Consider the following 118893-nt stretch of genomic DNA (forward strand, 5'->3'; position numbering starts at 1 on the left):
CATAATCAGATTCACAGGTACACAGCGTAACAGAATCAGGTTCACAGGTTAGCAGATCAGAGCGCAAGGAAGATACCAAGGCAAGTGTGTGAATGCTTGCCGGGTATTAATATACACACCTGTAATTGGCCTCAGGTGACACCTGATCGCAGGAGGTGATATCTGCTCCACACTGCCAGGAGACACCCGCTGGTGGACATTGGTACTGTGATACTGCCCATGGATCTAACAGTGCCACCAGCAGGTGAAACCTTTCATGACATCGCCAGACTGTTAGGAGACACCTGCTGGTGGACACCAATACTGTGGACCAGTTAAGACAGCTTTCATAAGGAAACATTGGTTTTTACATGCCATACGACTTGTGCTCTCAAAGTCGGAGCGATTGACACACCAGTGTAAACTGGGCCTTTAACCACTTAAGGACCGCCTCCTGCACATATACGTCGGCAGAATGGCACGGCTGGTCACAAGCACGTACCTGTACGTCATCTTTAAGTGCCCAGCCGTGGGTCGCGGGCACGCGCCCGTGACCTGGTCCGAAGCTCTGTGACCGCGGCCACGGGACCCGATCGCCGCCGGATTCATGCGAACGGTCCCCGGAGCTGAAGAACGAGGAGAGCTGTGTGTAAACACAGCTTCCCCGTTCTTCACTGTGGCGCTGTCATTGATCGTCTGTTCCCTGATATAGGGAAAGGCGATCAATGACGTCACACGTCCAGCCCCGCCCCCCTACAGTTAGAAACACATACGAGGTCACACTTAACCCCTTCAGCGCCCCCTAGTGGTTAACTCCCAAACTGCAATTGTCATTTTCACAGTAAACAATGCATTTTTTGCTGTGAAAATGACAATGGTTCCAAAAATGTGTCAAAATTGTCCGATGTGTCCGCCATAATGTCGCAGTCATGAAAAAAATCGCTGATCGCCGCTATTGGTAGTAAAAAAAAAAAATTAATAAAAATGCAAAAAAACTATCCCCTATTTTGTAAACGCTATAAATTCTGCGCAAACCAATCGATAAACGCTTATTGCGATTTTTTTTTAACAAAAATAGGTAGAAGAATAAGAATTGTTTTATATATTTTTGGGGGATATGTATTATAGCAAAAAGTAAAAAATATCGCATTTTTTTCAAAATTGTCGTTCTATTTTTGTTCATAGCGCAAAAAATAAAAACCGCAGAGGTGATCAAATACCAAAAAAAAAGGGAAAAAAGGACGCCAATTTTGTTTGGGAGCCACGTCGCACGACCGCGCAATTGCCAATTAAAGCGAGTGCCGAATAGCAAAAAGTGCTCTGGTAAGGAAGGGGGTAAATTCTTACGGGGCTGAAGTGGTTAATGAAAAAACACTAAAGCCGAAAAATGCGGTAAAATACGCAATCACGCTAATTTAAAAACGCAGCTAAACGCGACTGCTTTAGTGCTGGCCTTTTTTTTAAAACGTCCTGTGTGCATGAGCCCTTTATGTACTGCAAAAACGCAAATAGGATGCTAATGCTCTTAAAATGCTACTATAAGCGGGCACAAAAATTGCTATTGCAACAAAGAGAAAAAAAGCGTCACATACAGAGATGAAGAAAAATGTGAAAAAAAAAAAAGGTTTAAAAAAACATGATGACAGATGAGGGATCCACACTGTTCAGCAGATGCGTTTCACACAAAGTGCTTAATCATTGCTATTATCCAACATTTTTCATCCAGCTTTTTTTTTGAGCTTCTGAAAAAATGCTCATGAAGCCTTACTGCAAAAATGACAATAAAGCGCTAACGCTACTATAAAAAGCGATTACCAGCATTTTTTTTTAAGAAAAAAAAAACACTGGAGAAAAAATGCTGGTAATCGCTTTTTATAGTAGCGTTAGCGCTTTATTAGCATTTTTGCAGTAAGGCTTCATGAGCATTTTTTCAGAAGCTCAAAAAAAGCTGGATGAAAAATGTTGTATAAAGCCTTAAAATCCTTTTTTTTTTTTTTTTTTTTTCTAATTGTCGCTTTAATAATAAATGATAAACAAGGCATGTCTTCCCGGAATAAAATCTCAAGGCCAGCAAACTCTCAGTGCTATTGGCAGGATGCATCATCATTTACTTAAAGCTGGACTAGGATGACACGATCCAACCACAAGGCACCATGCAAATGAGGCCAGTGCATTCTGTGCCGTGTGCTTTACTGCTGCCTGGTTGTTATAGTGATAAACCGAGGCCTTGTGCATCACGGCTTCTACTTATAAGATTTAAAAACAAACCCCTTCTGTCTCTTAGGGGAAAAAGGCCATGAAGCTGGGAAAAATCTCCACAGCCTAGAATCCCCAAGAGGAGTTCTCCATCGCTCCGAAGAGCTACGGCGAGCCTCATCTGGCCATGCCAGTTCTCAGCCTTGATGCTGAGTCAGAAACAGGTATCCCATATTCCCGTTGTGGTGATCTTCCCTTAGGAAGCATGGAAGAACTGGAGCATACTTGTCCTCAGCCTCGCCTGGTAAGTACACACGTATGTTCCATGTGCTCGGGAGTGAAGGGAAGGGATTTCAGGAGCTATGGCCCGGTTGTAAACAACTTAGCTGCAGACTAATCCATCTGGGCTGGGTGTCTGGTACAGGATCTGCAGTGAGGAAAGTTGCATTACAAAGCACTATGTCTGTGGCGGTGCTGAGGCAGGATTCCTGAGATTGATTCTCATCCATCCTCCTCTGTACATTGGATGCTGCACGTCAGAGGACCAGCAAACTAGTTCACTGCGCTCTCCAAATTCCTCTATCAAAGGTCATAACAAAGGGACAATTCATCCCGTGTTCCCCACATCTGTGTCTTTTATTGTAACCCGTGACGCTTGTTCTTGTTTACACCAGGGGTCATCATACACAATACAATCTCTGTACAATCAAGGGCCTACCTAATCTATCCAATAATTCTGCAGCCAATCAGGCAGGCTCTTGCGCTACATAGTTGTTGGTAGGAGATCATACAATCAAGATTTTAACGTGCGTGGTGAGCTTAAAGCGGAAGTAAACCCATCGATTTAACAGTTTTAAAAAGCAGTTACATTTCCGGCATTTCGGGATTTCTAACTGTGACATTGGTTGTGCTCTCAACCAAACTGTCAAACCATCCAATGGCTGGTGTCATAACTGATCACATGTGCAGCACCATGGCAGTTGAAGGTTAAACATAGGCCAAGATGGCAGCTTCCTTGGCTGAAAATGATAGGTGGGTTTACTTAGACCCCTTTTACACTGGGGCGTTTTTCGGGCGTTTTTTAGGCGCTTTGGCGTTTAAAAAAAGCCTGTAAAGCGCCTGAAAGAAGCCTCATCTGCATTTCCAATGTGAAAGCCCAAGTGCTTTCAGAGGCCTTTCACACTGCCAGCGCCTGAAAAACGCTGGTAAAGCGCTGCTAAGACCCCTTTCACACTGAGGCGCTTTTCAGGCGCTTTGGCGTTAAAAAAAGCTTCCTCAATGGGAAGAGGGCTTTAGGAGCGGTGTATTAACCGCTCCTAAAGCGCTGCAAAGAAGCTGCATGCAGGACTTTTTTTGACGCCCTGCCAGCTCAGCGCCTCAGTGTGAAAGCACTCAGGCTTTCACATTGGGATTGCAGATGCAGCTTCTTTCAGGCGCTTTTTTTTAACGCTAAGACCACTTTCACACTGGGGTGTTTTTCAGGCGCTTTAGTGTGAAAGCACTCAAGCTTTCACATTGGGATTGCAGATGCAGCTTCTTTCAGGCGTTTTACAGGCGCTTTTTTTAACGCTAAAGCGCTTGAAAAATGCCCCAGTGTGAAAGGGCCCTTACACTTTAAGGGCCCTTTCACACATACGGACAAACGGTCCGTTTATTACAAGTCTGTTTACGGACTTGTAATGTATCCCTATGGGATTGCAGACATTAGCGGATGATGCATCCGCTAACATCCGCAACCATCCGCGTTCGCAAAAATCCGCTTGAGGCGATTAAGTTCGCATTTGTTGCGCTATATAAGTTTCTCACTCACTCACGGAAGAAAACCCTATTTTTCTTCCGTCCGGCAGAACGGATCGGATGAATACGGACACACGGTCCGTATTCATCCGATTCCCCATAGGGGAGAGCGGAGGAGAGACAGGGCGGTCTCTGCACTGTGTGCGGGGACCGCGCTGTCCGCCGACAGCTCAGCGGGGATTAACGGAGGAATCCCCGCTGAGCCAAACGGGCTAGCGGAGCGGATCAATACGGATCCGCTCCGTGTGAAAGAGCCCTAAAGAGGTTGTAAAGGTTTTTTATTTTCTAAATAGGTTCCCTTAGGGCCCGTACACACGAGAGGATCTATCCGCTGGAATTGATCTGCGGATCAGTTCCAGCGGATAGATCCGCTGGTGTGTACAACCCAGCGGATATTTTTCCGCGGATTTTTTTCGGGCCGACCGATTTCCAGCGGATAAAAATTTCTTAGCATGCTAAGAAACCTATCCGCTGGAATCGGCTTCAGCGGATCGATCCGGTGGTCTGTACAGACTCACCGGATCGATCCGCCCGATTCCCTACCTCGCATGCGTCGTAATGATTCGACGCATGCGTGGATATCCTTATATGACAGCATCGCGCACGTCGCCACGTCATCATCGCGGCGACGGCGCGACGCGTCACCGCGGACGAAATTCCGCGGGGATTTTGATCTCCTGGTTAGTACAACCAGGAGATCAAAATCCGCCAGAGGATTTATCCGCGGATACGGTCCGGAGGACCGTTTCCGCGGATAAATCCTCTCGTCTGTACCCGGCATTAGGCTAGTGCATTGTTGGTTCACTTACCTTTTCCTTCGATTTCCCTTTTAAATGTTTTTTTTTTCTTTGTCTGAATTTCTCACTTCCGGTTTCTCCTCAGTAAGCTTGCCCCCATCACCCATGGGGGTTAGTCAGCCAGAACAGCTTACTGAGGAGGAACAGGAAGTGAGAAATTCAGACAAAGAAAACAAAGAAAAAAAACATTTAAAAGGGAAATCGAAGGAAAAGTTTAGTGAACCAACAATGCACTAGCTTAAAGAGGAAGTAAACCCTGATGGGATTACTTCCTCTTTGTTTCCCTGCAAGGTAAAACATAATGGGCTACTATGCATAGTAGCCCATTATGTGACACTTACCTGCAGGAGAAGCCCGCGATGTCCCGGTCTTCCTCGCTAGTAGCGAGTGGCTATTCTTCACCCCTCTTCTTCGGGGGTCCGCGAACTCCGGCTCTGTGACTGGCCGGAGTCGCGTGACACGCGGGAGCCGTCACTTACAGCATGACCCCATTCATAAAACGGCACGCTCAGTGTGCCTGCGCATGCGCTGTAGACAATCAGTACAATCTTTTCTGCAAATATCACCTAAACCGTGTAGGTTATGGAGATATTGCAAACACCTACAGGTAAGCCTTAGGCCCCTTTCACATTGAGGAGTTTTTTCAGGCGGTACAGCGCTAAAAATAGCGCTGCTATCCCGCCTGAAAAACTCCTTCACTGCAGACTCAATGTGAAAGCCTGAGGGCTTTCACACTGAGGCGATGCGCTGGCGGGAGACGAAAAAATCTCCTGTCAGCAGCATCTTTGGAGCGGTGAGAGGTGCGGCATGTATACGGCTCCTTCACCGCTCCTTCCCATTGAAAACAATGGGAAACCGCGGCAATACCGCCCACAATGCGCCTCTATAGAGGCGCATTGCGGGTGGTATTAACCCTTTATCGGCCGCTAGCGGGGGTTAATACCGCACCGCTAGCGTCTGATTCCCGCTGAAATCCCGGCGGTATAGCGCCGCAATTTTTAGCGGCGTTATACCGCCACCGCGGCTCCCGCCCCAGTCTGAAAGGGGCCTTAATCTAGGCTTACCTGTAGGTGAAAGTTCTACCTGAGTGTTTACAACCACTTTTAGACCCCTTTCACACAGAAGCGTTTTTACAGCGTTTTAGCGTTAAAAATATCGCTATTAAAACGCTCATAAAACGCTCTCCATGCATCTCAATGGACCCTTTCACACTGAGACCTGCAAGCAGCATCTTTAGAGCAGCTTTTGGGCGCTGAAAAAAACACTCCAAAAACGCCCCTCTCCATTGAAATGAATTGAAAGCGCTGTAAAAACGCCTTACCCTTTCACACTGAGGCACTGCAAAAACGCCCTAAAACGTTAGGGTCTTAGCGGTGCTCTACCAGCACATTGGGATTGCAGATGAGGCTTCGCTCGAATAACGCTGTAATAACGTTCGAAAAACGCTCAAATAACGCTGTAATAACGCTCGAAAAACGCCCCAGTGTGAAAGGGGCCTTAGGACGTTGCTAAGAGACTCCAGTTGTTACTGTTCGCCTTCATCATCACAGGAGCGAGCTCTGAAACACTGAGCTCTGAGCTACTGCATCAGGGGAGAGGGCACATGAGGGGGTATGAATCAGGCTCGCTCCTGTGATGGTGGAGGTGAACAGCAAATCTAGCCATAGATGGTTAGAATCTCGGGTGGTTCAGCAGGAACCGGCCAAGATTCGAACCATGTATGGGCAGGCTGAATGTACCCAGGTTGATCAACTTTGGTACAACCAGCCTGTCAGATTTTACATGCGATTATTGCTAGCGATTATTGCTAGTCTCCCGGCGGGGACTCCTTCCCCCGTCTCCTCCCGCTGGGAGAACACAGCGACTCTGCCAGAGGGATTCCCCCATCAACAATGACTGTTGATGGGGGAATCAAGCAGTTTTCTTTCCTGCAACACATTGTTGCGGGATAGAAAATCGCCTCATCATAGGCCGGCTTAACAGCTATCTGTCTCTTAGCAATGTCCTGGGAGTTTTCTGGTCAGGCTTCATGAGGTAGCCAGGGCATTATTCAAGTTTGGTTTAAGTTGCACAGTTTGGCCCGGATTCACAGACATCGACGCAGCGTAGAGAGACAAGCACAGAATTCACAAAGCACTTGCTCCCAAAACTGCGCTGGGTTTCCAAGGCGTAAGTTGGCGTAAGTGGAAGTGGGCGTGAGCCATGCAAATGAGGCGTGACCCCATGCAAATGATGGGCCGAGCGCCAGACAGATACGAATAACGAACGGCGCATGCGCCGTCCCGTGGACGCATCCCAGTGCGCATGCTCATAATCACATCGGAACAACTGCCTAAGATACGCCGGATCACTGCCTACGGCGTGAACGTAACCTACGCCTAGTCATATTCACGTACAACGTGAACTACGTAAAATACGCGGGCTTGAGTTCCCTGGTGCAGACCTTTCCATGTCTGCTGCTGAGTTACACCTGCTTTATGGGGCTTAACTTTATGCCGGACGTACAACTTACGCGCACCAGTCGTAGCCTGCGTCGGGCGGACGTACGATCGTGAATCGGCGCATCTCCCTTATTTGCATATTTGAATAGAAAATCAATGGGAGCGCCAAATGCGTCCAGCGTAAATATGCGCCCACAATACGCCGGCGTAGGCAAGTTACGTTGGTCGGATGAAGCCTATTTTTAGGCGTATCTTAGTTTGTGGGTCGGCGCATAGATACGACGGCGCACATTTGTACTTACGACGGCGTATCTTGAGATACGTCGGCGCAAGTGCTTTGTGAATCTGGGCCATTGTTTTTATCTACAGACGTCTCTTAGGCCGGCCAAAGGTGGATACAAATGATGCCAGTTCAGCAGGAACCGGGTGAATTTTCATCCGTCTATGAGCAGGTTGGTTGTACTAAAGTTGAGGGAAAGGATACATGACAGGTATCTACACTCCCCTTACAAATTGGCCCGGGCAGGAAGGAGGTAAAAATGCCCTGTAGGCAAGTGGCAAAGTAATATTATAGTTTTGTGTTATTTTTTTTAAAGTGGAGGTTCACCCTAAAACAATTATCTAACATTACATCCAGCATACTAACGACATGTACAGTATGCAGGTATTTTTTTTTTTTCGCCGTACATACCGTTATATTGTTATTTTCCCCCCGGCTTCCGGGTTCTGATTCCCGCGGGACTGGGCGTTCCTGTCCCTGGGTTAGATGATTGACATCTGGTGAAAAACTTCCCATGGCGCACAAGGCACGTCACCAGTTTTCCGTAAATAGCCGACCTGCGAGACGGCTCTATATGGCACCTGCACAGTCATCTTTACACGGCGGGCGCATACATGTTGTTAGTATGCTGGATGTAATGTTAGATAATTGTTTTAGGGTGATCCTCCACTTTAATAAAAATAATAAACATGTCATATTTACCTGCTCTGTGTAATGGTTTTGCAAAGAGCGGCCCTGATCCTCTTCTGCTCAAGTTCCCCTCCGGCGCTCCTGGCTCCTCCCCCCTTGACCAATGCCCCCAATAGCAAGTCGCTTGCTATGGAATCACTGGTGCATGCTCGCTCCCGAGCCCCACTCTATGCGCCCGTAAGACACATGCAGTGCTGACTCAGCCCCGTCCCCTGCTCTCTTCTCATTGGCTCACTGACGGTGATTCCCATCCACTAAGGAGAGAGAAGCCCAGGACAGCCGAAGTCCCCATGAAAATTGATGGATCAAGAGGGGGCTCTGGTGAGTGTTAAGCCTCGTACACACGGTTGGACTTTTCTGTGGATTTTTGTCTGAAGGGAGTTGGCCGGGCATACCCATAGCATAGTGTAACAGGTGCCTGTACTTAATAGTGAAAAACGCAGTGACATATAATCAAATTCAGGTAAATTGGTGCATTTTAATAAAACCTAATTTTGAAATCCTAGTACGGAAAGTACTGTATTTGATTGTATGTCACTGCGTTTTTCACTATTTAGTACAGGCGCCTGTAACACTATTTACCACATCAGCACTGCACTTTAAAGGCTAGCGCCATTCGTACTTCCATCCTCTCTCAAATCATTATATCACCTAGGTGAAATAAATCAGGTAGGGGCAGCTGCCTAAATTAATTAAGGGCGTAAAAACTTTATACTCACTCACAGGCAATATTTGGTCCTATTGCGCGGATTCATTTTTCACTTTCACGCCCATAGCATACACATGGCAGGACTTTTCTGCAAACTTTCCCAAAACTTTCCCAACATCATGTGGTTTTCTGCTCTTTATCGCCACCCTTTGGTCAACTTCTGCTATTGTTGGTTGATTTTAACATTGGTTCTGGGCATCCGTATTTGTACTTCGGACAAAAGTCCGATGGATTTCTGTACACACGATAGGACTTTGCACCGTAGGACTTTTGTTGCCGAAAAGTTTGTCTGTTTGCAGAGCAAACTTTTGTCCAATGAAAACCAAAAAAATTTGTCTGATGGAGCGTACACATGGTAGTATTTTTTTTGAAAACTTGCTCATTTTGAAGTCCCACCGTGTGTATGGGGCTTTAGGGGGGCTGTGGAGGGAGCAACACACAGTTAACCACTAGCCGACCAGCCGCCACAGTTAAACGGCGGCAGGTCGGCTCGGCTGCACGAAATCACGTAGGTATACATCATTTCGCATTTCAGCCATTAGGGGCACGTGCGCGCCGCCGGAGGCATGCACACGCGCCCCCCTGCTCACCCCTGCTGCCGACGCGTGTGCCCGGCAGGCGCAATCACCGCCAGGCACCCGCGATCGCTCGTTACAGAGCAAGAACCGCGAGCTGTGTGTGTAAACACACAGCTCCCAGTCCTGTCCGGGGGAGAAATGACTGTCCGTCTGTTCATAGAATGTATGAACAGCGATCTGTCATTTCCCCTAGTCCTAGTCACTCCCCCTTCAGTGAGAACACACCTAGGGAACATAATTAACCCCTTCCTCGCCCCCTAGTGTTAACCCCTTCCCTGCCAGTGGCATTTTTACAGTAATCAATGTATTTTTATAGCACTGATCGCTATAAAAATGGCAATGGTCCCAAAAATGTGTCAAAAGTGTCCGAAGTGTCCGCCATAAGGTCGCAGTACCGATAAAAATCGCTGATCGCCGCCATTACTAGTAAAAAAAAATTATTAATAAAAATGCTATAAAACTATCCCCTATTTTGTAGACGCTATAACTTTTGCGCAAACCAATCAATAAACGCTTATTGTAATTTTTTTTACGAAAAATAGGTAGAAGAATACGTATCGGCCTAAACTGAGGAAAAAAAATGTTTTTTTATATATTTTTGGGGGATATTTATTACAGCAAAATGTAAAAAATATTCATTTTTTTTCAAAATTGTCGCTCTATTTTTGTTTATAGCGCAAAAAATAAAAACCGCAGAGGTGATCAAATACTACAAAAAGAAAGCTCTATTTGTGGGGAAAAAAGGACGCCAATTTTGTTTGGGAGCCACGTCGCACGACCGCGCAATTGTCAGTTAAAGCGGCGCAGTTCCGAATCACAAAAAGTACTCTGGTCTTTGGGCAGCAATATGGTCCGGGGGGTAAGTGGTTAATAAAATCCTTGTGCTACAAAGGCTAGTGATATCCACTCCAAAGGTGTGAGAAATGACAAAGAAAAAATTAATTAAGTGCCAATAATTATAAATAAATTAAATAATAAAAAAAAAAAATTAGAAAAAGTGCTTCATGCTGTTGTGAACGTCTAGTTCTATGCTTCACACAGTGATCCACTCCAATCTGTGCTCCTAGATGGACCGCACTCACCAGATTTGTGCCCCCTCTTGGGGTTTGCAGCATTCACAGTGTATGCCACTGTGCAGCACTCTGGCAAAGGCACGTCCTGTTGTGGTCCTGGTGGTGCTCTCAGTGTTTATCCCATATACAGGAAAAAAGAAGAAGGAAGATGTCCCAAGATAGTGTAGTACCGTTTAAAAATTCAGCTTTTATTGGTAAAAGACAAATGGGTACTCACAATTTTGTTGAAATGACAGAGCATTACTTTAGCATGCAGAAAACGGAAGTGTTGTGGCGTTCTGAATTTTTAAACGGATCATTTAAAAAAAAAAAAAATCCACACATATTACAATTCAGATTTTTTTGGGCTTAAAGGGGTTGTAAACCTTTGTGTTTTTTCACTTTAATGCATCCTATGTCAGGAAAACTGCCATGACAGCTTTTGGCCAGGAAAACTGGCCGTGTGTATGCTCCATCTCTGGCCCAGATTCAGGTAGATTTGCCCCTTTTTTACGGAGGCGCAGGGCAGCGTTTTTGCCCTGCGCCCCCGCAAATTTCCTGCGCTACCCGCGATTCACGGAGCAGTAGCTCCGTAAATTGCGTGTGCGCTGTGTAAACTTGCCCTGTGTAAGGGCGCCTAATGTAAATGATCCCGTAGGGGGCGGGAATCATTTAAATTAGGCGCGCTCCCGCGGCGGGCGTAGAGCGCATGCTCCGTCGGGAACTTTCCCGACGTGCATTGCGGCAAATGACGTCGCAAGGACGTCATTTGCTTCCAAGTGAACGTGAATGGCGTCCAGCGCCATTCACGAATCACTTACGCAAACGACGTGAAATTCAAATTTCGCGACGCGGGAACGACGGGTATACTTTAGCATTGGCTGCCCCTACTATTAGAAGGGGCAGCCTTACGCTAAACACGCCGTACGGAAACGACGTAACTTGCGTACGCAGGGCTCGCGCAACATTGTGAATCGATGTTAGTATGCAATTTGCATACTATACACTGAGCACAATGGGAGCGCCCCCTAGCGGCCATCGCAAGAATGCAGCCTAAGATATGCGTGGCATAAGAGCCTTATGCCACGCAGATTTTAGGCTGCAGTCGGCGTTACGATATTCCTGAATCAGGAGCATTCGTAACGCCGGAGCAAGTAAGCAATTGCGCTGTGTAACCTATGGTTACACAGGCGCAATTGCTACTTGAATCTGGGCCTCTGTTCTCATGTTCTCTTTTTTCCCACTGGGATTCCCAGCGGGTTTTAAGCCGGTAGTTTTCCCTATCGGAGCATACACACGGCCGGGGTTTCCCAACCAAAGCTCTCATGGCAGTTTTCCTACCGGGAAACCCGACTGTGTGTAGGGGGAAAAAGCTACCGAGCAGGTTCTCGGTTTTCCCCTCAGTTTTCCCGTTGGACTTTTTACTGCCGGGAAAACCGATCGTGTGTACAAGGCATTAAAGGAGGAATTAGTGCAGGCCTGAGGAGGTGAGCAGGAGGCCTCCTAAACCAGTCTGACTTTGCTTTCAGCCCCCCTGCCTATGTGGACACAAAAGGCATCAGCACTGTCTATACGGGTGCCAAGTGACATGATTGGTCATGCTTGAAGGAGGTCCATTTGAGGATCTCTGGGCCTTTGGTGGGAGTCTGGCACAGTCCAACCTTGATGAGCACACAGAAAGTAATGACAATCTGACAGATGGCTTGACCCTTACCCAACACACAAGCCTTATATAAAAACATTTGAACATTTCCTTTGTTAGTAGGAACACCTAGAAATGTTATTTGAACCTAAGCGGTTCCCTGAAAAAATTAACCTTTGGACCTGGTATATGAGTATGTGTAGGCACTCCTGTGCCTACAGCATCATAGTTGGTAATCTGCAGTGTGAGATATCAGGTGCTGCTGCCTCTGACCATTAGTTTTCAGAGATTTAGGCTAAGATTTAGCGATGCCACTGCTGTGCTGCTCATTGTTCTCTTTCAAAATGGCTTTTTGTAGAGATGCACAGTACAGAACAAGACATTGTAAGTCAGTGATAGGGCAAATATTAGCTGCAGGGTGACCCCGAGTAACACTGGTGTCTAGTTCTTTACCTTCTTCCTACCTTTTTTTGGGCACAGCTTCCACAGTTTCTGTGCACTTTAATGTTCTCAAATCAGATTTTCTTAACAATACATTGTGGTCCGCTGTTAACCACTAACCGACCAGCCGCAGGTCGGCTCGGCTGCAGGTATACGCAGGTATACGTCATTTCGCATTTCAGCCATTAGGGGCGCCGCCGGAGGCGTGCGCGTGCCCCTTGATCACCCCTGCTGCCATCACGTGTGCCCGGCAGGCACGATCACCGCTGGGTACCCGCGATCGCTTGTTACAGAGCGAGAACCGGGAGCTGTGTGTGTAAACATAATTAACCCCTGTGTGTGTGTGTGTGTGTGAACATAATTAACCCCTTCCTCGCCCCCCTAGTGTTAACCCCTTCCCTGCCAGTGGCATTTTTACAGTAATCGATGCATTTTTATAGCACTGATCGCTATAAAAATGCCAATGGTCCCAAAAATGTGTCAAAAGTGTCCCAAGTGTCCACCATAAGGTCGCAGTCCCGATAAAAATCGCTGATCGCCGCCATTACTAGTAAAAAAAAATATTAATTATTTAATACAAATGCCATAAAATGATCCCCTATTTTGTAGACGCTATAACTTTTGCGCAAACCAATCAATAAACGCTTATTGTAAAAAAAAAATACGAAAAATATGTAGAAGAATAAGTTTTGGCCTAAACTGAGGAAAAAAAAAATGTTTTTTATATATTTCTGAGGGATATTTATTACAGCAAAAAGTAAAAAATATTAATTTTTTTCAAAATTGACGCTCTATTTTTGTTTATAGCACAAAAAAATAAAAACGCAGAGGTGATCAAATACCACCAAAAGAAAGCTCTATTTGTGGGGAAAAAAATCTCGCCAATTTTGTTTGGGAGCCACGTCGCACGATCGCGCAATTGTCAGTTAAAGTGACGCAATGCTGAATCGCAAAAAGTCGCAAAAAGTGGCCCGGTCGTTGACCAGCAAAATTGTCCGGGGCTGAAGTGGTTAAAGCTGTAGTAAACCGCATCGCATACTAGCATGAGAAAATTGCCTTAAAACAAAGTCCTCCACCCCTGATCGGGCTTCCATCTTCACCTGTTCTTCCTTCCGGTTTCGTGGCCTCCGGCTACACGAGTGGCCTGAGGTGCGATGACGTCACGTTAACGGCACAGGCTCTGAGGGTCCGGCGCTGTATGTCGGACCTTCAGAGCGCATGCGCCGTTGACGTCAACTGTGCAAGTTTAGGAGATATTCACAGTACCTATAAGTAAGCTTTATTATAGGCTTGCCTGTAGGTATAAGTGGTGTAAAAGTTTACTACCACTTTTTCAAAAAATACCCTCTTCATTAATTTTAACCTCTCTCAGTTTTTATTATGAAAGAATGGATTGAATTTATAATTTGAGATGTAATATTTCTGAACAGACTGTCAATGAGTCAGTGCTATTTTCTTCACCAGTGTATAAACATATCTGCCAAGTTTAAACCTCATTTTAGATTCCATTCCAACAATCTGTGCTAAATATTGGAGACTGTTGATTGTAAAGCAAGTATAAAAAGAAAAAAATGTGTTTTTTGAGAGGTAATAAAAACCTTTACAGGACTAGAACAAGTCTTGCAAGATTAGAAAAGCTGGTCTATCTATCCAGCGAATGTAAGTCAAAATTTATATATAGGGGTTGATTTACTAAAGGCAAGTAGATTGTTAACTCTGCAAAGGACTTTACACTTTGCAAGGGAAATTGCCCCAGAGCTTAGTGAATGAGGTGAAGTTTTACTGACTCCCATCGTCCAATCATATGCAAACAAAACTGCTTGTAGGTGGGTGCAGTATGCACAGTCCAGGTGCAATTTAACTTAGCGCTGGCGCTTACCAGACTCTTTAAACGTTTTATGACGCCAGGAGGCTGTCTGAACACTTTTGGTTAGGTGATGGTAACTGTGCCAGGAGCGCGCACTCAGCACAGGTGTATAGGCAGCAATCCATGCAAATATGCGGCCCTGCTAATGACAAGGCGCCAAGAGGCCGTATCTTTGCGTACGGCAGGCGCCAAGAAGATAAAATACTTGTATTAAAGTAAAGCAAAGACAGTTCACATCAAACCTAGTGGGAAAACAGTCCAACCGGGAACACTCATAAATTCCAACAGCATGTAGAGAAGCAGGTCTTAGCTGAACTGACAGCACCTGTTAGGAGGGACAGAATGTGGCCAAAAAAGAGAATAGAAAGGGCACACCAGCCTTGTGCATTATCCTTTGATATATTTATTAAAAGAAGAAGTGATAAAAACTACGCACAAGCATGGAAATTTAACCACAATATAACAGTCTTAGGCCTCGTACACACCACAGGACATGTCCGATGAAAACGGTCCGCGGACCGTTTTCATCGGACATGTCCGCTCTGAGATTTCGGTCTGATGGCTGTACACACCATCAAACCGAAATCCCAGCGGACAGAGAACGCGGTGACGTAGACGACACTGACGTTCTCTATCGCGCAAGTTCAATGCTTCCACGCATGCGTCGAATCAATTCGATGCATGCGCGAGATTTCGGTCCGCTGGTTAGACGTACTAACCAGCGGACATGTCCGACGGACAGCTCTCCAGCGGACAAGTTTCTTAGCATGCTAAGAAACTTTTGTCCGTGGAAATCTGTCCGCTAGCCTGTACACACGATCGGATCTGTCCTCTGAAACTGGTCCGCGGACCAGTTTCAGCGGACATGTCCGGTCGTGTGTACGAGGCCTCAGGCTCGTGGCGATCTATCTACTGGTAGCATTCTCCAGATCCTAAAGAGAGGACGTGCGAACCACTGCTGGCTGATGCATTTCGAAGGGTTACCTTCTTCCTCTGAGCCTAGCAATGTTACCTCCCTTAGCTACTTATATAGGTATGTTCATCTACAAGACATCGTGAACCCTACACTTTCCCTTCTTATCTGGAACCTTTCCTTGTCACTAGTATTGTCCCCGACTGTCCCTACACTACCCAATCGCAATTGTGCATCAAAACCTGGAGGGCAGGGACTTAAAAAGACTTTGCTTACCCAAGAGGGCCACCAAGTCTCATCTGGATCCAGTGCAGCCAACCGGAACGCTGTCTCCCATAACCAGAAAACCACAGTGAAACCATGTTTCCCCTGGCTTCCTCTCCAGGCTGTGATGCCGCCCTGCCGCCACATTCACTAAGCTCTGGGGCAAGTTCCCTTGCAAAGTGAACAGCTTATTTGCTTTTAGTAATTAAACCCCATCATGTTTTGCATAAATTTCCTTAAAGCGGTAGTAAATCCGCAGATTTTTTTTTTAAACCTGTAAGGCAAAATGCATAATGAGCTAGTATGCACCGCATACTAGCTCATTATGAAATACTTACCTTAGAACTAGACGTCAGCATGTGATCTCGGTCCACGCTGAGGGAGCTGACATTTTCCCTTGGCGTGTCTTTTGGGTATCGCAGCTACGGAATGTCCACGACAGGTGTTTTTTTCTGTGCTCTTTATTACCCAGCCGGGTAAAAACAATAAAACTTGTGGTGAAAGGTAAAGATTCAGTAGAAGGAGAGATAGCAGATTCAGGCGTAGCAATAGGGAAACAGTCCTGCTTCCAACAACACTTTCTGGTTCGCCACTCCAGCCTGAGTGGGAATAGTGTACCTGGACAGGCCTCTCTCACTTGCCTGGCAGTCAGAGTATCACTCGGAACTTAAGGGAAAAGTCTCTGCCACAGACCCTCCTTAGAATTGAGATAGCGGAGATGATCCTCCTTGATAGACTTTACACCTGGATCTCCTTCAGGTAGTTTGCAGTTAGATTACCGACTGATAGGTGACCAACATCCAACCTTTCAGTACCCGGTTACCTTGATCCCCGGTGGATGGTCGAGACCCTATTGGATTGCCAGCCTCTCTTGGCTCTCCTCAGGCGGACTCCCCACCGAACAGCTTCCTCTCAAAGGAACAACGCCTGGGATCTTCTCAAGATTGGGGACCCAGTCGATCACTGGGGCCCAACCACAGCTTAAACGTTTCGGACCAACGTGGTCCCGGAACCAGGAACACTGCGTGGCACGTGCACCCTGGCCTGGAAGGCCATTTCACTGTGGTACCGTGGCGTGGTCACCCTAAAGGTGGGTGCCACGCTGGATGAAGACCCAGACCAATGGCGTCTGCCTCATAAATACCCTCCCTCAGCATGCACAGCGAGGAAAACCCCTCCTGATTGGCTGCTGGGGAAAAGCACCCAAACCTCGACTCCACTGCTGCCACCTATCGTCCTGGAGTGAGATCAGCACCCCAGAAGCAACAGAATGAGCCCACAGCACAGCCAAGCTGAGACAGAGACTCAAATTTGAACAATTCAAACTGGTCAGAACTAACTAACTCTCTGACCCCCTCTAAATTTAAATTAGCACCGTTTTTTAGAAGTAACCAGGCGCTACACTTCTTTCCGGCAAGGTCCCGCAACGTCTGCCGGACCTTCATCCGGGAACTCAGAGCGCATGCGCCGCTGTAGTCATACCATCGCTGTAGGCTTACCTGTAGGTCAAAGTGAAAAAAAAAAAAGACTTTACTACCACTTTCATTTTGTAAATACATTCAGGAAATGTATGAAAAATATTTTGTATTTAGACGTAAGTGTTTTTATTTACGTTTTAGCATCCAGCAGAAGGTGCAGTCCTGGTAGAATATAGTTTTTGATCTCCTGCTGTTCAGGGACAAGGGACAATCGGTGGAGGGACAATCACCTTACTTGTCTTTAGCTCTTAACCCTGGTTCACACCAGTGCGACTTGTCGTGTGGCTTGACAGCTCAAAGTGACATGACAAGAAGCAATGCATTTGTGGCAATGGAACCGTTCAAATCGCAACGACTCAAGTTACAGCAACTTTGAAATAGGTTCCTACACTATTTCTGTGCGATTTCATGTGCGACTTGCATTGACATTTGTGTTAATGAAGTCGCACAGATGTCAGCAAGCTGCACATTAAATCACACTGGTCGGCGGCTTTAAAATCGCACTAAACTGAAGTGTGAACCAGGGCTTAAAGTAGAACTAATATAATAGTGTGAAAGGATAGGAATAGTGGCGCTGCCTAGGTGTGTTGCTACACCTGAAGGTCCCGGTGCGAGTCTCCCTAGACCAAACAGTGGTGTAAGTATGTTCCACTTATTGCAGTTGAACTGACTGAAGTCTATGTAGGTGGAGATCCCACAGAGTCAGAGGACTAAGGGAGCGTGAGCTCAATGAACAACAGCTACACTTAGGGTGCTAAGGAAAAGGTGTGACTGGGTGTGGACCCCAACAACTGTACCCCAAAAGTGTGCTGCTGATCAGTAAGGTGTCTGAGCTAGTATGCCTCTATGTTATGAGTACTAACACAGTGTGCAGACATCAGTGAAAAACATACACAGATAACAATATATACTGGTAAACAGAGGCAACTAGTAAGAGCCCTCTAGTGGTCCGGCAAGCATACTATATGCAAATAAAAGCTATGAATGACTAAAAGAACCAAAAACTGGCATTAGCAAAAAAGCAATTGTAGAAATGACTCATGCATAAATGTAATATAATCAACCAGCAACACCGGTCCACCCTGTGGTCTGCACAGGACGGTGCTGGATGGCACTATATACGGCTAAGTGACAGCCTAAGTGAGCCGGTAATATGCAATGTCTATAAGTGTCCACAAGGAAAAATAAATAGAAATGGATGTGGAGATCTTGATGGAATATTTGGAGTCCAGTGAAAGGTTCTGGGTGGTGGAAAGGGGTGCTCCTATGACACACTCCGACGTGCTCCCGGTGCTCCCCTCCAGGTTCCCCACTCACCAGACAGAGGTCCCCTCTTGGGGTAACAGGCACGTATTTAGACGTTCCTCCGCTCCAGTTTTTTCCCCTCCTTCCGATGGGTTTCAGGCTTCCAGTGTCTCCACTCCTTAGCTGTCTCGATTCCTCAAAAGGGACAAAATCAGGGGCTCCAATGGTATAATAACATATGGCCAAAAAGTATCATCAAAAGTTCAAAAAATATTTATTAAAATAAACAATATAGCATAGCCTGCTGTGTGTCTGGCTGCTATTAAAATATGTAAAGAAAAACAAAACAAAAAAGCGGGGCCGTTGTCTGCAAGTAGCAGCTCAGAAGGCTGCTAGTAGCCGGCGTTGGGTACCGTCGCCTAGCTGTTGAGCACGACAGCGTGTGCTGTCTGAGTGTTTGGCTTGCGTTCCAGCCGAACCACCCGACGTTCACCCGGAAGTGACGTAGCACGTGACGCAGCCTGACGTATGTTTCGAATGTTGATTCGTCCTCGGAGGCTCCGAGGACGAATCAACATTCGAAATGTACGTCAGGCTGCGTCACGTGCTACGTCACTTCCGGGTGAACGTCGGGTGGTTCGGCTGGAACGCAAGCCAAACACTCAGACAGCACACGCTGTCGTGCTCAACAGCTAGGCGACGGTACCCAACGCCGGCTACTAGCAGCCTTCTGAGCTGCTACTTGCAGACAACGGCCCCGCTTTTTTGTTTTGTTTTTCTTTACATATTTTAATATATATTTTTACCTGTTACCCAATATTAGTGTGGCCCCTGTATACTCTGGCATCGGAGTCACATGTGAACTTTTTATATCTGCTGCAGCAGCCAGACACACAGCAGGCTATGCTATATTGTTTATTTTAATAAATATTTTTTGAACTTTTGATGAAACTTTTTGGCCATACGTTATTATACCATTGGAGCCCCTGATTTTGTCCCTTTTGAGGAATCGAGACAGCTAAGGAGTGGAGACACTGGAAGCCTGAAACCCATCGGAAGGAGGGGAAAAAACTGGAGCGGAGGAACGTCTAAATACGTGCCTGTTACCCCAAGAGGGGACCTCTGTCTGGTGAGTGGGGAACCTGGAGGGGAGCACCGGGAGCACGTCGGAGTGTGTCATAGGAGCACCCCTTTCCACCACCCAGAACCTTTCACTGGACTCCAAATATTCCATCAAGATCTCCACATCCATTTCTATTTATTTTTCCTTGTGGACACTTATAGACATTGCATATTACCGGCTCACTTAGGCTGTCACTTAGCCGTATATAGTGCCATCCAGCACCGTCCTGTGCAGACCACAGGGTGGACCGGTGTTGCTGGTTGATTATATTACATTTATGCATGAGTCATTTCTACAATTGCTTTTTTGCTAATGCCAGTTTTTGGTTCTTTTAGTCATTCATAGCTTTTATTTGCATATAGTATGCTTGCCGGACCACTAGAGGGCTCTTACTAGTTGCCTCTGTTTACCAGTATGTATTGTTATCTGTGTATGTTTTTCACTGATGTCTGCACACTGTGTTAGTACTCATAACATAGAGGCATACTAGCTCAGACACCTTACTGATCAGCAGCACACTTTTGGGGTACAGTTGTTGGGGTCCACACCCAGTCACACCTTTTCCTTAGCACCCTAAGTGTAGCTGTTGTTCATTGAGCTCACGCTCCCTTAGTCCTCTGACTCTGTGGGATCTCCACCTACATAGACTTCAGTCAGTTCAACTGCAATAAGTGGAACATACTTACACCACTGTTTGGTCTAGGGAGACTCGCACCGGGACCTTCAGGTGTAGCAACACACCTAGGCAGCGCCACTATTCCTATCCTTTCACACTATTATATTTATTCTGCCCTCTAGGGGACAGTCTTTTAGGAAGGCAGCAGCCTCTTTACCTCAGATATCCCAGCGCAGGTTTCTTTACATATTTAAAGTAGAACTACACTGCTTCTGAGCACCACAAACCAAAAATGCTATTTATAAAAGAAGTATGGGGTTTGGGTTTTTTGCAGATTTATACATACCTAGGTGGATGTAGCACCGCAGATCGCTTGGTTCTCACAGCTCCCCAAGCAGAGAGCTGGTGACTGTCAGTCATCACGCTCTGCTCTGCCTTCTTCTCGCTCTATGGAGCGCTGGCTGTGGAGGAGGCGGGGTGGCGGGCTCAGGCTCGCTGAGAGGCTGAGCTGGTGCCGATCCAGGCATGTGAGCAGATCTCGACTCCAGTGTCGCGATCTTGCCCAAGGACTGGCTTTGTGATGTCACCTGACAGTGGACTTCAGCCTACTGTCTGCTGGAAACGGGTCGCAGGAGTGCAGAACAAACTGCAGTCCTGTTATCCACAGAAGTACAGCCAAACTAAACGTTGGCTGTACTTCTTCTTTAATACATTTTTAATATTCAAAGCAAATGCGTCTCTTCATCCATCCATCCATCCATGTCTCCATGCTTTATTTTGCTAAGAAATAACTTTGAAAAACACCACCCTAGCATTTGTGGCCATCTTGATTAAGGGCAGATGATTTATGTGGCATTTATGCCTTTGGGAGCATCTCCCCAAAATAACATTTTTGTTGCAGGGGATGCTGAAAATCTGATTTGGTATCTTAGTGCAGATGTCTGGGAAAATCAGTGAGCCAATCACAGAAGCAGATAATGACATTTTCAGGGGGCGTTCTGTACACCCTCTGTGTACAGGACACCCCCAGGTAGCCATATTCCATACACCATCTGTGTACAGGACACCTCCTGGCAGCCATAATCCATACACCATTTGTGTACAGGACACCCTCAGGTAGCCATATTCCATACACCATCTGTGTACAGGACACTCCCAGGTAGCCATATTCCATACACCATTTGTGTACAGGACACCTCCAAAAAGCCATATTCCGTACACCATCTGTGTACAGGACACCTCCAGGTAGTCATATTCCATACACCATCTGTGTACAGGACACCTCCAGGTAGCCATATTCCATACCCCATCTGTGTACAGGACACCCCCAGGTAGCCATATTCCATACACCATCTGTGTACAGGACACCTCCAGGTAGCCATATTCCATACCCCATCTGTGTACAGGACACCCCCAGGTAGCCATATTCCATACACCATCTGTGTACAGGACACCTCCAGGTAGCCATATTCTATACACCATCTGTGTACAGGACACCTCCAGGTAGCCATATTCCATACACCATCTGTGTACAGGACACCTCCAGATAGCCATATTCCATACACCCTCTGTGTACAGGACACCTCCAGTTAGCCATACAGTATTCCATACACCATCTGTGTACAGGATGTCTCCAGGTAGCCATATTCCATACACCATCTGTGTACAGGACACCTCCAGGTAGCCATATTCCATACACCATCTGTGTACAGGACACCTCCAGGTAGCCATATTTCATACACCATCGGTGTACAGGACACATCCAGGTAGCCATATTTCATACACCATCTGTGTACAGGACACCCCCCAGGTAGCCATATTCCATACACCATCTTTGTACAGGACACCTCCAGGTAGCCATATTCTATACACCATCTGTGTACAGGATACCTCCAGGTAGCCATATTCCATGCACCCTCTGTGTACAGGACACCTCCAGTTATCCATACAGTATTCCATACACCATCTGTGTACAGGATGTCTCCAGGTAGCCATATTCCATACACCATCTGTGTACAGGACACCTCCAGGTAGCCATATTCCATACACCATCTGTGTACAGGACACCTCCAGGTAGCCATATTCCATACACCTTCTGTGTACAGGACACCTCCAGTTAGCCATACCGTATTCCATACACCATCTGTGTACAGGATGCCTCCAGGTAGCTATATTCCATACACCATCTGTGTACAGGACACCTCCAGGTAGCCATATTCCATGCACCATCTGTGTACAGGACACCTCCAGGTAGCCATATTCCATACACCATCTGTGTACAGGACACCTCCAGGTAGCCATATTCCATACACCATCTGTGTACAGGACACCTCCAGGTAGCCATATTTCATACACCATCTGTGTACAGGACACCTCCAGGTAGCCATATTCCATACATCCTCTGTGTACAGGACACCTCCAGGTAGCCATATTCCATACACCATCTGTGAACAGGACACCTCCAGGTAGCCATATTCCATACACCATCTGTGAACAGGACACCTCCAGGTAGCCATATTCGATACACCTTTTGTGTACAGGACACTCCCAGGTAGCCATATTCCACACACCCTCTGTGTACAGGACACCTCCAGGTAGCCATATTCCATACACCTTTTGTGTACAGGACACTCCCAGGTAGCCATATTCCATACACCATCTGTGTACAGGACACCTCCAGTTAGCCATACCGTATTCCATACACCATCTGTGTACAGGATGCCTCCAGGTAGCTATATTCCATACACCATCTGTGTACAGGACACCTCCAGGTAGCCATATTCCATGCACCATCTGTGTACAGGACACCTCCAGGTAGCCATATTCCATACACCATCTGTGTACAGGACACCTCCAGGTAGCCATATTCCATACACCATCTGTGTACAGGACACCTCCAGGTAGCCATATTTCATACACCATCTGTGTACAGGACACCTCCAGGTAGCCATATTCCATACATCCTCTGTGTACAGGACACCTCCAGGTAGCCATATTCCATACACCATCTGTGAACAGGACACCTCCAGGTAGCCATATTCCATACACCATCTGTGAACAGGACACCTCCAGGTAGCCATATTCGATACACCTTTTGTGTACAGGACACTCCCAGGTAGCCATATTCCACACACCCTCTGTGTACAGGACACCTCCAGGTAGCCATATTCCATACACCTTTTGTGTACAGGACACTCCCAGGTAGCCATATTCCATACACCATCTGTGTACAGGACACCTCCAGGTAGCCATATTGAATTGAATTTTACAGATTGAAAAGGAAAGATCATTTATAATAACATTTAATTACAATATGACTTGAGTCGCAATTGTATACGCTATGTTATAATTTTTTTTAACTAATATTTTTCCCACAAAATGGAGTTACTTTAAGTTTAAATTGCGTTTATTTATTTTTCCCTGTCTACTTAGACAATAGTTTGCTATGTTTTATGAAAAGCAAGACAGTGTTTTGTGTTTTATCTGCTTCCCCTTAAATTGCTTCAGTGCTATATAAATGGTTCATGTCCTCCGGCACAAATGGCAGCTGATAAAATCCCAGTTCCTATAAATGGATCAGCAGTTAGTCCAATATATTCCAGGGAAGTCTCCTCGAGGTAAATGTTCAGTCCCACCTAGCAAATGATACTGGGATGTCTGGCTTCCTGAATTATTTCTACTTAGCCCTACAGATAAATCTTTTTTTAGAATAGAAAAATAGCCCCAAATAATGCCGTGGTGATTTGCTCGGTTTGAAAACAAAGGTTAGATCCAAGGCCTATTTTCTTTCAATAATCCCCCAGGGTGCATCCTCTGCCTGGCTACAAACTGATTACTAGCTGCAGACCCCAAAACTATACTTATTATTAGTTTAAGTTTCCAGCCTTCCCCTTTATCCCAGCATGTACGGGTCTACCAGATATCTCCTACAACCTGACCTTGCTTGGAGATAAAGACACGCTTTGAGGACTATTCATAAAGCAAGCGAAGAAAAATATAGTCATTATGTAATAAAACAATTGTAACTGCAAACTCCGGGTTCAGGTAAGAAGTATAGATATTAGACCACTGGCAGTGTGTAGTTCAAATCATGAATTCATTGTGGTGCATAAATATCATTTTTTTTTTATGTGCTTTTTACGTATCTAAAAAAAAAAAAAAAAACACGATTATCCTTCTTTTTTAATAGGAACTTTACATTTTTAGCAAACTGATATTCTATAGAAATGCCCAGCTGTGCCTGCCTGTATAATTCAGCAGTTACTGACTCTGCTTAATCTAAAACAATAGGGGTTCTGTGTTACTAAAATGATTGTCAACACTCCATATAATAAAGGCTTGAGATTACAAATTCACAGTATTTTACAAACTATGAGATGTGTCACTCATATTTTTAGATTTAAACAATTCAAAGGCATATGTTTATTGGTGTGCAGAGTATAATATCGAAATATAGAATTTGATTTGAAATAGTAATTTTTCTACTTGCCTGTTGTTTCGGAATAGCAATTTTGCGATTTAACTCTTGCTTCCAAAACAGCCCAGTTTTTTGAGGAGACAAAAAATGTGCTTTCCATTTTGTCAGCCTAATAAAGACAGCTAAACTCTATAACTGAAAATTTAGATGCAATGATACAACAGAATAGTGATTTCATGAAATGTAATAGACACCTCAATTTAATTGCATCTTAACCACTTCAGGCCCGAAAGATTTGGCTGCTCAATGACCAGGCCATCTTTTGCGATACGGCACCGCGTCACTTTAACTGACAATTGCGTGATCGTGTGACGCTATACCCAAACAAAATTTATGTCCGTTTCCCCCCACAAATAGAGCTTTCTTTTGTTGGTATGTGATCATCTCTGCAATTTTTTTTTTTTTGCGTTATAAACAAAAGAGTACAATCTTGAAAAAAAAAAACACAATGGCCCGGATTCACGTAGAATCGCGTATCTTTGTGCGGGCGTAACGTATCCTATTTACGTTACGCCTCCGCAACTTTTACAGGCAAGTGCCGTATTCTCAAACGAAAGTTGCGGCGGCGTAGCGTAAATAGGCCGGCGTAAGCCCGCCTAATTCAAATGTGATAGATGTGGGCATGTGTTATGTAAATTTTAGGTGACCCCACGTAAATGACGCTTTTTATGAACGGCGCATGCACCATCCATGAAAGTATCCCAGTGCGCATGCTCCAAATTAACCCGTAAGAAGCCAATGCTTTTGACGTGAGCGTAAATGACGCCCAGCCCTATTCGCGAACGACTTACGCAAACAACGTCAAATTTAAAAAATTTGACGCGGGAACGACGTCCATACTTAACATTGGTACGCCTCATGTACGCCTCATATAGCAGGGGTAACTTTAAGCCGGGAAAAGCCTAACGTAAACGGCGTATCTGTACTGCGTCGGCCGGGCGTACGTTCGTGAATTCGCGTATCTAGCTGATTTACATATTTCTAGGTGTAAATCAGCGTACACGCCCCTAGCAGCCAGCTTAATATGCAGTTAAGATCCGACGACGTAAGAGACTTACGCCGGTCGGATCTAATACAAATCTATGCGTAACTGATTCTAAGAATCAGGCGCATAGATACGACAGCTCAGACTCAGAGTTATGGCGTTACAGCGATTATTGCTATACAAATGCACTGATTACTGTGTACATGTCACTGGCAGGCAAGGGGTTAACACTAGGCGGTCAAGGGTTAACTGTGTTCCCTAGTGTGTTTTCTAACTGTAGGGGGGTGGGACTGACTAGAGGAGATGACAGATCACTGTTCCTAGCTAGTATCTGCCTCTCCTCACAGAACAGGGATTTGTGTGTTTACACATACATGTTCCTGTTCTGCCTCCCATGCCCGCAATCGCGTGTGGTTGGCAGTCATAGGGACATAGCACATCAGCACCCCCGTAGTGCAGCGGGCCTGCTATTTCAGCTTAAAGGAGCTGACATACAGCTACGACTGTTTGCGGGATCGTGCCGACCTGCCGCCGTATAATGACGGCGGCTGGTCGGCAAGTGGTTAAAGAATAATTTTAGGCATGGATAGGTATGGTCCAGCTTGGACCAATGTAACTAGGCATGTAGGCAGGTTGTAATGTTCTTGCCTTAGTGTGCTTGGCCCAGGCTGGGGGAAAGGGTTAAAATGGAAGTCTAGCCTAACACTAAAATCGGTACATCTACAGACATCCACGATCAAAGAATAAACTATCTAGCCCTGTAATCACTTTTTCTTTATTAAGACAAATTCCAACATAAAGATACACATTGCACAAAATATCTACTGTATATAACTTTTTCGCTGTACATACCGTTTTATCATTCTTTTTCTTTTCTGACTCCCGCGGGGAATAGGCGGTCCTATGAAGAGGCGTAGATGTTTGACGTGCAGCTAAGGCGCGTCACGCGTTCCGAAAATAGCCGATATGGGACTCGGCTATATACGGCGCCTGCGCAGTCAGCTCCTAGTCTGTGCGTAGGGGCCGTATAGCGCCGTATAGAGCCGAGTCCCAGTCCGGCTATTTTCATTACATTAAAATCAATACATTAAAATCAATGGGCTGCGCCTCCGAACCGCCGGCAAACAGTGTCTCTGCAACGGCGCTTTGCGAGCGGTTTTAACCCTTTTTCGGCCACTAGCAGGGGTTAAAAGCACCCCACTAGTGGCCGCAACGCCCCAGTGTGAAAGTAGCCTAAAGCCCTGTACACACGATCGGATATCTGATGGAATCTAATCCGATGGATTTTTTCGTCGGATATCCGATGAAGCTGACTTTCATCAGTCTTGCCTTCACACCATCAGTCAAAAATCTGACTGTGTCCAACGCGGTGACGTAAAACGCTACGACGTGCTGAGAAAAATGATTTTCAATGCTTCCGAGCATGCGTCGACTTGATTCTAAGCATGCGTGGATTTTTGACCGATGGACTTCCACACAGACGATAGTTTTTTTCTATCGTTTTTTTTTATCCATAGGAAAATTTTATAACATGTTCCATTTTTTTTCCACCGATGGAAAACAAACTGTTTTCATCAGACAAACCGATCGTGTGTGGGCTTAAGTGTCAATTTCTTAATCCGAGGAGATATCTCCTCCCAGAAAACTTTATTCTTTGGGCAATGCCACCATAAATACAAATGAATAGAAATGTACCCCTTTGGTTACATCCCCTCCAGCAGTTAACATCCGCCGATAGATATATCTGAGCCAATCGAGCCGATGTACAATGCCATCTTGTCAAGGACTTATAAGATATCTCCTGTTTATGGGAACCATAGTTTAGATCATATAGGCACTTTACATCTGAAGAGATATAGATCCCTAAATAAAATATAGAATTAAGGTGCCAAAAAAAGGAAAATATTGTTGCAGAGTGATCCTCATCCTCAAAGGCACATGGCTCGGCATCAACACTGAATTCTCAATAATAGGCCTGGGCTTTTTAGTCTGAGCAGCCGGGGGGGGGGGGGGGTGGCGTCGGCGGTTAATAATGGGATGTGGGGTTCCAGCACCTTGTACCTCTGGACCCCTTTACATTACACAGCACCCTGCACCTCTAGACCCCTTTATATTACGCAGCACCTTGCACCTCTGGACCCCTTTACATTACACAGCACCCTGGACCCCTTTACATTACATAGCACCGCACCTCTGGACCCTTTTACATCACACAGCACCCTGCACCTCTGGGCCTCTTTATATTACACAGCACCCTGCACCTCTGGACCCCTTTACATTACACAGCACCCTGTACCTCTGGGCCCCTTTACATTACACAGCACCCTGCACCTCTGGAACCCTTTATATTACACAGCACCTTGCACCTCTGGACCCCTTTACATTACACAGCACCTCTGGACCCCTTTACATTACATAGCACCGCACCTCTGGACCCTTTTACATTATACAGCACCCTGCACCTCTGGGCCCCTTTACATTACACAGCACCTCTGGGCCCCTTTACATTACACAACACCCTGCACCTCTGGACCCCTTTATATTACACAGCACCCTGCACCTCTGGACCCTTTTACATTACACAGCACCCTGCACCTCTGGACCCCTTTACATTACATAGCACCGCACCTCTGGACCCCTTTAAATTACACAGCCCCCCACAGTTTGTTACACAGACACCCCCCTAACAGTTCTGGATCCCCTGCATGTTACACAGACCTCCCTACAATACAGACCCCCTCCCTACAATACAGACCCCCTCCCTACAGTGCAGACCCCCTCCCTATGTTACAGACCCGCTCTACAATACAGACCCCCCTACATTACAGACCCCCTCTATAATACAGACCCCCTACAATACAGCCCCCCTCTACAATACAGCCCATACAGACCCCCCTACATTACAGAGACGCGGCCCGCCGCGGCCCACCGGGCATATGCCGGTATGCCCCATGGCCAGTCCGGGCCTGATTTTAAGTGTAACTGTTTTCCCATTCCGGGTTGCTACAACCTTAAGGGGATCTCTCCAATGATATTTAACATCAGCTGCATGTAGAACTTCCAATAAAGGTTTAATTATTTTGCGTTGTATAAGAGTCCTATATGATTAATCTGGAAATAAGGCTATTTGTGCACCTTCAAAATCAACCGTGGATTTATTGTGGACTGCTTTCATGGTGGCTTCTTTCACTTGATATCTATGTAATTTACAAATGACATCTCTTGTTTTTTTCTGCATTTTGGGGGGTAGGGGCGAGGGCACTGTGGACTTCAATCTTATCCGGTAAAGATGGCCCCAGAATTAACTGGAACAGACTGGTCACCTTTGGAAGCAATTCAAGATGTTGTTTTATTTCAGGCAGGCTCCTTATACGTCTGTTTTGCCTACGATCTCTATTTTCTTGATTATCTATCTGATCCAGCCGATAATTCAGCACTTCCTCATGATGTTTTGTCATATCTTGGATATCAGCCACTCCTTGTCTAATATTACTCCTGGCCCATCTCCATTTCCTCCACTCTGTGTCCCAGTGCTCCTATATCCTCCCTTAACCCCTCCACAGCCTGTTTGACTGATGATTCAACAGCAGTTATAAGTAATTGAATGTCTTTGGAAGTGCTCTCAAATGTTCTCTTTAGTCCCAATCTACTATTAATTCTGATTGAGATGTACTTAGTTCATTTTAAGATCACAATACAAAGGGTTAACATACTGTACCTGCCCTGTAGAGGCTGTCTCTGGTTTCATCACAAGTCCTTTGCTGATTTTTGCAGATTCACTGCTGGGTTTTGTAGTACCAATACTTTCAACTACCAGGGATTGAACCATCCCTCCTGGGATTCCTTCCACCTCCTGAAGACTAGGTCCCCTCCAATACACTACCCCTCCGGACCCTCCATTTTACCGGCATAAAACGAGGAGTCTCTCCCTTCTCCTGGGAGAACCCTTTCCAGGGTTGTACAGCTCTGCCTTGGGCTCAGGGGTATTTGGCCACTTCCAGGTGCTGCAACAACCCTTCTGAAGCCCATCACTCCTCGGCCCCTGTACAGGGGGATCACATTCGACCCTCCCTGGCCCCCCCCTCAGATCAGGGGAGCTGAAAATTCCTTCCCTCCTGGAGGGGTTCTTTTAATTGCACTCCCTGGATCTGCACTCTTCACCAAGTGGTAAGCTCTAAGCCTGTTAGCCTGGCTCTTTCCACCACCACCAGGCTGGAGTGCAGCTGTACAGCGGTGTGTGGACATGTTTTAGCCGGTCTGGAGCTTACTGAACACCGCAGCCTATCTTCCTGAAGCCTGGGGGTTAACTAAGCAGCACACTCGGAGTGTCTGTTCATGCCACGCCCCCTCAAACTCACACTCTAACCAGTACCTTGTATATTATCTAGCCCTGTAATGAAGAAATTGCTATACATAACTTTTCTGAAGCCTGGTTTCCAGCGGCAAAAGCTCTGCAGAGGACACAGCCGACTGTGAAATGAATGGGAAGTGATGTCACCTACAGACTTACTATGGAACTTCCGTTGTCGGCTGTGTCCTCTGCACTCACCTTCACAGAAAAGCCACCGCTGACAGCTCAGCGTGGGACCGGAGCGGTTTCAGAAAAGGAATGTATACTGATTTCTTCTTTGCAGGGCTAGATAGGTTAGTGTTAGATCGTGGATGTCTATAGATGTAGCGATTTTAGTGTTAGGCTGGACTTCTCCGTGACCACGGCCGCGGGACCCGCGGACCCGATCGCTGTCGGAGTCCCGCGATCGGTCCCCGGAGCTGAAGAACGGTGAGAGGTGTGTGTAAACCTTCCCTATTCTTTGTTGTGGCGCTGTCATTGATCATCTGTTCCCTGATATAGGGAAAGTCGATCAATGACACGTCCAGCCCCGCCCCCCTACAGTTAGAAACACATATGAGGTCACACTTAACCCCTACAGCGCCCCCTAGTGGTTAACTCCCAAACTGCAATTGACCTTTTTACAGTAAACAATGCATTTTTATAGAATTTTTTGCTGTGAAAATGACAATGGTCCCAAAAATGTGTCAAAATTGCCCGATGTGTCCGCCATAATGTGGCAGTCATGAAAAAAAATCGCTGATCGCCGCCATTAGTAGCAAAAAAAAAAAAATGATAAAACCATACCCTATTTTGTAAACGCTATAAATTTTGCGCAAACCAATCGATAAACGCTTATTGCGATTTTTTTATATATTCTTGGGGGATATTTAATAAAGCAAAAAGTAAAAAATATTGCATTTTTTTTAAAATTGTCGCTCTATTTTTGTTTATAGCGCAAAAAATAAAAACCGCAGAGGTGATCAAATACCACCAAAAGAAAGCTCTATTTGTGGGGAAAAAATTACGCCAATTTTGTTTGGGAGCCACGTCGCACGACCGCGCAATTGCCAGTTAAAGCGACACAGTGCCGAATCGCAAAAAGGGGCCTGGTCCTTTACCTGCATTTTGGTCCGGGTCTTAAGTGGTTAAATTATGTGGCTCAGTTCCTGGGCTTTATTGTCCCAGCTAGCCCACCTGTGGTATAAAAAGGAGGAAGGCTGAGGTCCAGAGATTTCAGCTCGGCACGCGTTTTTGGCCCACGCTGTGAAAAGGGGCTTCTGCCCCTTGTATTCCATTGTAGTCACCGGTGTTCCAAAGAACATCCAAGCATGAGAAAAAACAGTATGGAATACTACCTTGTGGAGGTATGTCTGGGCACCCACACAGCTATAGATAGGGTTAGGGATTGGACTCTGTTTACATTGGACTGTAATATTGAAGTCTCTTCAGTAAAGTTGCATCAACTGTTCTGAGCCTGGTCTGAAGTTATTAACCACCTCAATACCGGGCAATTTCACCCCTTCATTCCAAGGCCAATTTTACGTTTTCAGCGCTGTCGCACTTTGAATGACAATAGCACAGTCATCGAAACACTGTACCTTTATGACATTTAATGATTTTTTCACACAAATAGAGCTTTCTTTTGGTGGTATTTATTAATCACTACTGGGTTTATTTTTTGCTAAATAAACAAAAAAAGACTCTAAATGTTAAACAACAAGCGTGTTTTTGTTTGTTTCTGTTATAACATTTTGCAAATAAGTAATTTATCTTTATAAATTTTGACAAAAATGTATACTGCTACATTTCTTTGGTAAAAAATAACCCAAATCAGTGCAAATTATTTGGTCTGTGTGAAAATTATAGTCTGGTGCCAATTGCTGAAAATTGATCACACCTGATGTACTGACAGCCTATCTCATTTCTTGAGGCCCTAATATGCCAAGACAATACAAATACCCCTTAAATTACCCCTTTTTGGAAAGTAGTCAGTTCAAGGTATTTACTAAAAGGCATGGTGAGTTTTTTTTAAGTTTTTTTTCCCACAATTCTTTGCAAAATAACAAAATTAAATAAAATTGTTTTTACTTTTTTACAAAAATGTCTTAATGCTATTTCTCACACATGGCATAGTCATACTTGTAACTACACCCCAAAACACATTCTGCTGCTCCTCCTGAGTATGGCATTATCCACTTTAAGCCCAGGCCTTCTTCTGACAGTAAAAATCTGTATTTTTACTAGAAAATTACTTAGACCCCCCAAACATATATTTTTTAGCAGAGGCCCTAGCAAATAAAATAGTGGGTTTTGCACATTTTTATGTCACACAGTATTTGCGCAGTGGTTTTTCAAACACAATTTTACACACTAATACAAAACTATAATTTAATGAATTTTAATGCACACAAACACAATAAAATATTCATGTTTTTGGGTAAAATATAAAATATGGTGATGCGATCCATCTATGGCCAGCTCTAGTGTCAGATTGCCCTGCCTCCTTCCGGCCCTCCCTTTTTACACAAGAAATCTTTTGTGCTGAGCGAGCCCCATGCATGCGCAAAGATGACTATTAAAGTCTGAAGCTATGTTTCAACATGAGTGGGGAATCTTCTGTGCATCCACAGATGTGTCAAAGGTCTCTGCCACTAAAGAGGGAACTGAAGAAAAAGTGTCCTGCCCTGCCAAACAGTGTTGTGCTGCGTTACAGATCTTTGTAAATCTCTGGACTGGATGGACAAAATTAAATATCCTTTGACAGGTGAAACAGTGTATATATATCTATATATCTATATAGATATATCTATACCAAAATATATTACCAAAGTGTTGGGACTTCTGCCTTTATACACACATTGAACTTTAATGCATTCCAGTCTTAGTATGTAGGGTTCAATATTGAGTTGGCCCCACCCTTTGCCGCTATAACAGCTTCAACTCTTCTGGGAAGCCTGTCCACAAGATTTAGGACTGTGTCTATGGGAATGTTTGACCATTCTTCCAGAAGCGCATTTGTGAGGTCAGGTACTGATGTTGGATGAGAAGGCCTGGCTCGTAGTCTCTGCGCCAATTCATCCCAAAGGTGTTCTGTCTGGTTGAGGTGCAGGCCAGTCAAGTTCCTCCAGCACAAACTCGCTCATCCACGTCTTTATGAACTTTGCATTTGTGCACTGGTCCAAATCATTTGGTGGAGGGGGGGTTATGGTGTGGGGCTGTTTTTCAGGGGTTGGGCTTGATCCCTTAGTTCCAGTGAAGGGAACTCTTAAGGTGTCAGCATTACAAGACATATTGAACAATTTCATGCTCCCAACTTTGTGGGAACAGTTTGGCCCCTTCCTGTTCCAACATGACTGCGCACCAGTGCACAAAGATCAGTGCCTGACCTCACAAATGCTCTTCTAGAAGAATGGTCAAACATTCCCATAGACACACTCCTAAACCTCGTGGACAGCCTTCCCAGAAGAGTTGGAGCTGTTATAGCTGCAAGGGTGGGCCAACTCAATAACCCTATGGACTAAGACTGGGATGCCATTAAAGTGCCATTAAATGTGCGTGTAAAGGCAAGCGACCCAATACTTTTGACAATATAGTGTCTGTGTGTGTGTGTATATATATATATATATATATATATATATATATATATATATATACAGTGCCTTGAAAAAGTATTCATATCCCCCTGACATTTTTTGAATTTTGTCATGTTACAACCAAAAACATAAATGTATTTTATTGGGATTTTATGTGATAGACCAAACACAAAGTAGTATATAATTGTGAAGAAAGGAAAATGATAAATGGTTTTCAATTTTTTTCCCCAAATAAATATGTGAAAAGTGTGGCCTGCATTTGTATTCAGCCCCCTTTACTCTGGTACCCCTAACTAAAATCTAGTGGAATCAATTGCCTTCAGAAGTCATCTAATTAGTAAATAGATTTCACATTTGTGTAATTTAATCTCAGTATAAATACAGCTGTTCTGTGAAGCCCTCAGAGGTTTGTTAGAGAACCTTACTGAACAAACAGCATCAGGCCAAGAAACACACCAGACAGGTCAGGGATAAAGTTGTGGACAAGTTTAACGTAGAGTTAGGTTATAAAGAAATATCCCAAGCTTTGAACATCTCACAGAACACTGTTCAATCCATCATCCAAAAATGGAAAGAGCATGGCCCAACTGTAAACCTACCAAGACATGGCTGTCCACCTAAATCTACAGGCTGGGCAAGAAGAGAATTAATCAGAGAAGCAGTCAAGAGGCCCATAGTAACTCTGGAGGAGCTGCAGAGATCCACAGCTCAGGTGGGAGAATATGTCCACAGGACAACTATTAGTTGTGCACTCCACAAATCTGGCCTTTATAGAAGAGTGTCAAGAAGAAAGCCAATGTTGAAAGAAAACCATAAGAAGTCCCATTTGCAGTTTGTGAGAAGCCATGTGGGGGACACAGCAAACATGTGGAAGAAGGTGCTCTGTTCAGATGAGACCAAAATTTTACTTTTTGGCCTAAAAGCAAAACGCTATGTGTGGCAGAAAACTAACACTGCATATCACCCTGAACACACCATCCCCATCGTGAAACATGGTGGTGGCAGCATTATGTCGTGGGGATGCTTTTCTTCATCAGGGACAGGGAAGCTGGTAAGAGTTAATGGGAAGATGGATGGAGCCAAATTCAGTCTGCAAAAAACTTGAGACTGGGGCGGAGATTCATCTTCCAGCAGGACAACAACCCTAAACATACAGCCAGAGCTACAATGGAATAATGTATGTGAAAGCATATTCATGTGTTAGAATGGTCCAGTCAAAGTCCAGACAAATGAGAATCGGTGGCAAGACTTGAAAATTACTGTTCACAGACATTCTCCATCCAATCTGACAGAGCTTGAGCTATTTAGCAAAGAAGAATGGGCAAAAATTTCACTCTGTAGATGTGCAAAGCTGGTAGACATCCCCAAAAATTCTTGCAGCTGTAATTGCAGCGAAAGGTGGTTCTACAAAGTATTGACTCAGGGGGGCTAAATACAAATGCACGCCACACTTTTCACATATTTATTTGTAAAAAACTTGGAAAAACATTTATAATTGTCCTTCTAATTCACAATTATGTGCCACTTTGTGTTGATCTTTCACATACCTGTAAAAAAATTCCAATAAAATACGGTACATTTGTTTTTGGTTGTAACATGACAAAATGAGTAAAATGTCAAGGGGTGTGAATACTTTTTTAAGGCACTGTGTGTGTGTATATATATATATATATATATATATATATATATATATATATATATATACACATATATATATATATATATATATATATATATGGTTGTCCCGTCGAGACCGATACTGAGCATTTGCGCAAGTACTTGTACTCGCGCAAATGCTCCCGATGCTTCACCCGGTACTTTTTTTTGTGACCGGAGAGCCGGCTGAGAGGAGGCTGAAAGGGGTAGAGAGGGGCACAGAGTGGGCGGAGAGCAGAGCAGTCCTCGGGTATGTAAAATATAATGTCACTAATGGAGGAGAGGAGAGCTGCTGCTGCCGCCGTCTAGTTGATCAAAGTGTGGGGAACATATCAGCTTTCATTTCAATAGCTGTGTGTTCCCCGCCCGCGTCGCCATATATAGCCCCTCCCCCTTGTCCGGGCACTTTGATAGACAGATCACCCATCCCAGGATTGGACGGGTGATCTGTCTATCAAAGTGCCCTGACAAGGGGGTGGGGCTATATATGACGAAGCGCGACGGGGAACACACAGCTATTGAAATGAAAGCTGTTGTGTTCCCCGAGGGGCTGATCACCTAGACGCCGGCCACTGGGGACCTACACAAAGCTGCATTTGGGGACATGGCTTTATCTGGGGACATGGCTGCATTTGGGGACATGGCTGCATTTGGGGACACATGGCTGTATCTGGGGACATATGGCTGCATTTGGGGACACAAGGCTACACATGGCTGCATTTGGGGACACAAGGCTACACATGGCTGCATTTGGGGACACATGGACACATTTAAAAAAATAGTATCGGCGAGTACATGAAAAAAGTATCGGTACTTATACTCGGTCCTAAAAAAGTGGTATCGGGACAAACCTATATATATATATATATATATATATATATATATATATATATATATATATATATATATATATATATATATATATATATATATATATATAATGCAGATAGATACAATTCTGAATTTACCTGCTTGTTTAAAGGGACTCTTCCAAGCTGCTTTTATAACTTATTTATGTGCATTAATGTTTACAAGGTAAAACGCGTGTGAAGTAACATGCTAGTACGTAGGTTTGTATGTCTCACAGGCAGCCTAAGATTTGCATTTTCTATTTTGCTATGTGCATTCTATAAATGTTTGTTTTTTCAAGACTTAGGGAGACAAGAAAATGCTGTGCTAATATATCTATAAATATGATATCATGGGAAGAAAACTGATTATTCTAGTGAGTCTTCCCTAATTTAGAATGGATGAAAGCAAACAGTCAAGGGATGTACTCAGCAAATAGCTAATGTAAGTGATTCTGTATGGGAATGAACACAAAAGATTGTGAACAATATTAGCATTTCTGTTATAGAAGATAACTTGAATTTGGATCAGGCTATTACTGGCACTTTATAATTTATTCACAATATTTTGTTCCACCATTTCAAATTTCTGCACACATACATTGATTATATAAAGCAGTATTTATTTTGTATTGTTTCTTTTAATTATGAAATAAAGGGCCAGATCCTCAAAAGGGATACGCCGGCGTATCTACTGATACGCCGTCGTATCCCTGTTTCTATCTTTGGAACTGATCCACAGAATCAGTTTCCAAGAGATAGACAGAAGATCCGACATGTGTAAGGGACTTACACTGCCGGATCTTAGGATGCAGTACCGCATCCGCCGCTGGGGGCATTTCGCGTCGAAATGCCGCCTCGGGTATGCAAATTAGCACTTACGGAGATACACAAAGCTTTTCAGCTTTGTTTTTTCTCCGTAAGTTTTAGTTTGCAATCGTAAAATTAGGGCTGCTTTTACAAAGTGTAAACTGTTTACACCTTGTAAAAGCAGACCCTTCTGTCGAGCGACGCGTTTTTTTTTTTTGTTTTAAATTTTTTTTTTTCGCTGTATCTTTTTTTTTTCCCAACGCAACTTTATTGACCCGGCGCGATCCACAAAGCTTGGCGTAACGTAATTTCGCGCTATGCACGTCGGGAAAATGACGTCACAAGCATGTGCAGTACGGCCGGCACGGGAGCGCGCCTAATTTAAATGGGAATCGCCCCGATTTTGAAGAGGAACGCCTTGCGCCGGCGGAATTTAAGTTACACAGCCAAAAATTTCTAGGTAAGTGCTTTGTGGATCGGGCACTTAGGTAGAAATTTTAAGGCAGTGTAACTTAAATGGGAATTTTTACTTTACGCCGGCTCTTTGTGGATCTGGCCTATATGTCTCACTGCCCTTCACTAAACAATTCTTTTGATCGTGAACTCACTCACTGCAGAAGGCCCTTTATTGATAGCTGGAGATTATAACACAGTCCTTGACAACGCTCTAGACAGGTTTCAATGCTCCACTGTACCCCCTACTCCCTTAGGCACTTATCTGACCCAATATGACCTAGTAGAGGCCTGGAGATGGAACCATGTGGATGGGAGGGAGTATTCCTGTCAATCTGACTCTCATGGTACGCTATAACGTATTGATCTGTGTTTACTATCCTCTGATTTACTCGGCATGGTGAGCAATGTCAGATACCTCCCTAGGGTGGTGTCTGATCACTCTCCACTGTTGCTGGACCTAGCTTTGGGGATATCGCCCACCTTTCGCCCACTATGGCTGGCAGACCAGACTGTCACAGATCAGGGAACGGCTGACCTGAACTCCTATTGGGCTATTAATACATATAGCGCATCCGTCCCTGTGGTCTGGGGTGCCTTCAGGGCTATAATGCGTGGCTTGTTTGCTGCGGCCATAGGACAGGCCCACAAGGCATCTCACTCCAGATCGGTAGATGCGGAGGGAGAGCTTTGAGTGGCGGAGGCGGCCTACTCTGCATCCCCTACACCTGAAAAACACGCTGCTTGGCGACACAAGGCCAGGGAATTAGACATGGTACTACTCGAGCGCACCCATAAATCGACATCGGCTGGTCCAAGAGAAACCGTCCGACATTTGACCCATATGTACTGCAGCCGGTCAAACAGAAGCCGGCTATTCGGTCGGCTTATGCCAACGGGGCATGACCAAAAAAGGTCTGCTGATCACCTCCCAATCAGCACTCTCAGCCAATGGAGTTTGTTGTCAGTTTTTGTTCATTCATCCTGCTGGGTTGAACAAAAAAACAAAAAAACTAGTAGTGTGTATGAGGCCTTAGTTGCAGTATATTCTGAAGTAAGTTCAGGGGACCTGGCTATATGATTGTTTTTAGATCATGGCTAAACAGGATTTTAAGAGTTTAAAAAACGTCCAGCTCTACCATAAAGTCCATCTATAAATTAGTACTTCTTCACGTTTGGAGGTGTTGGTGACAGTATATCTTCTGGCAAGGAGGAATTGAATTTCGTTCTGGATATCTTTATGGACTTTATTTTAGTTATAATGCACTATGGACTCTATTGATTTAATTATTTGATTACACTGCATGATTAATTCTCTTAGTATTATTATACTATTATATTTATAGCGCTGCCAGTATTGTATTTGTATCAATTTAAATTAGGACTGCAAGTGCAAATAAGTAGAAGTAAATGAGTTGTGTATTTACACTAAGGCCCCTTTCACACGGGCGGACCATTTAGGTCCGCCTGTCAGTTTTTTAGGCGGACCTGAACGGACGCTCCATGCATCTCTATGGAGCCACGGATGTCAGTGGTGACATGTCCGCTGACATCCCACCCGCTCTGATCCGACAAAGTGTGACAGATGGAAACCCTGGGCCAAATCCTAAAAAATCCTGCCTAACTTATCTTTTCCCATTTAAGTTACACTGACTTAAAATTTCTACCTAAGTGCCCGATCCACAAAGCACTTACCTAGAAATTTCAGGCCGTGTAACTTAAATGTCTCCGGCGCAAGGCGGTCCTCTTCTGCAGGGGGCGATGACAATTTAAATGAGGCGCGCTCCCGCGCCGGCCATACTGCGCATGCTCGTGACGTCATTTTCCCGACGGGCAGCGCGCGAAATTACGTTACGTCGGGCTTTGTGGATTGCGACGGGACAATAAAGTTGCGTCGGTTAAAAAAAAAGTTACGCGCCGGGAAAAAAAATTCAAAATTTAAAAAAAAACGCGGCGATCGAAAAAAAGATCTGTTTTTACAAGGTGTTACTAGTTTACACTTTGTAAAAGCAGAACTAATTTTACGTATGCAAATGTAAACTTACGCAGAAAACACAAAGCTGAAAAGCTTTGTGGATCTCCGTAAGTCCTAATTTGCATACGCAAAGCGGCATTTCAATGAGAAATGCCCCCAGCGGCGGATGCGGTACTGCATCCTAAGATCTGACAGTGTAAGTGTCTTACAGATGTCAGATCTTCTGCCTATCTTTGGAAAACTGCTTCTGAGGATCAGTTCCAAAGATAGGCACAGGGATACGCAGGCTGAACAGCAGTTCCGCCTGCGTATCCCTTTTGAGGATTTGGCCCCCTATTTCTAACCGTCTGGCGGATCGGATGAAGGCGGACTCTACGGTCCGTCTTCATCCGATCCCCCATAGGGGAGAGCAGCGCTCTGACAGGTCTGTCCCTGCACAAGTCTGTCCTGTTATTGTACTTAATATATGTCCAGTCCCTCAATGATTTTTTTGAAGTGATTGGTGAGGCACACTATCCCCCTGATTCCCAATTGTGCTTCTGTGTTGTCACCCTGTCGTGTTGACTTCTGATGGAGACTCTGAGTGACCACATTATTCCACCATCAGGAAATTGTTCTAAAAAATTGCATGCATTTATTCATTGCTGGAGTACATGCAAGTACACTGAAAGTGGCAGCAAAGAGTCGGCAGTAGGAAAAATGCCAATTTTGATATAGTGCTTTGCTAAATGTCATTCGGTTAGGATTTACAAAAGAAAAAGCCTGACTCTTAAATAACATGAACAGACTGGATATCCTCTTTGTCAAATAAACAGGTAATACAGGGTATTATCTGAAGGAGCTGTTCCTCATTTGTAATTTATTTGTATATTTGCATGTATTTATTAGTACAGTAGGTGTTTGTGATATTGTGCTTTTAGCACGACAGCGTCGCGCTGATACTCGGCGACATGGTGCCGAGATCTCGCCGACACCTCACACTCACTGGAATAGTGACAGCACATCCCAGCAAGCGCGTCATACAAGCGACGGGAGATCCGACTTGGATTCCCGCCAATTCTACACGTGTGCGGCGTTTGTTATGAATCCTGAGGGGGAAGTCCCCGCCGGATTTTAAATAAAAATCCGGCATGTGTCCCCCCTCAGGAGCATACCGGGCCCTTAGGTCTGTTATGGGTTGTAAGGAGAGCCCCCCCTACGCCGAAAAAACGGCGTAGGGGGTCCCCCTACAAGCCATACCAGACCCGTATCCAAAGCACGCTACCCGGCCAGCCAGGAAGGGAGTGGGGACGAGCGAGCGCCCCCCCCCCTCCTGAGCCGTACCAGGCTGCATGCCCTCAACATGGGGGGGTTGGGTGCTCTGGGGCAGGGGGGCGCACTGGCGGCCCCCCCACCTCAGAGCACCCTGTCCCCATGTTGATGAGGACAGGGCCCCTTCCCGACAACCCTGGCCGTTGGTTGTCGGGGTATGCGGGCGGGAGGCTTATCGGAATCTGGGAGCCCCCTTTAATAAGGGGGCCCCCAGATACCGGCCCCCCACCCTAAGTGAATGAGTATGGGGTACATCGTACCCCTACCCATTCACCTGCAAGAAAAGTGGTAAAAACACAAATAAACCACACAGTGTATTAAAATATTTTATTAGTCTGCTCCGGAGGCCGCCCCCTGTCTTCTTTATTAGCTCTTTTACCAGGGGGGGCTTCTTCTTTGACGTCTTCGGGTGGGTGGGGGCCGCCGTCTGGTTCTCTTCCACCGCCGGGGGGGGGTGGCTTTTAAAAAAGCCCCCACCCCCCCGGCGGGTTTCCTCCGGCGTCTTCGGCGGGGCTCTTCTTCTTCCGCTATCCCGACGGGTCTTCTCCGCTATCCGGGGGGTCTCCTTCTATATTCGCCGCTCTCCGCTGTTGACTCGTCGCACCCCGGTTCTTCGTCTCGCAGTCCGGTCCCTTCTTCCGTGCTGTACGTCTTCTCCTTCCGTGCTGTGATGAGTTCTTCTTCCGTGCTGTGACGTCATGTTCTTCACTTCTCTTCTTCTCCCGATGTTGACACGCCGGTCCTTCTCGCTGAAATGACGGATGCGCGCCTTGCATCGGACCTATATAGGCCTCACAGTCCCATCATGCTCTGTACCTACCCATGTGATACCTACCCACGTGGGTAGGTATCACATGGGTAGGTACAGAGCATGATGGGACTGTGAGGCCTATATAGGTCCGATGCACCCGCGCACCCGTCATTGCAGAGAGGAAAGGCGACGTGTCAACATCGGGAGAAGGAGAGACGTGAAGAACATGACGTCACAGCGCGGAAGAAGAACTCATCACAGCACGGAAGGAGAAGAAGACGTACAGCACGGAAGAAGGGACCGGACTGCGAGACGAAGAACCGGGGTGCGACGAGTCAACAACGGAGAGCGGCGAAGACAGAAGGAGAACCCCGGAGAGTTGAGAAGACCCCCCGGATAGCGGAGAAGACCCGTCGGGATAGCGGAAGAAGAAGAGCCCCGCCGAAGACGCCGGAGGAAACCCGCCGGGGGGGTGGGGGCTTTTTTAAAAGCCACCCCCCCCCCCGGCGGTGGAAGAGAACCAGACGGCGGCCCCCACCCACCCGAAGACGTCAAAGAAGAAGCCCCCCCTGGTAAAAGAGCTAATAAAGAAGACAGGGGGCGGCCTCCGGAGCAGACTAATAAAATATTTTAATACACTGTGTGGTTTATTTGTGTTTTTACCACTTTTCTTGCAGGTGAATGGGTAGGGGTACGATGTACCCCATACTCATTCACTTAGGGTGGGGAGCCGGTATCTGGGGGCTCCTTATTAAAGGGGGCTCCCAGATTCCGATAAGCCTCCCGCCCGCATACCCCGACAACCAACGGCCAGGGTTGTCGGGAAGGGGCCCTGTCCTCATCAACATGGGGACAGGGTGCTCTGAGGTGGGGGGGCCGCCAGTGCGCCCCCCTGCCCCAGAGCACCCAACCCCCCCATGTTGAGGGCATGCAGCCTGGTACGGCTCAGGAGGGGGGGGGGCGCTCGCTCGTCCCCACTCCCTTCCTGGCTGGCCGGGTAGCGTGCTTTGGATACGGGTCTGGTATGGATTGTAGGGGGACCCCCTACGCCGTTTTTTTCGGCGTAGGGGGGGCTCTCCTTACAACCCATAACAGACCTAAGGGCCCGGTATGCTCCTGAGGGGGAACCCATGCCGGATTTTTATTTAAAATCCGGCGGGGACTTCCCCCTCAGGATTCATAACAAACGCCGCACACGTGTAGAATTGGCGGGAATCCAAGTCAGATCTCCCGTCGCTTCTATGACGGCTCTGTCTCCATCGCGGCAAGCCAGCTCGGCGCTGGCTCCCGCGATGGGGCTCGTAGGTGCTCAATCTCGCCGAGAAAGAGAGCGAGATTGACACAAAATCGGGTTCACCTACTGTATATACAGTATACTGTATATAAGTGAGTGTGTTTTGATGTACAGTAGAAGCACATGATCAGATAAACCGTTTAATAACAGTGATGCCGCGTACACACGATAATTTTTCGGGTTGTAAAAAACGTCGTTTTTCAGGCTCTAGAAAAAACGTTTTTCAACGGGAATGTCCGTGACCGCTGGGTCCAGGGGACCCGGCGCATCACGGATCACGGTAAATCGCCGCTGATAGCGGTGGTTTACCACGTGATAGCTTCGTCCAATGACGGAGCGATCACTTGTAAACAAACCGGCATCATGTGATGACGCCGGTTCCTCCCTCCCCTCTCCCCTCTCTGTACCGAACGAAACAGTGTGAGAGGAGAGGGGAGAGAGGGGAGGCAGCAGCAGTGCTGTGGGCTGGATCTGTGACAAATGCAGTCACAGATCCAGCCATCCATCCCTCCCTGCTCAGCCATCCCTGCACCATACTGTGCAATCCCCACAATACTCTGCAATACCCCGCAATACTCTGCAATACCCCGCAATACTCTGCAATACCCCGCAATACTCTGTAATACCCCGCAATACTCTGCAATACCCGGCAATACTCTGCAATACCCCGCAATACTCTGCAATACCCCGCAATACTCTGAAATACTCTGCAATACCCCGCAATACTCTGCAATACCACGCAATACTCTGCAATACCCCGCAATACTCTGCAATACCCCGCAATACCCTGCAATACTCTGCAATACCCCACAATACTCTGCAATACTCTGCAATACCCCGCAATACCCCACAATACTCTGCAATACCCTGCCCCCTCCTGCTTCTACCGACTCACCGCTACGATCGAAGCCAGGATTTTTTTTCAGGCTTCCCAGCCTAGAGGTGAGATGTGGGGTCTTATTGACCCCACATCTCACTGTAAAGAGAACCTGTCATGCCATATTCCTATTACAAGGGATGTTTACATTCCTTGTAATAGGAATAAAAGTGATCAAAATGTTTTATTTTTTGCGAAAAAACACGTGAAACTAAAATAAAGTAAAGTAAAGTGAACAATAAAATATATATATTTTTTAAAGCGCCCCTGTCCCCGTGTGCTCGCATGCAGAAGCGAACGCACACATAAGTCCACATATGAAAATGGTGTTTAAGCCACACATGTGAGGTATCGCTGCAAACGTTATTTAAAGCGTCGCCTATGGGGATTTTTAAGTAGCAAAGTTTGGCACCATTAAATGAGCGTGTGCAATTTTGAAGGGTGACATGTTGGGTATCTATTTACTTGGCGTAACTTCATCTTTCACATTATGCAAAAGAATGAAGAAAAAATACAATTTTGCTAAATTTTATAACAGAAACAAAGAAAAATTCATTTTTTTTACAGAATTTTCAGTCTTTTTTCTCTTATAGCGCAAAAAATAAAAAACCCAACAGTGAGTAAATACCACCAAAGGAAAGCTCTATTTGTGTAAAAAAAAGGACGAAAATTTCATTTGGGTACAATGTGGTATGAGTAATTGTTATTCAAACTGTGAGAGCACCGAAAGCTGAAAATTGGTCTGGTTATTAAGGGGGTTTAAGTGCCCAGTGGTCAAGTGGTTAAACGGCCTTGCCTACACACGATCGTTAAAAAAAATGCTCTAGCAAAGCGCGGTGACATACAACACGTACGACGGCACTATAAAGGGGAAGTTCCATTCGGATGACGCCACCCTTTGGGCTGCTTTAGCTGATTTTGTGTTAGTAAAAGATGATTCGCGATTTTCTGTCTGTTACAGCGTGATGAATGTGCTTACTCCATTATGAACGGTAGTTTTATCAGAACTAGCACTCCCGTCTCATAACTTGCTTCTGAGCATGTGCGGGTTTTTCACGTCGTTAAAGCCCACACACGATCATTTTTTACAACCTGAAAAACTACATTGTTTAAAATGTCGTGAAAAAATAGAGCATGTTCGAAAAAAAATTGGTCCGTTTTTCAGAACCCGAAAAATTTCGTGTGTACGCGGCATTATGCCTACATTTACACATTGAAAAGAAAATCCTCAAGATTGATAAAATAGAATTGGCAGACTCCTTCCATGTTAATTCTATTCAAAAGGCAAAAGCAAACTGTATCGTCAAAACATTCTAGTCTTATGCTACTAGGGTAAATGGGCGATAGCTTACTTTCATAGGAAACACTACAGTTGGCCTTAAGGGTGCATTTACACTTGCAAATGCACAATGCCTGCAATTATATATGAGAACACCGGAAGGGGTTCCTGCAATTAGCTGTGAGAGGCAGCCCTATTAAAAGCAATCGAAAGCTGCCACAGCTTATCGCGCTCACTCACATGTAATGGCTCATACAGTGTTCCCATGCAAGTGATTGGTCCTGAATGCAGACTGCCTGCCTATATCTATATATGTATCATTTTGTGCATTTATGCCTTTAGTGAATTGAAATATCCATTGTATGTCATATAATGAATTCCAAAACCAAATGCAAATGCATTTTTTTTTAGTGATTTAAACATAATGAGAAAAAAAGTGAAAAAAAAGTGAAAAAACAAAACAAAACACAGTGAAACATGGTACCATACACAAGACAGGTCATGATGTCATTAGAGGGAAGCAATATCACTGTGCATTAACCCAATTCCCAATACCCCCCCAGGACCAGCGAGTGGGGGGCATATTTTAGACACATCCTGTATATAGTCACGGCCAAAAATATTGGTAACCCCTTACTTTTTCCCAAAGAACCTTAAAACCTTAAACCTTAACAGATACAGCTTTTCTTATTCTATAGTCCACAGAGCTAACACTTTTCTTTATGAGATCAGTAAAAAGTGCTGTTGTTTTTTAAGAAAAAATACATCCAAACTTACATGTAGGTGAAGGTAAGCCAGTATTGAGGCGGAGGGGAAAAAAAAGCCACTGTGGAGCCTCAGGGACCAGGTGAGCTCCGTGAGCCGAATGGTGGAAAGCCGGACCTGCCAGGAGACACACTATGTCGGCATCTATGCCAACCTCCCTCAGACACTCAAGACAGCACTTACACCATGTGAACAGTTGGCGGGCAGAGGCGTTTCAGGGCTCCACCTCTTTATCAGTGTCTTTGATAAAGGGATGGGTTTCCAAAATGCGTCTGCCCGCCCACTGCGGGTCCCTTAAGCTCCACAGTGGCCTTTTTCCCCTCCATCTCAATGCTTGCTTCACGTACATGTAAGTTTGGATTTATTTGTTCTTCAGCACTTTTTACTGCTCCAGCGCTTTGGTGCTCTGTTTTCTTTGCATGCCTGTGGATCCCCCCCTGGATCTGTGTTTTCCAAGATCTGCTCATCTGTGCTTATGGTTGGATTGCTTCCCCTGCCATTTCTCCCCATCTGATAGACTGGTGTGGTTTCCCTCTGGATCTTCCACCATCTGTTGCTATTTCATCCCTTAATCTGTATATGGACTTCCAATGTTATTTGTGCTCTTGCTCATCAATTTTGTGTGAGCGCTGGTTTTAGAGTCTTTGGCTCACTAGTGTTACCTTTACTTTATGACTTTCTTCTATGTATAGACAAAATATTTATTTTTGGAAAGAGTATGAAAGGATTAAATCCCTTACCAGTTTATTTTTTGGTGTCTCTGTATCATTGTGAAAATTCCCCTTCACTTCCTGTCCCAGGGATATAACAGGAGGCTAATCTTCCAATGAGAGTGCAATAGTGTCTCTATTGGAAAATGTTCTACTACTTCTCAAATTTTAAATTTCCCCTTACTTTCGTTCTCTGTGACAATGGTCACCGGTACACACAGAGTGGTGAATCTCCACAATGAGGACACAGACAGCAATAAAAAACCTATATAAAGCAAAAGTAAGCCGCGCAAATAATGTGATGGTTCTAGAATGAAATCAACTAGCATGCGTGATTGAAAACATTGTGCTAATGTTTAGATTGAAATCACTTGAAACGAATAGGTTGCCCTGTTCGCAATATATTTCAATGAGTCCCAGTGAAAAAAGATGAAGAAAATCAATGTCTTATATTCAAACAAAAGGACCCATCAGATGGTGGTCTGGTGGCTGAAAATACTGTTCTCCTTCAGATACAATGGTGACATCAAACCAAAAGGAACCATAGAACAGTGAAGAGATAGAAAGGAAATCCTCCACCTTCCAAACAAACTGCCTCTTACCGAAAGGGAAGATCCCAACCAGAGATCTTCTGTTGGCGTGTGGTATTTCTATCCAGCCTAGGGGTCTATGCAGCAAGATATCCGGTATCCGATAGATCTCCCACCGTTCACCGATGATCAATAGTGATTATAACCAAGGTGAGGAAGGAAAGAAGGCTGACATAGCGTAATCCAGTAAAACAATTTAATATAAAAAAAAAGGTTTAAAATCGCACTTACAATAAGTAGATAAAAATTTGCATGTGAAATATGTAGCCGGCCGGCTAACACAGCCCGTTCACTCCGGGACACTGTATGTAGTGATGACGTCAGCACGCCGCTACCCTACGCTGTTTCGTCACAACCTATAGCTGCTACCTAATATAGAAGCTTTAGGTATTTCTCCAAAAAGTATAAAAAAAAACTCTAGGTATTACACGATTTCAAGAGAATCAAAACTACGAGAATGAAAATCAAAACTTGTATATTCAAGAAGGTTTTTTTTGGCTGACAACCCAAGATAGGTTCTTAGCTCACCCTCTAGTATTCCTCAAAAGACAGATAAAGTTGCAGGCCATACTGTAAAGTGTGCTCCAGATACTTCGCTGCTACTTGGCTGTGGAAATTCTAAACTTCTTTCAAAATTGTCTAATGTACACACGATCGGAAATTCCGACAAGAAAACCATGGATTTTTTTTCCGACTGGATTTTGGCTCAAACTTGTGTTGCATACACACGGTCACACAAATGCTGTCTGAAATTCCGACCGTCAAGAACGCGGTGACCTACAACACTACAACGAGCCGAGAAAAATAAGTTCAATGATTCCAAGCATGCGTCGAATTGATTCCGAGCATGCGTATTTTTTTGTGCGTCGGAATTGCATACAGACGATCGGAATTTCCGACAAGAACTTTTCCCGTCTGAAAATTTGAGAACCAGCTCTCAAATTTTTGCTGTCGTAAATTCCGACAGAAAATGTCCGATGGATCCTACACACGGTCGGAATTTCCAACCAAAAGCTCACATAGAACTTTTCTTGTCGGAAATTCTGATCGTGTGTACGCGGGATAAGTTGCAACGGGTTGTTACGAAAAGGGTAGCTAAGGAATATGTATACTTATACCCATATGTGCCAGAGGCCCTGGTGGAAGGAATCCAACGCAGGCAAGTGCAGTAGGTTGACACTGCCATCAAAGTTTATCTGAAAATTCCTGCTCACCATGACATGATGAAATTGTCACCTAGGAATGCAGCTGACGTCACGTCCGGGTCGGAAGAGAAGAGGGCGGTGGGCGCTTTTGGAGCATGCATGCTCCTTCATCGCTATATTGCAAACCTGGAATTAAGGGTGTCACATTTACCCAGACTGTATCATTATAAGAAGGCCTAACCAAGCTGATGCATTACATCACTATTGGATCCTCGGGGAAGCCTATTCAACTGCCTGATCCCCATTACTATTGGTGATCCTACAAACCATTGAATCTTGTTTTCAAGTCAGTGTGGAACACACCTATCTATGTTGCTCAGTTTGGTGGCGTTAGTTCCACAGGAATTTGTTATTCATCTGGAAAATGTTGCTACTCCTGGCTGGCCTGTTTGCTTCTAGATTGTGCTCTGATACCAGAAGTTGCAAGAAGTGCCCTGAAAAGTGACAAACTGGCCTGCTGCTCTGGATTGCCAGTATGCCCTGATATCCATGTGTGAGGAAAATAGCCTCATGCTGCGTTCACACGGTCGTTTTTCGGCATGAAAAAAAAATACATTTTTCAGCATGTCCAAAACCTCCAACTTCATCATTAAAAACGATGTTGCCCACACACCATCGTTTAAAAAAAATGATGAACAAACACGTACGATGGCACTCTGAAGGGGAAGTTCTATTCGCCTTTGGACTGCTTTTAGCTGATTCCTTGTTAATAAAAGACGATTTGCGCTTTTTTGTCTATTACAGCGTGATGAATGTACTTACTCCATTATGAACGGTAGTTTTACCAGAACGAGCGCTCCCGTCTCATAACTTGCTTCTGGGCATGCGCGGGTTTAAAACGTTGTTTTAGCCCACACAGGATCATTTTTTACAACCCGAAAATTGACATTTTAAAAAACGACATTAAAAAATGCAGCATGTTTGAATTTATTTTTTCAGAAGCCGAAAAACGATGTGAAGCCCACACACAATGATTTTAAATGATGTTTTTAAAAATGTCATTTTTTTTCATGCCGAAAAACGACCGTATATACGCTGCATTAGTCTCCTGCTACAAAAGGCTGAGTCATGTTTGCATGTGCTTATGGGACTGTGTTGCTATTAAGTAGAAGGAATAACAACGTTCATCACTATCACAGTCACTCTTCATACCTGTGAGGTAGAGCTGCATGATTAATCGCAAAAAATTGGAGATTGTGACTTTTCCCCCCTCACGTTCTTAAAGCATTTTCCCGATTCTATGCAGAGTTCTCTGCTCAAGCTGTCTGCCAGTTTTTACAACATTCCTCAGCCGCTGAGCTAACTCTAAACATTTCTTGTTCTTTAAATTCGTTAATTTTTATTTGATTTTCTTGATCCAACATTTGGCAAATACAAATATCACAAGTAAAATAAGTGAACAGCAGTAAAACAGTATACTGTTATTTTTAAGACAACAAAGAATATCTTCTTCCTACTGTGTCCCCTAATATCTATTCCCTTGTGCCTCCCTCCCCCCTCCCCCCTTCCTTCCTGAACTTCGGTTCATTCTCATCGGACCAAACCGACCGTGTGTACGGGGCCTAAGGCTTCCACGAGTAGCCTATGGGGATTCCCTGTTAGCAACAGTCGACTATTGGGACTATCTAGTTCTGTGGTTCCACAACCCGCCAGATGTTGCAACTGAGACGCCACAAAGTATAGTCTTGGGTGTGGAACCGCCATGCCCCCCTCTTTTACAGGGAGTTGTAATGTTTGCAGGCTAATCCTGGCTTGTCCCCCCCTCCATATTAGTTCTCTAAGTAGCGACTCTATTTTCTTGAACCACACCTGCCCTATCCAGATCGGGAGTTGTGGAGTAAGTATAGTATCTGCGGCTGCCATATCATTTTTATAAGGTTACAACGTCCCGCTACAGACAGCGGGAGTCGTTTCCATATGTCGCTCTTTTGTTTTAATTTAAGTAAAAGTGGGGCAATGTTAAATTTTAGCGTATTGGGTAACATCCTCAGTAACCCAAATCCCTAAGTATTTTAATTTAGTGACCACACTCAGTTGGGAAACACCTGGCAATGTCTGGAGACTGAGTGGTTCCAGGGGTGGCAAGGCGGATTTTTCCCAATTAATAGCCAGGCCTGAAAACTGTCCAAATTCCCCAACCATTTTTACTACGCTATCCAGTGAAGTTCCAACATCTCCTAGGAAGAACAGAACATCATCCACAAATAATGCAATCTAGTCTTCCCCCATCTGTCTTCTAAACCCCCTTATATCCGTCCTCGATCTGGCCATAATTGCCAGGGGCTCCATAGCGAGGGCAAATAAAAGGGGGGACAGAGGACACCCCTCTCTCGTCCCTCTCTCTAACTGAAACACGTCTGACAGCTCATTGTTTATTCTGACTTTAGCTCTTGGGTCGCTGTACAGTAATTTCACCCATCTAATGAAAAGAGGTCCAAAGCCAAAGTCCTTTAGCACTTTCCATAAATATGTCCATTCTAGGCTATCAAAGGCTTTTGCAGCGTCAAGAGATAGCACCACTCTAGAGCCCTCGTTATCTATTGGTGTCTGTAGATTTAGGAAGAGCCTTCTAATATTGGTACTTGTTGCCCTGCCTGGTATAAAGCCTGACTGGTCTGGATGGATAAGGTAATTAATACATTTGTTTAAACGAGTGGCAAGTACTTTGGCTAGAATCTTTACATCAGTACATAATAGGGAGATTGGACGGTAGGATGAAGGGTCCAGTTGATCTTTCCCCTCCTTGTGTATTACAATGATGGTCGCTTCCGACATTGAGGTAGGAAGTACCCCCTCGCTTGCTGCCCCCTCCAGTGTCCTCAATAGTTCTGGAAGCAATGCCTCACCGTAGCGTTTGTATACCTCTATTGGAAGCCCGTCAGGGCCTGGGGACTTTTGGTTGGGCATTCCAGCCACTGCTTGCTGTATTTCCTCTAGGGTGATTGGTGCCTCTAATTCCTGCTTGTCCTTAACTGGCAGAGTGGGGACTGATATTGCCTGGATGAAAGCTTCCATAGCTCCACGCCCAACCCCCTTTTTGGATTTATACAGCGCTTTGTAATACTCGCAAAACGTATGTATCACTGCTTGACCTTCAGTAGAAATTTCTCCCACTGTTGTCCTTATTGCTGGAACATTTGTTGGAGGGGAGTTGGTTCTACACAGAAGAGACAGCATACGCCCTACTTTCTCCCCCTCTCCAAACTGGCACTGCCTCTGTAATATTCGCTTGTTCTCTGACCTTCTCGTAATAGCCGTTCTATACTCTAGCTGCTTCTCCACCCATTCTTCCTGCTTAGTTGGAGTGGGCTCCTCAATGTACCTCATATCTGCTTGGGTTACCTAAAATCCAAGTTTACCCTCTTGCTCTCTTTTTTCTCTTTTTTCTCTTGCTACCTGCTGAAGTCCCCTTAGGAAAGCTTTCAAAGAGTCCCAGACCACTCCCGACGGCGCCGACCCCATATTGAATTGTACGTACTCTTTCAATTTAGCCGCCAGGTTTCCTGAGTCACCAATCAACTCAAGCCAACCCGGATTGATTTTCCACTCGTTGTGGGGAACCTTGGTCCCAATCTTGATTGTCAGCACCAGCGGGGAATGGTACGAGACCCCTCTAGGGCCATTATCTATCCCCTTCACCAGGGGTAGTGCTTCCTCATTACCCAGAGCCATGTAAATTCTAGAAAGTGCGATATGAACTAGAGTAGCACGAGTATTGACGTGACTGTGGGTAGTGGGTTCGCCATATGTCCCTCATCCCCATTTCCTCCAGGAACCATGCCAGTCGACCCTCACTTGGTGTGCTGATTTTGTTCCCAGGAGGAAATCTATCCAGGCTTCTATCCAAAACCTTGTTGTAGTCGCCGACAGCTATTACTGGAACTCCTGTTTTATCCAGTATAAACTCAAGGAGCCTGTAGAAAACATCAAACTTAAATGGTGGGGGAATGTAAATGTTAGCCAAGACATATGGTCTGTTCGCAATTAGACAAGAGAGGAACACATACCGTCCTTGATCATCTATACAGGACTCTGTGCAGGAGAACGTAGTTCACCTCCCCACCAGTATACTCGCCCCCCTTGAGTAAGAGGAGTGTACCGAATGATACTGGGATTGGAATTTCCGGCTATTTAGCTGGGCTACTGTGTCCCTAGTCAAGTGTGTCTCTTGTAGGCACAAGAGTCCCGGCATACCCTCCTCCAAAAGCGACATAACCGATATCCTCTCTATCCATAGGCTCTAATAGGCTTCAAAATAGGTGAACTGCGAGTGCTTGGCGCTCTTAGTCCACCCAGGTGTGTTAGACAAGCAAATGAATATTCGCTTTCCTAACACTGAACCGCCTCTCCGCCAATCAGGTGCTCGGGTCCGTTACCCGATACCTGATTGGCTGAAACGACAGGTGCTGTATTTGGATGCCTATCAGGAGGAAAGGACGGGAGGAGACACATGGAGGACACCATTCGCCGCCAGAGGGGGTCACAGTGGCGGCATTCGATGTCACAGTGGAGGCATTCGATGGTCACAGTGGCAGCATTTGATGGCACCATGGCTGCATTTTATGGGCACAGTGGCTGCATTTGATGGTACAGAGGCTGCATTTGATGGTACAGTGGCAGTATTTGATGGACACAGTGGCAGCATTTGATGGGCACAGTGGCAGCATTTGATGAGCACAGTGGAAGCATTTGATGGGCACAGTGGCTGCAATTGATGGACACAGTGAGGCTGCAATTGATGTTTTTTTTCAGAGTTTTTCAGTTTTGTTTGCGCCCCCCCCCCCAAAAAAAAAAATTTGAGCACCAGGCGCCACTGGTATTTACGTTATACATTTTGTCTTCCTTGGCTGAGGGTGGACAATACTGTAAGTCTGTGTGATAATTATTTCTTTATGTTACTGCATAGTATAATATTAGTTAGGTATTAATGTTGATATTTACTGAGATTTTAATGTGCTTTCGTGTGGAATGCCACACACAATTGTAAATAAAGTTTAATTTTGACCTGCTTTCGTGTGGAATGCCACACGTATTTTTAATTCAAAGTTTATCCTTCTCTTTTACCCTTCCCTATCCACATTTTTCCAGGACATCTACTCTCAGACTTTAGAGCATATCTATTTTGCAGACTCTAAGGACAGTCTTTTTGGCAGGGGGAGATCGTAGCACCCTTGTCTTAAACAGTAAATTTAGCTGGGCTAGGTCGTAGTTACCCTAATTCATTTGTAGTCTTCATTATCATTTGGAGTTTCTCCTAAGCCTGGTGTAGCTGTGTTTCCTCCCTTTTGTCAGTAGGTGGCACTGTTCCCTTTGGCATTAGTATGATGAGCTACAGTGAAGCTAGGTTATGACTATACATAATTTTCTCAGCCAATCGGTAGGAGTTTCTCATGGCCACTAAGCATGCTGGGAGAGCATATGTATTTGGAGGAAGTCAGGTGATCTGGGTCCTCCTGGTGTGGATGTGTGAGGAACAGCTGTGCAGGGTAGGCCTAAATTCTAATGCCGCGTACAAACAATGATTTGTCGGCATGAAAAAAAAAACAACGTTTTTAAAAATGTAATTTAAAATGATCGTGTGTGGTCTTCACATCGTTTTTGAAAAACGTAAAAAAAAAAATTCGCACATGCTGCATTTTTTATTGACGTTTTAAAAAATGTTGTTTTTCGGGTAGTAAAAAATGATCGTGTGTGGGCTAAAACTACGTTTTAAACGCGCGCATGCTCAGAAGCAAGTTATGAGACGGGAGCGCTCGTTCAGGTAAAACTACCGTTCATAATGGAGTAAGCACATTCATCACGCTGTAACAGACAGAAAAGCGCGAATCGTCTTTTACTAACACGGAATCAGCTAAAGCAGCCCAAAGGCGAATAGAACTTCCCCTTTAGAGTCCTGTCGTACGTGTTGTACATCACCGCGCTTTTTTCATAATTTTTTTAAAACGATGGTATGTGGGCAACGTCGTTTTTAATGATGAAGTTGGAAAAACTTCGTTTTTTTGGACATGCTGAAAAACGTAGTTTTTTTTTATGCCGAAAAATCATTGTGTGTACACGGCATAAGACTTAGCCATATGCTTGAAGCTCTGCAAGAGAGCCTGTCTACTACCTAGAAGCATGAAGGAAAGGATGGAGACCGGAGATGAAGTACCAGAAGTTACTCCGCCATGTACCGGGGAACCGTGGAGAGCCTGAGAAAGTGTCAAGACTTTGAATCATCCAGAGAATTCCTGCCCTCCTCTTTGTGAGTTATTTTTCACTTGCTATAGGAGCTGCTGCTACAAAAGTACAGATTGCTGGTTACAGCTTAAAAGAGAAGTCCAGCCCTGTTGCCCCGTTTTCAGGGAGCAGAGAGAACCGAGCAATCGCAGTGTTCGATGGCTTGGTTCTCAGTGCAGAGACGCCAGGGGACAGATGCTGCATCCACCTAGGTAAATATAAATCTACAATAACCCCCAAACCCATACTTTGCTTTTAGGCCTTGTACACACGACGGGACAATCCGATGAAAACGGTCCGCCGGACCGTTTTCATCGGACATGTCCGCTGCCGGATTTTGGTCTGATGGCTGTACACACCATCAGACCAAATTTCCCGCGGACAGCAAACGCGGTGACGTGGCCATGCCGTCGCCGTGACGATGATGCGGCGACGTGCGCGACCCTGGAAGGTCAATGCTTCCACGCATGCGTCGAATCACTTTGACGCATGCGAGGGCTTTCGGCCGAGCGGACATGTCCGGTGAGCATGCTATGAAACATTTGTCCGCTGGAAACCTGTCCGCTAGGCCGTGAATCCGGTCCGGTCGGCCATACAGACGACCGAACATGTCAGCGGACCAGTTTCAGCAGACATGTTCGGTCGTGTGTACGAGGCCTGAAAAGCTCTTTTTCTGTACTTCTGTCTACCTTTATAAATTTTGTCTTTTGTCTAAGGAGTCTGCCGGTCTGCTGCTTTATTTGACTTGGGGTGTCCGGTGCCCTACCCTTCTCTCCCTGAATTGTTTGTTATCGTGAGCAATATACTCACCTTTGTTCAGCATAAAAGTTAGTGGCGCCTATGTTTTCTACTTTGTACACCACCCACCATACCTAGCAACCTGCACCCTGAGATGAAATGTCAGGCCTCTCTGTCTCTAGGGGTCGACACCACGCCTCTGGAGGTCAAGGGGGGGAGGCGCTACAAATATATTGTTTTGATTCCCTTAAATTTGTTTAATACAAACTTTTTTTTTCACGTTTTTTTGGAAAGATGCCTAAAGCGCCGACTATATGTAGTATCTATCTATGGCAGTATGTAGTATCTAATTAATAATTCAATCCCCCCATAAACACATCTCTCCTGTGGAGCATAAAATCCAGACAGGCAGGTTGTACTTTATACAGAAGTCGATCCTTCCTTTGACCACCCCCCTCCTTCCCCCTCATGCCTTCAATCTGTGCAGGAAGCTATGTATTCAAATTAGGGTTGTCCCTATACCACTTTTTTAGGACTGAGTACAAGTACCGATACTTTTTTTCAAGTAGTCGCCGATACCGAATACCGATACTTTTTTTAAAATGTGTCCCCAAATGCAGCGATGTCCCCCCACAGATGCAGCCATGTATCCCCCCATCCAGCCATTGTCTCCCCCCATCCAGCCATAGTCTCCCCCCCATCCAGCCATAGTCTCCCCCCCATCCAGCCATTGTCTCCCCCCATGCAGCAATGTATCCCCCCATCCAGCCATTGTCTCCCCCCATGCAGCCATGTATCCCCCCATCCAGCCATTGTCTCCCCCCATCCAGCCATTGTCTCCCCCCATGCAGCAATGTATCCCCCCATCCAGCCATTGTCACCCCCCATCCAGCAATGTATCCCCCCATCCAGCCATTGTCACCCCCCATCCAGCCATTGTCACCCCCCATGCAGCCATTGTCACCCCCCATGCAGCCATTGTCACCCCCATGCAGCCATTGTCTCCCCCCGTCCAGCCATTGTCACCCCCCATGCAGCCATTGTCACCCCCCATGCAGCCATTGTCACCCCCCATGCAGCAATGTATCCCCCCATCCAGCCATTGTCACCCCCCATCCAGCAATGTATCCCCCATGCAGCCATTGTCACCCCCCATGCAGCCATTGTCACCCCCCATGCAGCCATTGTCACCCCCCATGCAGCAATGTATCCCCCCATCCAGCCATTGTCACCCCCCATCCAGCAATGTATCCCCCCATGCAGCCATTGTCACCCCCCATGCAGCCATTGTCACCCCCCATGCAGCCATTGTCACCCCCCATGCAGCCATGTGTGTCTCCCCCCATCCAGCCATGTGTGTCTCCCCCCATCCAGCCATGTGTGTCTCCCCCCATCCAGCCATGTGTGTCTCCCCCCATCCAGCCATGTGTGTCTCCCCCCATCCAGCCATGTGTGTCTCCCCCCATCCAGCCATGTGTGTCTCCCCCCATCCAGCCATAAGTCCCCCCCATATGCAGCCATGTGTGTCTCCCCCCATCCAGCCGTGTGTCTCCCCCCATCCAGCCATGTGTCCCCCCCATATGCAGCCATGTGTGTCTCCCCCCATCCAGCCGTGTGTCCCCCCCATATGCAGCCATGGCCCGCTTACCTGCTACCGCCGACTGTGTAAAGTACTACGGCCGGCCAGGAACATTACAGCTTTGAATAGCTTTGTAATGATTGGCGCCACGCTGCGTGTATAGACACTCCCCCTCGCTCGGGATTGGACAGTTCACCCGAGCAAGGGGGAGTGTCTATGCGTGGCGCAAATCATTACAGCTATTCAAAGCTGTAATGTTCCCGCCCGTATTACACAGTCAGCGGCGTAACGGCGGCTGATCGCAGCGGCGAATTGCGGCTCCGGTGGCGGCGGCGGCGGCGCGGGGGGGGTTAAGTATTCTATTTGTGTATCGGGGCGGGGTATCGGTGAATTTTTTTTATTAGTGTGGGGATTATGTTATTTACATTGTCATAACAACAGGGCGGGACGTTCCTCCGCCGCCGCCCATTGTTATGACAACGGCACAAACAATCGCCGATACGAGCAGCGCTCTAATGCGCACGCGGGAGATTTAAGGCTTACCCAGCATGCACATCTCGCCGGGAACAGTAAAAAAAATGCACTGCTTCAATTGCACAGAGAATGGAAACGGCCACAGCGTACAGCACAGTAAAGGAGGCAAGTTTTTTATTAATTTACAAAATGATGTGGTATGTTTTATAGATTACAATGGGATCTTTAGCTACATAACATTTGAATGGCCAAAAAAAAAAAAAAAAACGTGACCGGAGCTCCGCTTTAATGTGAGTGGAAGGGACACCGAGTGCATGTATACAGCGGCAGCCGGGTCAATCAGTTTAGCTGTACTTCGGAAACTGGAATCAGACTGAGTATGATTAGAATGAAGTTTATTAACGCAAGTATATATAAGAATATACGTTTTTGTATAATGTGTATACAGTATACCCTGTATATGAATTTGAGCTATTTAGTGAGTGTGACACATGGAAAAGGAGCACTGATTAGCATTACATATACGGGTTACTGTCTGCCTGGGCACAAGAACAGCACAATAAGTGTCTAAAGGCCTCATGCCAAAAAATTTCATAACCTGGTATTTTGAAGTTTACCAGGGTTTTCTGTCATTTAAAGTGTATTTCTAATTTTGAAGTCCTATTTAAGAAAGTCCCACTATATGTTTGGTAAGTGTTCCAGTGCTTACATTCACACAGCTGTTTTTTTTAGATTTCTTACCCGGTCTCTTAGGAGAAGGTGTAGTAGGTTAAAAGGAGTGCAAGTCCAAAGTCTTAATTGTCCAGCTGGTTACAACAAGCTGGGCAAAGGAAAGACAATTAATTTTGGGGGGCACACCATCCTCCATTCTCCATCCTCTATCAGGACTTGGTAAAATGGCAGAATGCAAGGGAAGGGGGAGTTGGGGTTCCCTTGCTACTTATACTGTGAACATGAGCACTGACTGTTTTCTATAACATCCCCTGCCTGCAGATTAGTATTTTTATGCCTCGTACACACGATCGGTTTTCCTGACAGGAAAAATGCGATGTGAGGTTTTTGTCAGGAAAACCGACCTTGTGTATGCTCCATCACACTTTTTCTGTCAGTTTTTCTGCCAAGAAAAGATTGAAAGCGGGATCTCAATTTTAGCAATTACGACGCGCAAAAAAACGTGCATGCTCAGTATCAAGCAGAAGAGCCAAACTGCCTATTGAACTTCATTGATCTCGGCTTGACGTACGTGTTGTATGTCACAGCGTTCTTGATGTTCGGAATTTCAGCCAAGATTTGAGTGACCGTGTGTATGCAAGACAAATTTCAGCCGTTTTCCTGCTAAAAAAAAAATGCGTTTTTCCTGTCGGAAAAACTGATCGTGTGTACAAGGCATTAGGAGTACGTTTTGAGTCCATTTAACATTCTGCTATTACTCTTGGATTTTTCCACCCAAGCAAAGGCCCTCTCTTGGGGGATCCCATCTGTGTAGTGAGCTGCTAAATACAGGCTAACTGGGCTCAAGTAATGACTGTGCACATTTTGATAACTTCTCAAAATCCATGATCAGTGCCCTTCTACCACTACCACTATCACTTCGTCTTAGGCCCCATACACACGGGAGAATTTATCCGCGAATACGGTCCAGCGGACCGTTTCCACGGATAAATCCTCTCAAAGATATCCGCTGATTTCGATGGGATGGAGTGTACACACCATCCCATTGAAATCCGCGCGGAAATCCTCTGGCGATGACGTGTCGCGCCGTCGCCGCGATTATGACGCGGCGACGGGCGCGACGCTGTCATATAAGGAATTCCACGCATGCGTCAAATCATTACGACGCGTGCGGGGAATCCCTTTGGACGGATGGATCCGGTAAGTCTGTACAGACGAGCGGATCCATCCGTTGGAATGGATTCCAGCAGATGGATTTGTTGTGCAGCACAACAAATATTCGATCTGCTGGAATCCATCCCAGAGGAGATTTCTCCGCGGAAAGAGATCCGCTGGCGTGTACACACCATAGAATCTATCCGCAGAAACCCATTTGCTGGGATTTATCTGCGGATGGATTCTATCGTGTGTACGGGGCCTTAGTAGAATGCATCATGGCTGACTGCAAGTACTTCTCAAAAGGTTTAGTGTAATTTGTCCCAACAGAAAGCCATAGGTCAAGATGCTCTCCCTCTCATTAACATACTATAGAAGCTCAGCTTCTAAATAGTTAACCCTATGTTAGGACAGTGTTTAAATGTACCGTATTTGCCGGTGTATAAGGCGACCAGGCGTATAAGACGACCCTCTAATTTTACAGTTTTTTGGCCTGTACTCACCGTATAAGACGACCCCCTTTCCGAGGCTTCCAACGCTTCATATTTCTTCTTTCTGGAGCCATATCCTTCTTCATTCTTGCTGGAGCTGGAGCCTTATGCCCCGTACACACCATCACTTTATGTGATGAAAAAAAACGACATTTTCTGTGAAGTAAAAAATGACATTTTTGAAACTTCAATTTTCAAAGACGAAGTTGCCTACACACCATCGTTTTTCTCACAATGTTCTAGCAAAACGAGGTTACGTTCCACCACGTTTTTCCATTGAAGCTCACTTCATAAGTAGCTTCTGGGCATGCGCGGGTGTTAAAACGTCTTTTTAAACGACGTTTTTTGCTACACACGGTCAATTTCTGTGAAGTAAAAAACAACGTTTTGAAAAACGACACATAAAATTGAAGCATGCTTCAATTTTTTTTGGTCATTTTTTAGAAGACATAAAACGACGTTTTCCCCCACACACGGTCAATTAAAGTGACATTTTTAAAAACGTCATTTTTTTTCATCACATAAAGTGATGGTGTGTACGGGGCAATATTCTTCTTCATTCTTGCTGGAGCTGCAGCCATATTCTTCTTCATTCTTCCTGGAGCTGGAGCCATATTCTTCTTCATTCTTCCTGGAGCTGGAGCCATATCCTTCTTCATTCTTGCTGGAGCTGGAGCCATATTCTTCTTAATTGTTGCTAGAGCTATATTCTTCTTCATTCTTGCTGGAGCTGGAGCCATATCCTTCTTCATTCTTGCTAGAGCTATATTCTTCTTCATTCTTGCTGGAGCTGGAGCCATATTCTTCTTAATTGTTGCTAGAGCTATATTCTTCTTCATTCTTGCTGGAGCTGGAGCCATATCCTTCTTCATTCTTGCTAGAGCTATATTCTTCTTCATTCTTGCTGGAGCTGGAGCCATATTCTTCTTAATTGTTGCTAGAGCTATATTCTTCTTCATTCTTGCTGGAGCTATATTCTTCTTCATTCTTGCTAGAGCTATATTCTTCTTCATTCTTGCTAGAGCTATATTCTTCTTCATTCTTGCTGGAGCTGGAACCATATCCTTCTTCATTCTTGCTGGAGCCATATTCTTCTTAATTCTTGCTGGAGCTGGAGCCAATCATGGAAAACGATGTATTCTATTAATGAATACAAAGCCTGCTTGGATTGGCAGAGGTTGTTACCCCAATCCGAGCAGGCTCTGTATTCATTTGAATACATCGTTTACCGGGATTGGCTGAGCGGTATATACTGTATGTAGCCGAAGCTACATACAGTATTACCGCACTTCCAGCAGGCATCAGAGCAGCTGACCCGGCGTATAAGACGACCCCTGCTTTTTGGACATTTTTTTTAAGTGTAAAAGGTAGTCTTATACGCCAGCACATACAGTAGTTAATAACTGATAATGAAGTCTGCCAGCACAATACAGACAGGGTTAATTATGGCAAACACAATTCCTTGTCCCTTCATAAACAAAAAGAACTAAGTAGGATTTTTTCCTTGCTGGAGTTTCTAGACAGGAGCATCTAAGAAAGGTAAGCTGCAATTTTTACATCTATTTTTAAAATATGCTATTGTAACAGGGATATTTAACAAATATTAAGTAGTCGTTATCCCAATTTGGCTGCAAAAGTGGAAGTACACTTTAGGCCAGCTCATACACTGTAAGAAAATCAGTAGTTCTATCCTAAAATGAAAATTCATGATTAGAACTGTGTTTTTTTATACTAAGGAATTCAGTTGTCTGTCTGCAGACACTAGACGTACAGTAGAAGAAAAGAAAAACCTCTTTGGTTATATTTGTAGTAAGTCATTTTTCTCCTTTCTCTTCCTGATTACGTGGACAATACTTCAGGAGACAATAATTCCCTGCTGCGATCTTCTTCCAGGAACTCCAGTTACTCAAGTTTTTTTTAGAGTTCTGTTTTCTTGTGATTGATTTTTCCATGCCCTATGATTGAGCTGTAGTAAGCTTGATTCTAAGTTAAATGCCCTGAGTCACTGGGAAAAAAACATACAGGAGTAGTTCCTTAGGTCATCACAATGAATATAACAAAACTATATATCAGTAGAACAGTAGTAAAAATGTCCAAATAGAAATTTAGCTGATGGAAGCGCGTTCATCCGTAGTTTTACCCATTTTTTTTCTTGTAGGCTCGTGATCTTTGATCGCTTTTATATAAAAAAAAAAAAAAAAATCGTAAAGAAATACCTGTTAGGACTCATGCACACTGGATGTTAAAATAACGTTATAAAAAGGCCAGTAGCATTGCAGTGGGTTTTCCAACTTTTTTCATCTTTTTTTAATGTTTTTTCAATAGCGTTTTTTTTGCGTTTTTTGTAGCGGTTTTTGCATTAGCGTTTTTTTTTGTTTTTTGTTGAAGAAAACATTTTTCTTTTTTTTTTTTTTCAATGGATCAAAAACGTTAAACGCTGGTGTGTGACGTTTAGATAGTTTAGTTTACAGCTAAAAAACTTCTCTCAGAACCCACTCGTTTGTTTTTTTTTACTGCTCAAAAACGGCACTACCCAAAACTGTTGATAACAGCTTATGTGTGCATGGACACAGAGGATAACATGATGAAGAGTTTATTGACTGTAGAAAAAAACGTCTACTGCCAAAAACAGCTGCTGTAAAAATGCCCAAAAACATCCAGTGTGCATGAGGCCTTAAGGGTATTTATTTTATACACAATATGACAGGTATTACTGGACTTTATTATACTTATATAGTGTACAGTATGTATCTTTTTTTTGTTTTACACTTATAATTAAAGTTTAGAGGTGAGAATAAACTGTAGATAAGATATAAAAACATAATTGAAATGGCAATAAACAAAAGAAAATAATCTGCTGTTGATACACAATACTCTGTAACTAGATGTAAAAAACAATGTAAGTTTTCAGACTTTTTTCCAACGTCCCTCTCAAAAACATGTCATTACCCTGTTTAACACATTTTAATTCCCAAACCTATCATGAAGCACATTTCTAAATGCATGTTTTAACGTATGCCACAAACACACTCTCGGAATTTCCGACAACAAATGTTCGATGAGAGCTTGTTGTCGGAAAATCCGACCGTGTGTATGCTCCATCAGACATTTGCTGTCGGAATTTCCAACAACAAATGTTTGAGAGCTGGTTCTCAATTTTTCCAACAACAAAAGCTCTTGTAGGAAATTCCGATCGTCTGTAGCCAATTTAGACCTACAAAAATCCTACGCATGATCGGAATCAATTTAACGCATTCTCAGAATCATTGAACTTCATTTTTCTCGGCTCGTCGTAGGGTTGTACGTGACCATGTTCTTGACGTTCAGAATTTCTGACAACATTTGTGTGACCGTGTGTATGCAAGACAAGTTTGAGCGAACAATCAGTCGAAAAAAAAAGCCACGGTTTTGATGTCGCAATGTCCGATCGTGTGTACGCGGCATTAGAATTTTCAAATAAAAAACAAAAAGTTGGTAATTTTATTAAAAAGAAGACAAACTAGAAGCTTAGATCTAGGTGGTACCACACTCCGACTGTTTTGCACTGCATACCAGTCACAGTGACATCTCAGACACATGCCGGAGAAGTCATACCTCCACGGGCTAACTCCTAGATATATGGTGGCAAAGCCTGGGGATCCAACAATTCTGGCTTTAAGTCCACCGCCTCATCACCACACCTTTTCATTACGTCCAATTCTTATTATACCACACTACCATGAACCTGAAACAATACAAACAATTAATAATAACCCTTTTACCAAATGTGGCCAAATATGTGATTCCACAACAGTAGAAATCATAATTTCCTCCAACCGTTCAAGTTTTTCCCAGACAAACTTAAATTACACCATGGAATATGAGATTCACATTAGCCAGGATACTATGAACTAATGAGTGAGTACACCCCTCACATTTTTGTAAATAATTTATTATATCTTTTCATGTGACAACACTGAAGAAATTACACTTTGCTATAATATAAAGTAGTGAGTGCACAGCTTGTATAACAGTGTAAGATTATTTTCCCCTCAAAATAACTTAACACACAGCCATTAATGTCTAAACCGCTGGCAACAAAAGTGAGTACACCCCTAAGTGAAAATGTCCAAATTGGGCCCAAAGTGTTAATATTTTGTGTGGCCACCATTATTTTTCAGCACTGCCTTAACCCTCTTGGGCATAGAGTTTGCCAGAGCTTCATAGGTTGCCACTGGAGTCCTCTTCCACTCCTCCATGATATCACAAAGCTGATGGATGTTAGAGATCTTGCGCTCCTCCACCTTTTAGGGTTTAGGTCTGGAGACATGCTTGGCCAGTCCATCACCTTTACCCTCAGCTTCTTTAATATGGCAGTGGTCGTCTTGGAAGTGTTTGGGGTCGTTATCATGTTGGAATACTGCCCTGCCGAAGGGAGGGGATCATGTTCTGCTTCAGTATGTCACAGTACATGTTGGTATTCATGGTTCCCTCAATGAACTGTAGCTCCCCAGTGCTGGCAGCACTCATGCAGCCCCAGACCATGACACTCCCACCACCATGCTTGACTGTAGGCAAGACACACTTGTCTTTGTACTCCTCACCTGGTTGCCGCCACACACACTTGATGCCATCTGGACCAAATAAGTTTATCTTGGTCTCATCAGACCACAGGACATGGTTCCAGTAATCCATGTTCTTAGTCTGCTTGTCTTCAGCAAACTGTTTGCAGGCTTTCTTGTGCATCATCTTTAGAAGAGGCTTCCTTCTGGGACGACAGCCATGCAGACCAATTTGATGCAGTGTGCGGTGTATGGTCTGAGCACTAACAGGCTGACCCCGCACCCCTTCAACCTCTGCAGCAATGCTAGCAGCACTCATACGTCTATTTCCCTAAGACAACATCTGGATATGACGCTGTGCACATACACTCAAGTCTTTGGTCAACCATGGCAAGGCCTGTTCTGAGTGGAAAGAGAGGAAAGACAAAAGGCAGGTGCCGCTTGAGTAAAACTGTGCAATTTTAATTTCACAATAGCATTAAAACACTCATTCTGAGGTATCTTTATATATAGGAGTCCAGTGATGTGTCCATCTCTGCTAGTGCCAGCAATGCTTCAGTAGCAGTCTCCGTGTGGAGGGGAGCCGGTATTCTTTCCAGTGAATGATTTTCAGGTCTCGGGTGGCAGCCAGAACGAGGCCTGGAGCGCAAGCTGCGAGTCTGTGCTGGGTGCTGGAGCGCGGCTTGAGGCGGGATGACGTCATGGACTGTGATGCAATGCGTTTCGGTGTGTGCGCAGTGAGGAGATGAGAGTCACCGTGCGCACCTTTTTCAAGCTGCCTTGTATTGGCTGTACACAGCCTTTTTATATGCCATGGTGGTATCGCCACCTAGTAGGGCTAGATGCAAGCACACTCCATACAATAGAGGAGACTCACCCTAGTATTGGCACAGTATGCATGGGGCAGTTAAAAGATACTTTCTAGAATATGTAATAAGGCTAAGAGGGAGCATATAGATAATACAAACAGGATACCCATAAATACATAATATGGAAATAACAATATTGAGAACAGTGAGAACTCAATATTATTTCCATATTATGTCTTTACTAGGGTGAGCCTCCTCTATTGTATGGAGTGTGCTCGCATCTAGCCCCACTAGGTGGCGATATCACCATGGCATATAAAAAGGCTGTGTACAGCCAATACAACTCAGCTTGAAAAAGGTGTGCGCGCCGAAACGCGTTGCATCACGGTCCGTGACGTCATCCCGCCTCACGCCGCGCTACAGCACCCAGCACAGACTCGCAGCTTGTGCTCCAGGCCTAGTTCTGACTGACGCCCGAGACCCAGAAATCATTCACTGGAAATAATACCAGCTCCCCTGCACACGGAGACTGCTACTGAAGCATTGCTGGCACTAGCAGAGATGGACACATCACTGGACTCCTATATGCCGTCATAAAGATACCTCAGAGTGAGTGTTTTAATGCTATTGTGAAATTTAAATTGCACAGTTTTACTCAAGCGGCGCCTGCCTTTTGTCTTTCCTCTCTTTACATGCTCTGGAGTTCAGTTTCGGCTCCCCTTGCAAGGCAGCCCAGCTGTCACCTCACCACAGAGCAATATTTTGTGTATTTTTTTCTGTTCTGAGTGGAACCTGTCCTGTTAAACCACTGTATGGTCTTGGCCACTGTGCTTCAGTTTCAGGGTCTTGCCAATATTCCTATAGCCTAGGCCATCTTTATGTAGAGCAACAATTCTTTTTTTCAGATCCTCAGAGTTATTTGCCATGAGGTGGCATGTTGAACTTCCAGTGACCAGTTTATGAGAGTGAGAGCGATAACATCAAATTTGACACACCTCCCCATTCACACCTGAGACCTTGTAACACGAACGAGTCACATGACACTGGGGAGGGAAAATGGCTAATTTGGACATCACTTAGGGGTGTACTCACTTTTGTTGCCAGGGGTTTAGACATTAATGGCTGTGTGTTGAGTTTTTTTGAGGGGACAACAAATTGACATTGTTATACAAGCTGTACACTCACTACTTTACATTGTAGCAAAGTGTAATTTCTTCAGTGTTGTCACATGAAAAGATATAATAAAATATTTACAAACATGTGAGTGGTGTTCTCACTTTTGTGAGATAGTGTACTTTCTTAAAATCTGGACCAGATGGCACCTCTAAAATTCTGTTACATACAGGCACATCATGTGCCCTTCACCCTAGCGTTTCATGCATGGTCAACCAATCTCCTCTTTCTTGCCATGCTGACAGAAACAGGACACCATTCACTCAAAGCACGCTCAACCAACCGCAACTCAAGAAATGGCTGTGAAAATTGGCCAAAACCTGCTTGAGTGTGAGGGGCATAGCAGCATTTCCACCTCCTAAGTGTCACTCCCCACCCTCACCTTAGCTTATTTCTGACCTTACCCAATATCCTACTTATCTTCTCAAAGAACCAATATGCCACTCCTCTATTCCCCCCCCCCCTTACTCTCTATAACCTTTTTCTCTTGTAACCTAAGAATTACCCTGTACTGCTAGCTCCCCCATCCCTTCTCTACCATGTCTCACATATTAAAAATGGCTCACCCTTTTTAGTTGAATTTTATATCAATAAAATATCTTGCATACAAATTGCAGATGCAAAACACACAAAAAAAAGTACAGAGGTAACATATTCAAGTCTTCCAACATTGTTAATCTACACGCATTAGCGATATAGTATATCATAATGCATCCCATAGAGGAAGATGTTAAGAAATAAACAAATGCGAAAGGGCATTCGAGGCTTTAGTCATCCAGCTTGTAGCCAGTAAAACTAACAAATCTGCCAGAACAGTAAGGCAATAGCCTAATCATAATATCAAATGGAGGATATTAAAAATAATTGGTAAACATACCAAGCTATGAAGAAAAAATAAACAAACAGATAAATCTGGTGACAAAGGAAATAGAAGGTACAAAATGAGAAAGCAGTGAAGAAGAATGAAGAAGGAGGAGACAAACCGGAAGAGGTGCACAGGTTGGGGGAAAGGGTGATCATTGCTCACTCCATCATGGCTGACTATTATTCAGGAGGATCTTCCTCCATGATCCAATCCTGGAACTCCAAGGAAAATTGGAACACAGACCAGGAGGACCAGGTTTGATTTTTTTTTTTTTTTTTAACTGTTCTATTATGTCGTTTTACTGCTACAACAGATGCATAAGATCCCTGATAGAATCAAGTTCACTTGCACATTCCGCAAGGGAGGGTATGGAAGTAGTTTTACCAGTGAATACCCACCCTGTCTGAGGACGTCCTTCTTGGCTGACGTAATAGATTCTGGAATCATGGAAAGAGTTCTATGGTAGGAGAGAATGGAATTTGGGTAACTATGAGCTTACAGTGAAGATTTAAGATTTGTGTCCAGAACACTTGAAGGGGGCATGGAGCCTTTAAATGTGTGGCACTTTCAACAAATATCCGGAACTGTGTTTTTAAATTGATGAAGGATGGAGGGACATCTGTACCACCTGGTGGTGAGTTTGAACCTTTTTTCCTAGGGTTTGTTGCCATTAACAATTTGTGGGGCAGGTTAAAAAAAATTCCCAGTCTGCCCGGGGGAATAGTGGTCCAAAGTTATTTTTCTCATGTTAGCGTGTATGAAGAGGAATATGGGTGGAGGATAGAGTACTTAGAGAGGACATTTGAAGGTGAATCATTCTGTAAGAGTAGTGTTTCAAATGTAGTAGGACCAACAAAGATATCAGAAAATGTATTGATGGAGTATATTTAGAAAATGATCTGTTGTCTCTGTAACCACTGTGCAGAAATATGTGAGCGACCACTGGGTGGGCCTACGGCTGTCAGATTGGGGTATCTGAGGGAGCTGATGGTGAGTGAGCTTATCACAGGGGCCAAAGGAGGTTCTGAAGGCAGGCGGGAAAGCTGGGTTAATGAAGAAGGAGGGTCATAGGGCCCAAATAGTTAGACAAATGAAGTGTAGAAAAGTGTAGAAATGGACCGATCCCAAATACAAAGTGTCTGCTGCATAAGTTCTGGAAAAGATGGAGAGCTCTTACGCATCAGGGGAGGTATACAGGATAGTGCATAGAGGTCTATAAGCTTCATATAACTTTCTAGTTGGACCCATAGTTTGGAGGAAGAGTGGTGGAGCCAGTCTAGAATCCTGGTGAGAACCACCGCCTTATGATCAAGATAGGTATCAGGGACCCCCTCCCCGGGTTTCGGGGAAATTGAGTCCTAGAACATCTGGGATATGATGCTTTCCAAATAAATTTTAAGAATAGATTGTGGAGTTTCTAAAAAGAGTAGGAACCTAGTTTGAGGGGGAGCATCTGATGTAAAGAAAAAGTGGAAAGATGTACATTTTAAGAACATTGGGGTTGATTTACTAAAACTGGTACACTCAGCTTCTAACTTCAGCTTGTTCAAGTAAGCTTTGAAAAATAAAACATGGAAGCTGATTGGTTTCTATGCACAGCTGCACCAGATTTTGCACTCTCCGGGTTTAGTAAATCTGCCACACTGACTCTACTAAGCCAGATGCGTGTCATCATGTAAGTATCCAGGTCCAATTGGGTTTTACTAAGAAGCGGGAGGAAATGCAATAAGTATAGTTGGGAAATTGTAGCGGGTAGATGAATTCCTGATAGCGTATAGATGTGGTACAAATTATAAATGGGAAGTTGTTTTTCAGTTGTTGTATATGGCGAGAAGACAAGGAGATGTTGTGAAGTTCAGATGTGGTGTAGTTAACCTGGAAATTACTAAGTGTGCCAGATCTCTGGAACTCATGGAGGATCGAGGGCAAGTAAGTATGGGATTGTGTCACATGCCATCAGCAAATCGTCATAAAAAGGGACTCATTTCAAGTGGAGTGAGCCTACTGTAATACCAGTTACACTGGGGTTGGGTCACAAAGCCATCACTAAATGTTCCATTGTCAAAATATACAGAAGGGGGGGCAGGGGACATCCCTGATGGGAAGTGTTAAATATATTAAAAGTTGGAGAAAGGGAGACATTGACTCTAATTCTAGCTGAAGATGAGGAGTATAGCGACATTATTCTGGAAACCATATGACGGCATAAGCCTATCTGTTCATGGGACAGTTTTAAAAATTTCCAATGAATGCAGGTGAACTTCTTCTCGACATTAATCGACAGGTGGCAAAGGGGGATATTGTGGAGGCGAGCGTAATCCATTAAGAGGATGGTTTTTAAGGTGTTACCTTTAGCCTCTCTTTCACTTACAAAACCCACCTGATCAGGATGGGTGAGGCAGGTAGCTGTCTGTTGGTTATAGCTTTCACACAGATTTTCAGATCAACTCCAATTAATGATATAGGTCTCTAGTTTGAGCAGAGAGTGGTTTGGGAATAAGGGAGATGTGGGCTTCAAGAAATGGAGGCGGAAAGTTGGCTCCATTTGCCAGGGAATTGAAGAAATGGCAAGAGCAAAGAGAAGAAGGGTTTTGTTGAACTTGGGTGTGTACCTGTCCAGACTGGGGCTCTTTCCAGAACAGATATTTGTGATGGCAATAGCAATCTCTTCTTTAGTAAAGGGTGCTTCCAGGGACTCAATCGTGGAGCAGGCATCTCATCTTCATAAAACTTGGTGACCTAAGTCACTAAACATTTATGTAATAGAGGAAGGAGAGGAAATCATCTCATTGTTTGGCCCTTTAAGCTGTGCAATGTAATTTTGTCATGAAGATACCTAGCCAGGGATCTACTGCACTGGTCTTTAAATTTATTATGGTGTGCAATTTTTCCAGCGAGAGGGTGGAAGTCTCCTACACTTAACGAAGGTGAAAACCAGCTGCTGATATCCCTGAAACTCTCACAGCAGAAGGAGAGCCCCTGGGCCAGATTCTTGTACATCCGCGCAATTTTGTGCGGGCGTAATGTATCTGATTTACGTTACGCCTCCGCAACTTAGACGGGCAAGTGCTGTATTCTCAAAGCACTTGCTCCGTAAGTTGCGGCGGCGTAGCGTAAATTGGCCGGTGTAAGCCCGCCTAATTCAAATTTGGATCAGGGGGGCGTGTTTTATCTAAATCTACTGTGACCCAACGTGATTGACGGTTTTCCCGAACGGCGCATGCGCCGTCCGTGGAATTTCCCAGTGTGCATTGCTCCAAAGTACGCCGCAAGGACGTCATTGGTTTCGATGTGAACGTAAATGACGTCCAGCCTCATTCACGGACGACTTACACAAACGACGTAACTTTTTCAAATTTTGACGCAGGAACGACGGCCATACTTAACATTGGTACGCCGCACTTATGCCTCATATAGCAGGGGCAACTATACGCCGGGAAAAGCCTAACGTTAACGTCGTAACTTTACTGCATCGGTCGGGCGTACGTTCGTGAATTCGTGTATCTAGCTGATTTACATATTTCGACACGTAAATCAGCTTACACGCCTCTAGCGGTCAGCGGAAAAATGCAGTTACGATCCGACGGCATAAGAGACTTACGCCTGTCGGATCTAATGGATATCTATGCGTAACTGATTCTAAGAATCAGGCGCATAGATACGACGGGTCGGATTAGGACTTACGACGGCGTACATGGCGCTGCGCCGTCGTAAGTCCTTTCAGAATCTGGCCCCTTGAATTTAGTTTCTAGTTCTCTGAGTCTGTTCATAGCATTGGTGACATCATTTGCCAAGTTCAAAACGAAAAACGTTTGTCCCGTTCACAGTAGCAGAAAAGTGCAGCAAGGGTAATGGTGTCAGTCCTCGGGAGAGGTTGGTGGTCTGGATCCGGTGTCTCTGGAGGTGGTTCTGGATCTAGGATTTCTGCATTGCTAAGGGAGGGGAAGCATAATTGCTGGGGTGTCCAACCAGTTTGGGACTTGTACCACTTAATGGTATAGAAACTGGAAGAAAGCATGCAACTGGTCTGGATTTAAAAGGGAGAAGGATTGTTCTCCCTGTCTCACCTGGATACTAAAGGGCTGACCCCATGGGTAGCTACAACCAGACAGATCACATCAAGTAGAGGTCCGATCACCTGTCTCATGTGGAGTGTGTTATTAGACAAGTCTGGGAACAGATGGACTGTGGAGTTGTCAAAGTCCAGTGGGCCATGGTGCCAAGCTTTACACATGATCTCTTCTTTAAGCATGTAATAATGCACCCAGCAAAGAACATCTCATTGATGTTTGGCGAGGTCTTCCCTAGGGCTCGTGACTTGGTGAACCCTGTCCAGTTCAATTGGATCATTAGCATCCCTGCCGAGCATAAGTTTAAAGTGATTGTAAAGCTTGAATTTATTTTATTAAATTATTAAACATGTCATACTTACCTGCTCTGTGCAATGGTATTGCGCAGAGCAGCTCCAATCCTCCTCTACTCCTGGCTCCTCCTCTTTGGAGAGTGACCCCATAGAAATTTGACATCCCCTTTAGCCGAATATTGTTTCTGTGGCTTTGATTTTCACTATCCTCTATGTGGAGCTGAGTAAGTGCAAGTGCAGAGATGGTAGATTCAGATGCTGTTACCTGTTGGTGGAGGGCTTCCATATTTTTGTAAAACTAAGTTTCCATGTTTCCAGGCCCAAGTGTCAGAATTGGCTTGAAACGCTGAGATGAGGGTGGTAATTTCAGAGCCAAGCGTGTCAAATTTGCTGTAGGGCTATCCTCTGATGTACCAGGAGCCAACATGTGCTCTGTGTTGACAGATGAGCCTGAACCTGAGCTTGGAGCACTGATGGATTGCTGGATATTGTTGTAATATGTTGGCCGATTTATTTATATATTTCAGTACCATATTGACCAGGAATTCAGTTGAGTCAAAGCCAACTCAATTTTAACATATCATAGGGACAGCCGATGACCCTTTGATGTGTTAATCTTATGCAAGTCTACCTAGGTATGTGAGGTATGACCTGTTAATCCATTTGAACATTTCAAAGGGTATATTGTTTACATACTTAAGGATGATAAAGGACCATAGAAGAATATTTATTTATTTATTGATGCTAATTAGACTTGAGGGGGTATTCATGGGAATATGTTGGCCTAGTAAACATTTTACAGACCCAAATGCCATTGTCAGTAATTATTAGTTGGGTCTTTTCATGTTAAGAGCAATGCATTTGGTTGACCTAGCAGAACCCCCCCCCCCCCCCCAGTGTCAGCCCAGGAAGAATCAGGTATCTGCGGGAAATTGCTCACATCATACTAATAACAACTAATTAATTATCTACACACAACTACTATATCACTACAGATATGTTTATTTTACAGAGAGGGGGAGGCTGCAGGAGCGCCGCTGGCCACCTGCTGCTGGGCAGGAGTTTTTCCCAGCGCCATTTTGTCCCTCTTGGGCCAGAATTCCTGCAGGGCTGCCTGCAGAAGGTAATGCTGGATGGATCTGAGGCTCAGCAATGGCATTAAGGAGAGAGCTCTGCACAGATATGTGTTGTATGGGCAGAAGCAGGTGGTAAAGCAGTCAATAGCTACCAGGGTAACACAGCATTTACTCCCTCCTTCATTCCTGTACAATAATCCATCTTCCCCTTGCACGACTTTTGCATATATTTTACATTGTCCATCACTCTTTGTAAAATACCTGGTGCGAGGGAAGCATGGGGGAAGTGGACAACCTTAGCTTACTTTTCATCCTTGGTTAGAAAAACGTCAATAAACGAATACCTCAATACAACTGCAAAGTCTATTTTGACTCTACTTTGGTGTAGCTGGGACCTTAGGACTACCACTCCTACTCAGCACCTTATGTATCCATTATGTTTAATAATGTTAGGTTGTATTGCAATACAGTTTTCATAAATTCCCTGGTCTAGTTAGTTATTTTAAGCTGACAAATTGATAAAGTTTAAAATATTTTAAGAGCTTGTGTTGATATGTGACTGCTGCATCCTACTGGCTTCAGCTGTCATCCTGCCTTTCTCATTGTGACACAGTGACAGCTGAAACTGGTAGGGTTGATGGTAAACATATTTATGTGATCACCATGATTGGCAATCACATGATCGGGATCCTATTAGTATGGATCCCAATTGAGTGTGAGTAAGCACGGTCCCTGACTGTTAGCATTGTTTTGCAACATACATGCACTATTTCAGCTGGAACAAGCTAAACTTTTAAGGATAGTCTGCTTGTCATGTAATTGGTCATGCATGTCACATTGCTGACATGAGAAGGGCCTTTAGTCATGACATATTGAGCTGTGGATCTAACATACTGGATTCAGGTTAGGTAACCAGTTTTTTACAGCTCATACATAGGCTTGTATGCACTTTGTTGACCCTACCATCCATCTCTAATGCCTCTTAGCTGAATGCAGGGGACCTGTCAAATTAAGTTCTTCTTTAACATGGCATATTTTCTGTAGGCAGAGCTGGAAGATTAGTCTGCACTCTGCAGTGAATGTCACAAGCTGTTCCTGACACCAAAGGTGCAAAAATACGTAAATACCAAAAGAACATTAATGAGACCTCATGAAGTGTAGATGCTGTATTTACCTTGTCAACAAACAAATTCTTAAAAAAACAAATTAAACCAATAAATTTAACCATAATCCTAATTATTTTAATTTATTTGCTTGCTTATTTATTGTTTGGCAATTTGAAACACAGTTTAAGCAGGGAAGCCTGAAAGTATAATAACAGGTTGTAATTCACTGATGTTTGTATAATATTAATAGCCACGTGGACAGTGAATGGTTATTTATTCTCTTCTCTCTGTTTTAGACAATTGCTGCACCTGCTCCATTCTCTGTAGAAACAAGCTGCCAATGTAAAGCTCCCCATGAGAAGCTAACCATTGCTCAGGCCCACATAGGAACACCAGGTGAGCTTTTAGATTCTTGTCTTCCTGTAATGAGCAATTTTCAAAAGCAATACCTGTTGAGAAAGTCGTAGTAATCTCTGTATTTTCAGATTAAAGGTGAATTGACTAGATGGTAACAAGTTCCTTTTCTATATATTATCAGCCTAAATCATGGCCAACCTTAAGCTTTAAGCTTCTCTTTAGGCCTTTCCTCAGGCAACCAAGCATGGCCAAAAATAACAAAGGATTTACAGCATTTGTTGTATAGCTGAATACGACAGGGTCAGGGTGAGAAACGGACGTTTCTAATTTTAGATGTCAGATTTTGCTGTCTGTCAGATCTACAAATTTGGGTTGATTTACTAAAACTGGAGAGTGCAAAATCTGGTGCAGCTCTGCATAGAAACCAATCAGCTTGCAGAATTTTTGTCATATGCCAGTTTTCCCATAGGGGCGTATGTATGCTCCATGGCAGTTTTCCTGACAGGAAAACTGCTGGGAATCCTGGCGGGAAAAATGAGAACATGTTTTCCTGCCTGGATTCTTAAGCCGGCAGTTTTTCTATGGGGAAAGCCTGTCGTGGAGCATACACACAGCCAGGTTTCCCGACCAAAGCTCTCATGGCAGTTTTCCTGCCAGGAAAACTGGCCATGTGTGGGGGAAAAAGCTACCGAGCAGGTTCTCGGTTTTTCCATTGGTTTTCCCGGCGGACTTTTTACTGCCGGGAAAACCGATCGTCTACGGGGCAAAAGCCTACCTAAACAAGCTGAAGTTAGAAGCTGATTGGCTACCATGCACAGCTGCATGAAATTTTGCATTCTATAGTTTTAGTAAATCAACCACATTGTGTAGTACAATGGCTTATCTAAGCATTTAATTTGGTCTTTATCTAGTCAGGAGGACCTTTACACTACACATATGTTGGTATTTTTTTTTTCTATCTTGAAGATCAAATCTAAAACATATTTTAACCACTTGCCGACCAGCCGCTATCATTATACTGTGACAGGTTGGCTCCCCTGAGTAAATGACCGTAGATGTACATCGGGCGCTTTAAAAGCAACAGGGACATCGGAGCCGATGCGCGTGGCCGGCAGCTGCGATGTCTGCCGGCCACCCATGATCGCTCCACAGAGAGCCAGAATGGGGATCTGTGAATGTAAACCAATAGATCCCCGTTCTGTCAGGGGAGTAGAGAGAGATCTGCTGTTCCTAGTAATCAGGAACAGTGATCTCTCTCCTCCTCCAGTCACTACACTGCCCCCACAGTTATAAACACCTCCCTAGGGAACACTTAAACCCTTGATCACCCCTAGTGTTAATTCCTTCCCTGCCAGTGACATTTATACAGTAATCAGTGGCTATTTTTAGCTCTGATCGCAGTAGAAATGTCAATGGTCCCAAACAAGTGTCCAATCTGTCCGCCGCAATGTCGCAGTCTCGCTAAAAATCGCAGATCGCCGCCATTACTAGTAAAAAAAATTAAATAATAAATAAAAAAATACCAAAAATATGTAGACGAATACATATCGGCCTAAACTGATGAAGATTTTTTTGGGGATATTTATCAAAAAGTAAAAAATATTGTTTCTTTTCCAAAATTGACGCTCTTTTGTCGTATATAGCGCAAAATATAAAAACCAGAGAGGTGATCAAATACCACCAAAAGAAAGCTCTTTTTGTGGAAAAAAATACATGAACATGTTTGGGTACAACGTCGCACGACAGCGCAATTGTCAGTTAAAGCAGCGCAATGCCGTATGGCAAGAAATGGTCATTAAGGGGGCAAATCCTTCCGGTCCTTTAGTGGTTAAAGCAGGCCATCCCCTTGTCGAATTCTGAAAGAATTTTCTAAATTGAAAATCATTACTTAGAATTTTCTTTTGAAAAAACCTAGTGGGGTCACAGACCTACCCTTGATAGAAATGGTTGCCTTTCCCAAGTCTGTCCAAAACAAAAAAATAGAAAAAAAAAGAAAGAAAACTTTGGGCTAGGTATGATCTGTAATGGGTGTTATTGGCAACAGTTAAGCCTCGTACACACGACCAAAGATCTCGACGGGCGAAACACATCGTTTTCCTCGTCGAGTTCCTTGTCAGGCTGTCGAGGAACTCGACAAGGCAAGTTTCTCCATTCCCGTCGATGAAATAGAGAACTTGCTCTCTTTTTGGCTCGTCGAGTTTCTCGACAGTTTCCTCTACGAAAATGTACACACGACCGGTTTCCTCGGCAAAAAAATATCTCCTAGCAAGTTTCTTGCTGGTTTTTGCCGAGAAATTCGGTTGTGTGTACGAGGCTTTATAGTTATTTTATACAGGCAGCTTTGATTTCTCAAAATCATCATCATGCTCACAAACTGCTGATCTGCAACCTGAATAATTTTCATTGCCACAATCCTTGCTGTACGCAAAGACTAGTATTATTACATAAAAAGGTAACATCATTTCCAGCATATGCAGAATTTGAAAGTCGTATATATGAAATATTTAATGCTTAGAGGGAGATGAGTGTGAAGTCTACACATGAGACTTGACTCAGGGATGTACTCAGTCTGATGGCAGATGGCAGAAAGAGCCAAGAATAGAAGCCGTACATGATACACAAGTTCTCATTTGGGAAGGAGTTTCTTTGTTAGGTGACAAACAAATTACAGGCATATAAAAGAAGAATAGTCCTGGCTTTGTGATAATACAAATTGTATTGTACCATGGAAATGTCTCTTTACAACAGCACAGCTGATACTGCAATTTTCTTCTCAATGATTATACTTCAATGGACCACTGCATTATAGCAAATCAAAATAGTGTACACAGACTGTCATCCTTTGTGTTCAGAACTGAATGTAGAGGAAAATGGGGTGCCACTAAGAAATGCACCACCTAGCATACTTTGTCATAATTGTTCCAGAAATTATTTATTATGACTGGGAAAAATCAGGGAGGTAGCAGCCTATGTATCAGCCTCTGGTTCTTGAATAGAAAATAATGCTTTGGTCCCATGGTACCAACATAAGAAGACAATCCTATCTACCTATCTATGTTGTAAGGATGTAGCATTTGCAATGAGTCCATGCCAGTCGGGAAATCTGTTTTAGGGCTTGGTAGCCCACTTTTTTTTAAAAACAAAAGGTAAGTCTAACAAAATAAACAGTTGCCCTTGCAGGGGTTTCCACCATCAGTTAAAACATGAAAATAAATAATGCTCAGTCTCTTGATTCTCTCCTGAAGCACCACTGCTCAGGTCTCCAGCTTAGACCTATAGTTGGGTCCTTCAGACCACCTCACAGCACCCCTGTGCTCATGTATAACCTCTGAACGTTCAGCTCTCATAGCGTTTGCAGTTCACAACTGCTCTGGTCCTCAGGCTTAGTGCCTCCATCTGTTCTGTCACAGACTTTGCTTGCACTATGCAGACATGGCACACCCTGGCTGCTCCCCTGTAGCCTCACAGTCTCCTAGGGAAGGTAGAACTTTGAAACATGCCCAAACCTATGATTATAAAGGCAGTGCAAATCTGTATACACAGCCTACTGGTCTCCAGTAAGACCTGGACAATAGATTAGCGGCTTCTTCCCTCCCAAAGCTCTCTGAAAACTCCAGACCTTAAAGCGGGAATTACAAAACCTGGAGAAAGCTGCAAGATAAACACACTGGCTGCGCTCTTGTAGTGCTACAGTCTCCTAGGGAAGGTGGAGCCTTGTACCCTGCCCAAGCCTTTGATTATAAAGGCTGTGAAAATCTGTACACACAGCCTGCTGGTCTCTAGTAAGACCTGGACACAAGGTTAGAGGCTTCTTCCCTCTCAAAGCTCTTTGAAGTCTCCGGTCTCCAGACCCTAAGCCTGGATATACAAAGAAAAACAATAAGGAAAAAAGTTAGTTCACCATCGAGGGATCAAAGAATATAGCTTTGAATTTGATGAATATGATGAAGCAGCAAAAATGCAGACAGAGAATAATGAGAGGAAGAGGACTTGATAGCAGTAATGACATTTCCTTCTTTTCTACATCTTAAACAACAATTCCAATGTTATATCATGTAAAGTCAATTGGTGATTTGCCAATACAGGTATAGCACTTCAACTGTGCTAAATGAAGTCATTGTGGTTTACACTTAATATGATTTTTTTTTTTATGATTACTTTAGCTTATGAGTGGGACTGCTGGTTCTTGTCACAAATTTTGTACAGTGCAGTTAAAGTTAAGTTGCTGTTAAAGGAAACTGTGTTGCAGGCCTGTTAAAACTCTACAGCCAGCCTAGTAATCTACTGGATATGCTGTAGCTTATCTGTGGTATATATCTAGATAGATAGATAGATAGATAGATAGATAGATAGATAGATAGATAGATAGATAGATAGATAGATAGATAGATAGATAGATAGATAGATAGATAGATAGAAAATCTCACATTTTTGTAAATATTTTATTATACTATTTTTTATTATATTATTATTTAAATAACTCAGAACACAGCCATTAATGTCTAAACCACTGGAAACAAAAGTGAGTACACCCCTTAGTGAAAATATCCAAATTGGGCCCAATTAGCAATTTTCCTTGCCCGGTGTCATGGGACTCGTTAGTGTTACAAAGTCTCAGGTGTGAATGGGGAGCAGGTGTGTTAAATTTGATGTTATTGCTCTCACTCTCTCATACTGGTCACTGGAAGTTCAACATGACACCTCATGGCAAAGAACTCTCTGAGGATCTGAAAAAAAGAATTGTTGCAATACAGAAAGAAGAAGATTGCCAAGACCCTGAAATTGAGCTGCAGCACGGTGGCCAAGACCATACAGTTGTTTAACGGGACAGGTTCTACTCAGAACAGGCCTCGCCATGGTCGACCAAAGCAGTTGAGTGCATGTGCTCAGCGTCATATCCAGAGTTTGTCTTTGGAAAACAGACGTATGAGTGCTGCCAGCATTGCTACAGAGGTTTAGGGGGTCAGCCTGTTAGTGCTTAGACCATACGCCGCACACTGCAGAAAATTGGTCTGCAAGGCTGTCACCCCAGAAGGAAGTCTCTTCTAAATATGAATGATGCATAAGAATGCCTGCAAACAGTTTTCTGAAGACACGCAGACTAAGGAAATGGATTACTGGAACCATGTCCTGTGGTCTGATGAGACCAAGATAAACTTATTTGGTCCAGATGGTGTCAAGCATGTGTGGCAGCAACCAGGTGAGGAGTAAAAAGACATGTGTGTCTTGCCTACAGTCAAGCATGGTGATGGGAGTGTCATAGTCTGGGGCTGCATGAGTGCTGTCGGCACTGAGGAGCTACAGTTCATTAAGGGGACCATGAAGGGTAACATGTACTATGACACTGAAGCAGAGCATGATCCCCCTCACTTCAGAGACTGGGCTGCAGGGCAGTATTCCAACATGATAATGACCCCAAACACACCACCAAGACAACCACTGTCTTGCTAAAGAAGCTGAGGGTAAAGGTGATGGACTGGCCAAGCATGTCTCCAGACCTAAACCCTATTGAGCAACTGTGGGGTTTTGTCAAATGGAAGGTGGAGGAGGGCAAGATCTGTAACATCCATCAGCTCTGTGATGTCGTCATGGAGGAGTAAAAGAGGACTCCACTGGCAACCTGTGAAGCTCTGGAGAACTCCATGCCCAAGAGGGTTAAGGCAGTGATGGAAAATAATGGTGCAAAAAGGAGGGGAAGGGGGATAACATATAGGCACTCACATTAGCCCACATCCGAAATAATGGTTCAAAAAAGGAAATTGTACTACACTGGGTAGTGACATGGCGGACTTTCAAAGGCAATCACAGGGACATTTTTTTTGGTTTATAAAAAAAATAGATTTAATTACAAAAATACAGATATACAAATAAATTTCAATAAAATATGTTGAGAAAAATACATAAATACATATTCTTAAGCAATATATTCGTCTCGCCGACGCGTTTCGCCTTACGGCTTCTTCAGGACGAGTTTCGAGATTTTATGACTATACTTTTTTGTCATAAAATCTCGAAACTCGTCCTGAAGAAGCCGTAAGGCGAAATGTGTCGGCGAGACGAATATATTGCTTAAGAATATGTATTTATGTATTTTTCTCAACATATTTTATTGAAATTTATTTGTATATCTGTATTTTTGTAATTAAATCTATTTTTTTTATAAACCAAAAAAAATGTCCCTGTGATTGCCTTTGAAAGTCCGCCATGTCACTACCCAGTGTAGTACAATTTCCTTTTTTGGAAAATAATGGTGGCCACACAAAATATTGACACTTTTTGGAAACTTTTACTTAGGGGTGTACTCACCTTTGTTGCCAGCGGTTTAGTCATTAATGGCTGTGTGTTGAGTTATTTTGATGAGACAGAAAATTTACACTGTTACACAAGCTGTACTCTCACTATTTTACATTGTAGCAAAGTGTAATTTCATCAGTGTTGTCACATGAAAAGATATAATACAATATTTACAAAAATGTGAGGGGTGTACTCGCTTTCGTGAGATACTGTGTGTGTGTGTGTGTATATGTGTTGTAAACTGGGGAATAGGTAGCAGGTACAAAAGCTCCCTGGGATGAGCAGGCACAGATACCAAGTCCATAATATAAGTGACAAACAGTGGGGTGTTTATTGGTGCTATATACAAAGTCTTATTTACAGGTGCTGTACAGTGGGCAAACAAAACAAAACAAAAGTAATTAAACAAAAGCCTAGCCGTGTTTCGGCACTAACTATACAATATGACAAGCCCTCACTATCAGGCTGAGCAAGCCTACAGCTTGTCAGCTTTCACACAAAGGCTTAAGAGTTTTTACCAACCTCCTTGCTCTCTCACAGATCAGTACCAACTGTGTTTCCCAGGACAGAGAGCAATGGCTGTCTGCTCAGGTGAGCTTAAATTGACCTGGGGGAGAGGGCCAACACCCATAGTGGATCCTGGATCAGAGCTCCCTGAACGTATAAGAGAGGAGCCTGGGAGAGGTATAAACCCCGAACAGGACTTTCCCAGGCTCTCTCTGGGACGCTCTGCCACAGTGTATATGTGTAAAGGCTGGCGGAAGGCTAGCCTGTATTTGTGGGAGGAGTCTGCTGAGTATATAATCCTCCTCCCATGTCGGGTCCGGTGTTGGCGCCTTTTCAGGGTTACCTGTATGACCACCCACCATGCTCCGTGGGTACACTAGCCCTGTGTGTTCAGTTTACTCGGGCTCACTTACCACTCACACCAGGGTGGGGGGGGGGGTGTCTTCAGGTTCATTCACCATTCACGCACAGTGGTCTTGACGGATCTGCTCATGTTCTTGTACTTAGGTAGGTGCAGAGGGGTGTTGTTTTCATGTCTGGTGGTCTGTTGTCATATTCGCTGGTTTATGTTCCTGAGCTTGGTTCCAGGCCTGCACGTGGGCCTCATCACCAGTTCGTCAGGTTTGTTTGAAGTATCTTGGCTTACCAAACAGTCATGCTTCATCACCAATCAAGCACTGGAGGCAGGGTTTTCCAGGGGTGCTTGGTCTGGTTTCTTTACCGTCATTCGGAAGGTGGGGGGTCGGGCCACCAGGGTGCCTAATAGCAAGTTCCAATATCATTTGTTACTTTTGGCTGCTGTTTCCTCACCGATGTCAACCTTTCATTGCATTCACTTCCATCAGCCCTGCTGTTGATAGGGAAGGATTTGGTGGAGTCAGGATTCAGACTCGGTTGTCAGGTTACAGGCAGAAGCACGACCTGATCATTATCAGGTGGGACCAATGTTCTGTGAGTCTGGTTTTGTTTCCATGTGTTATGATGCTATTGCCTAGCGCATTGGCCTTATCCGTCTTCTCCAGGTATCTGGCACTTTTAGTCTCCGGCCAGTTGTCCTTTTTGCAACTCACCCTCTCACTCACACATACCAGCATGGGTAGGCCAGGGTTTGGGGGATTTCCACAGAGCCACTTCACTGGTGTCCGGTTGAAGTATTTCGATCCTCTTGGCCATCCCTTGCTTAATTTCCCCCATGCATCCTCTTGTCACAAGCAGTTCATTCTCATGGCGGGGTTGTCTCAGGCATCAGGCTCGATCCATCTTTCATGGGTCATTAAGTTCTGGGCTGATTCGCAGGTTCAATAGGGGGTTCCTTCTATCACAAGTCATGGGTCTGTGGGTTTCTCCTGTCATAGCGGATACTTACCGGATACATATACTGTTGCCTTCCAGGCGGGCGCTACTCTACTCGGCGCATTGTTATCTACCCTTCTTCACCTAAATATGTGTCTTTTGCCCTCTTCTCAGGCATACCGACCAGCTAGGCCAAGGCACACCTCAGGCCTTGGTTATTGGGGTTATCGCATTTCTTACTCGAAAACTCTGACTACAAGTGTAAAGGCTGGCCGAAGGCTAGCCTGTATTTGTGGGAGGAGTCTGTGAGTATATAATTCTCCTCCCATGTCGGGTCCGGTGTTGGCGTCTTTTCTGGGTTCCCACCCACCTGCTTCCCCCAGCCTATACATACTATTACTCTTTGTACATTTTCTTATTCTTACATTCAGGCTATGCCCTCTTTTCAGGCATACCGACCAGCTAGGCCAAGGCACACCTCAGGCCTTGGTTGTTGGGGTTATCGCATTTCTTACTCAAAGACTCTGACTACAAATGTGTGTGTGTGTGTATATATATATATATATATATATATATATATATATGCGTGTGACTTTGATTTTCTTATTTCAGCAGTTGTTAAGCAGGGAGGCTCAGTGAATGCAGTTATATTCAGACTGCTACTAGTGGGTAAGTCTGCAAATCTATAGATTAAATTGGTTAACTGGTTCCAGTCAGAAACTTCCAAACAATCACAATGTATGAAAATTGTTGTTTTATCTTCTGTAGGGAAGTAGATGTATTTTGAAATGTTGAAACATTGAAGAGAAAATTACATTGCTCCCAAGAGACAAGCTAATGTCTCTTTCTCTTTTCCAGTTGACCGACCTGTCAGGGTATATGCAGATGGAATATTTGATCTTTTTCACTCAGGTCATGCAAGAGCCCTTATGCAAGCGAAAAACCTGTTCCCAAACAGTTACCTGCTAGTGGGAGGTAAGCTACACACTGACATATGTAATATATATTAAAGCTGATCTCCTAGCTTTTAGTGAAACTTAAATAGTTAATTTGGGCCAAGCTGGTCCAAACAAACTATTACCTTAACTACTAGATGTACTTGCTGTGTGTGCTGTATAACCTGTATGTAGCTGTGTTTCAGCAGCTGGGTGAGAACTTCCTGTCCTGCTCCCGAATCAAAACTGAGTTGGGCTGAACACTGCTCGGCCATTCACAGGAAGCTTTATATTCTATGAATGAATACAAAGTTCCCTTCGGTTAGCTGAGGCCGAGAGGTGGGTGGATGACGTCACAATATCTGATTTCAGAAGGCGCTTTGAATTTATTCATAGACTACAAGGCTCCATTTGAATGGCTGAGCAGACCTCAGCCCAGCTTGATTTTGTTCTGGGGGCTCGACAGGAATTTTCCATCCCACTGCCAGAACACAGCACTGTATACTGTATATAACCAAGGCTATAAAGTTATACATCACACACAACAAGCATAGTAGTGAAAGTAATAGTTTGTTTGGGCCAGCGTGGTCTAAAAAAAAGATTAAGACCCCTTTCACACCGAGGGCGTATTGCAGGTGCTATAGCGTTAAAAATAGCGCCTGCAATCCGCCCTCAAACAGCTGCTCCATTGTGGAGCATTGTGCTAGCAGGACGCTAAAAAAAGTCCTGCTAGCTGCATCTTTGGAGCGGTGAAGGAGCGGTGTGTTTACCGCTCCTCCATCGCTGCTGCCCATTGAAATCAATTGGACAGGGCAGCTATACCGTCCGCAATGTGCTGCTTCAGAGGGTGTGAAAAGCGCCTCGCTAGCGGCCAAAATGCGCTGCAAATCCGTCCATAGCGTCGGCGGTAAAAATAGTGCTGTTTTACCGCCGACGCTATGGGTGGCTCAGTGTGAAAGTGGTCTTAAACTTCGCTAAAAGCTGAAAATCCACTTTGAAGAAGTCTCACTTCCATTTTTACTAATGTTTTTTGTTCCCCACGGGACAAGGTGCATGTTGAGTTTCAGACTTACTAGTCCTTAAAACATTTCTGAGAAATAACTGCAGAATTCGTTTTCTAATGGTTCCTGTCAGTTTGCAGTGATGAGCTAACCCACAAGTACAAAGGTTTCACGGTAATGACTGAGAGTGAGCGCTACGAGGCTTTGCGTCACTGTCGCTATGTGGATGAAGTAATCACTGATGCCCCATGGACTCTTACACCAGAATTCTTAGAGAAACATAAGGTAAAATTATTTATTTTAATAGAATAATACCTCAAGTATTAAAAAGTGCGAAAAAGATTTTAAAAACATGTAAGTGTATATAAGGTAATAAAACAAAAGTCCGAATGGAGAGAAGAAGGTAAATTGAACCCCCAGATGACGACCCGTAGGATAAAACGTATTGAGCGGAGCCAAAACACACACCACTGCACATGCACGAACCAGCCACCGCCATCTAGGTCTCTGTCAAACGGATTGTACATGTGATACGAAGTGTCTGTATACTAAACATTCATTGTAAGTACACTACATACTTTATCAAAATGGCTTACACTGGGGTTTACACATTGGAAAGTGTTTATTTTTCTTTTTATACCATCATCCCCATATTGAGTTAGATATAGCATTGTGGCTGTTTCTCAAAGTGCTTGAGAGAGGTTGGAGGTCTCGTGGAGTGTAAAAAAGTACTGTTTGACCATTCTTGATGAGGGGTCATCTAATTTTGGCAAGCCCCCAGCTTTTTATACACCAAGATGATGGGTCCTATTGCTTGGAATCCCACAGGCTGTTGGGATTCACATCTATTCTCTTGTCACACACAGAGAAGATTGATCAATATACCTTCTGGCTCTTCATTGGGACATTTGGTTTATTACCTTTTATGCACTTCTAGATTTGTACAATTTTCTTCACACTTTTTAATCATTGATACATATGTGTTTATTATCTGAATGACGCATTAATTGGATTTTTATAGCGCTGCATTGCAGTTTTTTTATTATTTGTGTATAGCATGTATTAGGGTATAGTGTTGGTGCTTTCAATTGATACACATTTTGGAGTCCTAGTGCGGTTTTCTTTAGTTCACAATATCATCTCAATACCAGATACTTCTAATCCTCAAAACCTAGGTCAATTTTTCTAATTATACTTTCACTGCTCCTTTAGGAACACTGAAGACAATTTACAAAGACGAACCAAGCACCTATTTAATGCAGTATTCAAAATCTTTGGTTTCAAAACCATTGTATCTGTGTGCTTGAACATCTATCAGGGCAAAATTTCCAATACATTTATCATTGAATTTACAGCAAATTTTTTTTTGCTTTTACAAGTTTTCAAGGTGCAAGGTTTAGATGAGCGCATTTACTATTTAAAAAAACACTTTTCCCAACAAGGAAATTCACCACATCTTGTTGTCTTCATAAATCTATAGCACAGTTCCTTTATAGTGAGTTAATTTGTATATTGATTTGTAAAAGGAAGATTGGGATCTTAATAAAGTGCAACTTTTGTGGTATTTTTCTTTACCATTATTTATTTGCAACTTTTTACAGTTACAAATTATATTTTGAATTCACTTATGTGTACTTATCAGTTACATTTACTGCTTGCATGTAATATTGTTACAGATAGTGTCTATTTCTACAAGTTGAGGAAAGTAGGAAAAAAAGACCATTAGATCAAATTATGATATTCAGTGGCGTGGCGTGGGTAGTCAGCGCCCTGGGCAAGGCAAGTAATTTGGATTCCCTGACCCATGGACTTTTAGCACTCCCTGAGTCTTTTCCACTAGTACAGTATTAAACACCTTATGGTATATTGACAAGAAGAGTGGAGAGACTCTCTATGGCACTACAAATCCCAGCATAGCAGGCACACTACCAGCACTTTGCCCCTCCCCACTTCCCCTCTACATCCATGTCCTGACCCCTCCTCCTTCTCTCAGCTGCTCCCTCCGGCTGCCTTCTCCTCCTTCCCTTTCCCTCCCATCTATCATCTGTCCTCCAGCACCAGCTGCCATCCTTTGACTGAAATCAATGCCTCATTTACATGTCCAGACTCGGGTATGTCTCCTCTAAATGTTGGCTCGAGGTGACTGCACCCCCCACGCTACTGTTAATGTTGTTCTGAATTTTATTAAAAAAAAAAGTTTTTTATTAAAACCGCCTATAAGAGCAGCCTCTGAAAAAAAGGTAATTAATATACACCTCTGCTGCTGCACTGGCTGCCATAAACTGTACTGTCTTATTACTGTCTCTGCTGGTCTAACTCCTCTGCCCCCTCTTTTCCTCCTTACGTAATCTTTAATGTAGCAGACAAGGCAAGGGTTTGTGGGAATACTATTGAGCAGGGATCAACAAACTTCTCCACATTTTGGTGTCTATTTATATAAAAAAAAAAAAAGCTTTACTAATAACAGAGGACACTGCTTTGGGGGGTACATAACACTACTGTGGGGGCAGAAAACACTACAGTGGGGGGTGATGTGAAGGGGCAGAGGACACAGCATTTGGGGTAAAGGACACTACTGTGATGTATGATGTAAAGGGGGCAGAGGAAACTGCGTTGGAGGCGTACAGAACTACTGTGAGTGGAGGGGGTGGTAAACATTGGGGGGCAAAAGACATTACAGTGGGGGGTGATGTTAAAGGGGCAGAGGACTCAGCATTGGGTAGTACAGGACACTACTGTAGGGAGAGGGGGGCAGAGGACACTACAGAGGGGGAGGTGGTTGATGTAAAGGGACAGAGAACACTGAATTGGCAGGGTACGGAACACTACTGTGGGAGGCAAGGGACACTGCTGTGGGGGGAAGGGGACACTACAGTGGGAGGGTGATGTGAAGGGGACAGAGGACACGACTATGGGGGAGTGATGTGAAGGGGTAGAGGACACAGGGTTTGGGGTACAGGAAACTACTGTGGGTGGAGGGCAGCAGAGGAAACTACAGCGAGGGAGTGACGTAAAGGGGGCAGAGGACACTGTTTTGGGCGGAAGGTGGTGGTGGTAAACACTGCTATGGGGGGGGGCAGAAGATACTACAGTGGGGGTGATGTAAAAGGGGGCAGAGGCCAAAGCATTGGGTAGTACAGAACACTACTGTGGGGGGAGAGGGGCAAATGACACTACAGTAGGGGGGTAATGTGAAGGGGCAGGGGACACTGCATTGGTGGGGTACAGAACACTACTGTGGGGGGCAGAGGACACTGCTATGGGGGGCAGATGGCACTGCAGTGGGAGAGTGACGGGAAGGAGACAGAGGACACAGCTATGGGGAAGGCAGAGACCACTTCTGTGGTAGGAGGGTGGTGTGAAGGATGGCAGAGGACAATACTGTGGGGGTGATGTCAAGGGGGGCAGAGGACAATACTGTTGGGGTGATGTCAAGGGGGGCAGAGGACATTACTGTGGGAGTGATGTCAATGGGGGGCAGAGGACAATACTGTGGGGGTGATGTCAAGGGGGGCAGAGGACATTACTGTGGGAATGATGTGAAGGGGCAGAGGACAATACTGTGGGGAGTGATGTGAAGGGGGTCAGAGGACACTACTGTGGGGAGTGATGTGAAGGGGCAGAGGACACTACTGTGGGGAGTGATGTTAAGGGGGTCAGAGGACACTACTGTGGGGGGTGATGTGAAGGGGTCAGAGGACACTACTGTGGGGAGTGATGTGAAGGGGCAGAGGACACTACTGTGGGGAGTGATGTGAAGGGGGGTAGAGGACACTACTGTGGGGGGTAATGTGAAGGGACAGAGGACACTACTGTGTCGAGTGATATGAAGGGGGGCGGAGGACACTACTGTGGGGGGTGATGTAAAGGGGGTCAGAGGACACTACTGTGGGAAGTGATGTGAAGGGGGGCCAAGGACGATACTGTGGGGGGTGATGTTAAGCGGGGCAGAGGACAATACTGTGGATGGTGATGTGAAGGGGGTCAGAGAACACTACTGTGGGGAGTGATGTGAAGGGGCAGAGGACACTACTGTGGGGAGTGATGTGAAGGGGGGCAGAGGACACTACTGTGGGGACTGATCTGAAGGGGGTCGGAGGACACTACTGTGGGGAGTGATGTGAAGGGGGGCCGAGCACACCACTGTGGGTGGAGATGTGAATGGGGTCAGAGGACACTACTGTGGGGGGTGATGTGAAGGGGCCAGAGGACACTAATGTGGGAAGTGATGTGAAGGGGGGCAGAGGACACTACTGTGGGGGGTGATCTGAAGGGGGTCGGAGGACACTACTGTGGGGAGTGATGTGAAGGGGGGCCGAGGACACCAATGTGGGTGGAGATGTGAATGGGGTCAGAGGACACTACTGTGGGGGGTGATGTGAAGGGGGGAGAGGACACCACTGTGGGTGGAGATGTGAATGGGGTCAGAGGACACTACTGTGCCACCTAGTATCCCTGACAATCTTTGCTTTCCTCCATGTATGTACAAGTGGATCTCAACCTGAAAGGTTACCTACCCGTGATCTAGAGTTTAGATCTACCTTAACCTAATAAGGATTATTATAGGTTATATATATATATATACTAAGCAGCCTTCTGCTGTACTATTATTCAGTTTTGAAAATTATAATTCGTTGTTTACTTGGAATAGTCCAGAAAACCTCCCACATTAGCATTTCTAATATAGCAGAACTCTCTTTCCTACTTTACTGATTAAGATTTTGATGTTCAGCTGATATATTTCCGCAAATATGGAAAGAAAATAAAGTACTGTGGAACCCAAGAGCTACAAATCAATTGTTTTGAATGAGTTATGTGTCCTGCAGTGAGTATTAATAATGTTGTATTATTCTGTTGTCTAATATTTGTATTGAACAGTAATATATTCTGCCTTTTGTATAGATTGATTTTGTGGCTCATGATGACATCCCATATTCATCAGCTGGCTCTGATGATGTATACAAGCACATAAAGGAGGCAGGTAAATTTTGTTCTGTGATCTGTATTAGGACCAGATTGAAGCATAGTCCACGCGGTGACACGTTACCTTAAAAATGATTGTTTGTCAATGAGTTTGTATTGCAAGAGTCCCAAATATTTAAAATAAATAATATCTACTACAGAGTCGGGAAGAAAATGTTTCTGGAGTGTTAAGCCTCATACACACGACCGGTTTTCCAGTCTGGAAAACTGCCATTAGAGCTTTTGGGCGGGAAAACCGGCCGTGTGTATGCTCCATCACAGTTTTCCCAACAGGAAAACTGCTGGAAAAAAAAAAAAAGAAGAACCAGCTCTCTTTTTTCCCACGAGATTCCCGGCGGTTTTTAACCCGGCAGTTTTCCTATGGGAAACACTGCATTGGAGCATACACACGGCCGGGATTCCCGACCAAAGCTCTCATGGCAGTTTTCCTGTCGGGGAATCCCGGTCGTGTGTAGGGGGAAAAGTTACCGAGAAGGACTTTTTACTGGCGGGAATCCCATACGTGTGTATGAGGCTTTAGAGGAGTACGGGCTAATGTAAGGATTTTCTCAATGGGCGGCCTCTTCATGTACCTAGAGGTTGCTGTTTCTCCAGGTTTCTCATCGAGATTCCCGGAAGTTTTCTCGACGAGAAAACATACACACAACCGGTTTTCTCGGCAAAAAGCTCTGCCAGCAGTTTTCGTTCAGAGAAAACCGGCCATGTGTACGAGGCTTTAAAGCGTATCTTCACCCTCTTTTTTTTAAAGTAAGGCTTATCATAATGGCCACCCATACATATTTAAGCTTTGGACATTTAATTTTTTTTCTGCAAAAGTAAATATTTAAATTACATTTTTATGACGTTTCCGGTTGCGGCCACCTAAGAGAAGAGCCTTCCTATTCCTTCGGACACAGTTAGATCCCTTTAGGGGTGTCTGTGGGGGTTGGGTGGTCTTCTCACCATACAATGTTTATACACATGAAATAGCTGATTACCTCATGTGTAGTGATACTAATATGCTTCAATATAGTACCGGTATGAGGAGGGCGATGGGGTGATAGGAGGAGATTTCCTCTTCTCCGCCTTTTTTTTTTTTTATCCTCTCTTCACATTTAATTTTTGCAATTGCTATTGTTTATGTTTTAATATCAGATCTGTGTGGATATTTCTTTTCTTGGAAGAAGTTCTTGCTTTTGACCTAAAACATTTCGATTTCACTGTATATTTTATATACTGTAACTTTATCCTACAGTTTTTATTGTAATGACTCTATTTTATTTGAAATAAACACAAACTTGAATGAAAAAAAAAAAAAGAGATACCAAAGACTCGTGGAATTTCATTGATCCCAGGAGACTTCGGGCATTATTAAGTATCTATCACCCTGGTATTACTGCACAGGTGTGAGACCGGGAGGTGCATGTGATGGTCACCGCCAGAACTTCTGCAGGAGAGCATAAACTACAGCTATGGCAAATAAATATTATATGGTATATGAGAATATCCAAATTAGATGCAGCTATTTATGAAGAACCACGAGGATGTTTTTATTAAAATTTGGGTTTGGAGACTGTAGCTTTTTAAAGTTTAAGGCCGGCCATACACGGTTCGAATCTCAGCCGGTTCACCAGGCACCGGCCGAGATTCGAATTGTTCATGGACAGGCTGAATGCACTTAGTAAACCAGCCTGCTGGATTCTCTTTCGATTATCACTAGCAGCTGCTACAGCCGCTAGTGATAATCACTGTCTTCTCCTGGCGAGGAGGGCTATGGCCGCCCCCCACCAGGAGAAGACAATTGCTTATTCCCATGTCAGCACTGTCTGTGTTGATGGGGGAATCGTGCGAATTCGCACCGTGTATGGCCTGACCAAGTGCGCCTTAGTCCTTCACCTCCAGCCACCCTCACAATCTTATACTTACCTGTCTCCGATCCAGAAACACTGGTCAAAATTTTCCCACCCCTCAGCTACTTTCATCATACCTATGGGAAGTTAAAGCGGAGCTCCACCCTAAAGTGGAACTCCCGATGATCGGAACCCTCCTCCCCTCCGGTGTCACATTTGACACCTTTCAGGGGGAGGGGGGTGCAGGTATTTGCACCCACTTCCAGCCACACGGTCTCGGGCAGACTGCGGGCATGACGTCACCTCCACCCCCCCATTGTGTTCTGGGAACACTCAGCTCCCAGTACACAGCGGGAGCCTATCGGCAGGCGTAGCGCGACTCGCACATGCGCCGTAGGGAACCGGGCAGTGAAGACGAAGCGCTTCACTTTCTGGTTCCCTCACCGAGGATGGCGGGGGGGGGGGCAGCAGAGTGACGAGCGATCGCTCGTCCTCTGCTGCGGACAGCGCTGGACTCCAGGACAGGTAAGTGTCCTAATATTAAAAGTCAGCAGCTGCAAATATGTAGCTGCTGGCTTTTAATATTTTTTTTTTCAGCGGACATCCGCTTTAAGTTGAGTACAGGCTCTTATGCTGCATGTAAATAAATGTGAATAATGAATAAGCTCAGCCAGGAAGATTTTGAGATGTGGTTCTGTGATCTAGACAGAAATTTCTTGCTGGGTTAGGGACAGCTAAGTTTAGGATTGGGCAATGATCTGGTGGTGATTTTTGTGGATTTGTTACCGCACCAAACATGCAGTTACACTTTAAGGCTTAATAATGAATTGTATGTTTTTCCTTCTATTCACCTCTAACATAAATAGAGTACACATTTTATAAAAACATTGTCATGTCACTAAAGCTAAAGTGTTCTTCAGGGCGGTAGTTTGTCTTGTTTTGTTAAGACATGCTATGTCATAGAAAAATCTGTGATACTGGCTATCTTTTCTTCTTGGTGACAGGCATGTTTGTACCAACACAGAGGACAGAAGGTATTTCAACGTCGGACATAATCACTAGGATCGTCCGTGATTATGATGTTTATGCCAGACGCAACCTCCAGAGAGGATATACTGCAAAAGAGCTAAATGTTAGTTACATAAATGTAAGTATAAAAACAGCTGGCAATGTGGGTTTTATCAGTAGCGTTTTTCCCTATCCTTAAACACTATCTTTATGACAGATCCTCCATTTCATTGGCCAGAGTTATACAATAGCGACTGCAGACTATTGAATACAACATCAGATCTAAATCCTCATTGTCATTTGAAATCAGAAATTGCTCCAACAGTTTGATGGATTATAGGGAGATTAGTACTATTATCCCCTCTTAAGACTGAACAAGTTCCATGTTTAATACCAATATTCATTTCTTATTCCCTATAATAATGTTTCTGTGTTAAAAATCCTTTAGCAAGTACTGGATTTAAAGTGGAATTCCAACCAAACAGCTGAACACACAGTTCAAATGTTCTACCTGAAAAAATAATTCTGTACAGTCACACAACCCTGCTACACTGCAAAGCCAACAGGACAACGTTGTGATTTCCCTTTCAGCTTTGCTGCTTTTTGTGTCAACAGCCTCTTTACTAGAATATGAAAATAATATCACATTAATGAGATCTACCCTATGCTCTGTACCTCCTGCCATATGTTCAAATGCCACCCCTTCAGTTTGCAATAGAGCATAATTGGCTTACAGCGCATAACCTTATGTGTAGCTAATCTAAAGATACACATCAGATGGTTAAATAGCATTATTTTAAAGCACATTAACAGCCTAGTTAGTAGTCGTCACACTGGACCTGCTTTGTAATGTTGAAGACATTTCACAGTTTCTCCAAGCCACTTCTTTAGTTCCAATAAATATCAGGAAGATACCCCAGCGTTTATATCCAAGCCTCAATCCAATCACTGTGGCGCGTGCAGATGTTGATTGCCCAAGAACAGGATGGGAGATGTAAAGAAGTTAAAAAATATATGGTAAAGGTGTCCAATATTGCAAGGTGTAAAGAAGTGGAACCACCCTGTTCTAGTTACATTATTCTCATCCTTGGTGTCAGAAAGTCTGAATAGGTAATAGGTCGGATTATCTAGCTAAAGGTGTGAATTACCACCAAATCACCAGGGTAGACATTTAAAAATGATATTATACAGTATGTGGAAGAGATATATTGAAGGTCTTCGCTTCTGTTCAAATGAAGAGCAACATTTGAATATAGCTTAAAGGGTTTGTAAAGGATTTTTTTTTTATCTTAATAGCTTCCTTTACCTTAATGCAGTGCTGTTTTCATGTCTTCATTGTTCGTTTTTGCTCTCAAGTTGCTGTAATTCTTCTCTGATCTCCACACTTCCTGGTTGTCTGTTTCCTGATAACCACAGTACTGGGAGCTTTCTCTCTGTGGTCACTAATCAAGGAGGTGTGATTACTGTGTGTCTAAAACCCCTCAGCACCAATCAGTTTCGTTTTCCAAACCATCACTGCCCTGTATTGGCTCTGTACATCACAGAAGCAGGAAACAACATGCAAAAACGAAACTAGAAACTGCAGGTACATTATATGATTGATTTTTATTTATGTTTAATCATTTTTAAAAGGAATCAGTTAACTATTATGTCTCTATACCCTGTAAACAGTCATTTCAGCAAACAATTTTTTTCCTTTACAACTCCTTTAATGTTAAAATTTCCAGGTCACATGAAAAAATTGGAACATGAATTATTATTATTATAAAAAAATGCTTATAAACGCAGTCTTACCCATGGGCCTCGATGCGTATGACTATAATGAGCAGGGAGATTCTGATCTTCTTAATCTAGCTCCCTTACTGGCCAGGATGCCGTGGCCTAATGAAATAGTATAAGATCAGGAGAAAAATAAAGTCTTTAACCACTTAACCACCGCCCAACGCCGAATAACGGCGGCAGGGTGGTTCCTTAACTCTGGGAGGACGTTATATAACGTCCTCCCAGAATCGCGCTCCCGCACGCCCCCTAGGGCGCCCACACGGGAGTCTCTGTGACCGCCGGGTCTAGAGGACCTGGCACATCATGGATCACGGTAAATCGCCGATAATAGCGGGCGTTTACCACGTGATCGCTCCGTCCAATGACGGAGCGATCACTTGTAAACAAACCGGCATCATGTGATGACGCCAGTTCCTCCCTCCCCTCTCTGTACTGATCGGTACAGTATGAGAGGAGAGGGGGAGAGAGCGGAGGCAGCAGCAGTGTGGGATGGATCTGTGACAATTGCAGTCACAGATCCAGCCATCCATCCCTGCCCATACTCTGCCATACCCAGTGCAATACTCTGCCATACCCAGTGCAATACTCTGCCATACCCAGTGCAATACTCTGCAATAACCAGTGCAATACTCTGCAATAACCAGTGCAATACTCTGCCATACCCAGTGCAATACTCTGCAATAACCAGTGCAATACTCTGCCATACCCAGTGCAATACTCTGCAATACCCTGTGCAATACCCTGTGCAAAACTCTGCAAAACCCTGTGCAAAACCCTGTGCAATACCCTGTGCAATACCCCGCAATACTCTGCAATACCCTGCAATACTCCGCAATACCCAGCAATACTCTGCAGTACCCAGCAATACTCTGCAGTAACCAGCAATACTCTGCAGTACAGAGCAATACTCTGCAGTACCCAGCAATACTCCGCAATATCCAGCAATACTCCGCAATACCCAGCAATACTCTGCAGTACCCAGCAATATTCTGCAGTACCCAGCAATACTCCGCAATACCCAGCAATACTCCGCAATACTGCGCAATACACAGTAATATTCTGCAATACCCACTTTCCGCCCACCCGCCATCAAATGAGGTCCTTGAATTTGTGCGGGGATATCAGAATGAGGCCTGCAGCTACAGGCATCATTCAGATAACAGCTTTTACAGCCAGCGATTCCCTACACCAGTGGTCTCCAAACTGCGGCCTGAGGGCCGGATGTGGCCCTTTGCTTGCCTTTATCCGGCCCTTGGAGCACTATCCCTCCCAATGATACGAGACACTATTCTGCCATCTGACACCGACAATGGAACACCATTTCTCCCACTGACACCACCAATGGGGCACTATTCCTCCCTATGATACCAGCAATGGGGAAATATTCCTCCCCCTAATACCAAATGTTTATTCCCACTGATGCTAGGAAAGTTTTCACTCCCGCTGGCCAAAGTCTGGCCCTCCAAGAGTCTGAAGGACAATAAACCGGCCCTTTGTTTCGAATGCTTGGAGACCCCTGCCCTACACCATAAGAATGATCTTAGCGGCTCTTCTGCCGCTTGATCATTCTTACGAGAGGCAAGAAAGGACGCCCCCCCCCCCGCAGTCCTCCGGTGCTTCTACCGACTCAATGCTACGATCGAAGCCAGGATTTTTTATTTTTTTTCAGACTTCCCAGCCTAGAGGTGAGATGTGGGGTCTTATTGACCCCACATCTCACTGTAAAGAGGACCTGTCATGCCATATTCCTATTACAAGGGATGTTTACATTCCTTGTAATAGGAATAAAAGTGATCAAAAAAATTATTTTTGTGGAAAAAAGTGTCAAACTAAAATAAATAAAGCGCCCCTGTCCCCGTGTGCTCGCATACAGAAGCGAACGCATACCTAAGTCCCGCCCACATATGAAAACGGTGTTCAAACCACACATGTGAGGTATCGCTGCGAACGTTAGAGCGAGAGCAATAATTTTGGCCCTAGATCTCTTCTGTAACTAAAAACATGTAACCAGTAAAAATATTTAAAGCGCCACCTATGGGGATTTTTAGGTAGTGAAGTTTGGCGCCATTCCACGAGCGTTTGAAATTTTGAAGAGTGACATGTTAGGTATCTATTTACTCGGCATAACTTTATCTTTCACATTATGCAAAAACATTGGGCTAACTTTCTTGTTTTTTTTTTAAGCACAAAACATTTTTTTACCCAGAAAAAAAGCGTTAGAAAAATTGCTGCGCAAATACCGTGTGAGATAAAAAGTTGCAACGACAACCATTGTATTCTCTAAGGTCTTTGCTAAAAAAGCATATATAATGTTTTGGGGTTCTATGTAATTTTCTAGCAAATAAATTATGATTTTTACATGTAGGAGAAAAATGTGTGCTCCAGAATGCCTGAAGGTGCTGCCTGCATGTTGGGTCTCTGTATGTGGCCACGCTGTGTAAGGCTGCATTCACACCTCGGCGTATATACGCCTGAAGCGCGACGCTCGTGCCGCTGGAGGGGCGAATTTCCATTGATGTCTATGAGATGGTTCACATCTCACGCCGAACGCCGTACTCCTGCCGCCTGAAAACAAGTCCCGGACCCTTTTTTTCAGGCGGCATTGGCGTTCAGGCATAGACATCAATGGAAATGATTTGTTAAAAAAAAAAAAAGTAAACAAATCGCGGCAAAATACGCCGCATACGCGGCGTTACAATGTGAATGCAGCCTAAAAGTCTCACACACGTGGTATCGCCATACTCGGGAGGAATAGCAGGGTGTGTTTTTGGGGTGTAATTTGTGGTATGCATATGCTGTGTGTTAGAAATAACCTGCTAATATGACAATTTAGTTAAAAAAAAAAAAAAATTGATTTTGCAAAGAATTGTGGGAAAAAATGACAACCTCAGAAAACTCATCATGCCTCTTTCTAAATACCTTGGAACTTCTTATTTCCAAAAAGGGGTCATTTGGGGGGTATTTGTACTTTTCTGGCATGTTAGGGTCTCAAGAAATGAGATAGGCCGTCAGTACTTCAGGTGTGATCAATTTTCAGATATTGGCACCATAGCTTGTGGACTCTATAACTTTCACAAAGACCAAATAATATACACCAATTTGTACTTATTTTTACCAAAGATATGTACCAGTATAAATTTTGGCCTAAATTTATGAAGAAAAATTACTAATTTGCTAAATTTTATAACAGAAACAAAGAAAATTTTTTTTTTTTACAGAATTTTCAGTCTTTTTTCTCTTATAGCGCAACAAATAAAAAACCCAACGGTGATTAAATACCACCAAAAGAAAGCTCTATTTGTGTGGAAAAAAAGGACAACATTTTTATTTGGTTACAGTGTTGTATGACTGAGTAATTGTCATTCAAAATGTGAGAGCACGAAGGCTGAAAATTGGTCTGGTTTTTAAGTGGGTTTAAGTGCCCAGTAGTCAAGTGGTTAAAATATCAATTCAATACATCTGAGTAGGGATTAGTAGGTCAGATGGGAGCCCGCCCATCCTGGCACGGACGGCACAGACGGCTTGCCTCTGGCGCACCTGCGGCGCGCGCCCACAGCTGTGGCGGCAAGATGTATGGGGCGTTTGAAGTAGGCCCCACCCAGAATGAATGGGAGAAGCACAACACAGAGTAATATAGTCATCCTGTATGTAGCTGGAGTGTTAGTAAATTTCTGAATTCTGCATGGCCAAGGTTACTAAATGTGCCCAGGGTGCCACACCCCTTAAATCTAACACACACTCTAAATACAATTTTTTTTACTTTTAAGGCACTATAAAGGATTCAAACATAAATAAACACAAGTACACATAAGATAAACCATTTAAAATCCAATGGCTGACAGTTGTTACTCAGATACAGTGCTCTAGCAGACATGTAGCTGTTAAAGACTATTCAGTTATCCACATAAATGTCACCCAAACATGTCAAATTTTGACTGAAGCTCAAACATGGAACCCAACGCATTTCAATAATAATTTTATTCTTTAGGGGTAGATGTAAAATATAAGTAGCTGTTTAGCTTTACACACAGATAACTGTAGATAATAAACACATTGTGTACCATATAAACTATGCATAATGCTTACCGTACATAGTGTATTATCTTGCATAAACATTATCAGCCTGCCATTAAAACCAGAACGTCCAAGAGATTGTCACAATTCCAATCAAGGAGGGTTCGAAGTGGACACAGAGATCACAAAGAGTGCCTCTAAGTGCAATAGACTAAAAGGTACCACCTAAAACATAAAACCTGTTATGACACTGGGTAAAGTGAAGTGAAACGCTATGTTGTTTGAACCCTATCGAAATAATATATATAATGCCATGTTAACATTTCAGACAAGCAGAGCTTCCCTTTTGGGTGGAGCTTTGCTTTAAATTCTCTACTTTATAACATAGGTAAGCCATAAACATATCAAATGTTTTGTCTACAAATAAACTGATTGGTATATAGAGTGAAAGTCATACGATTACACCTGCTATTCATATGTGTTTAAAAGGTATATAAAAAGAACTGTGGTGTGTGGAAATAATCTGTGCCATATAAGTACCTAAGAATACAATTACTGACTGCTAAGACTTCTGATAAACGAGTGTGAAGGTGGGTGTACTCTTTAACAAAATACAATTACGGAGCGCATTTAACACGAAGTGTATGATACCACATATTTTTAGATTTTACTTATTGAAGCTCTATTGAATAGGTTAATTGTATGCAAAACTAGATCCCAGGTAGCATGCTGTAATTAAAGTGGAACACCAGATAAAAATGTTTGGGTTTTGGGTAGATTTTGGAAAATCTTACTGCTGTCTCGCAGGGCAGCCATCAGAGATTTTGGGGCCCCTTACACAGCTTTAGACCTGGGCCCCCCTGGGCCTGACCACCAACATTACCCAGGGCCTGTCCACTGGTCATCCCACCGAATCCGCCCATTGGCCATGGGCGTACGCAATCAACATTTGAAATTTGGGAATGGTAAAACCCATAGTTGAGCCCTGTTTTTACCACCACCCAATTGCAGTGGCCATGGGTGTACACAGCCACAGCGGGAATTATACACCCTATCACACTTTAACAGGTGTAGCGCCTGCCAAGCATGACCCATTCAAGTGAATGGGGCCACTCTGCAAATGCCCTGCAATGCAGTGTGGGATCCAAGGGGTTAAAGCAGGTGGTGAGGGGGTGATAAAATGCCCCTTTACCCCTTGGTCACTGTACTGTACTGCTCCGCCTCTGGTATGACATGCACCCGGTCTGGCCAATCACCGGCCGTTTAATGTGGGCATCAGTCACTCCCTCCCCCTGGCCAAGTACGCCCCATGTATGTTGCTAGCGCAAGTGCCACGCTACATCCCGCCGCCCCGAGGGCTAAATTTATGAGGGAGCCGGAAGACGGCCGCGGGAGCGGATTAAATAAAAGAACGGATCGGGGGTCTTTTTTTTTTTCGTGCGGGGTCGGCTTTAGTGCCCGTGCCGCCCCCCGCAAAGTGCCGCCCTAGGCCTAGGCCTTGTCGGCCTAGGCCAAGATACATCCCTGGTAGAGAGCATGCAACCCACAGCAAAATAAAGGACAATGTGTCTGCAAAGTTGCATGCCAGGAATGGAAGGTTTGCTCTAAATCAACAAAGAAGCCCTCGTGTTATAACTGCTGATGCTTGTTGCTTGTTGTACAATAAACCACCTGTTCCTGGCATGCACATTCGTGAACCATTTTCCATTATTTCACTGGGCGACAGTTTAGGTGCACTGTAAATCTTGGGATGCTGTAAGAATTATTCAAGAAGCACCTAGACTGAATGTATGAATACACTACCGTGTATGAATATAATACCAATACAGGGCCTAGCAGCCTTATTACTTTATCAAATTACTGAACCATTGCATATCCAGGCAATGTTTTGTAGGTGGCCAATTCCAGGGCCGATCCGCCCTATAGGCTCACTATACAAGCGGCTTAGGGCCCCGCAAAGCTGCGGAGGGCCGACCAAATTACTAGAGGCCCCGCCTGGTGAGAAGTCATTTTAGGCCCCTCACCCCGCTTCTCAACTCGCTGGCTGCATGGGAGAAGAGGTAAGAATTCAGCACCCCCCGCTTCTCACTTTAATGTAAGATGTAATTTCCGACAACAGGACACCCCCTCCCCCCGCTTCTCAACTTTAACATGTCATCACTGTCGGCAGCGCCACCCCCCCCCCCCGCACTTCTCAACTTTAATGTCACATGTCATTTTCGGCAGCCCCCCTGCTTCTCAACTTTAATGTGACATGTCATTTTGCTTAGGGCCCCGGGGAGGTCAGGATCGGCAATTCTTTCAAAATGCATGTCAATAAGCACCACTGTGGGGTTCATTTACTAAAGGCAAACAGACTTTGCAAAGCTCCCAACTCTCCCTGATTTTAAGGGACTGCCCCTGATTTGGAACATAAGTCCCTTTGTCCCTCTTTCCTCATTTGTTCCTCATTTTGGTCTGATCTATATAGTTGTATATAAAATGCACGTCTTTCAAAAAGTGTTTAACCCTTTATCCAGTTTCTAAATTGTTGCATTTGTAGTGTTCGAAAGCCAGTATAAAGGAATAGTAGCGTTAAAAAAAAAAAGCACTTGTGGTTTAACTACTACTTATTTTTACATAATTCTCCTTTAAGGCAGGCAGTGTGTCCTTTGCCTACATACTTTTACAAATAGGTGTCCCTCGTTCCCATCTCAAAAAGTTGGATGGAATGGACTTTGAGCTGAGTGAATGTGGTGAAGCTCTGCTGATTTCCATCATCTAATCATGTGCAAGCAAAATTGGTGTGGTGAGATGCGGCGCGGGTCCCCGGAAGTTCAGCCCCCCTCCTCCCTCCCCCGCTGCCGGGCCATTCACAAAGCACAGCGTGCTTCACACATGTGAAGTAGGGAACCGGCTGTGAAGCCGCAAGGTTACCCTTACAGACAATGGTGGCGGTAGCACGCGAGAGCCAATGGAAACATCAGCTGGGGTGCCAACATTGCGGGATCCCTGGACAGGTTAGGGTCCTAATATTAAAAGTCAGACAATATTTGTAGCTGCTGACTTTAATTTTTTTTTGTCGGGGGCTGAACCTCCTCTTTAAGGTTCAACTCATTCACTAAGCTCAATCTCACTGTATATAATAATCTAATGATTTTATGTATCCTTACACACTTAGTATGTGAGATCATTTTAAAGCAAGCAAGCATCAGGTATATGTATCCATGTTAAATGCAAGCCACTAAAGCTGACCATACATAGTTCGAATTTCGGTTGGTTACCAACAAACTGGCCAAAATTCCCTTAGTGGGTTGGCCCTCTTCCGCCTGACATCCTTAAAGTGGAACTTCACTCTCTCAGTCAACATTGACTATTTTTAATCCTTATGCTTCTAGCATTAGTAAATATATATGAAAATATGATTTATTTATTTGTTTTAAATCTTTTTTCTTTTTTTACATTTCTTCAGTTACTTCCTGGTTTTAATGACTAGGCAAATTATGTCATACATCCCAGGAGAAATGGAGGAAGGGTTTTCTAAGCTAAACACACCTTCCTGCCTGCATGCCCAAGCTAAGGGCAGATGTATTCCAGGAAGTAAATGCTACATGAATCATCTGCCCTTACCTAAGATGGCCACTGTCAGAAATGCTAGGGAGATGGTTTTCAAAGTTGTTTCTCAGCAAAATAAAGCATGGAAACATGGATGGGTGGGTGAGTTTGCTTTGAATATTAAAAATGTTTTAGAATTAAATATAATTTTTAAATTGTGGTGCTCAGATGCAGTGCAGTTCCGCTTTAAGTTGAAAAATCTTAGCAACCAAGTAGAACATTTTTGACTGGACAGCGGCTGCATACAAACAGGATTCGATCAAACTGTTTGGGTATGTCTTAATACAATGATCCAGCAGTGGAATTTGTCAATTGGAAGTCTGAACAAAAAAAAATCGAATACATTCTGCTTTGAACTGTCATGGCTCATGACTAAGCACTGATCTATAGTGTGAAACGCGTAGTCTGCTATTCCCATTTTCTGCTGGTTTTTGTAGTGCATTTTTTCATCCTTTTTATATTGAAGACAACCTAAAGGTTTTTTTGGAGTGCGGCTGTCCATCTCTTATCCGCTACTATTTGCCTTGTGCATTGTTGGCACCCTTGATCTCCTGAATAGTCACTGATTGTTCATCATACTCACCTGGAGCGGTAACTTCCTTTCTCTGTGTTGCCATTCTAGATGTAAGTTATTTCTGTATATAGGAGGGTATGTCCTCATTATTTTGTATTCTGTACATCCCCTGACAATTCCTGTTTACTATTCTCATCAGAAGGCCAGCATCATCTTTGTTTACACATCGTCCATGATGAACATCTTCTTCCTGCACTAAGATGCTAAGCCCATAGGCACATTATATAAATACTAGTGCCTGCAGAGTAGACTTTATACACTTGGTCACTCACACAGATCAGATGCCCTGATACAGCCTCTCCCTGTGCTAAAGTATACAGCCTGGGTGAGTAGTAACTGAAGTAGAAAGACTTTAAAAATCCTATCTTATTGTCTGCAGCACCTCTCAAGTCTAAGCACAATCACAAATTATTGTATTTTATGGTAAAAGATACAATTAAAAATTGCAAAATGTATAATGGGTGTTTTTCACATTTGCATTATTGTAGGAAAAAAAATACAGGTTCCAAAACCAAGTGGATAAAATGAAAGAAAAGGTGAAAACTGTGGAAGAAAGATCAAAAGAATTTGTCTACAAGGTGGAAGAAAGGAGCCATGATCTAATCCAAAAGTGGGAAGAAAAATCTAGAGAGTTTATCGGGAATTTTTTGGAGTTATTTGGTCCTGACGGTGCCTGGGTACGTTTATTCCTTGTGTTTACAATACTGTTCTGATATTTGTATTTTCATTATTGCCTTTAATACTTTCAAAATCAGCGGTCAGCAACCTAATGCATGTATGCCACAGTTGGCACGCAAAGCCATTGTCAGTGGTCACATGTCTACAAAATTATTTGATATTTCTCATTAAAATATAACTGTATTAAAGTTTGTTAAACATTGTTCAGTCTGTAGTATAATGACCAGAAAAATTCCTATATTTTAAAAAGGTAGCCTTTGCAATAATCTCTGCATTTGGATCCACATACTCCATACTGTATGTGCAAAAAGATTTTTTTTTACACCTGAAGATGGTGTTAAGTCCATCTTGAAACCAACCTACAACAGATTGTAGAAGTGTGTGTGTGTGTGTGTGTGTGTGTGTGTGTGTGTGTGTGTGTGTGTGTAGCAAAAATGAACATCCTGTAGATCAAAAATATAAAAATTAAGGAACTTACAGTAAATGTTACAAAGAATGTACCAGAATATGTAAAACAGAAATCAAGGCCACAAAAATTCACAACCGATTGCAAAAGAAAGTAGGACAAATCCCCCAAAATTCGGCAAATATATTAATAGTAAAAAGGTCAGGTCGGAGCATGTAGATCCTTTACAAAATAATCTAGAGTGAGTGACTGGGGATAAAGAGAAGGTAAATTTATTAAATACCTTCCTTAGCTCTGTGTATACAAAGGAGCACGGAAGAGCTCATGTCCATAATGGGGTGGTATTGACATAGCCTCAAATAATCCACAGTGGCTCAAAACTGATATAGTTCGGAAATATTTTGAGAGAATAAAAGTGGATAAAGCGCCTGGACCAGATGGCATACACCCACGTGTCCTAAAAGAATTGAGCTCTGTCATTTCAAAGCCATTGTTTCAAATGTTTAGGGACTCTCTCATGACTGGCATAGTACCACTGGATTGGCAAAAGGCCAATATGGTGCCTATATTTAAAATAGGATCAAAGTCTTTACCAAGAAACTATAGACCTGTTAGCTTAACTTCTATAATGGGTTAGATACTGGAGCGTTTAACCACTTGCTTACTGGGCACTTAAACCCCCTTCCTGCCCAGACCAATTTTCAGCTTTCAGCGCTCTCACACTTTAAATGACAGTTGCGTGGTCGTGCAAAACTGTACCCAAATGAAATTTTTTTTTGCAAAAAAAAAATGAAAAAAATACTTAACATTTTGAAAAATAAAACAAAACATGGTTTGTTATAAAATTTTGAAAACAGGTAATTTTTCTCCTTCATTGATGTGCGCTAATGAGGCTGCACTGATGGGCACTGATAGGTGGCACTAATAGGCACTGAGAGGTGACACTGAAAGGTGGTACTGATGGTTGGCACTAATGGGCAGCACTGATGGGCATTGATAGGTGGTACTGATCATGATAAGGCAGTCACGGCTCTCTGTGTGAGGGGCCGATGTCCCTCTGACAGAAGCCGTTGACGTCTTTTTTCCCCTCATACTAACAGCACAAACAACTGATCTTCTGTTTACATCACGTGATCAGCTGTCTATTGGCTGACAGCTGATCACGTGGTAAGGGGCAGCACAGGCAGCTCATGCATGGGAGGACGTCATATGATGGCCTCTTGGCAAATTAGGCCTGGGCAGGAGGAGGTTAATAAAAATTATTTTAAGCACTAGACAGCACGGTTTCATGAAAGATAGAAGTCAAACAAATCTGATTTCTTTGGTGGCTGTGGACGTGGTATACTTGGATTTTGCACCTGACACAGTTCTACACAAGCAGCTAATGTGTAAGGTTAAGTTTACAGGCTTACATGGAAAGATCAGTTTGTAAATGGATAGAAAACTGGCTATAAGACCGTATACAGAGAGTAGTGGTTAATGATTCATACTCTGAATGGTGTAATGTTATTAGTAGTGTACCCCAAGGTTCAGTGTTGGGACCCTTACTTTTTAATAATTTTATAAATGATATAGGATCTGGGATTAAAAGAACCAGTTCAGTCTTTGCAGACATCACCAAGCTTTGCAGTGCAATACCATCCCTACCAACTTATAAACTGACCTCAATGCACTGTTTAGTTGGGCATCTATGTGACAAATGAGGTTTAATGTTGATAAATTTAAAGTTATACACTTGGGGGCTAAGAATATGCATGTATCATACACATTAGGAGTACAACTGGAGGAGAAGGATCTGGGGGTTGAGAGAGAGAGAGAGAGAGAGAGAGAGAGAGAGAGAGAGAGAGAGAGAGAGAGAGAGAGAGAGAGAGAGAGAGAGAGAGAGAGAGAGAGAGAGAGAGAGAGAGAGAGAGAGAGAGAGAGAGATATCAGGGAACTGGAGAAAGTGCAGAGAGTGGCAAGCAAACTGATAAGAGGCAGGGAGGAGCTCAGCTATGAGGAAAGAGGAACTAATTTTTTTCTTTTTTGAGAAGAGGAGATATGTGATCAACATGTATAAATACATAAGTGGTCCATTTAGTGAACTTGGTGTAGAGCTATTCACTTTAACGTCATCACAGAGGACAAGGGGGCACTCTTTACATCTGAAAAACAGATTTAACCCCCAAATACAGAAAGACTTCTTCACAGTAAGAGCTGTGAAAATGTGTAATATACTCCCTCAAGAACTGGTTCTGGCCAGCTCAGTAGATTGTTTTAGGCCTTAATTCTTTCCCCTAATGCACAAACCATAACTGGATACTAATATGTATCGGTAAAGTTGATTCAGGCAATATCCTGTTGCCTCTTGGGGGATCAGGAAGAAATTATTTTCGCAGCTGAAGCAAACTGGATGTTTTTTTTTTTAATGCCTTCCTCTGCATCAATTGTGGTTATAGGATAGTGTGTGTTTTTGTTTTTTTGGGTTGAACTGGATAGACTTGTGTCTTTTTTTTTCCAACTACAATTAACTATGTAACTACAGTATGTGGGGAAGAAATTAGACAACTGAGACAACAAGCCCTGGAACATGTAACCGACATACCTCTAAAAAAAGGATAGACCTTGTAGCTAGGTACATCTGAGAAAAAGATGGCGGTGAACCCGACTGTTTAAAATTCTGGGTGTTACAGGACATCAAACTTGGCCAAAGAAAGGGGGATTAAGACAAACTTCTACTAAAAAACAAAGCTAGATGGATCTTTAGAATGGGCTCAAAGGCTCCACATGGTCTAAATAAAGGCTTTACATTCTTGCCATTCATACACAAGCAATAAAGATCAATTATTTTATTCATTTGCTAGGGAATACTGTAGGTAGCACACTGGACTGTCTGCAATCTGTACATAATTGCAAAAGTACACTTTAGGAGAAATTGTCATAACTTTGATTGATAATATACTTTTCATACTGTTGGTGGGATTGAAAATGATATAAAGCTTAGTTAGAATATAGCAGTATTCTTGCAAATGTTTTAATAATTGTAATCTTAGGAGAGAGCTGTTGATATTGGTGGATAGTGTTTTCCCTTTGGAGTATATTTGTCAGAGCACAATGGGGTTATTTTACTAAAGGCAAATAGAATGTGCTCTTTGCAAGTGCAGTTTCACTCTGCAAGGGCATTTTCCCCAGACCTTAGTAAATGAGGGGAAGCTCTGCTGACTTCCATCATCTAAGTGTGCAGGCAAAAATGCTGTTTGTTTTATTTTCATTGCATGTGTTTGGGTATTTTTTGCAAAGTCAAGCTTTGCCTCATTTACTAAGTTCTAGAGTTTATTTGCCTTTAGTAGGTTAACCCCAATGTGTCATTGCATTAATTATTTGCAAATAGCGCTGTGTAGCATACGCACAGAGTGATGACCTCATTATGTCGAGGCGATGATGCATGTGTAAGCATGGCGCATGCACAGTGACGCAGATGCATTTGTGACATGCATAATGAGCGTTACTATAAATATAAGGCAAAAAATAGCGGTCGCCATTTTATAATTTTTGTTATGAGCTCATTAATATTTTCTTTTATTATGTAATAGCTCACCATACTTTATTCAGCCCTGACAAAGTCCCTTTCTGGTGAGACATGTTGAGTATTGAGGATTGGGTCTTTTGTTCTATTTAGTAATTTATTTATTAGTCATTGGAGTTAAAAAGAGTCCTGTCTCAACCTCTTTACCTGAGATGGGCGGAACACCCCCCTGTTTGGTTCGCACCAGAACTCCCGAACAGAGAAAAAGCTCTGGCCCGAATGGCAAACCCTATTAAAGTCTATGGGAACTGAACTTAGGTCCCCATTTTGAAGGCTTATATGTAAGTTATTGGTCATAAAAAAAAGGTATGGGGTCCGGGTACTACCCTGGGGGGCATGTATCAACGCAATTAAAAAAAATATATATAATTTTGAAGGGAGCAGTGATTTTAACCACTTCGGCCCTGGAAGATTTGCCCCCTTAACGACCAGGCCATTTTTTGCGATTCGGCACTGCGTCGTCTTAACTGACAATTGTGGAGCCGTGCGACTTTGTACAAAGACAAAATTGACATCCTTTTTTTCCCACAAATAGAGCATTCTTTTGGTTGTAAATGATCATCGACAGACACAGGGCCCCGCTCCCGCAGATGTCCCTTGCCCTCCGCCTCTTACCGGAGCCATTGGCAGCGGCGGAGGCAATCGGGCCCTTTCCTCTGCTTGGTATGGAGACAAGTAAGGGGAAGATGGCCCCCACCCATCTCCATATCATCGCAGGGTGAAAGCGGCGTCAAAACGTCACTTCCGCCCATAGCTCTTAAAGGGCCAGACGATGCACTATGTTGTAAAACGCGCCGGGGGACTTTGTTGCTGTTTAATACTTTGAAAAGCGATGTTCATTCTCTCAATGTAAGTTTTCCTACCTACATTAAATACTTTTAATATACAGTATTACGCTATGTGCCCTCCTCTTTTTTCTTAATTTTTTATACTTCATCTGGCTTCACTTCCCGGAATCACCTGGGTTATTACCCATAAGTACCTATCATCTGAATACCCCTTTTGGATTGTTTTGGTGTGTGAGACGTTTTGTGGGAACTGCAGCTGAGGATCCAGCTTCTACAGTGGTTTACACCATGCTCAGTTGACCCTCTGAACGTACGTTCTTTAGGGTTCACTGCTTCCGGTAAGCCTCTCTTTGATTGGTTGGTGGTGGCCATTTCTATTGTACTTGTTTCACTCAGGACTTTGGGAGTACCATCACTTCGAATCACATTGAACTTTTTGATTATTTTCACTTTATTAGTGATCATTTTTCACTTTTCACAGATATTTGTTCATTGATTATTTTGTATTGCTGTAGACTGTGTTTTATATCATTAGGTGTATTTTTGTTTAGTAGCGCTAAACTTGTATGTTTTTTCCATAGCTCTTAAAGGGCCATTTTTTTATTGAATTTTAGTGTGAATATATAAGAATTTATATAAGATTTTTATTTTTTTTATTAAAATGCGCCTCGTCTCGCCGAGCTCGCTTGCAAAAGCGAGCAAATATGTGAGCAGTGCCTGCATATGAAAACAGTGTTCAAACCACACATGTGACATATTGCTGTGATCGGTAGAGTGAGAGCAATAATTCTAGCCCTAGACCTCCTCCGTAACTCTAATCATGCAACCTGTAGAATTTTTTAAACGTCGCCTATGGAGATTTTTATGGGTAAAAGTTTGTCGCCATTCCACGAGCGGGCGCAATTTCGAAGCGTAACATTATCTTTCACAGTATAAATTGTGAAACTATACTGTTGTCTTATTTTTTTATGAAAAAAACTGTTGTTTAGATCTCATAATATAACATAATAATTTTTCACACTTTCTTCATCTGGAAGGGCTTCTAATATGCAAAAAAACTTAATGTATTTCTTAACCAAAGCAACTAGAATAATTCTTGTGTATATTTGATGCCTGCTGTATGACTGTAGGTTTTCCGAAATTACATAGGGGTTATGATATGGGTCCAGATTAAATGTAAATGGGTCTTAGCAGGGGTCATGGACTAGATTCAAAGCCATTAGACCAAATAATAGGAAGGAGGGTAAGATGTATAATTACAAATAAAGTTTGCTATTGTTCTGCTGATAAAATGCTATACAATCATAGGATTTCGTTATTCATGGTACTTTGTTATTCCATTTAGTCAGCCTTTCCAGGTTAATTACTATGTATGCCAGGGCATTTGGGTTGTCAAACATAAGAGAACTTCTTATTTTAAGACTTTTCACAGCCTGAATACAAGTTCAATTTCAAAATGTATTATAAACCATAAATTACATTAAACATTCATTTTTTTTAAAGGAGGTGTTGTGAATACCTTGGTGTACTTCAATAAGCTTGGTAACCTGGTATGAAAAAAGCAACATACATGTTTGTGTGTAAGGGTAATAGAGACAATATTCAAAATCCAAACTGTGAAATGCTCAGCAGAAGCTTTTGGACAACAAACACATTATTGACCTACCAACTGTTTAGAAGAGATAAAGACCACTATAATGCCGCGTACACACGATCAGTGCTTTTGCCCGGCCAAATCACATCGGAAAAAACAGAACATGTTTTATATCTAAACTCTGATGGAATTCATCGGAATTTCCGCTAAAAAAAATCTGATGTGGCTACACACAATCGGAAAATCCGATGGAAAAAGTCCATCGGACATTCCGATCGTGTGTACGGGGCATTAGAGCACCCAGTCTAAGCTGTTTTTCAATAAAAATATGCCCCAGAATGCATTTTATTAACAGTGTTTATTTTCTTCCAGAAGCAGATGTTTCAGGAGCGCGGTGGGCGGATGCTTCAAACACTCTCTCCCAGTGAAAGTCCTACCAGTAGCCCCACTCGAGAACGTTCACCCTCTCGTTCCCCATCACCACCTTTACCATGGATGCTGAATAAACCCTCTCCTCCTTTATCCCCCAAAGGTGCTGCATCCGCCTCTATCTCCATCAGCAGCATGAGTGAGGGAGATGAAGATGAGAAGTAACTTGTACCAGAAGTTTTAATTCTGAAAAAATAAATAACTTTTTGACAAAGAGAACAGCTCTGATTTGTTTAGCTAGCCTCTCACAAATAAAATATTAAGATATGAAGAGTTGGACTTTGGAAGCATTTGGGGATATGAAACATCAAACAATTCTCAGGCACCTAGGTAAAGAAAAATTGAAGGAAATGTTAGGAAAGGTCTCGGACCTGGGTATGTATGGTGAGATATCACTTTTACAAGCATGAGACAAAGTGTATTAGCAAGCCAAAGATGTTTCCAAATGAACCTGCTGAATTGAAGAACAAACGGCAAACTCTGAAAGTGAAATATATAGAAGGCATATATTATAAAGTGTATTATGGGCATGCAGTTCCTGGTATACTTGAACTTTGTGTATTGGCGCAAACCATGCACAGCAAACCTAGAATAGAATTAGAGAAAATTGCATTTATGTATACAAGCACTACTGGGTACTGCTCTTAATATAATGCAGAAATAGCTTCTTCCTTTTGTGTTTAGGACCCAGATGTTCATAGATTGTTATTCATTTTAATAACTTCTTATAAAATTGCACTGATTGTATAAATCCCTTTTACATGGGTGCTAGGGGCTTAATACAGATCTAACTTAGTATCTGTTGATGTAGATAGATGTCACGCCACTTACTTTTTGCAATACATGACTTAAATTACCTTAGATTTTTCTTATTACCTAGCTGTCATGATTTGATGGTGTAATTGTGTATGCGTCTATGAATCTATGTTCATTAGGAGAATATTCATTCAAATTCATGGACCATGTGACAAATGGCAAATAAAGTGGTTATCCCGGAATATCATATATATTTCTCATGTCTATATCACATTGTTCTATCATAGAATTCTAAAAGGACAGTGCCTTGTGGCAAAAAGAGAATGTTGTTCTAGTTTGTGTTATTTCTTTGTGGACGTGGATTTTTCTCATAGATGTGACTAAATATTGTTATGTAAAGTCGAAAGGTGTGTAAAGTCACTATCGGGCCAGGTTCACATATGTTCGGCCGCGGTTCTCAGCATGGGGTCAGGTGTGAATCGGGTCTGAATTTTTGATTTTGGACCCAAACATCTACAGGACCCTTTTGGAATGTGTACTGCGGCCACCCTGGACCTGGCATGTCATGGAAATTGGCTGCGAAGAATACCGCATCCGATTCGCACATGTGTGCCTCAATGTTCGTACATCAACACATGACTAGATATTTACACATATGACTATAAAATATTATTCATGAAACTTTTTTTTTTGTTTACACACATAAACTTCTGATGTTGATCTACCTAAATTGTGTAGTTACACATATAAGATTACCCCAGTAATCTGGAGGAGATCTGGAGGAGTTCTAAAGCCAGAAGACGAAAGCCAGTATTGAAGTGGGCCCAGCTGTGTCCCCCCACAATGTGCCTATCAGTCTGTCCCATGTAATGTTCCCTGTCCCATGTAATGTGCTCTGTCCCATGTAATGTCCCCTGTCATGTGAACTGTCCCATGTAATGTGCTCTGCTCCATGTAATGTGCTCTGCCCCATGGAATGTGCCAAGTCATGTCTTCTGTCCCATGTAATGTCCCCTGTCATGTGAACTGTCCCATGTAATGTGCTCTCCCCCTTGAAATGTGCTCTGCCCCATGGAATGTGCCCCGTCATGTCTTCTGTCCCATGTAATGAGCTCTGCCCCATGTCAGGTCCCATGTAATGTCATGTCCTACGTCACCGTGCTCTGACACAATCGATTTTTTAAGGTGATTCTACAAAGTATTGACTCAGGGGGGCTGAATACAAAAGGACGCCACACTTTTCAGATTTGTATTTGTAAAACAATTGAAAAAACATTTATCATTTTCCTTCTACTTCACAATTATGTGCCCCTTTGTGTTGGTCTATCACATAAAATCCCAATAAAATACATTTACGTTTTTGGTTGTAACATGACAAAATGTGGATATTTTAAAGGGGTATGAATATTTTTTTAAGGCGTTGAATTATAAACATTTATATACATTTATATATTGTGACATGTGGGTTGCTGATACTCCGGCGTACTTTCAAATTTGCCACATCGTATCTTTATTTGTAATTCACAAACAAAGATACGCCGGCTTTTGGCTAAGATCCAACAGGCGTACGGCTTCGTACGCCTTCGGATCTTAGGTGTAATTGTCCGGCGGCCGCTGGGTGGAGTTTGCGTCATTTTCCAGCGTTGGGTATGCAAATTAGCTGATTACGGCGATCCACGAAGATATGCGCGTTCGTCGCGCGTTCGCCTCAATATCATTGAGCCACTCTGGGGAGATCTCAAACATGCAGGTCATGCCAGACAGCCCAAGAATTTATAGGAACTGGAGGCTTTTAGTCAAGAGGAATCGGCAGTCTCTAAAGAGCTTCTACCACAAATACTACAAAAGACTAAAAGCTGTCATTGATGTTAAAGAGGGCAATACATGGTATTAAAGAACTGGGATATGTAGACTTTTGGTCAGGGTCATTTGGGTAGTTTCTGTTGCGATTATGATTTAAAAGGAGTAAACACAGCTGATTGACAATAAATGGCTTCAGCCAAACATCAACCATGAGTGAAAGAAAAGTTTTTGTGTTATCATTCATATTCTCTGAAAAATGGCCAAGAAATCATAAATTTAGCCAGGGTATGCAAACAGATGAGCACATATATATATATATATATATATATATATATATATATATATATACACACACACACACACACACATATATATATATATATATATATATATATATACATATACACATATACATATACACACACACACACAGCAGTGCAAGGCCCTGTCTCTGGGAAAATGGTGGGAAAAAAGACACAGGGTTTGCACTGCACAGAGTGTGGCACTCTGGAGTATCGAGCGGAGGAAACAATTTTTAACGACTTTCTCCAGATTTTGGTATTCCTAGATTGGGCTCCATAGTCTGGAGATATCAAAGTGCTTTGTGAGGGAATAAATGTGACGAACGCGTGTATCTTCGTGGATTGCGACGAACACGTGACTTGAATGTAGAATGGTTTTTGGTGCCAGACAAAACTGATGATCTACTTTTTTTTCTTTGTAAATGTCAGTGCTACTGCAACACTTTCTGTACATTACAGAACAATCTCCTTCACATGCAGGATTAAGGCACCCCAAGGCATGTTTTTTAAAGCAATTGGGCATTTTTAATGTTTCACCTCAGCATTTAAAAAAAAAAATCCCTTCTCCTGGCTGAATTGAATTTTCTAAAACACGTTTTTCATTGGTACATGTTTCCTGCGGTAATTTCCCCATGCTGTTTTTTGACATCCCATTGCCTATTAGCACAGAAAATGGGCATTTTTTATTTGACAGATTCAACTGCCATTTATTTTAAAGGGGTTCGGGTTCAGTATTAATGAACAATGCTCGAACCAAAGCCAAGGCAGTTAGGCTCATTCCTAGTCATTCAGGTTATATCTTCATAATCAGTAAATTATGTTAGTAAAAATGCTCCTTTTAATAAAGAACTAATATATACGGCAGATTTGGAAACTGTAAGGTATTTAGAAAATCAATAGTGAGTTTTTGATGCATGTGTTCATGGGTTTAAGCAAGTGGAATTTATTGGGATCTTAGCATTGAAAAAGCAACAGTTCTATAAAGTGTCTTTGTCATAAGGAGTTTATGTTTATGTTTAAAGTAAGGCCCCATTCACTCTATGTTGTACAATGTCAGGTGTCGTGCCACATGTATAGGGGAGCCCTTTCATTTCAACAGGCTGCCCTATGTGCAACAAAGTAGCTCATGCACCTTTTTTTAGCTTTGCACATTTTTTTAACTGAACATTTTGCCGCAAATGCGACATGCACTTTATAAATGTATACAAAATTGTGCGATTTTGAGCATGTTCACACACTACTATAGTGTGAATGAAGCCTTAGTGCAGTCAGAAATCATGTGTGGGGAAGACAAGCAACTCTGTAGATTTGATGCGCTCTTGCCCCAATCATCAGTAAGGATACAGGAATGTGAGTTAACTATAAATGGTACCATTGATGTAGTTTGTAATCATTTGCACATTTAAATTTGAAGACTTGAAACATTTTATAAGGCAAAGCAAATAATTAAAATTTTTGCATTGCTGAAACCTTCAAAATATATTTTTATAGACTTGCAAATTATAAAATATATTGTGGAAATGAAACATTTCATTAAATACTAACTCGTAATGCTAACTAAAGAATTCCTTGCATTCATTCCAAACTCAGAAGCAGAAAAAAATAGTTGGTTAAGTAACAAAGATACAATACCTTTATTAACGGATTTAACACATCTGCTCAAAATAGGTGAAATCAACAAAACTTCTTTGAATGATATAGATAAAGGGTCTGGCAAAAATGATTTATTGTTCAATCCATTTCAAACTGCTCAATTCAACCATAATAAACTAATATTAATCTTTTGTTGAATTTCCTTAAAAGAAATGGTATACCCTAACAAAGAAAATCCACATGGTATTACCTGATATGAGCGTATTACATTTTTTTAACGGAAAAACATATTTTACAAATAAACAATAAATAACAAATAAACAGTAAAGGGTTTTGTGTAATGTGTTTTAGTTTATAATTTTTTTTTAAATGTGTCTAACCACTGGTTTATTTCTAGCAAAAACATTGATATGTACCACAAGTAATTTGTTTAGGCTAATTCTTTTTAGATCGTACTCAAAAATTGCATCAATGTCCTAGTCTGATTATTTTAAATCCTGAAGAAATACAGAAGATTACAGCGACCTAGGACAATTTTCGATATATTTTTTTTTTCATGAGGAAGCTGAGAGGGTGAAGGATTTGTCCATCAATGATGCTGACTTCATTGTTATTGCAGATTGTCCCTCCTTTATATAGAAGTAGGACCTATCAGCTTATGGATGCTTTATGGATACTCTATGCAGCAAAGTCCTTTACCTCTCCCAGTCTACTGAGAACCTTCAAGGCCAAAGACAGCTGACATCCTTCAATATGTAGTGGGTTGTGAGGCATAGTGGGTGCAAAGATGATGAAAATCTTTAGATGCCAGACACTTCTTGGATGAAAAAAAGGTTTTATTTCTTTAACAGTCCTTTTTTATATTTTTGCTAAGGAAAGAGGGTTAGGGCCAGGACACCCTTAAGTAGTTGCAATTTCAATTGACAGACTCCAAGACTTTAATAGGAAGACAGCCGTACAGGGAAAGGCCCCAGCACGGTGCCACTTCTGCATGTGCAGGTTTGCTGTCTCCTATGGCAACAGTATCTAACAGTTTCCAACACAAAGTTCAACAATTCTCTCAGCTTCACTACAAATGTCCACTTCTAGCTCTTCAGCCCCTTGAGCTCCTAGTCTCTCACCGGACTCTACGAATCACTGATTCTGAATCCCGTGAGCTTCTCAAGGCATTGGCATCGCCCTGAAGTGTCACCTACACTTCCCTGCTGGGTCCCTAGCTTGGCACTCCAGATACCTTTCAAGCTTCACCCCTGCTAATGGGCTCAGTCTCTGGCTATATACACAAGGCTGCTCTGCAAGCCTCACCTCCGTTGATTGGGTTCCTGACTTGATCACCGCCTGAAGTTTTCTGATCCTCCACCGTGCCTGTTCGGTGTAAATATGGTTCTGGTACTTGCATCAGTTACTCACTGTGGTCCCTGGTAAAAGTAGTTGGTTCCTTAGTAGCGACAGCTCCCCTTCTACCCCTGACCACAGGATCTCTGGCCGGCAGAACTATCACTGTTGGTTGGACTGCAAACGGCAGTCCCAACCCTGCGCTGCCCTCCTACTTCTAGATAGGCCCTCACGCAGACTGGCAGCCATATTTCCCTGACATAGGCCCAATCTCCGGCCTAGCAGCCCAGGGCATACGACACACGTCCACCCAGACAGTGGTCCGGGTGCCACAGAACATAGATTACCTGACTCCACCCGAATATATAGGTTCTCCCAGCAGGCTAAAGGATTCAAGAAAACATCTGCCCATTGGCTGAGATATCCCATATACCCATAACTTGGCCTTGAAATGTTCTCTCATCTAATGCCACCAAGTCCCCGGCCATCTAGTGGCAGAAAAAAAGTACTAACAACTATCTACAGTAGCTACTTCTGACAAGGAATTTGGTGATGAGCTCCCTGACTAAACCACAGAGGGCTACATCTATTTTCACCAGAGATGAAAACAGTGAAAATTACATAGAAATTAGTCAGCAAAGATGGCAGAGCTAATGGCTTGGATACACGCCTGCATATTAGATACAAGAAAGAAAACCGATTCATGGTATGCCTTTGGGATAAATCATGTTTTTGGCTAATGGAAGACGAGAGACTTTATAACAAATGAAGCATGCTGAACTCATTTAGAAAGGTTTTGCTTCCAAATAAGGTAGCAATTGTAAAATGTGATGCCCATAATAATGGCACAAATACATTTTTAAATTGGGAATGAGAAAACTGAAATTCCAGCAAAATAGCAGCCCTATACAGTTTCAAACCGAAAGAGATCTTTGTGGACACTTCCTCTCTTCCTCTCTTGAGGAAGTGGATTAAGTAGACCCAACAGTCTTAAATAATTTGCAGTTGAAAACTGATTAAAAGATGACTTCGGGCCCGTGAGGATGGTAGATTCTTTGCACCTCTTAAGCTGTATACATACCTAGCTAAGGCTCCTCAGATGATCGTCACAATTACTATACAATGTAATGCTCCAGGGTTCTCAAATGATGCAGAACAGCGTTTCAAGGGTGTGAAACCCGTCAAGTTCATTACCCTGGGAGACCTTTGAAGTGCTCTTTTCAAAGGCTACAAATTAATTACATTCAGTAACCAACATGTAAACAATCCAGTTATGTTCTTGTGTGTGTAGATATGCTCTCTGGATGGGTAGAAACTTGACTTGCTGCCAATGTCACTACTTTAATCACTGCTAAGAATTTTGGTGCAGATATGGCTTCATGGAATCAGACCGTGATGACCAAAGTTATAGAAGGCCCCCGGTTTGAACAAATGTTTTACACATCATGCATCTAAACAAGTTGAAAGATGTATCAGGATAATTATAAATACAGTGGGGAAGATTCACATACAATTGGACAGGCGCTACGCCGCCGTATCTTACCTGGCGTAAATTCCAATCCAGGAAGAATTTGCGCCGTAAGTTACGGCAGCGTAGTGTTTTTCTGGCGGCGTATTTGAAATTGGACGGGTTGGGGGCGGGTTTAATTTAAATGAAGCGCGTTCCCGCGCCGAATGAAATGCGCATGCGTTGTTCCTAAATTTCCCGCCGTGCATTGCGCTAAATGACGTCATTTTTTTAACTTAGACGTGACTTACGTCCATCCCTATTCACGGACGACTTGCGCAAAAAAATTTTTTTTCAAATTTCGACGCGGAAACGACGGCCATACTTTAACATAACAAGTCTATCTATACACCACAAAATAGCAGCTTTAACTATACGCCGGAAAAAGCCGACAGACGACGTAAGAGAATGCGACGACCGCGCGAACGTTCGTGGATCGTCGGAAAAAGCTAATTTGCATACCCGACGCGGAAAACAGCGCGAACTCCACCCAGCGGACGCCGAAGTATTGCATCTGCGATCCGAAGGCGTACGAAGTTGTCTAAAGATGGATAGATTAGGAGACAGTCAGACAGATTGGGGTAGGGAGTTCCAAAGGATGGGAGAAGCTCTGGAAAAATCCTGGAGGCGAGCATGGGAGAAGGTGACAAGGGAGCTAGAGAGCAGGAGGTCTTGGGTCTTGTGTCTTACCAATTCATACCAGTCATGCCAATGGACATCTAAATGATTCAGAGAAGGATTGTAAGGAAGTGCTGTGGTCAGATGAGACCAAAATTGAACTCTTTGGCATTAACTTGACTCACTGTTTTTGGAGGAAGAAAAATGCAGACTATGACCCTAAGATCACCATCCCTACAGTCAAGCAGAGAGGTGGAAACATGCTTTGGGGCTGTTTCTCTGCTAAAGGTACAGGCTGACTTTGCCGCATTGAGGGGCCAATGGATGGGGGCATGTATTGCAAAATCTTGGATGAGAACCTTCTTCTCTCAGCCAGAACACTAAAGATGGGTCTTCCAGCATGACAAGGACCCAAAACCTACCACCAAAGCAACATAGGAGTTGCTAGAGAAGAAGCACATTAAGGTCATGGAGTGGTCTAGTCAGTCTCCAGACCTTAATCCTATAGAAAATGTATGGAGGGAGCTGAAACTTCAAGTTGCCAAGAGACAGCCAAGAAACATTAAAGGGGTTGTAAAGGTAAATGTTTTTTCACCTTAATGCATCCTATGCATTAAGGTGAAAAAACATCCGATGGTACCGCCCCCCCCCCACCGAGCCCCCGTTTTACTTACCTGAGCGTTCGAAATTCCCGGGCGCGTCCATGTGATGTTCTTGGGTTCCCAGCCTGGCCGTTGATTGGCTAGGCTGGGCGGATTGATAGCAGCGCAGCCACTGGCTGGCGCTGCTGTCAATCACAGCGGATGATGCGGCGCGCTGGGGGGCGGGGCCAAATGATACAGTCAGCGGCTATGGCCGCCGCTGTATCACGGGAACGCGCTCGCAAAAGCTTTCCACCATGCGAGCTCGCTCGCATGAAGGTAGAAAGCTTTTGCAAGGAGGAGCTGAGACAGTCGCCGAGGGACCCCAGAAGACACGGTTCGGGGACACTCTGTGCAAAACGAGCTGCACAGTGGAGGTAAGTATAACATGTTTGTTATTTAAAAAAAATAAAAAATTTGACTTTAATGTTCCTTTAAGACTTTGAAGAAGATCTGTAAAGAAGAGTGGACCAAAATCCCTCCTGAGATGTGTGCAAACCTGATCACCAACTACAAGAATTTTCTTACCTCTGTGCTTGCCAACAAGTACTAAGCCATGTTTTGCTTGGGGATGTTTTATGTGTTTTTTTCTGGATTTTTGGTTGACATTCTGGCTCATTTAAAATACACCTATGATAAAATTTGAGACCCTTCATTTCTTTGTAAGTGGGCAAACTTACAAAATCTGCAGGGGATCAAATAATTATTTTCCCCACTGTATAGTCAATTATTAATTTTTGGATAGAGCAAGTTAGGGTAATAACTAGTAGTACTACAGTATTTTATTGCTTTTAAATTTCTATGTATTAATTGTCACTAATTAAATGTATCGCTTTTTTTCTTATGATTGGTTCATAGAAAGTCAATTTGTTCACTTCCAATATTTGAACAGGGTAATGATTACTGTGAGATTTGTTTTCATCATCTGTGTTTCATTGCAGATATTTCCCTTCACTTACTTTCCCATGGCCAAACAGGAAGTGAGAGGAAATCCCTGCAAATTAAGGGAATTTCTTGGGGACACCCTAGGTCACCAGAACTAGTGTCCCCAATGGAATATTTCCCCCTAATGTTTCAACAACTCACAATTTGGGATTTTCTTTTACTTTCACTTTTAACCCCTTCCTTACCGGGCCATTGTAAAATGACGCCGGCAGGAACCCTCCCTCGATCTGGGTGGACATCATATGACGTCCTTTGTTCCCGGCGATCTAGGGAGCGCACGTGACCCGGCGCGCGTGTCCAGCGGCCGCGATTGCCGCCAGGCACCCGCGATTGCCGGTGATCACTGCCGGTGATCTGGGTGGAAACACCCAGATCCACCTCCTGTCAGAGGTGAGGCGACCAATGCTGTGTTGCCAGTACAGAGGAACACACATCGGTCTCCTCCCCTTGTGAGTCCCCTCTCCCCTACAGTTAGAACACA

The 118893-nt window shown here is 43.7% G+C and overlaps 1 protein-coding gene across 2 annotated transcripts; it reads left to right on the forward strand.

Moving 5' to 3' along the window:
- Positions 1-2127: 2127 nt before the first annotated feature.
- PCYT1B (phosphate cytidylyltransferase 1B, choline) lies at positions 2128-109915 on the forward strand. Of its 2 annotated transcripts, none has more exons than XM_040338206.1 (8): positions 2128-2479; positions 73578-73677; positions 82591-82707; positions 83802-83953; positions 88571-88649; positions 91485-91627; positions 101941-102129; positions 108856-109915. In XM_040338206.1, the coding sequence occupies exons 1-8, from the start codon at positions 2363-2365 to the stop codon at positions 109075-109077; spliced, it is 1119 nt and encodes a 372-aa protein (XP_040194140.1). In that variant the 5' UTR covers positions 2128-2362; the 3' UTR covers positions 109078-109915. The 2 variants fall into 2 exon arrangements, with proteins under 2 accessions (XP_040194140.1, XP_040194141.1); XM_040338207.1 differs by having other exon boundaries at positions 108859-109915.
- Positions 109916-118893: the final 8978 nt, after the last annotated feature.

The sequence above is a fragment of the Rana temporaria genome, chromosome 2, assembly GCF_905171775.1.
Source record: "Rana temporaria chromosome 2, aRanTem1.1, whole genome shotgun sequence".
Classification (NCBI taxonomy): domain Eukaryota; kingdom Metazoa; phylum Chordata; class Amphibia; order Anura; family Ranidae; genus Rana; species Rana temporaria.

Coding starts and splice junctions, on each gene's coding strand:
- PCYT1B (XM_040338206.1), top strand. CDS start 2,363: ATGCCAGTTCTCAGCCTTGATGCTGAGTCAGAAACAGGTATCCCATAT. Junction 73,678..82,590: donor GGCCCACATAGGAACACCAG/GTGAGCTTTTAG, acceptor TCTCTTTTCCAG/TTGACCGACCTGTCAGGGTA. Junction 88,650..91,484: donor CAAGCACATAAAGGAGGCAG/GTAAATTTTGTT, acceptor TCTTGGTGACAG/GCATGTTTGTACCAACACAG.